The sequence below is a fragment of the Rousettus aegyptiacus genome, unplaced genomic scaffold (assembly GCF_014176215.1).
Source record: "Rousettus aegyptiacus isolate mRouAeg1 unplaced genomic scaffold, mRouAeg1.p scaffold_m13_p_6, whole genome shotgun sequence".
NCBI classification, from domain to species: Eukaryota; Metazoa; Chordata; class Mammalia; order Chiroptera; family Pteropodidae; genus Rousettus; species Rousettus aegyptiacus.
In genome coordinates, this window is record NW_023416309.1 from 99,215,982 (window position 1) to 99,321,141 (window position 105,160).

At 49.1% G+C, this 105,160-nt stretch overlaps 6 protein-coding genes and 2 pseudogenes across 16 annotated transcripts; 5 read left to right on the forward strand and 3 right to left on the reverse strand.

The window, feature by feature from the left end:
• Positions 1 to 3,264: 3,264 nt before the first annotated feature.
• Positions 3,265 to 24,832, forward strand: ODAD4 (outer dynein arm docking complex subunit 4). Of its 2 annotated transcripts, XM_016150841.2 has the most exons (12): positions 3,266 to 3,929; positions 5,644 to 5,775; positions 6,022 to 6,172; positions 6,841 to 6,902; positions 7,212 to 7,377; positions 8,983 to 9,207; positions 9,379 to 9,586; positions 14,036 to 14,122; positions 15,304 to 15,500; positions 18,987 to 19,087; positions 21,571 to 21,655; positions 23,971 to 24,830. In XM_016150841.2, exons 1-12 carry the CDS (start codon positions 3,816 to 3,818, stop codon positions 24,537 to 24,539), a joined length of 2,097 nt encoding a protein of 698 aa, XP_016006327.2. In that variant the 5' UTR covers positions 3,266 to 3,815; the 3' UTR covers positions 24,540 to 24,830. The 2 variants fall into 2 exon arrangements, with proteins under 2 accessions (XP_036079610.1, XP_016006327.2); XM_036223717.1 differs by lacking the exons at positions 6,841 to 6,902; positions 7,212 to 7,377 and having other exon boundaries at positions 3,265 to 3,929; positions 23,971 to 24,832.
• A 1,236-nt stretch (positions 24,833 to 26,068) lies between these two features.
• LOC107513810 (2',3'-cyclic nucleotide 3' phosphodiesterase) lies at positions 26,069 to 33,014 on the forward strand. Of its 2 annotated transcripts, none has more exons than XM_016150846.2 (4): positions 26,069 to 26,227; positions 27,093 to 28,033; positions 29,937 to 30,076; positions 31,490 to 33,014. In XM_016150846.2, the coding sequence occupies exons 2-4, from the start codon at positions 27,424 to 27,426 to the stop codon at positions 31,937 to 31,939; spliced, it is 1,200 nt and encodes a 399-aa protein (XP_016006332.1). In that variant the 5' UTR covers positions 26,069 to 26,227; positions 27,093 to 27,423; the 3' UTR covers positions 31,940 to 33,014. The 2 variants fall into 2 exon arrangements, with proteins under 2 accessions (XP_016006332.1, XP_016006331.1); XM_016150845.2 differs by having other exon boundaries at positions 27,367 to 28,033.
• A 1,008-nt stretch (positions 33,015 to 34,022) lies between these two features.
• DNAJC7 (DnaJ heat shock protein family (Hsp40) member C7) lies at positions 34,023 to 59,800 on the reverse strand. Of its 4 annotated transcripts, XM_036223718.1 has the most exons (15): positions 59,168 to 59,800; positions 51,570 to 51,608; positions 48,363 to 48,451; positions 47,498 to 47,622; positions 46,983 to 47,096; positions 46,260 to 46,334; positions 42,096 to 42,214; positions 41,262 to 41,415; positions 40,590 to 40,754; positions 39,654 to 39,745; positions 37,744 to 37,817; positions 37,198 to 37,344; positions 36,785 to 36,937; positions 34,793 to 34,855; positions 34,023 to 34,352 (listed from the first exon to the last, which is right to left on the reverse strand). In XM_036223718.1, exons 1-15 carry the CDS (start codon positions 59,242 to 59,244, stop codon positions 34,315 to 34,317), a joined length of 1,524 nt encoding a protein of 507 aa, XP_036079611.1. In that variant the 5' UTR covers positions 59,245 to 59,800; the 3' UTR covers positions 34,023 to 34,314. The 4 variants fall into 4 exon arrangements, with proteins under 4 accessions (XP_036079611.1, XP_016006328.1, XP_016006329.1 ...); XM_016150842.2 differs by lacking the exon at positions 51,570 to 51,608 and having other exon boundaries at positions 59,168 to 59,796; XM_016150843.2 differs by lacking the exons at positions 51,570 to 51,608; positions 59,168 to 59,800 and adding an exon at positions 58,881 to 59,052.
• On the forward strand, positions 42,263 to 43,941 carry LOC107513750 (annotated as a pseudogene).
• Positions 59,801 to 61,628: 1,828 nt separating the features above from the next.
• On the forward strand, positions 61,629 to 65,694 carry NKIRAS2 (NFKB inhibitor interacting Ras like 2). Of its 4 annotated transcripts, none has more exons than XM_016150850.2 (4): positions 61,629 to 61,729; positions 62,918 to 63,025; positions 63,436 to 63,677; positions 64,286 to 65,694. In XM_016150850.2, the coding sequence occupies exons 2-4, from the start codon at positions 62,932 to 62,934 to the stop codon at positions 64,523 to 64,525; spliced, it is 576 nt and encodes a 191-aa protein (XP_016006336.1). In that variant the 5' UTR covers positions 61,629 to 61,729; positions 62,918 to 62,931; the 3' UTR covers positions 64,526 to 65,694. The 4 variants fall into 4 exon arrangements, with proteins under 4 accessions (XP_016006336.1, XP_036079105.1, XP_016006337.1 ...); XM_036223212.1 differs by having other exon boundaries at positions 61,638 to 61,726; positions 62,916 to 63,025; XM_016150851.2 differs by having other exon boundaries at positions 61,693 to 61,764.
• A 328-nt stretch (positions 65,695 to 66,022) lies between these two features.
• Positions 66,023 to 102,478, reverse strand: ZNF385C (zinc finger protein 385C). 2 transcript variants are annotated; one of them, XM_036223210.1, is made up of 10 exons: positions 102,319 to 102,478; positions 90,485 to 90,736; positions 74,069 to 74,217; positions 72,135 to 72,245; positions 70,545 to 70,710; positions 69,420 to 69,458; positions 68,953 to 69,258; positions 68,225 to 68,421; positions 67,780 to 67,890; positions 66,023 to 67,292 (listed from the first exon to the last, which is right to left on the reverse strand). In XM_036223210.1, the coding sequence occupies exons 1-10, from the start codon at positions 102,350 to 102,352 to the stop codon at positions 67,056 to 67,058; spliced, it is 1,602 nt and encodes a 533-aa protein (XP_036079103.1). In that variant the 5' UTR covers positions 102,353 to 102,478; the 3' UTR covers positions 66,023 to 67,055. The 2 variants fall into 2 exon arrangements, with proteins under 2 accessions (XP_036079103.1, XP_036079104.1); XM_036223211.1 differs by lacking the exon at positions 69,420 to 69,458.
• On the reverse strand, positions 74,460 to 80,602 carry CUNH17orf113 (chromosome unknown C17orf113 homolog). 2 transcript variants are annotated; one of them, XM_036223209.1, is made up of 3 exons: positions 80,576 to 80,602; positions 78,192 to 78,926; positions 74,460 to 77,108 (listed from the first exon to the last, which is right to left on the reverse strand). In XM_036223209.1, exons 2-3 carry the CDS (start codon positions 78,732 to 78,734, stop codon positions 75,618 to 75,620), a joined length of 2,034 nt encoding a protein of 677 aa, XP_036079102.1. In that variant the 5' UTR covers positions 78,735 to 78,926; positions 80,576 to 80,602; the 3' UTR covers positions 74,460 to 75,617. The 2 variants fall into 2 exon arrangements, with proteins under 2 accessions (XP_036079102.1, XP_036079101.1); XM_036223208.1 differs by lacking the exon at positions 80,576 to 80,602 and having other exon boundaries at positions 78,192 to 79,307.
• On the forward strand, positions 79,290 to 79,409 carry LOC118604609 (annotated as a pseudogene).
• Positions 102,479 to 105,160: the final 2,682 nt, after the last annotated feature.

A 105,160-nucleotide genomic window follows, 5' to 3' on the forward strand; every position in this document is an offset into this window, starting at 1 on the left:
GGTGTTGTGGCGGGGTGTTGGCCGAACAGGCCGTAGTACAGCTTTGGGAACCTAGAGTCTCCTTCCTGTCTCCCCATGGAAAAAACGTCCACATCCCGGCTGCCTGAAATCACTCAGACTGAACCCAGTTGCTTAGTCCCACTTTTCAAGCGGCCATGGCAGAGTGCTTTCCCATATGCACGTGGACCCTCTCGGCTGAGCCCCACGGCTGAGCCGGTGGGGCGAGGCTACGAGCTGAAGCTAACAAATCAAACCTCCCAGTGTGGCACAGGTTGGGGGAGAGGGTAAGCAAGTGGGGCTAGGAGAGTGCCAGTCACACTTCCTTGCGTCCCACTCACCCGCTCACCTCTGTGCGGATTCACAGGAGAGTCTAGCGCAGGGCTGGAGCCATCTCTGCCACTCTCCTGCTCCTACCCCCCCACCCAACCTCATGCATAGACACTGGAATGAATGAACTGCTACCTCCCTCTTCTCCGTTACCTGAGACAGATTACATTTTCTGAATCAAAAACTGGTACATCGGGTGTGACAGGCGCTGGTGAACTTCTGGAGCAGACTACATAAAATATTCAGGACTATATCTACTCCTTTGGCATTCTGGAGCTCTGCTACCTCTACCCCAGTACTGTTAAGTCTCTGGAGCTGCTCCCTGCCCCTAATAGCTGTCTAGTTCCAGGGTGGAGATCATGCGTTGAGCAGCTCAGTTTAAGGAGTCAGCCCAGTATGCAGAGTCAGCATGCCTGTGCCCCTGCCAAGCACCTGAGTCACACTGATGCTGTAACAATATTGTGACATTCTTGTGGACAAAAACTTCTCCAAGTCCTCCTCCCCCAAATCCAGTTGTAGCCAGCTAAACTTGCTGTCATGCCTAAACCAAGTGATCTCTGATGACATCACTTTACAGTCCCTTCCTTCACAGGCATCATTTTCAAATAGCAGCTCCTCACTTCTCCTCCCTCTTGGTCGTAGAGAGTCTCCCACCCCTATCAAGAATCTCCCCAAACAAATAAATATTGGAGAAGGATAACCTCTCTGTAAATAATGAAAACATCTATGAAGGTATTTTATTTCTGGCCTTGGGGAACAGCAACTCAAGGTCTTTGTGGGCTAGCAGGAAGATTGCAGTCAGGAGGGATCACCTGTGCAGCAGTTTTTCCCGCTAGTTAGACAGACTCATCCAGAAACAGGCATCCAGGTGGAACATAAACTAATAAATTCTTTATGTATTCTAGAATTTTATATAAATGAAATAATAGTCTTTTTTTAGTCTGAATTCTTTCACTTGGTATAATTATTTTGAGATGTATCCATATTATGCATGTATCAATACTCCTTTCCTGTTTATTCCTAAGTAGTATTCCATGACATGGGGGAGAGGTTAAGCAAGTGGGGTTAGGAGAGTGTCAGTCACACTTCCTTGTGCCAACAATTTATTCATCCATTCACCTGTCAATGGATATGTTTCCAGTTAAGGGCTATGACAAATAAAGCTGCTATAAGTGTTCGTATACAGCTTTAATTTCTCTTGGATAAATTCCTAGAAGTAAAACACCTGGGACATATGGTAAGGGCATGTTTAACTTTTTAAAAAGCTGCCAAACTGTTTCCCAAGTGGTTATACTCACCCTCTCCAGGACATCATTTTTATTTTAACCATTCTAGTGGGTGTGTCTCACTGTGGTTTTTAATTTGTGTTTCTGTACTGACTAATGATGTTGAACATCTTTTCATGTGCTAATTGGCCATCTATATGTCCTCTTTAATGAAGTAACTTCAAATCATTTGGTCATTTTTTTTTAATCAGTCTCATTGTAAGATTTTTTATGTATTGTAAATATAAGTTCTTTGTCAGATATACGTTTTACAAACATTTTACCCCAGTCTGTGGCTTGCCTTTTAATTTTAACTCTCTTTTTTTACCAGTGTCTTTTGAAGAGTTCAATTTTGATAATGTCAAGCTTATTTTTATTTGTCATGATTTTTGCGCCCTATTATTTTCACCTATTTTCTTATAGTTTTATAATTTTACCCCTTACATTTAAATCTTTCAAGTTAACTTTTGTATATGGTGTGGGGTAAGGGTCAGGTTTTTTGTTTGTTTGTTTGTTATTTTGGCATATGGCTTTCCAACTGTTCCAGCACCATTTGTTGAAGAGATTGAATTTCTCCATTGAATTTCCTTGGCAATTTTGTTGAACATTAACTGATCATATACATGTGAATCTATTCTGTTCCACTGATCTATATATTGATCTTTATGCTAATACCATTACTATAGCTTTAAAATAAGTCTTGAAAGGAGAGAGTATAAGTTCTCTTTGTCCTTTTTCAAAATTGTTTTGGCTATTCTAGGTCCTTTGCATTTCTCCATAAGCTTTAGAAGCAGCTTGTCAATTGCTAAAAAAAAAAAATGTCTGCTGAAATTTTGATTGGGGTTGCATTTAATCTACAAATTTCCTCTTTGCAGGAGTTTTTTTCCAATTAACTGCTGGTCACTTCAGCAGTGTGTTCAACTCACCTATGTGCACTATGCTGAAAAACTTCAGTACAACAACACAACCAAAAATTGCCACTGACCCAATCCACTGATCTTATTTAGATTTCCCAAATTTTTCATTTACTCATTGTGTGTGTATTTAGGATACCTTTTTACTATTCAAACCAATGATTTATTTAGCTCCTACTATGTGCCAGACAGTTGAATTCTGGAAATAGGTTAATACAAGTTCTTCTAGGCACTGGAGTCTGAGGGCCTGAGTTATTAAGACTCGTTCCTCTGCCACTTGCTAGTTCAGTGATCCTGGGCCTGTTATTCAACCTCTTTATTTATCAGTAAAGATTTTCCTTATCTGTAAAATCTAAGGGTACCTCGCCCATAGGCTTGTATTGTACTTAGTGGTATGCCTGGTATACTAAAATTACGTATAATAATGTTAGTTATTTACTGACCACCTTCCATGAGCAACTGTGTGCCCAACTTCACTTCTGCAAGCAGCTTTAGTATATAGGTCACAATCTCATTCGTATTGGGAGTTCACCTTTTAAAAATAATGTAGCAATAAATAAATAAATAAAATAAAAATAATGTAGCAAAGACAGGGTATTTGTTAGAACCTAGAAGAATCTAGTCCACCTTTTATTTTGGGGGGTGAGGAGGGAAGAATAGGGAAGAATGTCAGGAACGGTGTTGATCCAGCCCTGCCACTAGCAGGAGCTCAATAAATATGTTAAATTAATGGTTGAATTCAACTTTATTTTGCACGCTGTCTCATGCAAACCCTCACATCCATAATGTTTTATTATCTGCACGTTCCCTTGGCAAACGGAAAATTAAAGGCTCAGAGCCCTATGTACCAGCCGCCGGGTCACGCAATTAGAGACTGCCAGATTACTATTCCCACTCCTAACCCAGTGCTTTCTCCCCTAGAAGGCGGTACACGCGGTGCACATATCCTTGCCACGTGTGCCTTATCCCTATTTGGAATTTTGCCTCGAATCCTCTTCTTATTTTCCTGGCTGTAAATTCTGGGCACGATTCAACTACACAGAAAACCGATGGAACATGCAATAGCGAACACTGTGGAGCGAGGGCGTCTTACACTCACCGGACACGCGCTTATCACTCCTCCTTCCGGTCTGCGCACGCCGGCAGCACTTGTCTCCGCGACTTAGGCCCAGCAAGAGCGAGGGGCGGGACCGGAAGTAGCGCACGTCTCCCGGTTGCTAAGAGACGGGGCTTCCACAAACCAGACAGGGAGTTTCTGGCTTCTTTTCCTCCCTTGGTCCGCTTTGGCATCTGCGAATTCCCTCTCATCATGTCGGACCCAGAGACTGAGGGCTTACGAAGCACCTTTTCCTCTTACATGGCGGAGGGCGAGCGGCTCTATCTCTGCGGGGAGTTCGCCAAAGCCGCCCATAGCTTCAGCAACGTGAGTCGCGCTCTGAACCTATCAATCACCGATCACCGCTTTGGATTACTGATAACGCCAAGGTCCTGATGATGCCTAGAGGACCCTATTTCTGTTATTCATTCGTTCCTGATTGATGCTCCACCGTGACAGATAAGCCCCTGCTGAGCTATTTTCTGCCAATTCCCCTTGCGTTCCGCCTGATTCTTAATAATCATTCTATGCGTTAACAGTGACCTCTTCTACTTTTTTACTCAAATGTTTCGTGATTGACTGGCCTCCTTCTACAGAGCAGTCTCAATTTGCCACCATTGGCCAGGAGATTGGCTGGGAGACTTCTTGCAGCAGTCAAGTCTCTGGCACACAGTTGCTCATAGAAGGTGGTCAGCAAATAACTAATATTATTACACGTAATATTACTATAAGTTGCTCCACCCCATCCTAAAGGGATTGAGTGCTGTTTTAGGATACCAGGCATACTGCTAAATACAGTACAAGCCTATGGGGAGGTACTATTGTTACTCCATTTTACAGATAAGGGAACTGATAAAGAAGTTGAGTGACATGTCCAAGATCATTGAACTAGCAAGTGGCAGAGGAAGGATTCGACCTCAGGCACTCAGATTCCAGTGCTGAGTTGCTAACCACCAGAGGATGCTACCTCATAAGTTAACTATTAGACGTTCTTATGTCAATTTATTTTACAACAAATAGCCTACTTCTTATTTCAAATGGAGTGGCAGAATAGCCCTCTAACCAGTCTCAAGACTATCCCTGAAATCACGCTTCTCAACTGCTACCCAAAATCTCTTATCCCTTTGATCGCCAACTAAACCCTAAAACCAGAAATAATTGACCAAATGGCCAACAACTCAGTTCAGGAGCCCTGCTCCCACCATCCTCCTCTTTCAGGATCATGTTCCATCCTGGAGAAGCTCAGGCAGAGAGCTTCTGCCTTGGAGGAAAGATAGCTTTGGGTGAGAAGTGGCCTTTTTCCACGAAAGAAGTAGCTACTTCCTCTTCCTAGAAAAGAAGGAAGGTCTTATCAAGGGGCGGATACAGTCCTCAGGAAGATCAGTACTCCACAGACTATGGTAATGATCTCAAACAGAAAAAGAGAGGACGTGGAGAGTAAAGGAAGTATTGTGCTCCCACTTTAGGGCCGAAATCACAGTTTCAGTTTTGCTGGCATTTTCATCTTAATCCCCTGAAACAATGATTCATTCTTAATAAGCTATATAAAAACAGGGCTAGTAGAATGGATAACTCAAGTTGCAGATTGTCTTAAAATCCATTTTTTTAGCCTTCAGAATATATTTTGAGGGTACTGTGCAGCCATTTCAGATTTGTGGATGAATTGGGTATGCACCAAACATCCTAAGATTCTATTGTCTGAGTGGACTGGAGGAATCCCAGATACTGGGGCAGGGAGTGGGTGGGGGTGTGGGGGGGTGCGGATTCAGTATAACTACAGAGTAGTATATTCTCACATCTCAACTAGTGGCTTCCACAATAGCTCGTGATAGGACCTTGTTCAAGAAGAGCCACTTGCAGATAAGTTGACTAAGCAAAGATTGATATTGTGCTGCTTTCGGTCTGATAAGATCCAAAGACCTGTTTGCTGCCCTGAGGAGTCCTCTTGAAACTCTGGCAGTGGGGTTCGGGCTGCTATTTCCAATTCAGTTTCTACCTTGCCCTGCCTGGTACCTGTCAACCTGAGTGGTTCCTTTCTCAGGCTCTTCACCTTCAGAATGGAGATAAGAACTGCCTGGTTGCCCGCTCCAAATGCTTCCTGAAGATGGGAGAGTTGGAGAAATCCCTGAAAGATGCTGAGGATTCACTCCAAGGCGACCCAACTTTCTGCAAGGTATACGTGTAGGACTCAATCTCACTTTCACCACTACCATTGTCTACAGCAGCCTCTGGTAGGAAGTGGCAGAAGAACCAGCCAGACTACCTAGAGTTTGATGCCATTTTTTCTTCATAGGTCATTTGCCTAGCTCCCTACCCTGTATCCCAACCTTGACCCTCAACCCAGGACCCTCTGTCCCACCACACCTGAGTCCTATAAGGCCTTGCTTATCCACCTCAGTTTGACTTCCTCTCATTTCAGGGTATTTTACAAAAGGCCGAGACCCTGTACACCATGGGAGACTTTGAGTTTGCCTTGGTGTTCTATCATCGAGGCTATAAGCTGCGGCCTGATCGGGAATTCAAAGTTGGAATTCAGAAAGCCCAGGAAGCTATCAACAACTCAGTGGGAAGTGAGTGACCACGGGGTCTATGCCCTTATTCAGCAAGCTCTTGGAATCCTTAGGTTTGGAGGAAGGCCTGAGGTACCTTGGGTGAGCAACCACCAGGAGGCCTGCAGGGCATCTCGTGCTTAGATTTGGCTGCTGCTAATTTCATTGAGGATTAGGAACTGTTCACTGGAAGGATGAGTCCCCAATCCACTGCACTGCAGTGTCTTGTTCTCCTAGAGCTGGATGAGAAGGACTGTTTCACTCACCCCAAGCCAGATGAAGAAGCCTATTTTGGGCCTGGTGTCATAGGGTAGAATGGAGCCTTGAGCCTAGTCTTCTCTCGTCTCTGGCTTCCTCCCTTACCACCTGTGCACCAAGGGCTGGCCTTACCCATCAGCTCAGTGGCTGGAGGAGGAGGAAGGAGAGCAAGAGCTTACCAGTGTGAGCAGCAGAGTGTGGAAACAGCATGAAATGGAGAGTTCCCCTTATTTGGAAATCTGGCTGCCTTCAACAAGTGGGAACTGCCTTGCTCCTACAAAAGAATTACAATAAACACCTTGTATCATTTGCCCACCAGCCTGGCTCAGAGCCAGCTTTGCAACCCCCATCATCCTTCTGTCATTTCCACATAAAAATATGCGATAAGTCATACCAGGGGCCTGGCCGACCTGAATCCAAGTTTCTTGCAGGTCCTTCTTCGATTAAGCTGGAGAACAAAGGGGACCTCTCCTTCTTAAGCAAGCAGGCTGAGGTAAGGGTCCTGGTTCTGATGCCACCCCTCTAAGATAAGAGGCCACATGTGCATGAGGTGTACAGGTCTTAGTGGCTCTCTTGCCAGGGAGCGACTAGCTCCTGCCCATCACAGGCAGCCATGAGATTCTGCTCCAGCTTTAGAGAGGCCTTGGAAGTCTAGCTATTCCTGGATCAGACACACTCCTTGGGTCTCGGCCCACAGGGAGGCCTGGAGGAGGAGGAGTCTGGCATCCTAGACCCTGGGCCCCCAGCTGGGTTCTCTGTCCTCCCTGCTGAAGCTCTGTCAGGTGTTGCTCTATCTTCCCAGAACATGAAAGCTCTGCAGAAGCTTCATCCTGTGAGACAGCTCTTACACCGCCCCAAGAGAGAGTCCAAGCGGAAGGGCTCGTTCAAGAGTGAAAGGACTGTCCGCCAACTCCTGGGCGAGCTCTATGTGGACAAGGAGTATCTGGAGAAGCTCCTATTGGACGAAGGTTTCAGACACTTTGTTTGCAACAGGGAACGGAGCAAGAGGAATCTTGGGTGGATGCTCAATGCACAAGGCAGAGACAGAGCCTGTCATATAATATTAGCCGACATGTTCCTATGGATGGGTTTTACTAGCATTCTCATTTTACAGATAAGGAAACTCAGGTGCAGAAAGGTTAAGTAGTCTATGGCCATGCCACCCCAAACAACCCCGATCCCATCTGATCTCAAAAGCTAAGCAGGGTTGGGTCTGGATAGGAGACCACCTAGGAAGACCAGGTGCTGTAGGCGTAAAAAATAAAAAATAAAAAATAAGAGATTGTCAGCTGACAAGGTCCTTGCAATCTGTGAGGTCAACCAAGGGTTGCCTCGCCACCGCCAGGACTCCCCCCTCCCCGCCCCCAAAAAAAAAGAAAGAAAAAGAAAGGTTAAGTGATTCACCTAAGGTCATGTATAGGGAAGCAGTGACACAACTTTCAGGTTTGAATTCAGCAAGTTCAATTTCAGCATCAGTGCTCTTAAGCACATGGTACCTCGGGAGGGAACACCAGAGATTTGGGTTCCTCTACCATCACAGTCCCTGAAGGGGCATCCCCTGAGCCATCAATCTGTACAAAGGACAGAAAAATTCAGCTGGGAGGCACTACAAGGAGAATCCTAGGATGCTAGTACTAGGATGTCCTGAACCTCGTCTGGTCTATCCCCTTCTTTTATAGATAAGGAAAGAGACCCTGAATGGGGAATAACTTGTCCAAGGTTACAAGCAAGTTAAGGGTGGAGTTGACACCAGATCCCAGGCCTCCTAATCTCTCTGGTCCAACATTCTTTCCACCACACTGTGCTGGCAGTGACAGGAAATAGGATGGAGCCTTGAAATGAATGCCTCACATAAGCATGAGGGTTGGGAGTATTGCCATTAGCTGATAAAGCTGAGGAGGAGTCAAATGTTTTCCTTGAATCAAATGTTTTTTCTCTATAACTGACTTCTAAAGTCATCTGCAGGATTCCCTGCAGGTCTGTGTCACACACAGGCAGCTTCACTGCTGGCACATCTCTGAAACAGGCCTGGATGCTTTTCTCCCCCCAAAGGAGCTTCTGTGGAGGGAAGGAGTGGCCTGACCATTGCCCCAGGTGGCCTTGCAGGTTTGCTATCAGCTCTAATCTCTGTTCAGGCAGAGGGCAGCACTTGGACACACCCCCTCCAGCTCCCAGCTTGCAAGGACCCTGAGGAATCACATGACACTGACAGCCTGGGCCATGTGATGCATTTAGACTTTGTCTTCTCTGAAGACACGGCTTGAAATGGGGGAGCTCTGAAGGCTGGGAGCTATTCACCAGCTGCCTCTTCTGTTAGCTCCTCATATTTTGCCATAAGGGATCTATGAACTAAGCTCTGTATCATGGGAGTGCCTGAAATCACGGGGTTCTGGCCTCATCTGAGCCCAGACAGACCACTCTGTCACCCATATGCTCTTGCTTTCCTCACTGTTTCCACAACTCGAGGCAGAATGCCCCAGAAGGGTACCCCACAGCAGGGACTCCAAGCCAAGAGGAGGCAGCTCCCTTCTACATCTATCCTATTTGGTTCCTCCTCTCGTTCTTCTCCACAGACCTGATTAAAGGCACCATCAAGTATGGCCTGACTGTGGAGGACCTCATCATGGCGGGCATCAACTACCTGGATACCCGTAGTAACTTCTGGAGGCAGCAGAAGCCCATCTATGCCAGGGAGCGTGACCGGAAGCTAATGCAAGAGAAATGGCTGCGGGACCGCAAACGCCGTCCCTCGCAGACAGCCCATTACATCCTCAAGAGCCTGGAGGACATTGACATGTGTGGGTGGTGTTCTCAGAGGGGTGGGAACTTTTCCAGGTGGGGATGGAGCAACAGAGAAGCCTGAGCCCTTGGCTTCCCTGGACTGTGGATGGATATATGGGGGAGGGAGGTTCTCCCATCAGCCATGAGGAAGCTGCTTCCACCTCCACGTCCCCTCTTTTCCTTCCCAGTGCTGACCAGTGGCAGTGCTGAAGGGAGTCTTCAAAAAGCTGAGAAAGTGCTGAAGAAGGTGCTGGAATGGAACAAAGGCGAGGTGCCCAACAAGGACGAACTGGTTGGAAACCTGTACAGCTGCATCGGGAACGCCCAGATTGAGCTGGGGCAGATGGTAGCAGCCCTGCAGAGCCACAGAAAGGACCTCGAGATTGCCAAGGAATAGTGAGTGCCTAGGGAGGACGAGCAGCCAAGGCCCAGCGGCCTACAGAGGAGTGGGTCGGGGGCTAAATCTCAGCCTTTTGCCAGGGCTGCTGGTGGCTGAGCTCTCATTTTCTGCCTTGCATGCCTAGGGTAGATCCCACAGAGGGAGGAGTCCCCTGCCCAAGACTGAGGGTAAGCGGCAGAACAAGACTGTCAGCTCTTTTTTGCCACAAAGAGGAGGGCAGCTCCAGACTCTAGACAGCTCCCAGTAATCTGGCTCTTAGGGAAATTTTTATTCTTACACCATCTTGATAAGCACTCCTCAAACCCAGATGTGCTAGATGCTGCTAGCATTAGAAACACAACAGTGACCAGACACAAAGGTCATTCCCCTGCAGGTGTCCAGGAAAAAGTGACATAGCTAGTCAATTGCCACTGTGATAAGTGTCATTAAGGAAAAGTACAGGACCCAGGACTATGGGAAGTATATCCCAGGAGGACGTGGCTGGGCATTGGCAAACACGCTTGGCCTGTGGGAAGGCCCTGAGATAGATGGGAGGAAACCCTGGAGAGCACAGAGTATTGCCAAAGGAAGAGTGGCCAAGAAGAGGCTGGACCAAGTGGGCAGGGCTTAGATCCAGCAGGGCCTTGAAAACCATGTGTTTATCAATTGCCTCAGCTCTAGAGTCCAGGCCGACTGGGCTTCAGAATTGTACTTCTCAGCCATGGGACCTCAGGCAAGGCATTTGTTCTTTCTCGGCTTCAATGTCTCTTCTGTCAGGTGGACATAATAACAGCTCTACCTGATAGGGTGGGAGGGAGGATGGCATGCAGAGTGCACATAAGGACCTCAGGACATTGCTGGGTATCCATAATAACAGTAATATCAGTTCTCTCAGGAACCGGCTCGTTCCAAACTTAATGGCACACTCTCAGAGGTGCCATGGCTTTCTGGGCATCTGGTTTGAACCTTTGGAGTCATTTGTGACTTTCTCCTGCCCAGTTCCTACTTGTCCGCGGTTCTGAGCCTCTTTCAGTCTCCCATCCTCCCGTTTCCACTCACGGGTAGGCCCTTGGCTCTCTCTGCCTTCAGCTACTCCCACACATCACCCCCATGATGCACTGCTTTTTATCTATCAACCCTCCTTCCCCTGCTGACAAACAGGCCTTGGCCCCACGTTGCCTGCAGGTTGAAACCAATTGCCTTTGCTTGACACTCAAGGCCCTTTCTGAACCTCGTTCTGCACAGCCCTCTGATGTCAGTCCTCCGTTCAGGTCAAACTGGATTTCCTGAACACTCCTGCCTCATGCCCTCTCCTTCTCATTCATCCGAGCTCTGCATGTTGTTTATTTCCAATTCATTTCCCATCTGCCTTTACCATGCTGAGCCAGAGTATTACTCATTGGCTATTCTGGAAGTAGAAAACAAGCAAACAAACAACCGGCTGTGGAGACACCTGACTTTGACTTCTGGCTCTGGCACTCAGAGGCTGTGTGGATTTGACTAAGTTGCTTACCTTCTCAGTTTCCTCATGTCTAGTGATGGCATCATAGTACCAACTCACAGGTTTTATGAGGATCAAATCCTATATATATGCGCAGTACTTTGGATCCAATTATAGCACATGTCCTAAAGGCATGTACATCTTTACTTCTGGCCAGACTCCAGACTTCCGAGCCCCAGACCTGCATATCCAACTAATTCCAAGGCATTTCCACTTGGATGTTTCACCAGAACCCCAAATTTAACATGTCCAAAGTGGAATCCTTTATCTTCATCCCATACCTCTTACTCCAGGATTCCCTATCCTTGGGGATGGCATTGTTGGCCACTCAGTCCCCAAGGAGCTGAGGTGGCCTCCCAGATGCCTCTCTCCCCTCACTGCTCACGCCCAGCCCACCTATGTCCTGTCCATGACTCCTCCTGCCCATCTCCTATTACGCCTTCCCCTCTGCTTCCCTCCCGTGGCCCATAGACATCTGTGCCCCAGCCGAAACCTTGTGGTTCTGCTCCTGCTAGTCCCTAAACGGGACTACCTCCTCTTTCCTCAGCCCTTTCTTCATCAACTCCATCTTACCCATCAAAAATTTAAATAAGTAAAGACTTTCATGCTCCTAAGCAGTGATAGAAATCCCTCCTCTGTGTTCCCTCTCCATACTCCATGTGTATCCTATTTGCCCTATTAGACTCTGGACTCTGGACAGAACTTTTTATATTCCCATTCTCCCAGCCCCTGCCACAAGTGAACATGTAAAAATGTATGCTAAGTGGCTAAATAAACAAAGGCGTTCCTTAAACAAAGTTAGTTCCTTTTTAACAACCACAAACAGGCCTCCCGTCTTACTTGCGAGTTGGTCACTCTTATTAGCCATGAGCCTTCCTCTCTGCCCCCCTACAAAAAAGCCTATCATCCTTAGAGGCGCAGCTCAAATCCCAACTTGTCTAAGTAGCTTCTTGAATGATCCCAGCCCTCATTTCTTTCTCTAAATACTCTATAGATGATTTGATTGCATACTTTTTCATTGCTATTATTATCTCGTTACATGTTCTTATGAATAACATTATAATTTTTCATGCTTTCATTCATTGCACCATAGCAGAGAACCCACTTTAAGGGGAAGCTGACATCAGAGGTGCAGGTGCGTGGAGCAGGAGGTGCGAAGTATGGCCTAGGGGCCTAAGGTGAAAGGCAGGCGGGAGGGAGCACTTCTGGGAGCTGAGGAGCGTTTGGAGAGGACAGAAGAGTCAGCAAGGGGGATGAGGGAGAGGGAGAAGGACACCCTAGGCAGAGGGACATGGCAGAGTTGGAGGATTTGGAGAACTGCAGGTAGTGTAGCAGGGCTGGGCGTCAGGACCTGTGGGGAGCACTCTGAGGAGAAAGGACATTAGCCTGAAGGTACAAAGGGCCAGTGAGTTTGATTTTAGGCAAGTACCACAGTGTTGTACTTGATTCACAATCCCGTGGTGCCGAGCACAGAATTTAAAAGTCACTCCCTTCACTCCCCTGGGACTGCGCTGAGATGTGTGTCCTTCTGGTCCCTTTTCAGTGTATTTACCTACATATTTATATACGTCTGTAGATAGGGTTTTAAAAATGAAAGCAACTCATTTCTTTGTTTTGTTCTTTGAAGAATGTGTCTTGGGAAGGGTCTCACACTTTGGCTGCATAGGAAGGTATTTCAGCTCACACAGGAATCTGCGTCGGTACATCTTTGTGGGCGCTTAGGCTGCCCCACTTCTGCTGTACAAATAGTGCTGCAGTGGGACTCCACATGCGTGTGTGAGTAGCTCTGTGGGTAGAGGACCGCCTTCATCAGATTTGCATTTTAGGAAGACAGGCTGGCCACGTGGGGAGGCTGGATTAGAGGAGAGTATCATGGGAGACATGGAAGCCTCTGGGTTGCAGGGTCTTGAGAGGTGCAAAGGAAATGGGAAGGGAGAGAATGAGAGAGGTTTTCGTCGAGGGGTCTGGCATTGGGGAAGGTTTTCTTGTTTTATTTGTTCGGAAGGAGGTAATTTTTAAGAGATAAGATTGTTCATATGGCAATGGTAAATTATTAATGTAGGGAGTGCGATTGTCTTTTTCTATATGGAAATCTCTCACTCTTTCCCAGAGACACATGAACACTGTACAAAATTTAAATTATGTGGATAAATTAAAAGTTTCCCTCATACTCTCATTTCCCTTGGGTAATCACCGTTAATAGTTAGACTTACCTTCTCTCTACTGCTTTAAAAAAGGCACACTTTTTACTTATTTATTTATTATTATTATTTTTTGGTGATTTAAAACAAACACGCTTTCACTTTCTTACAGTTAGAAAAGTCTGGCGGTTAGAAGTCTGATGGCAGTTTCACTGGGTGAAAATCGAGGTGTTGGCAGGGCTGTAGTCCCTCCAGAGGTGCAAAGGCAGAATCTGTTTCCTCGCCTTTTCCAGCTTCTTGAACTGTATTCATGGCCATCCTTGGCTCCTGGCCTCTTCCTCCATTTTCAAAGCCGGGAGCACAACTTGATGCTTCGGGCCCACATATTTAATTCTGGAGCGATACACATAGTATACACGCCTATCATCCGACTTTTTAGCTTAATATATCAGGGATGGTTTTTTTTTTTTCATACACAAAAATTGCCAGTGTTAAAGCACTGATAATTTTTAGATTGCTTGAAAGTATATTCCTGTCACATTATCTTCTGGGGGGAAATTTCTAAAAGGGAAATTACTAAATCAAAGGAACAAATTTGCAAGCTGTTGACTAAGCGTCCTCCAGAAATGTCCCAATAATGTTCACCCCAGTTCACGAGCATGCGAGGGCCTGTGTGTGTCAGCCTTGTCAACGTGGGTGTATCCCTTGAACTAGACCCTGAGTCTCCAAGGCCAGGGCCCCTGTCTTTGACATTTTTTCTGTTTTTCACTGTGCCTAGAATGGTGGATTTCTAGTGAAAAAATTGTCATGATTATTCCCCACAGTGACCTTCCCGATGCCAAGTCGAGAGCCCTTGACAACATTGGCAGGGTTTTTGCTAGAGTTGGGAAATTCCAGCAAGCCATTGACACGTGAGTGACTAAGCACTGCCCCTTCACCTTGGGGCCAAGACTTCTCACTTTTATACCTGACTCCCAGCCTGGGGCAAGGATGCCAGGCAAAGAGGCATCAGAATACAGAGTTTGGTTCCTGACTCTGCTTAACCTTGGGCAAGCCACTCTGTAAACTCTGCTGTTTATTGGCTGAATTACTTAATTCACCAGGATCAGCATGGGTGTAAAATGTCCCAGTGATAAGAATCACCTGCAGCATTTGTTAGGCATGTGAATTACTGGGCCTCTTCTCTGGAAATTTTGATTCTACAGTTCAGGTTGGAGTTCAGGGAACTGTTTTCAACAACTGCTCCAGGTGATCCTTATCCTGGGCCAGTTCGGGAACTGTTAGACCAGTTGAGTCTGGGATCTCTTATGACACTACTCTGTGACTCTGCTGGTCAAGTGGGATCAATGGAGCCTGAACTCCCCAGGTGGCCCAACAGCTGGGGCTAGTGACCTACTCCTACTATACAAGGGTTGATTCAGCCCCAGGGAGACTTGGGGGAGGGCCTAGACTGGAAGAGCCAGTTCCTTGGGCTACTTAGTACAGAGGTAAATTGGCCTTCCAGCCCTCATCTCTTGATTGAAATAGACTTGTTCACCTCTGCTTGGCTCACTTCATTTGGTTTTCTGAATCATCCCTGGTGTCCAAGTGCCAAAAGACAGAGGAATATGAGAGTTTGCCTGCCCATTAGTAACTTTTTATAATAAAAAGGTTTATAGTGAATGTGTGCTTATTATTAAAAAAATTAATTTGGAAAATACAGAAAAGTAGAAGAAAAATTATTCAGTCCCACCACCAAAAGACAAGTACTAATTCTAATCCTACTCTTACTTTTATTGATATTTTGGTTTTTTTCATTCCGGTCATTTTACTGTGTTGGTTTTCTCTTATAATATTTCTTCGTAATATTCTTAAATATTATTTATATGTCATTCAAATGCTATTTCATAAACCTTATTTTCAATTGTATCAAATTTGATCCCATAGATGTTCCAAAATAGCTTTGGTAGTTTTCAAAAATGTTAACGCTGTATCTAAAAGATCTAAAAGAACTGGGTTAGAGAACAGTTTTTATTCTGTCACCCAGTAATGGGCCTCAATCTCCTGTGGCTAAGTGTGGGGTTGAAGTTCACCTGGTTTTTCATGTCCCCAGGTGGGAAGAGAAGATCCCTCTGGCAAAAACCACCTTGGAGAAGACCTGGCTGTTCCATGAGATCGGTCGCTGCTACTTGGAGCTGGACCAGGCCTGGCAGGCTCAAAATTACGGAGAGAAGTCCCAGCAGTGCGCAGAAGAAGAAGGGGACATTGAGTGGCAGCTGAATGCCAGTGTTCTGGTGGCACAGGCACAAGGTATGGGGTCAGAGAAGACGCCTGGGCCATGCCCAGGCTGGGAGTCCTGAGGGCTGAGCTTACCATCCCAGTGTGGTGCTGCCCAGATTCATTCTCATTCTGAGTGGGGATCAACCCCCATTCTGACCAGCACATGGTAGGTGCCTACTTTGGGCTAAGCTCAGTCAGGGCTTGGGGAGCCCTGAGAGCGGCCCCTGCCCGTGGGGAACTCAGCTGCAGACCAGCACAGCACCATGTCGTTGTCAAAACAATGCCACTTCTTCTTGCCTTGGGACTCTTTACCCCAGCATTCTTGCATTTAATTACTCTGCAAGCCAATGATGTAGGCATTCTTGTTCTCATTTCATAGATGGGGAAACTGAAGCACTGAATGTTTCAGCAGATTGTCCCAGGTCACACAAGAGAACTTTCCGGAGTGATTGACGTGTTCTTAAGCTGGGTCATGGTGATCACTGCACAACTCTATACATAAAAATCATTGAACTATATACTTAGAAATGGGTACATTTGATAATATGTGAATTACATCTCGATCAAGTCGTTTGAAAAAAGAGCAAGGAATGAGGAGAAATAGATAAAACAAGACTGGCAATATTTTGACAATTTTTTAAGCTGGCTGATGAGTCATGAGGGTTCATTATAGTATTCCTTCTTCTTTTGTATATTTTTGGAATATTTCATAAAATACAGCGTTAAAAAGGAAATGGCTTCAGGTCATAGGCTGATAAGTGAGGGAGCCGGGACTAGATCCCAGTTCTGTCTGACTCCAGACCTCAGGCTCTTTATTTATTATTATTATTAATGCCTATAGCACCTGATCTGCCTAGGTGGTCTCCCCATCCAAATACTAATCAGGCCCAACCCTACTTAGCTTCCGAGATCAAACATCAGGCTTGTTCAGGGTGGCATGGCCGTAGACCATGGACTGTGGCTCCACTGGGGCACGAACCCAGAACCTTCTGCGTGTAAAGCAGACGTGCTAACCGCTACACTATGGAACTACGTCCCAGAACCCATGCTCTTGATCACTGTGCCAAGCCGCCGCTGTCCAGGCAGGGTACACAGATGACTCCCAGTGAAGGAGGAAATGTGCCTGGGTATAATGATCAGGGGCATAATCATTCATTCATTTACTCATACCACAAATACTCACTTGGTGCCTTCTGGGCACCAAGTTGGGCATATAGTAGGGGGCAAAACTGTTAACAATTTCCTGCTCTCTTGTCTGAGGAAGTCACTTTTAAACAGAAACTTTAAAGATGAGAAGGCACCAGCTCTTTTAAGAGCTGAAAACAGAGCTTTCCAGAAAAAGGAACAGCATTTAGGAAGGTGGGCCTGAGTTGAGCTGATTTTCAAAGCTGAAGGAGACCCGTGTCACCTGGAATACCTGGAGATCAGGGCAGTCTGGAGGGAGGAGGTTGGTGAGGGACCAGATCTCCAGGCCTCATGGGTTCCTGAAAGCATAGAGAAAACCACTGAAAGCTTTAAACCTAAATCACAGACAAGATCACTGTGCCTTTTCCTAGAAGTCTTTCCTGTCCCTAGGATGGCATTGTATAAGCCAAAGGGGAGATGAGATGAACCCCTCAGGGTCAACGTTATCCCGAGTCTACCTGAAGAATTATTACACCCTGAGGACCTCAGGAAAACCAGGCTACTCACTGCCAGTCTTGGTGTCCCTGCTGTGGGTTTAAAAAAAAAAAAAAATCAAATGCGGTAGCCTAGGAGCCACTGGGTTCTAGAGGAAGCACAGCCTAGCTCACAAAACTTGGGCTCTAGGTCCTCCTGGCTCAGGTATCTTGGACAAGTGCCACTCTGTGCCTCAGTTTCATCTTCTGTAAATAGGCATGATTATGGTATCTACCCATAGGTTTGTGTGAAGATAAAAGGTAATGCTTAAGCATGTAAGCACTGAGATCAGGACTCAGTAATACTCATCTCTCCCTTTCTAGCCTCTCGTCAGCTTCCTATAAGTGTCTCTAACAGTGACGAGAAACAGTAACGGGCCTTGGAAAAGCCTATTAAGCTCAACAAAAATGTAGGTGTAAATGTGTGGATTTGTGCACATCCAGCAAGTGATAAATCCTGCCACGTCCAGCACTGCTCTGGAAAATATACCTGAGTGGGAACAGTGTGAGATGAACAAAAGAAAGGAGACAGAAAGCTGGGATCAGGAGGTCCACTGTCCACTGATGGTGGAGCAGTGGCACGGTTTTATTTTTGCAAGCTGCTTTTATACCAGAACATACAAATAGTTGGCATAAGTAGTTTCCCTTAGGCATAACAACATATCTTCACATGACCGTCAGCTTATTTGTCTGCCTGCAGCTACATTTGTACCATCTTGTTCTTAGAAGTTTGCAGAGGTGAGGAAACCCTTGGTTGTCCTCTCAGACTACAAGGACCTTCTCAGCTTACCATCTGCTCTCCACAGATTTGCGCAGAGTTAAGAAAGAAAACAGTTCCCAGAATCAAGATAACTTTGGGTTATCTTAAAAGGTTCATTAAAATGAAAAGAAGAGTCTTTAATGTTTTACTCTCTTGAATAAGCATTATGACTCCTCTACATACCTGCAGTGTCAGAATGACACGGATGTGCAATCAGAGTGGTCTTTCTTTTTAAATGTGTTTGAAAAAAAAAATGAATACGCCTACTTTCAGAATTACATTCGAATCACTGTTCCAATGGAGTAGGCTTTGGCAGTTTAACTTGTGGGCACAAGGCCCTCCTTTCCCCATGGATCCCCACGCAGTTTTGGGGAGGCAGGTGGATCTTGGGTGTATTCAATTATAAGAGAAAGCAGTGGTGTGCGAAGAAGCTGAAATGTAGGGTTCCCAGCCCCTGACCGATGAGTACTTTTCTCCTTCCTTCCTGAAATTAAGCTCTTTTCAAGGACGGTCGATCATTGCAGTGCTGGCTCCAGCGCTAATCGGTGGCATGGGTGAAGCTTGGAAGAGCCGCCTCATGTCTCGGGTCAGATTGCTCCGGGAGCTGGGCTCAAGAGAGCTGAGGTTCCGGCCCCTGCACCATCCAGCCCTTCCATATTTTGTTTGGTCTTACCAGCATTCTTAAAACATTTTAGCAAACATTTTTAAAATATGGATTTCCTCTCCTGGAACAACCTAAAGATGAGGAAAGATGGAGTTGTCCCCCCCCCCCCCACCTCCCCGTCTTGGAGACACGTGTGTGCAGTCTCCCTTCCCTCGTCGACCCCTTTGAACAGCCTAAGATCCAAGGCTCAGGTTCCCAGGTTCTGTCCTTAGTGGGGAGACAGCCCAAGACTGTGATGAAAAGGGTGGCGCTGGGCAGCTCCACGATGCTGCCTGAGGTCTGGGGCTGACTCCAGCTCACACAAGCTTCTAATTGACCCTGGGAGGGGCCGGGCTGGTTGGGGCTCCTGAGGGAGTGTGGCTTCTTTAGGGCAGCCTAATCGTGCAATGTACAATGTCACCTCTACTTGTGCTGTGTCTTCTCTTGCTCTCCAGTGAAGCTGAGAGACTTCGAGTCGGCTGTGAACAACTTTGAGAAGGCCCTGGAGAGGGCGAAGCTTGTCCACAACAATGAGGCACAGCAGGCCATCATTAGTGTGAGCCTTTGTCCCAAGCTGGGCCCTGGCTGTGGGGAGTGGGGTGGGCGGCACCTCGGGCCCTTAGCCTTTCCAGTTGGCCATTCTGCAGACATGATCACCCACCACCTGCAGGGCACAGTCTAGGTAGGGCAGTGGCTTTCAAATGTTGACCGCTGCCATCAGTTTATATAGCAACCCAATACACATATTTTTATTTGAAATAAAAACTAGAAATGAAAGTTTTAGAAAACATACTTACCTTTACTATGTATGCTGATATTTCCTATTCTATTTTAGTTTTTTAAATTTTATTTAATGCTAGTTGAGACCTAAATTGATTTTAGGATTTGCAGCTTGAAAAATGCTGCCTCCTTCAGGAGACATCAAGAAATACAGTATGATTGCCTCACTCACCGGCACTGCTCAATAAATAGCCGCTGGCCCTGTGCAGCCATTTAGATTTCAATGAATGGAAAGTAAATACAGTTTAAAATTCTGTTTCTGTTTCAGTCACACTAGCCACACTTTTAGTGCTCCCTAGCTGCCTGCGGCTTGTGGGTACCGTGTAGTGCAGATCTCGAGTATCCCCACTGTCGCAGAAGTTTCTGTTGGACGGTGCTGGCCTAGACTATAAGCTTCAGAAGGCAGAGAACAGAGGTGAAGCCACTGCTTCCAGAGCCACTCCAGGCAGATGCTCGGCAGGGTCAGCACACTGACCTCACGGATATACAGGCAGCTAAGCATGAGTCACCTCAACTCCTGCTGCCAACTGGACTGCTGTTCCTCAAGCTGTTCCATGTCTAAATCCCAGAGCCACCCCCAGCACGTGGCTAGGCCCCACTAAGCATCTGCTGGAGTGAATCAAACAGGGCCCTCATCCTCAGGAGCTCGCCCTGTGCTCGAGAGGGGCCAGACTGCATAACTTGGGGGTAGCATGAGAGGCGTGGCCTCAGGAACCACACTAGAGGTGCAGTAGACATTCAGAAAAGGGAGCAGGAACCCTGAGAAGTGATGACACCCCAAGGATGCTCCAGTGGGAGGGGGGCCTCATGCTGCCTTTGAAGGACAAGGACGGCAGGGTCTTACAGGCTGAGAGGATCTAGGGGAGACAGAAAAGAGATCCTGGCCTGGACCCAAGGGCTGGGTCACGATGACACTGGGGGTAAGGGCAAAGAACCCCAGACAGTCGATAGACCAGCTTGGATTTAAAGGGCTAGGATAGCAGAGAAGCCACCCGACCCACTTGGATTTTTAGGGGGTGATCTCGTGGTTTGTGGGGACCATAGTGAGGCTATTCCTTCCCTGTCTTGGTGGAGAAATCACTCCCAAGAGACCCCACCATGTGGCAGTCCATGCCCTGTTTTCACCCAGCTCAGGGCAGCTGAGGCCTGGCACATTGCTGTCTTCCTTCTCTGCCGAGGGAGTCAGCCTTCCAAATGTGCACCTCGCCTTTATATCTGGCCTCCAGAGGCAAAGCCCCTTCTTTGGCTCACACTTGCAGGCTCTCCTATTTAATCCTCTTCCACATGGTCACCGTACAAATATTTGGAGATATAGCATAGCAATTAAATTCAGTGAATATTTGCTGACCGCAAGTCAGCCTGGGCTGTCTAGCTGAAAGGTGACAACTGTGATCCTGGCCCTCAGGAACTTTGGTGTCAGCAGGAAGATTAAAACAAAAACCATTTGTTCACAACCAGTGCAGTAGGAGCCAGAGGATTCAGAGTGAGAGCAGCCCAGTGGGAGGCAGGGCCGGGCTTTCCCATTAAGGAGGGTTTGAGGTCGCTTGAAGGCTGGGCAGGATCTTGAAAGGTTAATAGGTAGAGAGAAGTGCCTGTCAAGCCAAATTGTCCCAGGGCCCTAAGTAACTCCTCATGGGACCAGGTCCCTGACCTTTCACCTTCCTGGATTGGCATCTCCAGGCAGGAAAGTATACAGAGATGCAGGCCTGGTGGTCGTTCAGTAGAGTGCCTACTGGTGCTTCACCCCATGCAAGTCACAAGAAGAAGACAGGGACCGCCCTCCAGATATGCACAGGATGAGACCCCCGGGGAAGCTGCAGGCTCCCTGGAAGCCCCTCTGAAGGCAGGCCAGCCCCCAGCTCCCCAAACCTAGGTGTGTGTCTCAGTTCCCTTTGTGGCCTGCTGCCTTGCTGCGTACTTAGGGCCTTACTGTCTTTGCATTGGCTAAAGCCAAAGGCAGCTTTAGATGAAAAAGGTAGAATTTAGTAGACAGGCACACCTCCTAAATACATGCTAAGCCCAAGGGAAAGGCAGTTTGAGTTCCCTGCAGTCATGTATTTATATCGCTTAGCCTGGGTAATTCTGGGTCCCTAGAATATCAACTAACCTCCAGGAAGAAGCCCTCAGAGGAGCCTGGAGCAAAGGAAAGGGCAGGGTTAGTGCAGATCCCTGTCTGCTGGGACAGGGACTTGGATGAAATGGAAGGTTAGGTGCCCAAAGAGGGATGTGGAGAGTTTACTGGCTCCTCTACCACCACAGGCTTTGGACGACGCCAACAAGGGCATCATTGGTGAGCTGAAGAAAACGAACTACAGGGACTTGATCAAAGTAAAGAAAGAAAAAGGTAGGTTCCTAGAGCCCTTGAGAGGGCAGCTTTACAATTCTCCCTGTGCATGCTCTTCTGTCAGTCCCAGCTGCATTTTCCCCTTGCTTCTCCAGGCCCAGGGCTTAGCGTTGTCTACCACACATTCTGCTTTTAGTGCCACCAGCAGCAGGAGAGGGAGGGGATCCAGCCCACCTCAGGCTGAGGTCTGAGCCCAGGCTGTCTGCCCTGGGAGCGCACTCCTGCATTTCTTCAATTAATTCATCAAATATTTGATGAACACTTGTCATGCACCAGAAAGGTATATGATCTGGGGGAGACAAAGGCACACGGTCCCTGCCCTGGAGGAGCCCATGGCCCAGTGGGAAAGCCAGACTGTTGTCTGCGGGGTGGGCTCCTGCAGGCGAGCACTAAACCAGAGAACTGCTCTGCTGTGAGCACGAGCGAAGGCCTCTGCTTCAGGCTCCAAGAGGTGCCCAAGGTTTTTCCAAGTCTGAGGTGAAAGAGGGAGAGCATTTCTGGCAGGAAATAGCAGGAGGAAAGACAGAGGTAGAATGACAGTAACTTATACTTTTGAGGCTCTTCGTACGTGCCAGGCACTGGGTGAAGCATCAGACAGGATGATCTCATTCAGTCCTCCCCACTCTAGGAGGTAGGTGCTGTTTGGGGGGCAACGGAGGCTGGGTGAGGTTGAATGATCTGCCTGGCCCACACAGCAGTCTGACTCGGAGCCAGATCCCACATCGTCTCCTGCGGCAGAGGCCCTGTTCTTTGGAGCCAGCATGGATAGGACAGGGGTGGGGCCGGAGACAGATATACCATATTAGACTCTCCCAAGGCCTCAGGGAGTAAGAGGACTTTGACGCCCCCCTTCCCCACTCCAGGTTCTCTGAAGGAAATGAGGGGAGAGGAGGAAGCTCTAGCTGGGTCCCTAACCCTCACCGAGTCAGCAGGGATGGCCCCAGAGGGAATGGGTGGTAAGAGAAGCTGATCTTCCTATGAGCCAAGCTCTCTTCTCAGGACTTTATACGTACTGACTTATCGGATCCCTCAAAAGCAAAGTATCATTATTCGCTTGATTTTATGGATAACACAGAAGCAGAGGGATTAAAGTCCCACAGTGGTTTTCTGTCTTGAGCAGCCTGGCTCAAGAACCCAAGCTTTTCCCACAGTTCTATGCTGTTCCTGGTGACAAGACAGCCTCTGTCTGCCCTTCTGTGGTGCCCTCCCCCAGCTGTACCGCAATGAAAGGGAGCCAGAGCTGGGACTCCGTGCACCCCAAAGGACATACCCTCCCCAGGCACCAAGGCCAAAGCCTTCTCAGATCCAGGCACAGTAGCAGGAACTGAGTGTGTGGTTTATGGGCACCTGAGCAGCTCCTTATTATCCTGCACCTAGCACATGGTGGACAGATACCCTCAGAGAGAGGCTCTGCCTTTGTCTCACATGACCATGCAGCTGCTTTCAGAAGCCACAGGAGCAATAGATGTTAAGGGACACAGCTGGGAAACAGCAGATGCTCCAAGCAGCCTTCCTCGTACCACCCTCCCCACCCTTGGCAAGCCAAGTGCGGGGAGGGTGTTCTCCGAAAAACTAATTGGGAAGGCCTTGTGGCCAGGCACTTCCCTTCCATAACAGTAGGCGGCAGCATTGCATACGTCTTCACGGCCAAATGGCGGTCTCTTCCCAGCTGTGAACCAAGAGCCCCTGTAAGCGCCTTAGAGATCAGGGGCTTCCAGGAAGAGAACATAGGGGCGACTCAGGAGGGGATTGGTGACTTTTCTCTGTAGCTGGTAAAAACAGGGAGCCAGGGTCCCTCCGGCTGTAAAATAGCTCTCCAGCTGAACTTACTGCTGGCAGTCTGCTCATATTTTTACAGGGAACCTCCCAACAAATGATGAATGTGCTTCCCAGGGACAAACAGAAATGCAGAATGAGGCTGCTGGAGAAAAGACCCCTTCTATCATTTACCAGCACCTATGCTATTTCTTGTAGAGAAAGAGAATGTGCTCTGGGGGCAGATTGTCCTGGGTTCAAATTCTGGCTCTGCATTTATTTATTTGCAGTGTGGCCATGGGGTATGATTTCTCTTTATCGATCTCAGGTTCCTTGACTGCAAACACTATGTACTTCTCAAGACAACTGAATGGTATAATCTGTGCAGCTCACACAATGCCTGGAACAGGGCTGGCGCTCAGTAATGGGTGATTCCCTTTTCTCCTTTTGGAAAGAGGTGCTTCTCTCTTAGAAGCACAGGCCCCCACAGGCTGGGGTTCACCCCGGCCCAGAGCTGGACAAACTTTTACCTTTCTTCACTCCTTTCTCTTGTTTTTCAGAACAGGCTGCTGACTTGGAGAATACAGCTGTGATGGCAAGGGAGAAGGAAACAATGAGAAGAGGGAGAGACGGACTTGAGAAGGTGATGAAGCATTGGGAAAGAAGGCAAACTGAGAGTGAGAAAGATACAGAAGACGAGTTGTCTTACGAAGCTCTGACTATCACAGAGAGTGGACAAGAAGAAGAGAGGCAGAGAGAATTCGTAGAAAAAGTCAGCTCCTTAAGGAAAAGAGAACTGGGAGCCATGGGAAAAGATTCAGGAGATGTTCACAAGAAACTGTCTGGAGAATTAGGCATAAGATCGGGAGAAGCAGGAAGGAAACTACCAGAAGTGAGAAGAAGGGAATCAAGAGAAATTTACAGGAGGCCTTCAGATCTGGACCAAAAATTCTTAGAAGATTTAGATGGAAGAGAATCGGGAGGAGTAAAGGAGAGACTTACAGAAGCCGGCAGAAGAGAGTTGGAAGAACTGGGGAAAGTAGAATTGGGAGAAATAGGAGAAATGAAAAAAAATGCTGAAAAAATTGAAAAAGGTGAAAAGGAAGATGAACGAAGCCATCGTCAGTAGCTATTAGCATCAGGAGGCTGGTGTTCACAGGGACCCTGGGGATTTTGGTAAACTAGACTTTCAAGTTGAGATTTTTTAATAGGAAACAATGTGGCCTGGGCTCTGCAGGTCATCTCTGCCTCTTTCTGTTACTGTTCTCCCTTTAAATATATGTATCTTTCACTCCTATAAACACTGAGTCTGTCATTTTGTCCTCGTCTCAAAAGACCCTTAGGGAATGAATGACTTGGCACAGGGTACCAGTTCCCAAGTACAAGGAATTCTAACCTTACCCTGACTGGGTGAGAAACACAGAGACCCTCAAGCAAGGCCTGACCCAGAGTGTGATCAAGGTTATGAAGCATGGTACTTTTCCTCAGGCCCAGTCCAAGGACCTCAAGGAAGAATGAGAAAGGTGATAAGAAGAAACAGGTGAGCTCCAAGGAACCGGGACAACTTAAAGGGGGAAGAAAGAGAAAGGCCTGGGAATCGAGGTATGTCTGCCTAACGGCTGGTCATTGGTTCATCTTGCTGAATACCTACTGTGTACAGGGTACTGTGGGAGGCTCTATGGAAACAATAATAATGGGGCAGGCTCAGCCATCACTCAGTGAGGGAGACCTACCTATAAACCCGTAAGCCCTGAAAGCAGAATGAAGTGAATGCTGGCACTGATAGGGGCACTGTACTCTAGGAGCCCAGAAGAAGAAAGACGTTTCCTGCCCAAGAATCAGGAGTAGCCTAGGTTTAGGAGCTGTGGCTCATCTGCTGTGCCACCTCTGCCAGTACAGTTAAGTAAATTAAGGCTCCCAAGCTTGTTTCTTCCTTTTTAGAATGGTTATCTGCATCAGGGGTTGCTGTATTACATGAGTGCTTAACACAGCACTTGGTACACAGGAAGCTCTCTAAAATCTACTGGAGCTTTCAGTGGCTTCACAGAGGAAGTGGTGGGCTGAGCAGCTGCCTCAGGGGATGAGTTAGGAATTTCACCGTGGTATTCGTCTGTTCCTCTGGCCTTTGGTTCCATCCCACAATTTTCCGCAGGGTTGGGCAGAGGCTGAATTCAGGCTGGGGCAGGGCCTGGACTAGGGCGAGGGAAGTGAGACATTTCAGCTGCAACTTCTCGCGATGCGGCAAAAAACTAGGTGAGCAAGATAAACAGTATTTTATCTTGTAACAAAAATTTAATGCAAAAACCCACGATGAATAAAATATCCGTATTTTAAATAAACACAGGATCCGACCATGCACTTGCACGGCCCTGCCTCCTTCGCTAATCCTAATCCAGGCGGGGGACCCACAGGGGTAAGGGTGATGCTTTCCTCCTTAAAGAGTTCATCACCGACACCTACAAGAAAAAAAGGCCAGAAAAGCTCCTCCTTTGTACCCCCAACCGTTACCCAAACAGGTGCACCGCAGGTGCGCACTCTGGCAGGATGCCGAATACACGTCATCCTGTTCCCAGCGCCGGGTCAGTTTCTAGTTTCGATTCGCCGCGCCTGCGCAGAGAGGGCGCGCCGCGGCCCGCCTCGGCCCGCCCAGTCCCGCTCGCGCCTGTACGCGCTCCACCCCCGGTGAGGGGTCGGGCTATGTAAGGGGGCCCGGGGAGGGGTCGCGTCTTCGCTAGGCTCCGTGTCCCTCCGCGCAGGCGGGCGGCCTCGGAGAGCTAGTGCCGACGAAGGCGACCGCGGCGCCCTTTCCCCATCATGGTGAGCAGGCGCGGGAAGGCCGGGAGGCTAGGGAGCGGGCGGGCATGGGGAAAAGGGAGCATTGGGGGATTTTCGGAGGAAGTGGTATGCAAAGGAGGCCCTGAGGTTCCGGAGTTGAGTTGAGGCTTTTTTGGCAGTCGGGTGCAGCCCTGAGGTAGGGGGGACGCCGGGAGTGTGGGGGAGGGGACGGCCGCTGGATGAGGAAGGGACTCTGGAGCTGCAGACCAGATTACGGGTGGGTCCCGGGCTGGTGCCCGCGCCGATGAGGCCCGCGCTGAACGGGCATTCCTCGCCTTCCCCTGCCCTAAGGCCTTACTTGAGCACAAACACAGCTTTGTGCTGACGGGAGGTTGGAGCCAGTGTAAAAGGTTTACATTAAAAACGTGTGGCTTTTAGCAGGCAGGAAAACCAGTGGCTCAGAGAGGTGCTGCTGACACACAGCAAAGTGGTAGGCAGAGCTAGCTGGACCCTGAACGCAGGTGTTCGGTACCGCCCAGTCCCGGAGCAGGCACAAAGCCAAGACTTTGTGGGGGGCCAGTGGCAGAGGAGGTGGCATGTGTGGTGAATGAGGCTCTTTGTCTTGCGCTCTCCTACCCCGCCCCCCACCAGCCCTTCTGTGGGACCATTGTCCCCCCTATCCCGGACAAGAGAGTATTATCTGTTCCTGTCATTGTTGGGGGAAGGGAGGAAGTCTTTGGATAACCCTTCTCCACTCCCACCCTCTTCTGCACACTCAGAGCCAGGGCAGCTGTGGCTTTGCCCAGACCTAAGACTCCTACCTCCAGAGAAGTCATCCTGACTTAACAGGTGCTGAGGGTATAAGTTAGTCCTCTCTGCACGCACTTCCAGCATATTTCTTTTAAAGGTGGTGGCAGTGGGTGATCCTGGGTGCTACACCTCTAACTAGAGGGGAAGCTCAGAGAAGTCTGCTCTCCATCCTCCACAACCAGAAGCAGTTGGTACCGAAGGACTGAGAAGGAAAGTCCACAGCTTGGAAGACACTCACAACTCCCAGGGTGCCTGTAAATCAGGGCTGGAGAGCTCCAGGCAGGGGTTGCCAGTTAGAAAGAGGCCAGAGACAAGGCAGCAAGGTGGCTACAAGTGGCCTGGCTGACATCTGCTCTTCCCCTCCTCCACAGAATAGAGGCTTCTCTCGAAAGAGCCACACATTCCTGCCCAAGATTTTCTTCCGCAAGATGTCATCCTCAGGGGCCAAGGACAAGCCTGAGCTGCAGTTTCCCTTCCTGCAGGATGAGGAGACGGTGGGCACACTACAAGAATGCAAGACGCTCTTCATTTTGCGTGGCCTGCCAGGGAGCGGCAAGTCCACTCTGGCACGGGTCATCACAGACAGGTACCGTGACAGCACCAAGATGGTGTCTGCCGATGCTTACAAGATTATCCCTGCTCGAGGAGGCTTCCTCGAGGAGTACAAGCGGCTGGACAAGGAACTGGCTGACTGCTGCCGCCGGGACATCCGAGTCCTTGTGCTGGATGACACCAACCATGAGCGGGAGCGGCTGGAGCAGCTCTTTGAAATGGCTGACCAGTACCAGTACCAGGTGGTGCTGGTGGAGCCCAAGACAGCATGGCGGCTGGACTGTGCCCAGCTCAAGGAGAAGAGCCAGTGGCAGCTGTCGGTCGATGAGCTAAAGAAGCTGAAGCCTGGGCTGGAGAAGGACTTCCTGCCACTCTACTTTGGCTGGTTCCTGACTAAGAAGAGTTCTGAGAGCCTCCGCAAAGCTGGCCAGACCTTCCTGGATGAGCTGGGGAACCACAAGGCCTTTAAGAAGGAGCTGCGACACTGTAGGTGGTGGGGCAGGTCAGGGGCAGTTAGCCCTTGTGGGGTACAAGGTGCTGCATGAGCAGGACCATGGTGTCCTCAAAGCACTGGGAGCAAAGTGAGCAAACAGGTGGAAGCTCACCTGGTACAAGGCTGAGGTAGCCTTGGGTAGTGAGAGCATAGTGGGATATGGAGAGAGGTGCTTCCAGAGCACTTTGCCTCCCTCTGCATCCTTCCTTCCTGTCCTCTTCTTCCCAATTCCCCTTTCCCAGCCTGAACCTAGACCACTGACCCGTCTTAGAAAAGGGAATAACAAATTATTGTCATAACAGACAATATGTCAGCATTTCTTATAGCCTTGGAGAATCTGGTTCAGTGTTTTCAAAAGACTTTTAGCAGCAGCAGAACCGTTTTCTAACGTACTCGACAGAATCCCAAGCTGCAAAAACATTATAACTAGGACTGTTGTGACTTCACTGGGGGTGGTGCCTAGGCCTTGGGCTACCCATTGCACGTCCTGTGGCATCCCACGGCTCAGAGAAAAATTCCTTCATTTTGCAGATGGGAAAACAGGCCAAGAAGGGATGTGAGGTTTGCCCAAAGCCATAGTGAGAGCCTGAACTCTTGTCAACTCCAGCAGGGTCTCCCCAGGGTTCTCTCCTGGCAAGGGCTGTTTGCTTCAATGATGGGGTAGGTTTGGTTAAGGAAAGGTCCTGGTGGCCCTTATTCTCCTGGAGTGGCCTATTGGGGATAGGACACCTACTAATCCACCTGTTCTTTTAACTCATTTCTAGTTTCCTTACATTTTAGGTTATCTTCATATTTGATAACCAACCCCTACCATGTTTCTTTGTGATGCTCAGAGGCAGATTTATGCCTGTATATGTTCTCACAGAATTCTTTGCTTGACTTCTAAAGCTTGAACACTGGGAAACCAGGGCACAGTGGAGCCTGCAGTGACACTGGCCAGGTGTGAGCCCTGTAGCTGAATAACTTGAGAGGAAAGCACACTAGAGGTGGGGCTCCCGGTTAGAGCTGGTGGCTCTGCCCTGGAGAGTGACTGCCTCTTGAAAGTTGCTTTTACCATTCAAAACTGAAACCCTTTACTGCCTGAGATACAGCCGGAGAAATGTACTGGGCCAAGAATAAGGCCAGCTCTCAGAGTAGCAGCCTCCCTCCTCCTGGAGACGAGTGACATCCTCACAGGGACTTGACTCTGGGAATAAACAGGGAAAACGCGGTACCTCCAAAACTAGCCATAACCTTAGAGTCTGGAAATTGAAATTACAGATACGCCACACTTTGTGGTGTCTCCCAGCCACATACCATCCTGTTATATCCCAAGACCTGTTACAGCCCAGGCTTTATATAGGCTTTCATCCACCAAACAAGCCTGCAAGGTACATAGTATGGTGACTAAGTAACTTCTCATCCAAGTGGGCCCGAATGAAATGGGGTGCTGAACTATAGTTAATAGTTACCCGGGTGGTGGTGGGAGAACAGCTGGTTACCCTAATTGTTGTATTTGACTGACAGGTAAGGGTCAATCACTTGCCCCAGGACAAACGGCTTATAAGAGGGCTGTGATGTTAATTATGCTTTTTCCGGCTCCTTCCATTGTACCACATAGGCCCCAACCATCTTTTTCTTTCTTACCCAACTTTTTCATGACTTGTATTGCCTACTCATGGGTTGCAAATGCCTTAGATTTCAACTTGGGAAGAGATGTAAAAATCTATGTAATTTAAGACAGAATTTAAGCACCTTTTTATAGCTCTGAAGTTGCTATTAGTTTGGCCAACTAATGAGTAAATGAGTTAGCTTAACATCCCAATTTTTTCCCTCTGGGCCTTTTGGTGATAAGATGTTGGGATGCCCATGCTCTGCTCTCCTGCTCTGACCACCCCGCTCTCTTTCCCCCCGCAGTTATCTCTGGGGATGAGCCCAGGGAGAAGATTGACCTTGTCGCCTACTTCGGGAAGAGACCCCCGGGCGTGCTGCACTGCACAACCAAGTTCTGTGACTACGGGAAGGCCACCGGGGCAGATGAGTACGCCCAGCAGGATGTGAGTGCTCCCCAAGGACACCAGCTGAGGTGGGGAGGGGACGAGATTCGGGGGATAGGTACTAGCCTAAGGCAGAGACCAGAAAGCAGCTCAAGAATGACATCCGCTCCAGCTCGCCCCTCTGGATGGCTTAGTTGCATAGACCTTAGGCACTCTTTCTGGGGAGCCTGCCCTGTGATGCCACCAGCCTGCACATTTGTCCCCAGGCCTGCCCACCAGTGCTGTTTCTTCCTTAAGGTTCATAGAGAATGCTTGTTGGCAACAGGCTCCTGCTCTTGCCTCTCTAAGCCTGCATTCAGTCTCAAAGGCTAGGAGTCCCTTGTCCTCAAGGAACCTGGTGGCACTCTGAGGTTCTGTCCCCAGATTTGAGGCCTGGCCTTGCCCCTGAATAGAGAATGTCCAGGGATAGTAAGGCTTATTGGCTTAGGGGTACCAGACCCTTCCTCACCTCACAGTTGGTGTCCTTGCCCACAGCCTCTGACATGATGATCTGTTGCCTGGGTGCACATGGCTATCTCTAGCCTCCTTCAGGTCACCTCAGCAAGGCCATTCCTGACTCTCCACCCATTTCCTCCCACTTCGCTGTCTAGGCTAATGCAACCGGTTTACTTGTGGTCATCGGTCTCCCACTTGAATGGAAGCTCCCTGAGGGCGCACATTTATTTTGGTTAACCTTGTGTTCCTAGCACCTAGCACAGCTGCATGAATGAATGTGTAACACTTTCCACTACCAAATCTAACCGTTCATTCATTTAGCAGTATGTGTCAGGTGCCATTTATATGCTAGACACCACTGGGACAAATGATTATGGGTGAAAATAGAGAAGTTTCTACAGGTGGATGAGGGAGATGGCATTTCTCAAAGAATCAGATATAACCAGATGGACATGTGCAATCAGATGTAAACCAGGGTGTCCAGAAATTTTGTTCAAAGGCATTTATTTCTCACCTTGCCCTGCATTCCAGGTTATGGCCTGGCTACCAGAGTGGCTATTACCAAGGGAAGCCAGGTAGTAGTGACAGTAGCACCTGTTATGTTCGCAACACTGTTCCAAGCTCTTCACCCAGTCACTCCCTTAACTCTCACGTGGATGGTGTCTAGTGTCACCCACATCGTACAGGTGAATAACGTGGAGAGGTTCAACAGCCCCGCAGCTAGGTGGTTGGGAAGGGGGGTTCTGAACTCAGGAAGTCTGGCTTTTACCCCCTGCCTCTCTGGCACCTTCCTGTTTTTTCACATCAGTGGAGACACCCCCAGCAGCATACAAGCTGCATGATGTGGATGTTTGCAGGTGACGTGCCTGTACCAAAGGGCTCTGCTCCGCTGTGCTTACCTGTTGGACGCACCCTTGGCAGCTGTCCTCTCTGGAGGCTACAGCATCTCATTGGTCCTCTCATACTCTCTCTTCATAGGCGGTAAAGAAGTCTTACTGCAAGGCCTTCACGCTGACCATTTCTGCCCTCTTTGTGACGCCCAAAACAACAGGAGCCCAGGTGGAGCTGAGTGAGCAGGAGCTGCTGCTGTGGCCAAATGACGTGGATAAGCTGTCTCTCTCTGACAGCCTGCCCCGGGGGAGTCGCGCTCACATCACCCTAGGCTGTGCAGGTGACGTGGAGGCCGTGCAGACAGGCATTGACCTCCTAGAGATTGTGCGGCAGGAGAAGGGGGGCAGCAAAGGTGAGGAGGTGGGTGAGCTAAGCCGAGGCAAGCTCTTCTCTATGGGCAATGGGCGCTGGATGCTGAACCTGGCCAAGAAGCTGAAGGTCAGGGCCATCTTCACGGGCTACTACGGGAAGGGCATACCTGTGCCCACGCACGGCAGCCGCAAGGGGGGTGTCTTTCAGTCCTGCAGCATCAACTGAGTGTTCTCGCCACCCCGTGCCCCTCGCTCTTTAGAAGGGATGAGGGGAGGAGGAAACACGTCCTCTGCTTGATCTTTGTTTTAAGATTCTTTTTTTTTACTCAAAATTAACTTTCTTATAACTTTTTAAAAACTTGTAAAATAACTGCCTCTCTTTTCCTGCCAGACCCCTTTCCCTCTAACACTCAAGTTTTCAACAAGGTGGGTAGGCAGGTACCATTCAGGAACCCGGACCAAAGCTGATGAGGCTGGGTGAGCTGGGCCTGGAGCTGCAGCCACAACCCCAAGCCCTACTTTCAGTTACTGGTGCCCCCAGCGCAAGTCCAAGTCCACTGCCCTGCCCAGAGCTGGCCGTTGGGAGAGACATCTCAGAGCTACATATTGCCCATGGGGTGGTCACCATGGCTATGAGACACTGGTGGTAGATGTGAGGAGGGTCCCTGGGCTTTGATCCTTTTTCTTAATCAGTGTAGCCCCAGAAAAGCTGGGGCTGTTTACCAGGGTAGAACAAGATGTCTCCTACTTTGGGTCCTAAGTACCTGTCCTCTTCTTCACACTGTAACTAGGTAACAGTTTGATAACTTGGGAAGAAAACAGAACAATAAGCGGCAGCCACATCCCAGGCTGGCTGCCGGCCTCACCCCAGGAAGGAAATGGGGTGGCCATCCTTTTTAGCGGTGTGACTCTGCCATGTGGATGGGAGACTGAGGCCAGAGACAGTGCCTCAGTGGGGAAGCTCCAGTCTTGCAGTCTGCCCAGCCCATCCTGCCTCCTTGGTGCCTCTGGAGGCCTGTGTGCTTCTAAAGGGGGCCGGTGGGTACTAAGAGCCAATAGAGTAGACTCCTGGCTATTAAGGGCTAAGCCCCACTTGGTACCTCTGGGAAGGGGTTTTTAATACGGCCAATTGGGTTGTGGTTCCTGAGGTATGGTTCCCTCCACTGTCCTCTGCTCAGTAATAGGGCCTCGCTAATTAGGTTGTCACTCAACAAAAGTGCTTGGGATTTGAGTTACTATCCTGCCTTTGCCCAACCTCAGAAACTTGTAAGACTGATAATGAAATAAATCATGTTAACCTAGCTGTGCAGTCTTTCTCACCCTTCTGTGCCCAGCTCATCTTCCCTGGGGCAGTGGCTGGGTGTGTTAGGACTGGCTTTGTCCCACAGCTTGGGGCCATCGGTCCTGTCTCCCCGCTGCTGGCTGGGCGCAGCTGCGGCGAGTTTGGGCAGCTGAACAGTGTTGGCTTTCATAAGAAGGCAGAAAGGAGAGAGGCTGGTCTTAGATGCACACAGAAAGTGGGAGTTGGCTGGGTATGAGGAACACGGAGCACAGAGCTTCTCGTCCCCCATTAATTCCTGAAACAGCCCCACAGGTGTGCCCAGCCAGTCCAATCAGATTTCTCAGAGAAGCAAGACTCCTAACTCCTAGGATAGGTTGCCTCAGTTGTCTAGGGAAGGCCACCCTTGGGTCAGTGCTGCTTCAAACACAAGGGAAGACCTGACATTCAGAGTCTCTTCCAGCCAACAAGGGCCTGGACGGCTACACAGAGAACTAACTTCCCAGGCCTAACTCAGTCATCACTTTACCATGGCCTTGGCACCAAAGGGGGAACACTGGAAAGAAAACAGCAGGGGCTCTGAAGGAAAAAAAAGCATAAGATCTACTTGGTTCAAGGTCTTTCCCTACCATTTCTACCATCAACCACCAAAAACTTAAGTTTCAGCCAAAGCCTCTAGTGTCTGCCTGGAATCCCAGATTCCTCACCGTGAGTACTAAGCTTGACCTGAACACCATGCTGTACGCCACTGCTTCCTTCCCAGCTGGCCTCCCAGGCAGAAAAGGACACCAGTGGAGAAGCAAGGGCATTTGCAAAGAATGGTGTTTTCAAGTGTGAGCTGATGTCAGGGTGGGCCAAGGGCCTACTCAGCACTCACATGCTAAAAATAGGTTTGGGAGAGGCAGCCAGCACCCACATGCCACCAGGCTGGGGGTGCCCACACCCCTGTGGGGCACCACACTGAGCCTAAAGTGAGCTCTGGCCCACTGACTCTGGAGTGACAAAGTAGCTGCCAGAGCAAAGTGCCAGAAAGGGTCAAAACATTTTATTCTCTTAATTTTTTCTTTTTTAATAAAGTTAAACAGTAAAACAAAAATTCACAAGCTGCCTCCCTGTCCACCCCCCGCCTCCCTCCCCTACCCGCAGTCTTCGGTGTTGGCTCCCTTTCCTTCACCCACTCACAGATACAGGGCATCCAACTGAGAAAACGAAACTGCTCTAAGTACATGGAGACATGATGAAGGGAGGAGGTGAATTGTGTCCACATTCAAGGTTAAACTGAGCAAGTCTGCATTTTCTGGGTTCTGGATGGTTTCCTTTCATTAGCCAAATTGAAAAAAGAAATTCCCTGGACCAGATGCTGTAAAGGAAAGATGGGCTTGTTAGTTGATTCTAGGTTTTCTAGGGAAGGTCACTTTGCTCTCTGATAATGGAAAAGTCTCCAAGGGCTGGTTCAAACTTGGAGAAAAACCTCTACGAGTATCAAACAGCCTGAGCCTGGGGTGTAAGCAGCATGTGAGCATGTGTGTGTAGCTTCTAACACCTCTCACGCAGAGAAGCCTGGGTACTAGGCAGCTTAATAATGCCTTCCTGACCCTGTGGAGGTATGGCACTAATGGTCCCAAGGCAAGATGTGCCCGGGACACTCCCCCCATCCTCACTCAGCAATACCTGAGTGGACAGAGGGGCCCTGCTAGATGAGAATTCAGCTGCCTCCACTCATGAAACCCCCTGCCTAACTGGCGAGTCACTGTGTCAGCTTGTAACTTGGGGACTTCAAAGAACAGCAGACATACCCACCTTCAAAGCTGAAGCCCCCAGGACCACCGAAGAAGGCCTTGAAGATATTGTTTGCATCAAAATCTGTGGAGCGAGGCGAGAAATAGGAAAGGAACAAGGTGAAAAAACTGTATGAAGGGGAACTTATGACACTGAGATTAGGTCTCCAAAGCGTTCTTTCCCAGACAGTATTACTTTCCTCCTTTCCCCAAACTTTAGAGGTGACCAAATATGCCTTGCCCCATGCAAACCGTCCCACTTGATCCTCCTCCTAGGATATGTTCCCTTCTCTTTCTAAGTGCAGTCCCAAAGGGAAGCATTCTTTGCCTCAACTTACTTTGCTGGCCCTCTCCTCCACAACCGGGAGTGCCAACTGCATCACAGACACAAACTTTCCCTACATGCCCCATACCGCTGCGGCTCCTACTGAAAAGGCTGAAATTTATCACATTACCAAGAATAAATATAACACCTCTGATTTATTGTATCTGATTCTATGCTCTGTATAGACTGTAAGCCAGAAAAAAAGCTGTGGTTTATTAAAGCACTATGTGCCAATTATGGCACTGGGTATTTACATTTTATCATTTAATCCTAATAATAGAGCATTCTCAATTTATACTCAACAGGACATAAGTAGGGAGTTCAAGTAACTTGCCTATAGTGTGTGGCCAGTAAAAGCAACAAGTGAAAAGTCCATCTCCTGTCTGACTCTAACATTGTACCCTTGTCACCAGGCCACAGTAGGTCTGAAGTCCCTACCTGGCATAACCACCTAAGCTATCCAGAAAGATTTATTTCCACCAGCTGATCTATGCCCCAGAGTGAATTCTTTGCTAGCATATCTGTTCATCTTCCTGGGTCCTCTCACTCAGTGAAGGGCCCCATGGAGTTAGCTATGCCAAAGCCACTCTCAACTCAGTGATTGCTCTCTCCCAACACATTCAGTAACAAACTCCTGCTGAGTCCACTACTATTTCCCAGTTGTGCCTTCCAGTCCTTTCCTATCTACTGCATCTTCCCTCCACCGCTATATTCTTCTCCTTCCAAACCATTTCTGACTGCCGTCACAAATGTATTTCTGGAGCCTAAATCTGGTCCATAGCTCTCCTACTGAAAACCCCTAAAGAGCTTTTGATTGCTTATAGCTCTTCTCAACTGCTGAGTAGACCACTGTTTCTTATTTGTAAACCTAGGTTTTTAAAATACCCCATCTGGAATGGAGAGATCAGGATTACCTATATATCAATCTTATTTTAAATTCCAACATTTAAACATTTTCTTAGTGGAGGAGAAAGGGTTGGCATGAGAGCTAAGCATGGTTCAGGGCCTCTTTTATCTCTGAGCAAGCTCACAGTGAGCAGTGATGCTGACGGCTGTGCTTTATGTCATTCTAAGTCTTTGGGGAAATTAAAATCTCTGAGGACTTACAGGAATGTGTGATGTACATAAATGCCAGCATACATTTTCCAGTGGGGGACAAAAGATCTTCCAGCCAACAGGAAAATCCCATATTCCTTACTTTAGCCCCTAAGGCCTTCTGAGGTCTATTCCAGCTCTTTATGACCTCATCTCTCCCCACTGCCTGCCTTGAGCACCCTCTGTCCTAGACTGAGCTCCTTACAGCTCCCAAGGGTGCTATTCTTTTCTGTACTTCCATGCTAGTGCTTACTCCTTGGGGCCTATTTTGCATCCTGGGTACCTTGCTACACCTGACTGTACTCACTGGATTCCATGTCTATTAGATCAGGGGTCAGATTTGGTCCGTGGGCTAGAGCCTGCAAATCCCTAGACTGGGTTCTTGGAGGTCAGGGAGCCTATTGGATTCATCTTTGTTATTCCCAGCACCCAACACAGTGCCTCATGCATCACAGATCTTCATCAAGGGTGCACTTTATGAGTCACTGTGTGTCACTGGGTGATTACACAGACTCTCCCTCTGGGATGTCTTTAGAAATAATTCTAATATTCCACAGTTGTCAGATTCATCCCAGGCTGCAGCAACCAACTCACCACCCATGTTCATGCCCTCCTCATCTAGGTCCTGTCCACTGTCATAGCGAGTCTTTTTCTTGGGATCAGAGAGGATGGTAAAAGCTTCCCCGACTTCCTTGAACTTTTTCTCCTCTTCCTTCTGAACTTCAGCACTGGCTCCACTGTGCCGATCTAAATGGGAGGGGTACAGGAAGAAACTGTTTCAGAGTCTCAAAAAAACAAAGTTGAAGCAAAAAACCATATTATGTCTGACTTTAGAATTCAGTACTTCCCAAGGTCAGGGTGGGGGGTGTGTGTGTATGTGTACTGAACTTGGCAAGACCTTCTTCCTAGCTGAAGAGCCTCTCTGAAGCTTTCATTCTGGATTGAGTCTGGCAGTGGGCTGGCCTGGCTTGCTGTTCCCACAGGGCCCCCGCCCCCTACCGCTCTACCTGGATGGTGCATCAAGGCCCGTTTCCGATACGCTTTCTTGATCTCATCCTCAGAGGCATTCTTGTCCACTCCCAGAATCTTATAGTAATCTTTTCTCTTACTCTTCTTCAGTTCCAGCTGTGCATTTTTCAGGAGCTGTTTGTGTTCTAGAGGGAGACATCTAGCATCAAGGACAACTCTGATTCTCGCTTCCCTTACCAGGTCCCAGCCCAGATGGCCTTGGCGTCGGAAGCCTTGTTAACCACACCAGGGGCTTTTATGGCGGTATTTTTCCTGGAGATTAAAAAAATCTACTCATACTTAGGTTCTTCACATCAGCCTCATTACACAGAAAAGGAAGTGAAAGTGACAGGGAGAATTTGGGACCAGAAAATAGGTGCCTCGTCCCGCACTCAGGCTCTCTGTTCACCTCTTCCTGGTTGTTAATCAAATCAGCTCCACCTACAACCCTGACCCCCAAAACAAACTTTGCCAGTGTCCAATTTTAGGGCCTACAAGTAAGACCACACAGTTTCCTGAGAAAACATGCCCCCAAACACCTTTACCTTTTGTTTTCTCTGTCTGATAAACTTTTTCGTAGTCCCGCACAGCTTCTTCATACTGTTCTGTGTCCATGTAACTGAGAAGAAAGTACAAAATGGTAGAGTGACATGAATAGCAATAGCCTTCAGTATAACTCTAGGGGAAGCGGTATGACTCAAGCGAGATACACAGACTTTTGGTTGAGGTGCTTCATGAAACAGGAGTCCTTAAGCTAGCTGTGAGAAAAATTAACTACCAGTTGCTCAAGAGAAAAAGAGACAGGTCTCATGCCATTTGCACACAACCAGCAAAGTGATATTCTGCTCTGAGCAGAAAGCAACCAAGAGGAGAAAGTTCCTTCTGATTTCACAAATAGCCACCAAGAGACATCTGGCCTGCCTTAGGAAAGACAACGTGAAGACACCTACTTGATTACTTGGGACTGAAACACACAAGAGAAATTATCAAGTGAGATAAATAGATATGGAAGAGCTTCGGAACCTATAGTGCCATTAACATGCAGGGCCAGCTCCAATCCAGAGCAGAAGTGGGATTAGTGAGCCACTAGAAGGATTAGCATCAAGGTGGTGGCTGCTGGCAAATGCTTCTTCCATTAAGACTGATCTGAGAGATGTAGGTGAGACAGAAAGGGTTACTCTAAACTTAAAAGGCTTGCTTCCATTTTGATTGCGCAGATGAAAGGAGGGGCCCTGGCCCAAGATGGGAGGAATCTAGCTTGATAGGCCAATTACCAGACCTTTTAAGTCTCTTCCACAGAAGCAAAGTGGCATCTTCCATGTGCTGATAAGGTCAATGGCACCAAGACTGGCCTACTAATTAAACAGACTGTGGTAGGAGTTCCAGAGACAGACACCATCAGCTGGGGAGTAGGAAGTGACCATTTAGTGCAGCCAGCTGCTGCTACACAAGAGAGATTCACTTTACTCCACTGCTCCCACACAGGCCCATCTTTGCAAACACCAGAGCCCCACCACGCTCAGAGGCAAGCAAGGGGAGTGCTGCTGATGTGGCTGGCCAAAGGGAAGCCCAACGTCTGTGGCATTTTTGATTTCCTGGCAATGTCTTGATTCACACAACTTTTAAAAAATAATAAAACCATGCTCTAAGACACAGGGCACAAATGCTACTAACTCGGAAAACCCATTTACACAATGAAGTATAATATAAACTGAAGTAAAACAAAATTGGTAACTGAAAGCCCTGGGTGTAGAATGATCTGACAAGCAAGCAACCTTGATGAACTTTCCAGGCCCATATATAATGTTTGTCAAACTTACAGTGGTTTGCATTTTTATTTCATACTTAAACATATTTACATTAAAAATTTTTTTCTAAACTCGAAGTAAAAGTAGAAAACTAAGAACTTTAGGGAAAATGTAAAACTCCAGCCTATGATGAGAGATCTAGCAAAGATCTGACATCTCCCCCACTTTAAGGGTAAGTTGAGGCAGACTGGGGTAGCAGTCAGGCCTCTGGTAAGGATCTGGTGTGAGATACTTCATTTTTAATTTTTCCAAGCACCATACATTCATTCAACAAACATTTATTGAGTGAGCACCTACTATGTGCCAAGCACTGTGCCAAGTTAGAGCAAAAGTGTACAACATAAAACAAAATCTCCAAAGGAAATGGATTTAAACTTTAACAAAAGTAATTTGGGTCAGGCATCAGAAGAAACTTACTGACCGTGAGGGGCGTAAGACACAGGCATGGGAGACTGAGGGAGCTTGTGCAATCTCCTCCGCTGGAGGTCTATAAAGATAGTCTAGGGCTGGAACAATCCCACCTAGAGGCAGGGGGAAGGACCAAATGACCTCACAATATCCCCGAGTCTGCTTCATCATCCGTAATGCAACTCCCTTGGCAGACCAGCAGCAACTCCCTCTTCCCCCCACCCTCCAGAGGCACTCACCACTGAGCTCTTCTCAAGTAGGCTTTTATATAAGTGTCATCGAGCTTCACTGCATTTGTGCAGTCTTCTATTGCATCGTTTAGTTTCCTAAGCTTCAGGAGAGAGAGAGCAGTCATACTTCACATCATGGTGATTGAAGGAGCCCAGAAGCTGTGAGCATGGCTTCAAAATTCTAAGATCAGTCTTGCTGGCTCCCCAACTGTCACACTTGTTCTTGGTCACCAGGAAAGCCAGTATTCTCAGAGGGCTAAGGACACCAAATTCAAAACTGGTTTCTTTTCTAAGTAATGGAAGCCAGGCACACTTATCTGCAAGGACAAAAGCACTTCTACCATTCCAAGTTAGTGTCCACCAAGATGTGTAAATAGTTAAGGGTGGTTCCTGCTCTCCATTCTTCCAGAGGTCAACTAAAGGAATCAGGATTACTGGAATTTTTAACTACTGGAACTCTGCAAGGGCAAGGAGCCTACTCTGCTTTCTTATAGTGTAGGACCACAGGGGCACTCAGGCTATTTTCAAATGAGCATAGTGACCATCAGTTATGCTTAAGAAAAAAACACGCCTGTCTCATACTCTCAATTCTTCTAAATTACTCTTAAAAAAAAAAAAAAAGAAATAATCACTTGCTTAGGCAAAAAGCAGCAACAACAGTTGCTGAAAGAAATTATCCCGAAGTCTCTGGCCATTCTCTTACTGGAGGAAAGTGATCTTAAGAACAGGTGGGAATATCCTTTCAAATTGTCCCTCAAGTGCCCCTAAATTTCACAGAAAATATAAAGCTTGCTTTACAAGAGGAAGTTCCTAACAAGCTGAGATACCAACCAAAACAACTTTCTCTCCCATCATCTGGTTTACCCTCATTCTGATTTCCCAAGACCACTTCCACGTCCCTTAAAGATATCTCCATAGGCCCCAAGACCCAGACCAAGTGCTTACCTTGGAATTAACTGTACCCCTATTACAGAAGAGTTTAGCATTTGTTTTTATATTGTTGGGGTCTATCCCCAGGGCTTCTGTGTACAGTTCATATGCTAGCTTGTAATTTCCTTCTTTAAAGGCTTTATTCCCGTCTTCTTTCTTTGCTTTAAGCGCTTTAGCATTCTACAGAGAAAAGCAAGGGGAGGTCAGTTCATATCCAGAAAGCCTCAGACTACTGCACAGAGAGGCCAGAGTCTATTTTCAACTTCTTAGATTCCAGTGGTTTAGCATCACACAGCGGCCCCAATCCTCTGGGCTATTTGTTCCTCACTGTGCTTCCTATAGAATGAATGGGGAAAATCAAGGTTCACAAAGTACCAAGGAGGCCTGTGCTTTCCAGGGTTTACCTCTACTCCCCAGGACAATCATTACTACCTTTTCTCCACTGAAGGAAAAACGAAAGAAAAAAAACACTTAGGACATTAAAAGGATCTGACCATATCTGATCACGTTCACCTTTCGGAAATTAAAAGTAGTCCTGAAATCATTTCTAATGAAAGGACCAAGCACCTTGGGCCAGGAAGAAGAGCTACCATATTCCTCGTGATTTTAAAACCTTCCACTTCAACTGTCTTAAAGGCTCAAACAGGAAGCTTTCTTTCCCACCCAGATCTGGTACCTAGAACTTACTCTGCAAGCAACACAGGCCTTCTCGTGGTCGGGTGCCATCCTGAGAGCCTGTACAAAAAACTGAACCGCCTTCTCAATACAATCTTCATAATAAAGGCAAAGACCTCGTACATACAGAGCATCCGCATTAGTGGAATCCATTCGTAAAATGTCACTGCAATAGTCAGAAAAGGGGCACATTCAGCTGTGGTTTGCATCTCCCCACCTTTACTAAAACTTGTGGCCAAGTTTTTTCTTGACTATGTGTCTAGTATGGAAAGTATCTAAATGTAGACAGATTACCAAGAACTCTTCCCAAACTTTCCTCAAATAAACCACCTATATTTATCTTTAATATACTTCTTGTGTCTCACAATCATTATTAGAATAGGAATTTGCAAACTATAGCCCACAGAGCCAAATCCTGCCTGCCACCAGTTTCGTACATACAATCTGACTAACAGCCACATCATTTGTCTATTATCTATGGATGCTTTTGCACTATAATGGGAGACTTGAATAGTTGCAATGGAGATCAAATGCCCTGGAAAACCTAAAATATTTACTATCTAGCCCTTTACAATTTGCAAACCTGTGGAATAGACAAAAAAAGGACATTTAAAAAATAAAAACAAATTTACACATCTGTTCTTTCACATACAGCTCAAGTACCTACTATACTCCTATATTCCCTATGGGTTTTCAAATCCAGTCTCATCTTTGGCCTTAGGTCCCAGGAAGGTCTGACCAGCCCTACCTACAGGACATACAGCAGCTCCTGTAGTAAAGAGCTACCAGATAGCACCTGTCCAGTGGAATCCAGCATTTCACTGCAGAACTGGCCCGACTTTATACCTGGCCACAGATTGTGCTTCTGGATAACGACCCAGCATTGCTAAACATTCTGCTTTGAGGATTTTGAAGCGATGGCAGGCAGGGGCAAATTCTAGGGCACGGTCCATGCAGAAAACCACCTAGAGGGAGGAAAAAGCAAATAAGGCTCTTCGTCCTGGACTCCAGTAATGTCTTCATGTAAGTCTGGTCACAGGCAAAAGACTGATTCAAAGGAGAGTAATATCAGAGTTTAAGAACATATTTAACTCATCTGATTAAACCATTGAAATTAGGACAGCAGTTGATCCAGATAATGATGACAGCAAACATTTACTGAGTATTTTATATACTAACCCATTTGATGCTCACACAGTTTTATAATAGGTAATATTACCTTTATTTTACTGATGAGAAAACTAAGGCACAGAGATCAAGTAACTTGTTCAAGGTCATCAAAGCTAGTAAGTGATAGAAACAGGATTTGAACTTAGACGTGAAGACTCCAAAGCCTATAACCTTAATCGCCATGCTAAGCTGCCTCCATGTTGTATCATATCCACAAAAACTGTGATCGAAACTCACATTCTTCTACTGTGGAAACTGTTATTTGCCACTTTGCATAATTCATCACACTTAGCCTAGTAAGAAAAGGAGCACCAAAAATAATTTGGTATGGAATCATTGCTCCCTATGTTACTGAAACTGCTCACACTCCTCACCTTCCTGTGCCATGAGCCTCACATCTCAGAGTATCCTGCTGCCTACTCTTCCACTTTTGTATTAGTACAGAAATATACCAATAAAACAATTCTTTTAAATAGTCCTAAATAGACTATATGAGGTTACCATACTATACCCAACATGGTGCTATACAAACCAAAAGCCACGTCTGTCTGTCTGTCTCTGCCTCTCTCCCTCACACATACACACGGAGCTTGGATTAGTTCACTCTTTCAGCTTCATAAAGGCTCTGCATATATTTCCATTTTCTCTTTTCAGAAGTTTGTTCTTTGAGCTTTCATCTTTGGTTTAGTTACTATTCCTGGGAGGTGCTTGCTGAATCATATTCTCCTCCAAGAATAACTGACCCAAAAGGAAAAATCTGGAGCTAGGGACACACCCATTCCCTCTAAGAATTTGGCCATGGGGATCAGGAAAAGATGAAACCTGAAATCAGTGAAGCAGAAATAACAAATTCCATCAACGGGACACCAGTTAGATAACGTAGGTCTTCTTCATACAATGGAATACGATGTCTTTAAAATAGGACAAAGAAGCTCTCCATGTACTAATATGGAAAGACTTCCAAGGTTTATGAAATGGAAAAAAGCAAGATACAGGACTATGTAAAGCATATTACCTTTCAGGAAATATAAATAAATAAATAAAGTTAAGAATCTATATTTGTAGCTCTTTGAGCAAGATGCTGATGCAGCTGCAGCAAAGTTTCTTCCGCCCGCTTCTATTCCCGCCTCACTGCTGCTCGTTCTCACCGAGGAACCAGTTAGTCAGGAAGCCACACCACAGCCATGGCTTTTAAGATACTGGAGAGACACCCATGGAACCAGAGGTGGCAATTTACTGAATCAGAATTACTCTGACCAGCCACACGTAAAATCTTTGGGGAAGGTGTGTACTGACTTGATCACAGGTCCAAGGAAAATATCAAAGTGAAAAGACCAGTTCGGATGCCTACCAAGACTTTGAGAATCACTACAAGAAAAACTCTCTGTGGAGAAGATTCTAAGACTTGGAATCATTTTCACATGAAGATCCATAACCGATTCATTCTGAGATTGTTTAGCAGATTACTTCCATCGGTACTGAGTCAGGAGTCGAGGGTGAAGTCACCACTGCAAATGCTTAAATCAACCTTTTTTAATAAATCGACTATCAATTGTTAAAAAAAAAATCTATTTGTGTATTTGCTTATATATGTAGAAAATTATGGAAGGAAATAGAAGAAACAAGAACAGTGGTTGCCTTAGGGTGAGAACTAGGTGAAGGACAAGTTTGGGGCAACACTGATCACTGAACATTTGTTTATACTTGCTAACTTTTGAACCACAAAAAGCACCTATTTGAAAATTAAATTTAGAAGTCTGGGGAAGGAGGTAAACACCATGAGCTGTTCCACTGGGAAGACCTGCAGTATCAACAGAGCAGTGGTATGGATGCTGCTCCTTCCGTGGCACAGGTTACTGTCCTGAAAGTACTAAGGACTATATGAAAATTCAGGGGACAGAATCATGGTGTTAATTTTCTCCCCTTAAATGTAAAAATAATGGAGGCAGGGAGGGAGCAGTCAAAACTTGAGCAGCCACACCTTGCTGCCTTCACAATGTTCTAAACAGGGATGGTTCTGTCATCATGGAGAGTGTCAGTTGGAGGCTCAGTGCTTCGCTAGGCACCCCCACCTCCCTATGCCTAGGGACAGCTGCAGGCAAAGGAGATCTTTGTTTCTTCTAACTTCATTTGTTTCTCCTGCCAGGATCATAATTCTTCATTTGTGACATCACCATAAGCTATGGGGCAGGGAGGGGGGGAAGGGACTGGGATGTCACAAACAGAGGATTCTGTCACAAACTGGAGATCCTGGTTCCAGAGTGGCAAGAGAGAAAAGAAACTTAAAGACTGCCTTTCAAGACAAAGCTTTTGCCTAGGTATATCTCAGAAACGACAGAAGGCAGAATTGCTTTCCAAACACATACATACAAAAACAAAACTTACAAATCACATCACAAAGACACCATGGTTATTAAAACCAATGGACAGAAGAGGGATGCTAATAAGTTAATGGTGAGACTCTGCATAAGCTAATCATATACATATTTATTACCAAATAAAAGACCTTAACAGTGTGTAAATTAATATTCCTAACTGTACCCTTTGATCAAACATTTATTGAATATCTGCTGAAAGCAGAAAGCACATAGCAAACTCCCATAAATGATATGGTAACATTCCTTGGATGGCATTTCGAGTGATCCTGAAAATCCATCCTGATCAGTGGTTTTTAACTTGTTGGGGGCCATTCATCTTCCCTTTTGAAACTCTAGTAAAAGCTACTTCAAAGTACCATCTAAAGAAGGGATTTAGGAATTGAACAGATGAGGCATAACCACTACAAGACACAGAAAGATATCTGTAACTTTTATACTTTACACATGTTTCCGATTTGTCAACCCTTTGGATTTAAAGTTCCATGATCTATCACATAGCTCCATAAAGGACAGCAGTGTGCTTTCGTAGAAAAGCCTAATGTTAAAAAGGTAGTGACAACAGGATATGTACACTACTCAAAATGTAAAAGGGGTCTCTCTCTAGTTTTGATTTCTAGCTCTCTCCAGTTCCCATAAAGTATGTGTTAAAGCTAGCTCTCATTATTCAAATATAAGTGAATTATCCAAACTCAATATTTAATTCCAATTGGCTTTTTCCTTTTTTCCTAAAAGTACACTTTTAGGCCACTATCTTACATCAAAAAACAGGAACAAACTCAAGTAACAAAACTCATTTTGCTTTTTATCGTAAAGCTAAATATAATTAAAAAAGAAAGTATCTTAGTAAAGAATATTTTAACTGCTGGTGAGCATGTAGAACAATAGGAACTCTCAATCATTGCTGGTGGGAATGCAAAATGGTACAGCCACTTTGGAAGGCAGTTTGGCAATTTCTTTTAAAACTACATATACTCTTACCATATAATCCAGCAATCACACTTCTTGGTATTAACCCAAAGGAGTTGAAAATTTATGTTCACACAAAAATCTGCACACGGATGTTTAAAATAGCTTTATTCATAACTGCCAAAAACTCTGACTGTAATCACTGTACCTCTCTCTGGTGGGGGATACTGACAATGGGGGACGCCATGCTTGCGCAGAGCAGGGAGTATATGGGAAACCTCTGTACCTTCTTTTCAATTTGCTGTGAACTTAAAACTGTTCTAAAAAAATTATAAAGTCTTAAAAAAAGAAAATTAAAAAAAGTCAAAGTCAAATTAAAGCAATAATTTACTATTCTAGATCTTCTGTACCATAGTACCATACTACTCCTCTCCATATTCATATTCTCTCTCTCTCTCTCTCTCTCTCTCTCTCTCTCTCACACACACACACACACACACACACACAGAACTTTGTGAGAAAGGGAAGATGACATTTCCTCATAGTTGTACTTTACCTTCCGAAAATCCCGCTTCTCAAAATCCGTTTCTGCTATTTTCTCGTATTCTATGACTGCATTAGCATTCTTGAACTACACCAGAAAATCAGATAAGGGAAAATTTTAATGAAGTTGTAGATTCAACCACCACAAAAACCATAAAACCCTGATGAATTTGTTACTTTAAGGATTCAGAGCCACAGATTTTTCACAAATCAAGCTGGTGGCGATACAGCCAAGACTCCTTAAGAGAAAGGCTAAGGCCTAAATCTCACCTTCAGTTTGAACTTAAGGTCAGGAATCTGAGTCATGCTTTGATATGTAGAAAATAAAGGCAAGGTATTATCAGGGACTAAGCGGCAATTTGAAGATTCTCACTAAAATGCATCCAGGGGTAAAATGAACATATTTGGAGATGGAACTAAACATGTTTCAGCTGCTACCGATTTAACCAGGATTTCAATTTACTCGAATTCTTTAACTTCACTCAAATCAGTTCTTGATGCATCTGCCTAGTCCGCAGCTATTTCAGAAATCTCTAATTTTCACAGATTTCTAAAGCTGTAAATCATATTTTAAAACTGCATTGACAGGTACAGAGAGACTATGAGACTTGTCTACAGTCACCCAGGTGTGGCTGATGGCAGAAGTGAGACTAGATTTCAGTTCTGACTCTCGAGCCATTATTCTCCCCAAATATACCCACTGCCTCTGCTGACAAAGACACAACGAGACCCATACCTCCTGTTGTGCCTGAGCATTTTTGTGATCCAGTTCTAGAGCTCTCTGGAAACTGCGACATGCTGCCATGGCATTCCCCAAAGATAAGTGGCATTTGCCCTCTCGTAGATGTCCCTAGAAGAAACACAAAGAGAGGAGACAAGGAGCCTGAGTGGTCAAGCAGATAAATCAAAATCAGCAACAAAACACCCACACAAATCCAACATGAGATGAAAACGGCCAAGCAGCAGTTCTCAACCAGACTGATTCTGCCTTCCACAGGACACTGGCAATGTTAGAGACATTTCTGAGTGTTACAAATGGCGAGGGAGGGGATGCTACTGTTACTTAGTGGTTCAAGGCCAGGGATGCTGCTAAACACCTTACAATGTATAAGAGAGTCCCCCACCCCATCCCCTGTCCCAAACAAAGGATTATCTGGCCCAAAATGTCAACAGTGTTGAGACTGAGAAACCCTGGGCTACAGGAACTCAACTGAAGCAACTCAGTCCTCCCCAAAGAGCCCCATTACATACCCGGACAAAACTGTCATCCAACCTCACTGACTGCTGTGCATCTCCAAGAGCTTCCCGGAACCTTCCAAGCATCATCAAGGTGGCTGCTCGATTCCCATAGTAACTAGCATTTTTAGGACACATATCTATAGGAAAGCCAGAAGGATGTAAAACAAAGTTTAGCATGGGTCACTGCTTTAAAAACTCACAGGCCACCTCCCTGAGAACTATAGCGAGGAAATTAAACTATAATAGGAATAGTGACATACTCTCTTTAAAAGGCCATGGCCAAATTTTTGACCAACTATGCAAATGAATAGCAGCAACGATGCAATCAATTTAAAAAGAAAATAAGCTATTTAAAAATCATTTATACTTAGTTTTAAAGTACGCTGATTAAATTTTGAGGGGAGGGTCAACAGACTTATCTTTTTAATGAACTGTGTTTTATATAGTAAGAAATAAAAATGTATTTGCATTTGTTTAGCTGGGAGTAGGGAGCCCATAAAGCAAGTTGGGTGAGAAAAATGCCAACACGGGCATAAAATATGCTGGCAAAGTGAGCAGAGAGGTCACTAAGATCTGACAATATCTGTAAAGACTATTTTCTAAGATAGTAAGTAAATGAATTGGCAATGGCTGAAATGAATTTAGGTGGGCATCTTTGTGCCATAACGTCTGGAACTAAAGGAATTGCTTTTACTTTGCCAAAAGAACTACTCACTTAAGCTAGAAAAAAGTAATTCCTCTCATGAGCTCATTAAGCCTGAAGGTGTTTACACAGTAACAGGTACAACCCACTAGCAAAAGGCAACTTCTTAAAGAGGAACTACTTATACCAGTAACTGGCAAATTATGTTGAGCATAATCACTAGGTCCTTCTCACCTATGGCTTTTGTATAATAGTTATAAGCTTCATTGTAATCTTTCTTGGCATAGTATGCATTTCCTTGTTCCTTGAAAGACTCTGCTTCCCTGAAAAGGAAAGAGAAAGAGAATCATGTTATTATTTATGGAAGCAGAAAGCTCTGTAGCCTCAGGGAAGCAACCTTTGGTCTACAGTCCCTGGCACATTGAGCTGCAAGTGTGATAATACTTGATGGAATTTATAGATTCCTTCGATTGGCTGATGGACCAAAAGGAGGTGCTAATGGAAGAATTCAGGTTTTTCAGATGCTATTTTCTGTTACTTAGATACAGTCAAAATAAATCAAGAAAACCTCTCACATGTCGCCTGCCTTACCTCGTTATGCCCATCTATAGTCGGTCATTTTCCTATGACAGGCAAATTTAGACATTCTCTCAGAGAGACTGAATCTTTATATTTATTTCCTTTCCACTGTGTCACAACTGCTATAATTTTGGCAAACTTACAAAAAATGAGCTAAGGTGATTTATTCAGGGGCAACTGATTTCTCAATGTGAGTCATAGCCTTAGAATTTTAATGATTTATTCTCTTGAAAAAATGGCTCATGCATTTGTCACTGGAAGGACAAGCAGAGCAAAAGCATATGGCAAAGGAGTTAAAGGCATAGCATAATGGTTTTTAAGATGGAGGACAGAGTTGAGTGACAGCAGAGACCAAGAACTTGGATGACAGGGACATAAGAGATGCAGGCTGCCAGTGCCATGCTCTAAGAAGTACCCATCTACTGGTCTTTCCTCTGCCCGTCACATCTATCTGGGTACTTAAGTGCCTCCTCTACCATCTCTGTAGTACTTTGCACAACCACTAAGTGGGCAGTATCATAGTTTTTGCCTTAACCCAAGATCCGTTTTTTGAAGCTGTGCCATTAGACAAATTGTACTTTCCAAAAGGGGTAATGTTCTATTATTGTGAATTATATTCCTGACCAAGGAACTAGAATCAAATAAGACGGGACCAACAATGTTTTAAAAGAACAACAAACTAGTAACCTCTATCAAAGATACCCAAAATCATTCTAATGACCAACTTGAGTGACAAATATAATTCTTTGTCAAAATTACTGCAACAGAACTAAATATATGAGCATTTTTGTTATATAAGAAATAATCTTTCTTTTCCTGTCCTCCACACATGCAAAAGAGAACCAAGTTCAAGGGCTGTCTGAAGTGGGGACAAAAGTACACAATTCTTAACACTGGTGATGGTGTAGAAGTTTATAGTTTGAGTCTATGGACACTGGCTTTGGGGAGTTTGTAATTTATTTATGTATATATTTTACTACAGACTGGTAAAGCCACCCTCCTTTCACTGAGACAATCTCTCTTTCCATTTTTCTCCATCACTGTCCTGACAAGCCCTACTAACATGAAAAGGCTGCTGTAAGAAAGGAGAAGGAAAATGAAAATGACCTATAAATACTGACAGATTTGAACTGTGATGGACATAAATCTGAGTATACCTATACCAACTGTCACAATGCTATAAAGTAGCCGTCTGCTATTAAAGTCAAAAGGGATCCCCCAACTGCAATCTTTCTGCATGGTGTACACCAGCAGTCCCCAATCTTTGCGGCACCAGACACTAGCGCTCCTATGAGAATCTAATGCTTGATATTCTGACGTGGAGCTGAGGCGGTGATGCCAGAGCTGGGGAGCAGCTGCAAATGCAGATGAAGCTTTGCTCACTTATCCGCTGCTCATCTCCTACTGTGCAGCCCGGTTCCTAAAAGGCCACAAACTGGTACTGGTCCACGGCCTAAGGGTTGGAGATCCCTGGTGTACACCATCCTGTAACTTGAAATGAAGCAAGGTATTATTAATACCATGAGGAGCCTATCCTTTCAGAGCAGACATGCCAAGAGAGATGAACAAAGGGCTTCCTCAATACTGGATTTCAGAAGTTGAGTCAAATTCCTGTGAAGAAATGGAGCAATAAATTGCAAGGAAACATTAGGCCCAATAGGCACCTAAGAAGATCTAGCCTTCTTTCTTCAGTTGGCCAAGAATATACAAGTCCTGAAGGAAAACCAAAGGCATCTAAGCACTTGGATAGACATGTCCCCAGTATAAAGCTTATTAGTCAGAGGTGAAACAATCTGTAGAGCTACTGAAAGATGCCCTTTCTTTTGTAGAATAGTAATCCTATGGAGGTAACGAGTTCAGCACTGGCTTCCAGTAAAAATACAAAGGATGATTTCTGTGTAAGATTAGTAATAATCATTGAGGCCAGACACTATCCATACATTATCTTTTCACGGGAGTTTCACTATTCCCTTTTTTTCAAAGGAGGAAATTAAGGCTAGAGGTTAAACACTGGCACAAGGTCAGGATGTCAACACACACCTGTCAGACTCCAAAGCTTGAGCACTTTTTACCCCGCTATGCTTTCTCTTTAATACTCACCTCTACCTACTGCCTAAGACTAAAAATTAATCTGTATCGCCAAGAACAAGACATGGGCAATGAATGTGATTTGCTTTAAAATAAGACAGAAAATAGCCCAGCATTAAAATTCAACTCCAGAACTGTAATCTGGATTTAAACAAGTGAAATGACATTCCCAACAATAAGTCACAGAGAGAGCAGGGCTCCTTTCTCTTTATGATGCAAGACCTAGTGAACTGGACTTTGCCTCCCCCAAGAAATGCATTTCATTTTAGTAAATGGTGAGTAGATTCCATTCTAGAGCAAACAAAGCGAGTAATGTAGAGTCAGCCCACAGCAGAAAGAACAAGAAGAATTGTGTTGTGACAAGTTACCATGTTTTTAACCTCACACTGCACAGCATCAGGCCAGAATTAGCTATTCCCACACAATTGCCTCATGAAAAGGACTTATTTTCATAGAAACATGGTTGATTACCAGCTGCCTAAACAATGGGCACTTGGTGCTTTTAGACTGAATGCTTATTTTCTACCTCCAGGTCCCATGCCCAAAGTAGAGACCCTCCTTCATTGTGAACCTCCCCACCAAATACATGACAAGCTTTAACCAATGGGCCTGACCCTGCGAGACCAGCCGAGGAAAAAGTGGATCTTTGGAATCCAGCATGGCAGCAGCAAGAACTGAACAAGGCTGCATCAGGAACAATTCCAGGGTCAAATCCATTCAAGTCCTGCCCTGGGAGTCTGAGAAAGGGCTGAAGCTTGTTCAAGTTGCCCTTACAGCAAAGGGACTGAAGGATGAGATGTCAAAGGCGTGGGACTGGAAAAGAAGGAGAAGAGCTGGTTAACACTGGAATTGAGGGCAATCTGGCAGAGGCATCTGTCACTCCAATCACTGCCGATGTCAATTCATTTGATAACCAAGTGAGGTTACAACACATACCTACTAAAATTCATCAGTACTGAGAAAGGAAGAATTAGGATTAACTGCATTCACCAGGACTATCCTTTTTAAAAAAAAGGATTCCAAAAGGGACTAAATTAAACCAGAAATTATCTTCTACAGCCACAAAATAAAATTCAGACTAAACCTTGAAATATAATACCACAGCAAAATATAAACTTGGCCTTAACTGACCGGATAGCACTATTAACAGCTATACTATATCTCTAGTGCTTTTTCAGATTTTTAAAGCATTTCCAATGAAGATCTTCGAAACGGTCTTCTGAAGTGGTTATGGTGATAATATCACGTCTTCCAACAGAGGAAAAGATACCGAGGCACCTGAGGTGGCTGCACAGGTTTCCCAACTCCTCGAGTCCTACGTTTTTCCTTCCAGCTACTGTCAAGGTTTTTAGATTAAAAATAATATCCAGTTCTCCACTCAATCCTTGGGTCAACTCTAAGCAGAATTAAGCTTATCTCTGATTTACTAAGAGATGCTAGAAATGTCTTTACCTCCACCAAACCAATCCTTTCACTTTAATAGCCAACAAAAATTTTTATGAGAACAGCTACTGAAAGGTTTTCAAAAATTGTCCTTTGGAATGTGCTATAGGAAGGTCTCCTACAATAGGATCAGTGCTGGAGGGCTGGGGCCAGATATAGATAAGGAGAATACATTCCACTCTTGGTCTACTTTGCTATTTTTAAAATGTATTTCTTTATTTTTCAGAAATAATCTCATCAGAAAACTGCAGCTCTGAAAACCTGCTCTTGTACACTATATCTGTATTAAAAATCTGTATATCCTGTGATCATGCAGTTTATATTCTTTCTCAATTTAGCACTCATTCATCACAGATGCTAATCACCCCAACAAACATTGCCAAAGGAATCATTTGGTATCACAAAGGTCTTAGCAGGGTTCAGCATCATGTGATCAAACAGATAACTTGGGCTTATGATTACCGGCCAATTTTGCACATTTACAGCTCAGCTAAATTAAAAACACATTAAAACACCATAGCTGACATTGCCATGTGCCCCAAATTAGATGCCCTATAAAAATTTCCATTTTTCTCTCTCAATAGTTCCAAGTTTACACTCAAGCGAGATCTTTGCCTTAGGCCAACTAGTCTATCTTTCAGCAATTAAAGAGGTATTCAGGAATTTTAATAACCTTTCACTAATGGAGGATTCACTCACTGGGTGGTAATTTTTAAAACATCCTCAACATGGCAGGGTTTGCTCTCGAATAACTTCCCATATCATGCATTTCTAGATTACTAAAATAGGGATGGGATGCTTCATCATTTGTACAGAATCATTTTAAGATGTATTCTACCTCCGTGTATAAAAAATAAAGACCAGCATGGTTTCACTTTTCTGCAACATTCTTAACCTAAGAAATGCTGATTAGATTTCTGTATGACAAAAAAAAAAAAAAACAAACCCAAAACATACTGCTTTTTTATTTCAAATATCTGGCTAGAATAATATATTTTTAATGAAGTTCAGTTGTTCCTGCAGTATTAGTAACAGTTTAAATCAAAAAGATACAGCAGCTTGAATAAGGTTTCTTTTCTTTCTTTCTTTTTTTTTTTTTTTGCATTTTCTTGGAAGAAAAATCTAGCCTTGTTAAAAATTACAACTCAGGACAAAGTGATTTCTTTTGTTAGCAAAGAGTGTTAAGAGGCCTTTGATTTTGGAAACTATTTTATTGGCAGGAAGAATCTTAGAAAATAATATCTTTCCTTTTCTTACCCCCAGGCTATTAACAATAGGAATTTATACTGACAGTGAATATAAATATCCAAATATCCTTTACACATTCCTACTATTATTTACTACTTCTAAAATGTCACCCTTACTCTATGATTGTTGCACCCATTTCTTTTATTCCATTTAATTTACAAGTTGCCCACTGATCTTGAAATGTCCTCCATCCTTCAGAATTCATGAGATCTTGGCCAGTGTCAGAGTAGAAATTCTTTCTTCCTTCCCACAGCCTGAGACCTCTTGTCCCCAAAAGCATGTCACAGAGCCTGTTTCATGTTGTACTCTCTCTGACCTTCATGAGGGAATAAAGTAAAAGGAGCCCAGGAGACTAATTTTTATTGTCTTACCAAATATGTATATTCTCTCTTATCGTCTAACTAGTCTAGGGGTGAAATTTGACAATTTGCATTTTATATAGATAGGTAGAAGCCACATAGAACTTAGTATATTCCACAGATTGAGTACTTGCAATATACAAGGTGCTGCATACTGAGTGCAAATAAAAGCTTCATAATGGTCCAAAGAAAAGAGAGGGTGGGCTCTATCTAACTGCTACCTGTTACTAGGTAGGCTGCCCAGTTTCCTTTACCTGACTTCCTGTAGAATAGAAAGCTTCTACTTTCGCTTTAAAACACCTGCCTTCCCTTGCAAAAAGAAGGAAGATGATGAAGATGAACAAAACGTACAAACATAACAGTTCAAACGATTCTCTGTCTGGATATTCAGGGGGAAGCCTCAACAGAGGCAGGGCCAGAGGGACCAGGAAGCACAGAGTGGCGTCACATATAGCTCTATACAAGGCAGCAGCACTCTCTACTGCTCAAGTAAGGAAAGACAATAGGCAACATGCTGGAGTCCACTCTGTCTCATTCAATTGCAGTGTGGGTGGGAGACGGGGTGGGGGGTGGGGGACAGGGAGAGGTGTCTGGCCCAATCAATCAACCTAGAAGGAAAGCCCATCAGTGCAGACAGAGGAATATTCATACAGAATAGATGCTTCAACTGTGAGTTATAAACTTATAATAGTTCCTTAAGTGGGATGTGTCACAATCTGTGGCATCCACCTAACCTTCAATTATCCCTGGGGAAAAGATACTCAACCACAAAGCTGCTTCTGAGAAATAAGCTTTCCTGAAGCCACTCTGAGGACACAAGTACTGGCTTTTCAGAATTAGCCAGAGGCTTCTTTTCATAACATATCCCCAAACCCACCATTTTCTATTCCTTGGTCCCCCATTCTGTGACATCTCCCGCCCTCATGGAGATACTGGCACCCATCAAAAATCTAGAACAGACGAACTTTCTGAGGGAAGTGGGGCGGGAACCAGAATGGAGAATATGATTTGTCAACTTATATTTTGCCTCCAAAGTTCTCTAGGTTCCTTAGTTAACAGGTGGTTGGTTGGCTGACTGTGTCAGAGCAAACTGCCTGAGAAAGAACTCTCAGGACTGAAACTCCAAGAATGAGACAGGGTCCTGCTTGCTTCACCGCCCTGGTCCTGCCCAAAGTTGAATATCAGAATCAGAAGAGATGCTTAACACTTTGCTTATCCAGCAGTCTGGCCTCCCCACACAAACAGTAAATTATATAATAAAAAAAAAATTAGGTCTCAGAATCAGACTTTGAAAGTCAAATATTCTTCTTCATACCACCATTCTCAAAGGCCTCTACCATTCAAAATGAATATACTACTGGGATAATGTGCACTCTGAATCCTGCTCTTACTGCTGAAATTCAGACAGTTTAAAAGAATACCTGGAACGACCTCTAAGTAACTTCCACATCACTCAGCACTGGAGAAAGGGGACCAAACATTAGTGGATAAGGGAGAAATGGGCTCTCAGAGGGACTTTGCATCAGACCACAAGGCACCTAGGCAGCCGCTGACCATTGTTCTCCAATCTTCTAAAGTCCTAGAGGAAGAAAGCAAAGGCAAGTGCCCAGTATTCAGCTTTTTAAAACTTTTAAAATACTAGCTTCAATGACCAAACTAATCCCTGATTGGCTAGAATGTACAACATGGCCGGGCTTTAAGCCAATCAGAGTTCTGGTCGTTGGGAATGAACTAAACATTAGAGCAACTGCCACTCACTTGGTCCAACATTTTATTAAAATCACTCAATTTTCTTGGCTCTGGTTAATATGTAGATATGAATTAGGGTAGCAAAGAACAGAGAGAGCCTTCCTCTGTATTTTACCTTTGCTCTAGTTATGATTATTTAACAATGTCACAACTTGTTAATATCAGGGTTCAATTAATTTGCTGGTATTCAGGATTCTGTACTCCTAGGTTTATCCCTTCCTTAACCATGACTGATTTGTCCCACCTCCTATTTCTCCATCTCTGACCCCAAAATTAAAATGAAAGCTGAGAGTAGTGTTTCTCACTGATTTGGGTTCAAGGTCAAAGATAAATCCCCATTCAACTTGCAGGCTTACTGAAATGTCTAGTTGCCTGTCCTGGAACTTCAAGAGAAAGTTTAGGGGGATAAATGCCCTCAGAATTTAAACAGCATGAGGAAGAAGAGGAGGAGAAGTCTCTTCAGTGAAGGCTATGAACTCCAAAACATCCCAAGAAGCCATAGTAAACAGACAGCAATTACAGTAGACCCTGGGAAATGAATTCAGGGTTCAGTGCTTCCCACCAAAAACATGGACAAATAAAAGGAAAATTAACAAGAGTTAAGATACACGAAAAATGTAAACGACCTTCCTCCAAACTTCTAAATTTCCACTTCGTTTTTAGCACTGGATCTAGGTACTAAGAAAGGGCCTGAAAAGAATTGTTCTGGCTTGTGTCCATCAGGAAAACAGAAATAGAGGAGTTAAGATTATCAGCTCAAGTAATCAGGTGAGGATGTCCTGGGTCCTCAGTCTATGACTCCCATTGGTTAGTGTAGGCCTCATTATCCAGTCATGCCAGGTTCATGCTGAGAAACAGCAGTGCTTCCTCTATTAATGAACAACTTGAAATCCTTCAATTTTACTATAACAAAGACCTTTAGATACTAAGCTGTTCCCCAGCCCAGGAATGTGACCAAAGCTTTCACTCAAGACAGGAATTTATCTACTAGGTAAAGCAATTAGCAACTTCCCAGGGAAATGCTTTAAATTAGCTGAAATGTAAAACCTCTGAAATTTAGCCTTAAGGTTCCCAAGTCACTTTTATCTCTTCTGGTGGGCAAAGGGAAATAAATCATCTGCATGTACAGAACACTGATCTATTTTGGAGTGCTACCTAATACATCTTTTATTTTAGCCTCCTGGCTGCTATGAGGGGAAAAGAACTTTGTCAAGAGTGACAGACAAAAAAAAAAAGTCGGATTCTTTTCTCTCTAGAGATAGTTACACTAAATAAAATATGTAGCCATTTAAAAGACTGTAACCATAAGGTCCAGTGTTTGAAAGCTCCCCTCATGTTGCCCCTTGAGACTGTAACAATTTAGCAGCAGCAGCAGCAGCAGACCGCCCCTGAGCCAAGATGTAAGGAAGGGCGGCTCCTTGCTGGACTTCACAAAAACAAGTGAAGAGGCCCATCAAATCTTGTGTCCCCAAGTAAGACTGTAACGAGAAATGTGAAACTGGGCCAAATGACAAATCAAGTCAGATAGTAAAGGGTACTTGTAAGGGACTATCCCTGCCCTCTGCCATGGCTAAATAGGAGGATTCCAAGATACCTGAAAAATGTAAACAACCTTCCTCCAAATGTTTAAATTCCCACTCCATTTTTGGCACTGGAAAAACATACATAAACAAGGCTTTACGTTTACCCTCATATGGATGATGGAAAGTCACAGTGATTTTTTTTTATTTCACTATATTTTCCTTTTAATATGTTCATCTAGTATATAATAAACATGTTTTAATATGTCTAAAAGATCTATATAAAAATGCATAACCTACAAGTCTATTTGTAAGAATACATTTTTCATAAATTTTCTTCTTAGTGGTAGATAAAATAATTGTGCATTTTACAATCAATGACATCTTAAATTTCACGAAATAAGTCAACACCCTCTCTTATTTTGTTGTACTGCTACCAAATACCATATGTTTTTGTGTAATGTATTCACATTACAGTATCACCAGTTTTATGTTTCTTACCATAACTTCAGGTTCATTTATTGTAATTTATAATAAAATATTTTCTAAAGCTGTATTTTTTTTTTTTTTTTTTTTAAGGAAAAGGATTTACTTTCGATAGGGGTCTTTGAAGTGGAATGCAAATTAGGGATAGTCCCTACATCAGATATTTACACTGAGTAGAATTGAGGTTTTTAAACTACATATAACCCAAGACCCTATTTATAGCACAAAGAACCACCAAACTCTTTCCAAAGGAAGTTAAATTCTCACAATTAATTTAAACTGTGTTGGGGGTAGTTTTATTTACCATTTTGCAGTTCCTTAATGATGCTGATGATGCCTAAGTCAAAATACCTGGAAAACAGGATTGATGTGAAACTCAAAACTACGGAAAGAGAGAGATTAGACTCTGGTATCCTGACTTCTCTGATATCCCAGGGACCTACTATATTTGTCAAGCCTCTCAGGTCCCAACACTTCAGGAACTTGGAACACTGGATGCAGTAACTATCCTTAAGCTTGTTAACTATTCATTCTGTCTCACTGAATATCTCTTATATTTTTAAACTTAGATAGCAAAATATCTCAGAATCCTGATTTCAGATTTCATGAAATAGGTGGGAAGGAGACTGAGGGGGCTGTAGTCAATTAATCTGCACCTAATAAGAAAAGGTCTCCAAACTTCCAGAACCTTTTTGTTAATTTCGCTTCAAAATTAGGACAAGTATGACTATCGACAACTATGTTCCAACCTCACTTTCAACAACGTGCCTTAGCTGTAGCCAGAATCCAGAGTGTTCTCGAAAATCACGCACTCAGCAGCTCCCTTGACTAGTTCGGACTGGCAATCTCGAGCCAATGCGCCTGCCCAGTGCTGCCAATCGCGCTCAGGCAGCTGCCCCCTCCTCCTCACTGCTTAAGAAAGAACAGCCCTGGGAAGAATAAGGATCTTACTCAGCAGGATGGAAAGATAGAAGGAAAGGAGTTTGACATGTAGAACATAAAACAAGCCCCTTACTCTTCTTTCTCCATCACCTTCGACTTCTAGGGTAACCGGAGCGGGGGGCGACCAGGTCAATCAATAAATGGACACACAATCACCTCAGACCCAGACTAGTGCTCGCTAGGGTATAATTAGAGAGGAAAAGAGGTGGAGAGCACGGGCTTTAGAGATGCAAAGTGCTGATAGACAACAATGCACAGAATAAGAGAAGACGGGGGTCGGGAGCGATTTAAGGAAGTTGTCACTGCCGCCGCGCCGCCTCCCCCACCCCATGACAGACCTTAGCGACCCTCAAGGAACAGGTTTCCACCGTACGGACGATCTTTCTCTGCGCTGGAGAACAAGGCCGAGCCTCGGCTCCCCAGCCAGGCGGAAGCGGGAGGGGAGGACCGACCTCCGAGAGCGCCCCCTCAGGGGGTCCATCCGGACTGGACTTCAGATGGGGGGGGGGGTCTACGGAGGGCGGGGCATCGCCTCGAAAGCTAGGAGCTGCGTCCTGGCAGGGACCAGTTACCCAGAGCCACGGAACTGAAGCTCGCCCCTTCCACTACCCTGCTACTCGGTTACCTCTTCGCTTCTTCGTTGTCCGGCAGCTCCGGCTCGGTCGCCGCCATTAACACATCGCACTCCGCGGCAGCCGCCATCTTACCGCCGGGACCAGAGAGCCGGGTGGGAGGCCGGCGAAGAGCACTTCCGGTTGGAGCATCGAGCAGCTCAGCGGTGCTGCGCCCAGAGGGGCTCCCTCGGGCCCGTCTACCAGCGAGAGGCTCCGCTTGGGGCCAGAGCGGCCTCCCGCCCGCGGAGGTCCACGGTGGTCTCCGCGTTGGGGCGGGGGCCCAGGGACGGTTCCTGTGCGTCGGCGGCGCCACTTTACCCGTGGGTCGAAAGGGGTTACAGGAGGGTATAGCCTCTCTAGGCCTTGGTTTTCCTCAGTAGTTCGAGAGCCTCGTTGCCATAGCAACTTCCAATCCTAGAGAGTCTCCTGTACGTCTCAAAGGCGTCCGGTGACCCAGGACTCTAGCGGAAAGAGCCTTCCTCACTACTACCTTCCCGATCTTGAAATATGTCCACAGCTTCCTCCCGGAAAAGGCAAGAAGAGACACTGTGAGCTCGGTTCCCTCAGCTTTCATCGGCCCTTGGAAGCCCTGCCCAACCAAGCCAGGGGAACGCAGGGCGTCTTCGCCTCGCGCCTTTCATCCCCTCTGGATCTCCAAGCACCAACTGGTTCATCACCCTAATGACGCCGACCCTTTTATGAGGCTGCTTTCATGTCAACCGCTTGGGAGTGCTATCTCAGCATTAAGCCTAGGAAGAGTGGCACAGCGTCCGAGACCCTGCCCTGGAGTTTATAAGGCAGCTCACGGGATGAGGTCCCTCCCTGCCCACGTCCCCGGTGCTTCCCCCCGCCCCCCATCCCACATAAACTCCCTGTTCAGCATGCTTGTCTTGCCAAATGCAGTCTGGCCTGGGAACTCACGGACACAGGGACACAGCCTAAGACTTAACGTCACCCAAACTAATAATACTTGTGGAGTTGCATTAAATTGGGGTTTTCTGAGGTTAAATTGAGAGAGTTTGAGTTTAAAATGTTAAAGCCATGGGGAACTAAAAAGGCAAGGAAATTTAAAAAGGAACTACCCTCTTCCTCCAGAAAAACGGTATGTGCCATTGTTCCTAGGCTGCTTGCATGGTCCCTGCCTATCAGAATGTCAAGGAAGTTGAAACCACGCCCTCCATTGGGTAAGGGAGAATGGGAGAGGCTCAGTTGGCTGAAAGAGAAAGGTCATTTATCCAGCCCTCTCCAAAGTGCTTATTCGCTCTACTCTAGGTTGGGAGTGTACAGACTGAGAGACCGCCTGCCCTTCCTGCCAGTGGCTTACAGTCTATGGTCTAATGCAGGAGGCAGTCTTTCACAATCTTCACTTCGTGTTCTCTGCATCTATGCCAATTAATCTACTCCCACAGCTTTGGCATTCTTCACAAATCTCCAAGGCTTAACATATTTAAATTGAACTGTCATTTCCTACCCACCCCTTAACGACAGAAAAAACAAATGCTGCACTTGATTCTCATTTCCTGAATTTCTTATCTTGTTGAATGGATTCACCATTCAGCTGGTCATCAAATGAGAAAGATTGGAGACATCATGAATTCCTCTCTCTTTCTCACTCCTGACTCCCAATTTATTGCCAAGTCTTGTTGATTCTCCTACCCAAAGTCTCCTAAATCTATCTACCACCTTTCATCCCAACTCGGGCTTTCATTATTTTTTTAAAAACTTGGAATACTACCAAAGTCTCCTAATTGGTTTGTTCTCCAGTCTCGTCTTTCTCCAATCTTCATCCTTCTGCCAGAGTGACCTTAAAAACAAAGATCGATCATGTCTTCTCACTAAAATCTTCAGCTTTCCATTGCCGTTAAGGATACAGTTTGAACTCTTTGGCCTAACTCCTTTCTGCCCTCAGTATTGAGCTCAAGTACTTGTAGTTCCAGCAAGTGCTATGATTCTTGCTATGCTTTCTCCACATCTTCCTCCCAAGCCTTTCAAAACTCAACGCAGATGTGACCTCCAGGAAGCTCTCTGTGATGCCCACAGCCCCCAAGTTAAATGCCCCTCTGCTGTGCTCCTGTAGCATCTCTGTAATAGTTCTTATCATGTTGTACTGTAATTGTTGGTTTAGATGTCTAGCTTCTCTAGACAATGATATTCTAATGGCAGCTACCATGTCTAAGTAGCCCACTTTTCTAGGTATGTAACTAGAACAGAGCAGGTGCTCAAAAGACACTTAATGAACAAACGCTTGAATAAATGAAGTGTTACTGTTCTATAGTAACCTTTAGGGAAAGAATATTTGGGTATCCTGTAAACCAGAATGGCACCCCCCTACAGGGAGCCTAGAACTGTGTCATCCTGCGTACCAGCAGCCCCTTCCCAGCCGTCATTTGCCCCGCCGGTCTCTGGGGGCGCTGTGCGGGCGGAATCCTCTCTACATCTCCGGAATTCGTCTTGCGGGACGGAAGCTGGGGGGCGCGTCCAGACCTAGCACGGATTGACCCGGAAGAAAAGCCGTGCTGCTTCCCTTCCCTTGTCCCGGGGACCTGGCCGGGGTTCTGCGAGGACCCCGGGAGGTACGGAGCTGGGACTCGTGTCAGAGCTGCGTTAGGTGGCAGATCTTTACTGCTTTTGATTCCCTCTGGGGATCCCCTCTGGAAATCTATGGCGGAGGCACTGCCGGGTGTTTTCTTGGGATATAGGTTAATTGCGGGGCTCACTATAAGGGGCCCTTCTGGTAAGGGGAGGTGGATCTGTATTAGGAGTTCACTCCGGAGAGGTTTTTGTTTGGGACCCCTTTTGGAAGTGACCTCAATATCTCTGCTCACTGGGAGAATCTGGAGCTTCTTACGGGAAACTTGCGTTGGGATACCTTGGAGGAAATCTCTGGGACCTCTTTGGAGCAGGGGTTTCTGTGTCTGAGCTTTCTCATCTGGGTCTGTCAGTTCAAGGGCAGCAAAAATTGTCTCCTTTCTGGAGCCTTTTTTCTCTTAGGTTCCTTCCTCTTTGCTCACCTGATGATCTGTATTTTAACCATGGACTTGACTAGAAACTAGAGGAAATTAATTGTTGTTTTGATAAGTCATACAGGAAAGCTAAACATTCTCCTTATTTGTTCACTCCCCCCCAGGAAAAGTAGCTTAAGACAGAGCCATACAAAATAATATTACTGCTTATTTCTCCATGGGGTCATGGTTAAAAGGAGGAAGCTGAGCCTGAGCCTCCTTCAGCAATTGGTCCTACGTGAACTGTGTCAGTTCACTTTACTTCTCTAGACCACGGACCTCTTCTGTAAAACGAGTGTATTCATTTCCTATTCTCTTTGTATCAGTCGGTGTTCTCTAGAGAAACAACTAATAAAGGTTGTGTGTGTGCGCGCGTGTATGTGCATAATTACATCTTTGTTTGTCTGTCTATCCATCTATATCTGTGTCATCTATCTAATCTATCTCTGTGTCCTGTCTACATAGAGGAACCTGGCCAATGGTTCATTTAAATTAGCAACTATCTTCCCTCTATGTGGAAAAATTTACTGAGCATCTGCTTTGTGCCAGTTACTGGCTAGGTGCTGGGAATAACAAAGATGAATAAGAAACAGCCCGCTGTCCAGTGATTCATATAATTCTGACATACACCCTGATTAGAGCAGGGGCAGTGGTGAATTCCAGAGGCAATGTGTGCAGTTCAGAACTTCGGCTCTCAGTTATGGGAGCTCTGACCTCTGTTTTGATCCCACCTCACCCAGTGCACTTCTGTTCTTCAAGGTTGAAGGCTAAGCATGGGGAAGAGCTGCAAGGTGGTCGTGTGTGGCCAGGCATCTGTGGGCAAAACGTCAATCCTGGAGCAGCTCCTGTATGGGAACCATGTAGTAGGTGAGTGTTGTTGGGAGTTGGGGAATGATGGAAGAAGTTGAAGAATAAGAAGTAGTATCTGATAACATCACATGGAGGCTGAAAGCTGCTCCTAGTGGTTATTGCACCCCAAAGATAAAATCTGCATCAGGCCCCCAAGCCCTGCAACACTGAGATCTGGAGGAAGGAAGCCTAATATCTGAGACAAGGAGGAAAAGCTCCTAGGTCATGCTTGCTTTAAATGGTGTGAACATGAGATTAATGTCTGTTCCCCAAACCCTTCCAGTCCTGCTGGACTGTCTCGCCCTCTCTCTTCAGTCGCCACATTCCTTTCTCCCCCCGTTTGGTCAGCCTGTCAGAATATGCTCAATCACTCACATGTCCCATCTCCCTCTTCCCGACAAACAAGTTTTCTCCTGATTTTATCTCAGGTTCTGAGATGATTGAGACGCAGGAGGACATCTACGTGGGCTCCATTGAGACCGACCGGGGGGTGCGGGAGCAGGTGCGTTTCTATGACACCCGGGGCCTCCGAGATGGGGCCGAGCTGCCCCGGCACTGCTTCTCCTGCACTGACGGCTACGTCCTGGTCTACAGCACAGACAGCCGAGAGTCCTTTCAGCGTGTGGAGCTGCTCAAGAAGGAAATTGACAAATCCAAGGACAAGAAGGAGGTGTGTGTGGGACCCCGGTGGTGAGAGAGAGTAGGCCCTGGGCTGGCTTTGGGATGCTTAGCATGGCTCTGTTTTTCATTCGTCAGGAGGTGGGTTAAGAGCTAGAGGGGGAGCAGAGGCCACTGGAGGGTGCTTCATGTTGAGGCAGCTCAACTGAAAAGGCTTCTTTTCAGTTTAAGAGATCCCTGACCTAACACATGAAACACTCACTAGTCTTCTTATAATGGTTTTGTGCTATGAGCCGTGAAGGCCCTTCTGCTCTCAGATGCCCCCTTAAGCTGCAGGTATTCTGGGAGTGCTTCCTCACCAGTTGGTTAGCCAGAAACTGACTGCCTGCTAGTCATGAGCAGTCATGGGTGATACAGGGCTTGTAATGGAACTCCTGGAGGCAGAGCCAGAGGGAGGCCAGGATTTGAAAAGAGGAAGGAGAGGAAAAAGCAACCATTTTCCCTCTCCTCAGTTTGTGGTTTCTAATACAGAAAGAGATGAGACATCAGCCATTGAGACTTTCCTTTTCCTAGGACTCCTGTGTGTGGTCACCAGCCCTCACCCTCATTCCTGAGGTCCATGGTACATCCACAGACCTCTACTCTGTCCCTCTTCCATAGGTCACTATCGTAGTCCTTGGTAACAAGTGTGATCTGCAAGAGCAGCGGCGTGTGGACCCAGATGTGGCTCAGCATTGGGCCAAGTCAGAGAAGGTGAAGCTGTGGGAGGTGTCGGTGGCTGACCGCCGCTCCCTCCTGGAGCCCTTCGTCTACCTGGCCAGCAAGATGACCCAGCCCCAAAGCAAGTCTGCCTTCCCCCTCAGCCGCAAGAACAAGGGCAGTGGCTCCTTGGATGGCTGAAGAGCTGTCATCTCTTCTTCACCTTCCCAGCCTCAGTCCAGCTTCTGCGGCTTTGGAAGAGGAGTTGAGGGGAAGGGGGACCCCCCGCTAGGCCCGACAGCTGGGCTGTCCCAGGCTTGGGACACTTTTGTTCCCTCCCAATTCTGGGAAGTGCAAGTAATCTAGGTTAGCGCCCCCAACCTCTTTCTTCACCCCCACTTTCATCATATCTGCCCCGCTATGACCAGGGGCAGTTGTGAGTCAGTGTCCTTTCCACCCGTCCTGGATGGGAAGCATAGTTACCATGCAGAAGTGCCCAGTCTAGGGTCTGGTCTCAGTCACAGGGGTCCCATGCCTCTGAGTCTCTGTCAATGACATACACACGTGCGTATGGCAACCGCCTGGACTCTACGGAAAGGGTGTCCAGGTATCATGTATGCGTGTGCATGCTGGTGTTAGGGGTGCCTCCTCATCCAGCACCCTGACCTTTCTCCTGTCTCTACCTTGGCTGGAAGAAGCCAGCCTCCTGGGAAGTGTGATTTTCTATTTGACCTCTTCACCCAATTGTTTCACTTCCTATTCCTGCTCAGGGAGCAGATGGGCCTTATTAATTGAGGTGGAATGGAACGATGACAGGGCTGTTGCCAACAGGCTTTGTGACCCAGCAAGCCTTTTCCCTCTCTGGGCTTCAGTTTTCTTATCTGTAAAGTGACAGGAGTTGCTTAGATGACCTTCCAGATCCTCTCTAGCTCTGTGATTTCATAATGCCCATGGCTTTGGGCCGGTTATGACTACCGTTTGCTTCTCCCTCTTCCAAGGTGCTACGCCCACCAGCCCTAGAGGCTGAAACACTGCTCTCCACCAACCACCAGGGGGCAGGAGTGCACTATTTGCTGTAGTTGACAGACTGCTCAGTGCCCAATGGGGGAACCTCACCCATGCGGGCTGGTCTTCACCCCTTCCTGTGGTTGTTTCCAGCTTATAGCTGGACTTTATTTATAAATTATCTGTTATAAATTAGTATGCTGCCATGGTTAAGGCTGGACAAGGTGCTCCTCTAGCCCTTCTTACCTCAGATGCCTGAACAGAACAAGGCAAACAAATAGCTTCTTGAAAGCTGATAGATCTGTTGGGGCTCAGAAGGGTGGTTACACTCTCAATATGCTATAAAGTGAGCTTATGACCCACAACTTTCTGTGTCCTCTTTGTCCTGCTTCTAATGGAGACAGCTACCATTGGTGAGCACTTATAGCCAGGCGACCTCCAATACATGCCTCTTCTCCCCAAAACAGGAGAGGTGAACAGGGGAAGGTGCCACAGGATGGAGTGAGTCAAGTTAGGGCATATACAGGCTTGGGCTTAAAGTTCATTTATTGATGCATTGGACACAATAAAACCAACAACTGTTATCAAAAAGTTTCCCTCTCCTCCCCCTCCCCCCTTTTCCTTGTTCTCCCATTGGAAATATCTTAAAAAATAGATATAGGTGGATACTGGCAAAGTCCCATATTGTGGGGCGAGGGGGCCAGTTCTGGGGTGCGTGGAGGTTGTGACATTAACCTTGGCAGCGTGAACATGTCTCTTTTAGAGTTATCAGACTGGATCCCAACACTCAGCTTCACAGTGAGGGGGGCTTGGGGTGCTGGTTGGGAGGAAGAAAAGCTGAATTTAGTTCTAGGGATCAGTTTGGGGTAAAGAATTAGAGGAGAAAACTCTTCATTTGGGAGCCCCGGGGGGATTCAATTTAGCTGGGTCCATAGTCTGAGGGAGACCCAGTACCCCTACCCCAGAGCTGGGATTGAGAAGGAATCAAAAGGCTAAGAGAGAACTGTTCACTTCCTCTATTAAGACTGGGTCCAGCCAGAACATCACCACCACCCTTGTCCTAGCCCAATTCCATTGGAGCAGATGAAGACCCCCCCTAAAGCTTTCAGCACCGGCCCCCACCACAGCTTTGCTTCACCTTGGCACTGCTTCCTTTCTCTTCCAGTCCTCTACCACACCCTCATGGTCTCTTTCCAGATAGCCTTGAACCCACTCCAGCCTGAGAGCCCATCTCTCATCTCCAATCACTTTCCACAGAATTCAGTGAGGCAGGGAGGGCCTCCCCAGGGCATGGAAGTAGAGGTCACAGACGTCTTCAGGGTAGAAGTTAAGATTCTAGGGCCCCTGGCCATGCGGGTATGGGTCTTGAGTGGGGAAAATGAGAGCACCGTGGGGCTGGGCTAGGATTTTGCATAGATCTTTGGGATTTCTATTTGCTCCCCATAAATCAGGTTAGGAAATGCAGGGGAGCCCAGAACTAGCCCCAGAAGACCTGGGAAATGAGAGTGGGCGTGGCCCATGGGCTAGGGGGATATTAGTTGATCCCCAGTCCAGATGGAGTAAAGGGCAGCGGCCCTTAAAGCTAGCCCAGCTCTTCCTAGATTGTTCAGGAACTCCTAGGCTGTAAAAGGCAGTCCCCTGTAGGATGTAAGAACCGAGGCATCTCAGGGAGAGGAGAGTGGGGAGAGTGACTGCTAGGAAGTCATCCCTGGCCTCCCCAGGAGGGCTAATAGGGGGCAAAGAGGATGGGTCCTGTGGCAGGGCGGACAGCTCCTGCTGGGGTGCGAAACAGAGCTGGGCCCAGGATAGGAGCAGGGAAGAGGGTGGTGGCTGCTGTGGGGGCAGGCCTGAGGGCGAGGGGCCCTGGCAGGGCGCAGATGGCAGCAGCCGCGGTGGGGATTGGGCTGGGCAGGAAGCGGGCTGCCAGCGTCTTGGTGAGTTGCTTCTGCAAGGCCAGTTTAGACTGCAAAGAAGAGAGAGAGGACTGGACACGGTGCTCTAACCCCAGAAAATCCTCCCTCCCTGGGCTCTATCCTTGGGCTTTTTGATGCAGGAAAAACGTGCCTTTTAGGGTTCCAAACCTAAATCCTCTTCCCCACCCCAACATTCATTCCAGAGGGCTTTCTCCACCACCTGTCTTCCTGCCCAGAGGGAGGAGAATCAGGATGGGCCAAGGGAGGAGGCTTTTCCGGGGGGGGGGGTAGAGATGGTTTCTAGGAGATGCACACCCACCCCTTGCTCTTGCCCCTGAGATTCCTACCCAGGCCCACCTCCCTGGAAATTCCTCTGGGCAGATCCCAAGACAGCCCAAAACACAACCCCAGCTCTTTATCTGCCCAGGCAGCCTGGGAGAGGGGTGGCTTTATTCCTGCCCCGATCCCAGCTAGCTCCTGCTCCCCCCACCCCCCATCTTGACCAGGGGCCCAGCCCTGTTGCCTGGAGACAGATACCTTGAGGATACTCACAGCCAGCGCTGCGTGCTTCTGCAGCTTGCTGTGCTGGCTGGAGGGCTTGGGGGGTTTCCCGGCCAGGCGGTCTTTGTGTCTCCTGCTGCTCAGGTGCTAATGGACAGACAGACAGACTGGGAACAAGATGAGGAAGCCCAAGGACCCCCAACTACCTCATCACCCTCGACTAGCTCACCCTTTCTACCCACAGTTCACACACTGAACTTATATTTACTGGGTATCACCTGGAGTGGCCCTGGGAAGGGGAGGTAAGAATTGGCCTTTGACTTCCAGGAGCCCAGGGTCCCACTAGCCTCATTCCTCTTCCTCATCTGTTCCCTCTGTCTCTGTTCTACCTACCTTCTCTCCTCAAGCTGTCTCCTCCCCTGGCACTGGCCCTACCCTCTCACCCCTGCTTCAACCCCAATCCCAGCCTCCCTTCTCCCACCTGCTTGAGTTGGGTCTCTGAATTGACCTGGAGCTGACAAATGGCACAGTGAAAAGGGGGACTGGGCCCCTGCCGGGTCCCCCGGCCCCCAGTCACTCTCTTGGCCTTGTGTCCAGCTCCTCCCCTGGGCACTGGGCGACCTCGGCCCCTGCGGGGAGCCCCTTGCTGACCTTCCACCATCCACCGGTGCTTGGCTCCTGGAGGGAGGAAAGAAGACAGCCAGTCAGCACCAAAGAGAGGCTGCAAGGGCCATGGAGACCCCTCTAAACTAGGTCAGTTTGGTTGTCCCTTTAGCCTCAAGGCCGCTCAGCACATACACTCCCCGCCAGCCACATGAGATTTTCCCATGCCCGCAAGGTCCTCCCATCCCCGCAAGGTCCCTCTCATTTCAAGCCAACCTCCCCCGAGGAAGGCCTTCTTGCAGTGTAACTGGTCAGCTTCCCTTCCCTTATCTCAATCCGTTCCTCTGGGTCTGACCTAAGGAGAGATGGAGAATGTGTCCCGCCCCCCGTCTTCTCTGGAGTGATCCTTCAGTTCTTGCTTCTCTTCCCTCCTCAAGCATTAGTGGGAGGACCTGAAGTGCCCACCCAATAACAGCTGAGCACAACACCTTTGTCACCAAGCCCTTGAGCAAAGTGCCCAGAACCTCTAGCCTGCCCCCATCTGGTGAGGGGCAGCCTCCCTGTCTCTCTCCTTTCCCCAAACTTCAGCTGGTGGGGCCCACTGACCTGTATTGTGAGCCTGAAGCTGGGAGGCAGAGTTCACTGTCACCTTACACGTGGGGCAGTAGAGGCGCCCCTTCTCACTCCTGCGTTCTCCACTCACACCACTTCCCACAGCAGCCGCTGCCGGCTCAGGCCCTGGTGCTTCTCTCCCAGGCTCTGGGGAGCAAGGTGGGCAGGAGGAGGAGGAAGAAGAAGAAGAAGAAGAAGAGCCAGCATCCAAGAGGTCTGAGTGGGCTGGCTCCCTGGGCGTTGGATTGAGAGTCAGTGGTGGTTGGAGTGGGTGGCCAGGAGGAGGGGCTACAGGAACTGCTGGGGAGATGGAAGGCATCGGGTGAGTGAGGCCTGAGACGTTTCTGGAGACCAAGATTTTAAGTGCTGATATATTGGGGGTGGCATGGTAGAGTGGAAGAGTCACTAGTGCAGGGATGACCACCACTGAATTCCAGACCCCACTCTCCCAACCAACTCACTGGGCAGACTTGGGCCTCTTTGGTCCTCAGTTTCCCCATCTGAAATTATAAAGTTGGACAGAGTGATCTCAGCAAGCCCTCGCAGCCCTGATATTCTAGTTATTAGCTAACTGTTAAATAAGCGGAAATCACCAAAAAGTACTAAAATTTTTATAGAGCCCTATGCATAATACCATAAAACTGGAAACTTTAAATGTCTATCGAGAGGAGACTAGAGTTTTAAAATATAATCATGTAGTCATGCGACAGAATACTACACAGCAATGGAAAGGGATAAACTATAGCTACGTGTAACAACATGGAAGAATCTTATGATATTGATGAATGTTCATGAAAGATGAATAAAAGTCACACAAAAGCCTACATACTATATGATTTACCAAAACCAAGTGAAACTGATCTATGCTGAGAAAAATCAAGATCGTCGGTACCCTAGGGAGAGGGGTGTAGGTGGTTGAATGGTATCGCCCCAAAATTCATGCCCATTGGCAACTTCAGAATGTGACCTTATTTTGGAAATAAGGTCTTCGCAGATGTAATTAGCTAAGATGATGTCATAGTGGATTAGGGTGGGCCCTATCCACTGACGGGGGTCCTTATAAGAAGACCATGTGAAGACACAGAGACACACACGGGAGAATGACATATGAAGATGGAGGCAGAGATGGGAACGAGGCATCCACAAGGTAAGGAACGCCACGGGTTCCCGGCAACCACCAGAAGCTAGAAGAGAGGCACGGGACAGATTGTCCCTCTGAGTCCCCATGAAAGAACCAATCCTGTCGACACCCTGATTTCAAACTTCTGACCTCCAGAAATATGAGAAAATAAGCTTGTGTTGTTTCCAGCCACCCAATTTGTGGTTACTCATTACAGCAGCCTTAGGAAGCTAATACAACAAGGCAGTACTGGAAGGGGCCAGAAGTGGGCTTCTGAGTGCTCACGAGATGTTTCTTGATCTTAGTATATTCAGACGAGAAAATTCACTGGGCTCTCCTCTTGTGTGTCCTTTTTCTCTGTGTAGGAATACTCCAACACAAGCAAAAATAATAAACGGAAATTTCTCAGTCCCTTGTCAGAAACCAGATTTGGAGTGGGGAGCTGAGAAAAGAGTTCAAGACTGACCTTTGCTCTGAATTTCTCCAGGGGCTCCACTGGCCACAGCTGGGGTTGGGGACACCGGCGTCCCATCCTGGGCCAGGGTTTGGGGCCTCTGCTTGCTCTTGGCGGCTTCAACAGCCTTGAGTTTTCTGGCATGTTTGTGGCCTTTATAATGGGCTTCGGCCTGGTTCTGGGAGGGGAGGGCATGGGGTCACCATTCATTCTCTGTGTTCACATGCTCCTTTGATGAGTTGGTGCTGGGCAGGGGGCAGGTGAGAGGGAGTCAGGGCTCGGGCCACATGAGAGACGAATCCTTGTCATTGCCATCATTATTACAGTGTGTATGTGGCCCCGAGGTTTACAGAACATATTCTGATACAAGAGCTCCTGGGCAGGCAGCCTGTGGTGTCGAATCCTGAATCTACCACTTGGTAGCAGTGCATCTTTGGGCACCTCACCTCGCCTCTCTGAGCCTCAGTTTCCTCATCTATAAACTTTCTAATGATCTCACAGGATTGTGAGAATTAAATGAGAACCTGAATGATAAGGGCCTAGTACATACAATGGTGCTTAATGAATGTTAGACCAAGCTTATAAATGCACAAATGGAGGACACAAAGCAGTCCTCGCCCTTTGGGGTATGTGCACCCTAGAGCATTCATCCCTGTGTTCCTTTTTGCAACAAAGAGTTATTGAGTGTTAGCTATTCTCCAAGCACTGGGCCAGGGGCCCAGCATGAAGAAGACACGATCTTTCCCTCAGAGTGAAGTCTCTCTGTCCAGCTTGTGCGTAACTCATGTACCCTGAAAGCACGGAGGTGACCCCTAAATCTGGTCTGGAAGTGTCCTCCCTCCTTCAAACACAGGTTTCTGCTTGTTGTTCCCAAACACAGGAAAGACAGCCCCACGGCCACTCCCTGGATGCTTTCGTCAGAGCAGGTCTGCTGAGAGCATCTCCCCAAACCCCTGAGTTGCCCAGACAGAGGTAAATCTTCCCTGGGAGGCCAGAATGAAGCTCCTCCACTATCTAGGGGCAGATGGTAGAAAGTATGTGGGCCTTGGGGTCAGCTCGGTCTGGGTTCAAATCCTAGCTCTGCTGCTTACCAGCTGTGTGGCCTCAGGCAGGTCACGTAACCTCTCTGAGGCTCAGTTTCCTCATCTGAAAAGTGGGGATGATAACGGTGCCTCTATCCATCTCACAGATGTATCATGAGAACTAATTAAGATGATGGGCATGATCATATTCTGTAAGCTCTCAGGTGCTTTAAGAACTCAGCTCCAAACCAGGAGCTGATGGGGTGGCCCCTGGGATCCAGGGTGGGAAAGGAAGGGCAGTCTTCTCTCTTGCATCTTGGAAGGATCCAGAACACAAGACAGAGACATAGGGGAGGGAAATAGAGTCCCAGAGGGGCTAGAGAGGGAAGGGGCAAAGGACTGAAGAGAGGAGAGGATGGATGTATAAAGGACCAGGTGTGCTTCTTCTGCAACCAGGGATGAAAAATAAGACCACAATCCTTGGCCACCCCTATTCCTCCAGGAAAGACCCCAAAACCATGTCTACAGCCCTCTCCACTCCCAGCCCCCTCCCCAGCTTGTTTCCACTACTTCCTCTCACCGCTGAGTTGAACCTCAGGTGACAGATGTTACAGGAAATGAAGAGCTTCTTCTTCAGAGGGGAGGGGACCCCAAATGTGTGGCTGATGACAGCTTTCTGGACAGGGTCCATCTGTGAAGGGGGTGGGAGGGCACAATAACTCTGGGGTTGAATCGTAAAGGGTGGGGGCAGCACAAAATTCCAAAAACTGAAGATTATTGAGGAGGGCGGTGGTCAGCCACTAGGAAGAACTTTCCCATCCTTGCAATGTTAGACACAGAAAAAGAAACAACCATTTCCCTAGCAGACTTTATCTGTTAGCCTGGGCTTCTGCGTGGAGGCAGGAGGTTGCCAGGGTGACCTCCATGATCTTGAGAGATAGAAGAACCATGTCCTGGTGATCACCTGGGCATTTCTTGCCATCCCTGTGGTCTGTTTTTTTTTTTCTTATTCACAAGAATCCCAATTATTGGGACAGAAATTTGGGGGCAGGGAGAGGCAGAGAAGGAACCAAGAGTCTCTCTGTTGGAATTTCCTCTCCCATAACCCAGCCTTACACTGTGGGCTGGGGAAGGCCAGCCTTATCTCATGAGCTGAGATACTGTCACAGGGCCTGAGAGGGAGAGTGAGGGTCATGGCCAGGGAGAGGTGGGGGGCCAAGAGGGGGCAGGCAGCAGCAAGTGGAAGATAGAGGGTTCTCTGAGTAGTAGGATCATTTCTCGGGAGTATTAATTTGTGTCTTTTTCTTTTCCTTATTTTAAATATTTTTCTTTATCGAACCAAGCCTTTATGCTCCCTTTTCTCAAGGGCCTGGATTGTTGGGCCAAAAAGCATAAACTGTCTGGGCTTGCTTGTTAAGAGGAACTTTCCAAGCCTTCCTGAGAAGAAAACAGAGGCTTTGAGAGAAAAGCATGGTTCCAGAACCTCCCCTGAGAACAGAAAGAGGTTCTAACCCTCTTAGAGCCTGGGGCAGGGGTAGGAGGGGACAGAACCTGAGAGAAAGGCCTGCAGAGACCCCAGCGATGAGGCCAACGGTGGTTTCACCTGCTCTTGAGGGACCATGCACTTGAACAGTAAGCATGTCAGTAAGTGACAGCAGAAACCAAAGACCAGAGGACCCTCCCCAAATGTCTCAGGCTCCTGAGGACCTCTGAGGACATGGAGAGTGGGAAGGAAAGGATTCCTCAGGGTGACTGAGACTGAATTTCCCAACATCTTGTAAAGGTGGGATAGGGCTTGTCACTGATTACATTTGATTTTTCAAAATTAAACAAAGGGGGGCTCCTTATAGCTCATGCGGTAAAATCAAACTCATGCTCACTACACCTGCACACATGGAAATACGTAGACTAGAATACAGACAGACAGCACATAAGCTTACAGGCAATTACAGAGACATGCAGAAAGATACACACTCACACGTGGACAAATGGCGCAACCACAGACAAATGCACACTCACACAAAACTTCACTCAGAGATCAGACATACACCAAACATATACGTAGTTGACATAAAGACACAAAACACCTCTCAGATACACAGGCACACATGTTACTTACAAACCCAGGCACAAAGAGTTGTTTACAAACACACACACACTGGACACCAACAAAGACCTATAGAGACACAAACTAAAACAGGAAGACACACCTGATTGCACACAGGCATACATAAATCATTGATAGAAGTCTTTGCACCAAAACTCAAGTGAAACCTATAGTGAAGACCCTATAGGCCCAGCAGTTGTTAATGGGGTTGGGGGGAAACCATCCTCCCTCCCTAGCCCAGGTAGCTGGGCCCAGCAGTCTCTATTTGGGGAGTGCCTAGTCATTTGGGAATGTTGGAGGACAATGAGCTCCCAGCTAAGCCAGCTTCAGAGAGCTGGCCCTCTGAGCCCACCCTCCCTGCCCACCCTTAGCTCGGCTGCATGCCCCACCCGTCAGCCCAGCCCTACCGTGCTGAAGTTGGGGAAGAGACTGAGCGGGGCAGCGCCATTGAAGTGGAAGGTGAGCAAGTGCTTGAAGTCCAGCGAGGGCTGCAGAGGCCTGGCAGGCAGGGGCAGGGAGGCCAGCAGGGGGCTGGGGGCACTGGAAGCTGGGCCTGCTGCAGGAGGAAGAAGGGCAGGGTCTGACACGGGGAGCCACAGGGCCCTCAACTACCTCCACAGCTAGAACGAGAGGCTGATGGGCTTCTTGGGTGTGGAGCCAGGGTGGAAGCTCCTGTCTCCCTTTTTGCAAAGGAGCTCTAACCACACCTGGGCAGTCACAGCCCACCTCTGAGCCTCTCCTCTCTTCTGGGCAAGCAAAAGCAGGGAACCCACAGCGCAAAGCTCCCAGACCCGAAGAGTGACCCATCCGCCCCTACAGAGGCCCAAATGAACCCCTGAGGGCCATCAGGCCAAAGGAGGGGACAGAGGCGTCAGGGCAAGCTCCTGACACACACATACCACCATGGAGACTGCATAATGTGCTGGGTTTCCACTTTATTGCAAATTAGATCCAAACCTAATGGGGAAGCCAGTCCCTCCATCCCTTCTTACTCACTCTCCCTCTCCATATCCAGATCCACATCATTCAGAGCAAGGGCTGATAGAAGGGATGGAGAAACCCATGGAATCTGAAGGGATGTGTGCCCCAGCTTTGGTGAGGTCCCAACTGCTTCCCCTGGGAGGCAAAAGCCCTCTAACATCCCTGGGCCAGGCCTGCAGTGGGAGCACAGCACTGGTTTTACAGTCTTTGGTCTTAAAGGTCTGAGGCAGAGAGAGAGGAGGGCTATGAACCTGGAGGAACATCCAGACTTACAGAGAAAAAAAATTAGAAATAAAGCCAGTTGATTTGGGGCTTCTTTGGATTCTGTCATTCCAAAACCAAAAGAACTTTTAGATTTATGTGTTACCACTGTGAAAGATAGGTTTATTTCACATTTATAGACTTATATGTCTAGGTACACGGTCACATAGAGAACAGCCTCAGGCAGCCTATTGGTGGGTAGGGGAGGAAGGGCATTACTACCTCCCTCTAGCCGCTAGCTGTGCACAGAGAGGGTGTCAAAAATAAAAACAGTGATCTGATCTCCGGTCGTATCTGAAGAGAAGAGATGCTACCAGGAGTGGGGCTAAGAAACAGTCAAGGACCCATTCTCCCTTCACTCAGACCTCCTCCCTCCAACCAAGACCCACCCTCCAGCTGTTCTAGGGCCAAAACTTGGGCTGAATACAGAAAGAAAAGGGACGGCTACTCCTCACCAAACTCTGGAATGGTCAGGAGCAAGATGGAGTGCGCCTCAGACCCTGGCATCTCTGCCCACAGGCCCAGGCCCGCCCTGACCCGGGCCCTCCTCCACAGCCCACAGGGCTGCGTTGGCACTCGGCGTGGAGCAGAGGAAGCACAGGAAGGTGGGTGGAAGGCCACGGTTAGTAGGTCAGCTTGGGTACAGCACCGTCAAGTCCAGTTTGGCACTTAGAGTGCCCAGGACCCCAGGCTGGCTGAGTAGAGGGAAGGAGGTTACCTTCGCAGGAGCTGCGAGCTCAGCAGCCCCGTCCCCCACCCGCTCTCTAAGAACTCCACGGCCAGTGCAAAGTCAAACTCGTGCAGCGGGGGCCCATCCACAGCGATTTTGACTGCGGGGTCGTAGCGGCCTTCCCCGGCCCCGCCCTGGCCCCACCACCGCAGTTCTCGGCTGCGGCCGACCTTGTCCAACAGGCTGGCGCCAGCGGGCAACGCCAAGGCCAGGGCGGCTAGGGCGGCGAAGTCGGGGAAAAGCTCGTGGAGCTCGGAGTGCGCGCACGCCAGCTTGGCGCACACAGCCCGAGGGCCCAGCCGCCCCAGGCTGCAGACCACGCGCTTGAAGAGTGCAAAGTCGCCCAGCGCACGCTGGCGCACCACGGCCGGGGCGAAGGCGCGCAGCAGGACCCTCAGCGCCCCCTCGCCGTGCGCGCCCAGCTCCTCAGGCGCCTGCGGATAGCGGCGGGGGTCGAAGATCGTGGCGAAGGCGGCCACGGCATCCAGAGAGGGCCCGGGGTAGGAGTCCCGCAGCCCCATCTGCATGGAGTCCAAGAAGGCCCCCCTCAGTTGCTCTAAGCCCCGGACTGCAGCCTCGGAATAGCCGACTAGCTCCACGCCGCGGTAGGTGCAGCGCGCACCAACCAAGTCGGGGCCGGAGGATGCCAGTTCTTGCAGGAAACCCTGGAGGTGTGCGCCGCCGGAGGTGCCCTGCGTTTGGAGGGAGGCTGCAGCTGCCATCACCAGGGTCTGCAGCAAGGCCAAGTCCGGCTCTTCTGGCTGAAGGACAAGGGCGAGCTTCTGCACGGAGGGCAGCGTGTCCAGCAGCAGGTGGGTGAAGGCCACGAAAGTGAACTGGCGAAGGGCAAGGGCCAGTGCCCTAGCTGTCGGTGAGGCTGGGGCTGAGGCCTCTAGTGTGGGCACCAGGCAAGGCCAAGCCTCAGCCACTGCTTCCACGATAGGCAGCAGGGAGGCCCAGGGCACTGGCCGTGGTCCTGCCAGGTCAATAGCTGCAAGGTCCAGTGCTGCTCGGAGCTCAGGGACCATGTGGGGACTGGGAGCACCATGGAGGCGGAATAGGGCGTCCAGCACGCTTTCATATTCACTTAGGTAGGCAGGGGGCTGAGGATCTGGCCGGCCAGGGAGGCAGTGTAGCTCGGTGAGCAGTGGGCAGGTGGCCTGGAGTTGCCGGCCCACACTCCCCAGGCGGTCACTGGGGAGGCTTGAGCTGAGCCAGGCCAGCTTGGGTGCAGACACGCCGAAGGCCTGCAAGATGTCCAGGAGTTGGCCAGCAGTGGCCTTATCCTCCTGTAGTTCCACACTGCCCAGGAAGGTGGTGGCAGGCTGGCCATCGCAGGGGGACACTGAAGTGGCAAACAAGGCCAGACTGTGGGACTCAGGCCAGTCCTTGGTCTCGTCCAACACCAGCCCCACATATGGGGATGCCTTCAGGCGCTGGCAAGCCTCTATGTGCAAGACACTGGCAATAGCCACCTGGGACAGCCAGAGAGAGAAAGGGAGGGAGGACAGAGTTAGGCTTGTCCTGAGAAGGAGAGGCAGGCAGAACAGGGTGAGAGAATGAGCACAGACTTTGGGGTCAGACAGACTTAGGGACTAATCCTAGCTTTGCCACTTAATGGCTGTGTGACCTTGGGCAAGTCATTTCACCTCTCTGAGCCTCAGTTTTCTCAGCTCTAAAATTGGGCTAATATGTGCCCTTAATCTCCTCAAAAGTTTGTTGTGAATATACAGGAAACTTTTTGTTGTTATGCTTATAAATGTAAAATGCGCTCTGAACCATAAAGGTTCTACAGCACTTGGTATATGTTTCTATAGTATCACCCAGTCTGCCTTATTCCTGGGGGGCCTCCCTCCACTCTGCTGCTCAGGGATTAACCAATAGAAATGTTTACCCCCAACTCCCAGTGACACAGGGCCCCAGCTGTGTGCTCTATTTGTCTGTTATCTCTCCATAAAATGAGATCAACTCCCCGACACCCACATCAGGCCCTAGGACTCACACAGCTACTACCTAGGACAGAGCTGCAACTTGCATGACCCCACTGGCCACGTGGGTAATACTGACCTTGAAGTGGGCCAGAGATAAAGAAAGCAAAGGGAGTGGGGAAGCCCATGCCTGCTCCCCAACTTCATCACTTCATGCCATGAGAGCACGGGGGCCTAGCTTTGCAGTGGAAGTCACGAAACCAGACTTTTATATGTAATCTCTCATTTCGTTAAACTTGGGAGCTAACTTAAGTTTTTCAAAAACACCGTGAAAACCAACAAAACACATCTGTGGGCCGATGAAACCTCTGGGCCACCAGTTTGCAATCTGGCCTAGGTAGTGAGGGGAGTACCGAGGACAGGGCCTGGTCTGGCTGCTTCACTGTTGTGTCCCCAGTAGCTGGCCCAGGGCCTGGCACACAGTATGCCCTCACTGAAGGTTCTGACGGGTGAAGGTATGAATGAAGTTCTCTGGCTGCTGTCCAAGGGCCTGGCATGCTGGCGCTGTGCCCAGATGGCTTGATGTCCTCCCTCCCCAAACCCTCCTCCATACCTCTGGCTGCCACCCACCTGCATGTCCCTCACCCTCCTGGGGCTGTAGTAATCGCCATGCTCCGTGCCCAGCAGCGCCTGGCACAGGTTGAACCTCTGTAGCTCGAGCAAGGCAGAGCAGCGGTCATCGGGCACATCCTCCTTGGCCATGCAGTACACTGTGGTTAGCACAGCTGCTTTGGCCGGGTCCACCTCTACCTTGACGCCCCTGGAGGTGGGGGTGTTGACCAGGCCTGAGTAGGCCTTTCCTCCCTCAGCCTGGCCTTCAAAAGTGGGCTGGCCCCGGTTGACAGCCAGAGCCTGGCGGTGAGCCCCCGAGGTCACATGGCGCAGCAGAGCATGGCGCTGGAAGTTGTCAGTGCCCACCGTGAAGGCGTTCTCAGCTTTGCCGTGTTTATTCCGTACCAGGGCCTGGCGGCACTCAAGGCAAAACATCAGCTTTCGCTCGTAGTCAAAGTCCAGCCAGGTGAACTCCTCTTTCCAGTGCTCATTGAAGTAACGCTTGCACTTCTTGTTGGAGTTGGAGGCCTCTCCAGCTGGTTTCTTCCCCGGGGGCACCATTCCTGCTCAAGGGGCAGGGCACCCCCAACCCCTACCCAAATGCTCCTGCCCCCAGCTTCCTCCTCACACAGAGGCACTTCCCTTGACAAAGGGAGTTGGTGGGGAAGCAGGAGAGGGGCAGCCCGCCAGGCTAATGTGGACCATCCATCTAACTTAGCTGGGAAAGTTTATTCCTGCTCCACCGGTGGGAGACTGGAGATGAAAGAGACAAGGGAGGGGTGTTAGGGAGTCCACCATGGGGTCACACTGCCCACAGAGCATTCCCCAACTGAGGGGCAGACCAGACCCAGTGGGAAAGGGCTAATGGGAATGGGCAGGGTCATGCAAAGGGCCATAGATTCTTATTCAAAGTGGGAGGTATGTGAGCCTCAGCATCTCTCCCCAGGGTCTCCCTCCATCCAGAACAAGGTATTGATTAGAGGTGACTGATGGAAAGACTGGCGCTGTCTATACAACCATATTTTATAGGTGGAAGAATTGAGTCTCAGAGACAGAATGGTTCTTAGGACTCATGAATAATGTGTGGCTGAGCCAGAACAAAAACTCAGACCTCCTGTCTATAGCAATGCCACCCTGAACAAGCCTGATCCTGTCTGATCTCAGAAGTTAAGCAGGGTCGGGCCTGCTTAGTACTTGGATGGGAGACCTTCCTAGGAACACCAGGTGCTATAGGTGTAAAAACAAAACAAATAAAACCACGGACCGCCTGACTCCTCACCCAGAAGATGACTGGTCCCTCCAATCCACAGTCATTTATTTCATCAGATGGAAGTCAGCACAAAGCTGAACTTTCAGAGCCACAGACCGAGAAATAGGATTTGTTTTCTCTGGAACTCCCTTTCCTAAATGCACACATGGGTGTGCATGCACGCAGACACATGCACACAAACACAAACACACATGTAGTGTGGTTCTGGGAAGGACAGCCCAGAAGTTGAGGCTAGGCCCCAGACTGGAGGCACAAAGCCAAGGTGATACCTTTCTGGAAGTTTGTCAGATCTTTTTCACATACCTAGAAGCTGGTTCTCCTGCCTCATTCTGCAGAGGATAAAATGACTACTAGACCTAGGACATTTTTAAATAAAGAGCAAAAGAGTAGATAGGAAGGATGCATGGGAAGATGGAGATTCTGAAGTTGCACTGTCTGATATGGTAGCCACTAGCCAAATGTGACTCTTTAAAATTAATCAGAACTAAAATTCAGTTCCTGAGTCATACTACCCCCAAAAGCCATTGACTTCCCCCATCTCGACCTGAGGGAACTAGGCTGGGTGCGGTGGGGTGTAAGGACAACGTGACTCTATGACCAAGGCTGATGCATATGGCAGACCCAGGTCCCTCACACTTCTCTGCACCCTGGCCGGCTGGATGGAAGCCAGCGCAACTTGAGGCCGCTGGGGCAATGGAGCGTTGGTTTGCCGCCCCACTCTGCCGGGGCGCATAAGCCGCAAACAGGGTTTATTTGACCTCAGGGTGACGGTTCCTAGCCTCCTCCCCAGGCTCTTTTGGGCTCCCCCCTTTGGGGACCCCACTAAAGAAGAGTCTACTCTCCGGGCAGAGGAGGAGCGGACACCCACGCCCCTGGCAGCCGGGGTGAAGCCGGCGCTCCCTGCACGCCTGGCCTGTCCTCCCGGGGTCTGCACGCGTAGGGCTGGGGAACTTCCTCTGGGGGGCGCGTAGGGAAGGAGCCCTCGGATGGGTCCCTTGGAAGCACCGGTCCCCTGTCCACGGGTACCGCCCGCCCGCAGGGACCCCAGCCCCTGTCGCCCGCCCCCTGCCGGGCAGCTCCAGAAGGGGGCGCCCCTCCCGGCCCGGCCCCAGCCCCGCCCGCACACACTCACAGAGACACAGGAGCCACCATCTTGCACGGTGGACGCTCTGGCCGCGGTCTCCTTGGGCTCCACCGAGCGACAGCAGCCACTAGCGGTAACCGCGGTGAAGAGGCGCCAGCAGCCAGCACGGGCCGGGGGCTCGGGCCAGGCGGCGCCGACCCCCACCCTGGGGCTCACCGGGCCGCGCCCACCTACCCGCCTGCTGCCCCAGCTGTGTGCGCGTACCCAGGCGTCACCCTCAGCCCTCCCCGGCCAAGTGCGCTGCTGCCCGAGCGACTGAAGTTAGAGGAAGGATGTTCCCCGGGGCGAGAGGGACAAAAGTCATTCACTCCTCACAGGTACGCGTCGATGCCTAGAGGAGCTCACAGGTGGAGCGCTATAGATGGCGGCTACAGAGTTATTATGAACGAAGTGCTTTGGGATCACAGGAGCAGGCGGAAAGCAAGCGGAAGGTTTGAGGGGAGAGTCAATCAGGTTTCACAGCAGGGTCAGTGAAATTTTATCAGGGGAAGGGCATTCCAGGTAGTGGGACTGGCAGAGCATGGGGAAGTTAAAAGTACAGTGCAGGTTCACAAAGGTCAAGGTAGAGTGAAGGTATTGGGGCTTGAGGGGGCGGGGGTGGGGGGGTGGGGGGGTGGGAAGCAGTGACTGCTGCTGGAAGGCTCTGCAGTGACTCCTGAGCATTAGACCTTTGGACCAGGTGGGGAACCTCAGGAGGTATCTGGGCTGGGGGCTCAGTGTTCCAATGAGTTATTTGTAATGGGGATGACCGAAGTGAGGTGTGGGGGAGAGGGAGGAGTGACCACTTCCTGGAACTCTCAGATGCACAAGAAACCCTTGCCCCTCTGGGAGATCCCCAAAGCGAGGAAGAGAGGGTCTTGGGTAGTGCTCAATTCCTCAGTACATGTACCAAAATTGGAGAGGGTGTGGATTTCCTGCAGGAGGGATGTGGGGTTGTGACACCCCAACCCTCCCAGACCTGGAGTTCAGAGGCCTGCAGTAGAGCTCCAGTGACACTGAACTCTTAGGCCTTTGGGCTGCACACAGCTGTGAGCCTCAGTTTTCTCATCTGTGAAGTGGGAACTGCATCCGGATGAGGAGGAAAGGGTGGGACAGGAATGGGTCTGAGGACCAAATGAGTTGCTGAGTGTGGAGGTTATTTGAAGAGGGGATGCTGGGGCCATTTGATGACCTAGTCTCCTATCCATTCAGCAGCACAAAGTCACTCAGAAACGCCTTCCAGCCCTCTCACAATTAGGTCTACTTCTCTCCCACACGAGGCCTAGGGCACACGTTGATTGAGGTTGGGGCCTCTTTGGGGGCTTCTGGGAACTCCCCCCAGCACCCTTCACCCAGTGCTGCTCTGTGCCACCCACTGTCTGTCTCTGATATTCACCATGAACCCTGGCCCCCAGGGCTGCTGGGATGACGCATGAATCATGGCACATGCACGCACACGTGTGACTGCCTGACTTGTGGGTACACTCAAAGGGAAGTCCTGCAGCCCCCACGCCTGCCCCAGGATGGCACCACAGAGCCTGACAGGTCTAATAAGAATTCTGTAGCCACAAAAGGGTCAGGTGTGTGTGTGTGGGGGGGGTCTTCTCTGATGGCATATTGCAGCAGAACAGCCACCCCGGCTATGTGTCTCAGAGTGGTCCCTCCCCATCCCTAGCCAGTGGTCACAGCTGGAAAGCTTCCTCCAGAGGGTGGTGGGTTGTTGTTTGGTCAAACATGAACGAATCAGACTCTGTGGCAGAGACGAGGCCACTCCCAAGGGTCCAAATGAGGCTGGAGCAGCAGAGCAGAGCTGGGGTCTCATGAAATAATATCGCCCTGGCTGCCACCCAAGGGAGAGGCTCTGGGGAAACCACATCCTACTGTTTGCCATCACTGGGAAAGACACACGGAAGAGCACAGGAACACACACTGGGAGGTCCACAGGCCCCACGCAGATGGCGACAGGCACAGACGCCAAAGGCACACACTCAGACACCTCTCCTCGTGACGAAACTGGCTACTCACAGTGGCGTGAGCACATATGGAGCTGGCACCCACACAGAGACAGATACCCCCGCTGGCCGGGACGCAAAGTCAGGCACAGAGGCCAGGCACGAGCATGCACGTACACACAGGCACGATGAACAAAGATGTACTCAGAGGGACAGACGCACGAGGACACGCAGATTCCTACAGAGGCGCGGACAGACAATACAAAACCAGAAGCATGCAGCAGCACATATATACACAGACACATTTACCCAGAGATAGGTGCGTGCGCACACCCCACTTACAAAACTAAATGCATGTGACGTACACACAAGCTCACACGGCCAAACTCAGACTCTCTCTCTCCCCACCACGAGTCATAGGGGCAGATGATGGGGTCCTCCCAAGGCATATACACACACACATCTCAAATAGCAAAGTTACCGTTTCTATCACAGATAAAACCAAAACTGCACAGGAAATGGGAGTCCAGGAGGGAGAGAGAGCCAAAGGCAGGGAATGGGAGGTTGAACACAGACCCTCTGCTTGCCCACTCCCGCCATGGCCAGCGGGGTCCTCCCCACATTCTCCAGAGCCCCCAGTCCACTTTTGGGTTGGCCAGCACTCAGGAGGCATTGCTATTCCAGAAACCCTCCTCCCCATGCTAGAGGAAGATCCCCAAGCCCTGTCACAAGATGGACTCTGCCCCCCGGCCCACAGTCTCCAACTCTTGCCCCTATGGAAAGGGCTCCCAAAAGTACCCCTTGAAGGGTAATAACTGTGTCCCCCAAAGAAGGCCAGGCAACACCAGGTTGGAGAGCTGAGCCAGGAGACCAGGGATGAAGGGGGGTGCTATCGGCATTGACTCCAGCACAATGGCTGGACCTCAAGTAGGAGGCCCCCAGATTTCTGCCTGTCTCCCTCTGTCTGCTTTTCTCTCTTTCTCTGCCAGGTAGCAAATCCCTTTCAGCCCTCTCCCCTAACGCTCCTTGGAGGCTCCTGGCAGCCCCTTAGAGGCAGTTAAAGTGATACAAGGAACCTTTGTCACAGCGCAGTCTTCTGAGACCCTGGACAGTCTTCTGCCCCAAAGTGCAGCACACCTCACTCCTGAAGGTAGACCTGCAGCTCCCCAACTGTTCCTGCCACCCACCTTTGAATATACCTACAGAGGTATATTCAGATCCCAGTCAGAGTAGGTGCTCCCCTGCTCAGCCCAGGACCTGAGACAAGGTACAAAGAGTCAATTGGCTAAGGGAGTCTCTTAAAAGGCAACTTTGGGGGCCAACAATAGCAGGAAAAGGATAGGGCTGGGAGGCGGGAAAGGCCCACCCTTGTCTCCAAGCCCCCTCCCCAACCCGGCTCTGGTGTCCTCAGTACTCACCCAAGAGCATTCTCTGCTTAGGAGGCACCGGAGGCACCAGGCACTGCTGAGCTGAGTGAGGAGCAAATGAAACCCAGCCGGAGAGTGACAGAGGGAAGGGGTGGGGGATGTGAGGGACAGGAGGGAAGTGCACGAGGGAGGGACTCCTGCTCCTGCCTGGAAGGCAGCGGTCACCAGGCCCTGGCTCCCCTTGCACGGGGCTTGGTTTCCTCCATCCCAACCAGGGGTGGGAAGAACGGGGCACTTCTTTCTCCAAGAGTAGGAAGGGGGGGCAAATAAGAGACTCGGGGTGGCGGGGCGTCCACTCCCGGAGAGCCCCTGTCTAGTGACTCTTACACTGAAGCGAAGAGTTGACCCTGCCCACAGAGACCTCCAGGAAAGGAGGTGTTGCCAGCCCCTTCTCTGCCTGCCAGAAAGTTCTTGCTGCCCAACTTTGAAGCCCTTACTCAGGGCTTGCTGCTGCAGAAGCCCCCTTCTCTTGTCAGCCTGACTCATCCTCTGCCGCCATTCCCTTAGATTTACCTCTTTCTGCTGAAACTGAGGCTCAGAGAGGTGTTACCACTTTGTTCCAGAGGGCTGGCCATGGAGCGGGGAGAAGGGAGCCCAGGTGGCTTGCCCCTCTTAGTCTAGTACCTGGACTGTCAGACCTGCGACCTGGGAAATGCCAGGAAGGGGTGGTGGTCGGCATCTGATCAGCTAGGACTTCTGACACCTCTCCCTTGCCCCTCACCCTTGCCTCTCCTCCATTTGCCCCTTTCCTCCCTCCTCTTCCTGAAAACGGGCTATTTACCTGAGCACCTGGTGTCTGGGAGGGGGGCGGACGGGGTGTGAGGGGGAAAAGAGAGCCAGCTCACAGCTGGATCCAGTCTGACATTCCAAGCCTGGGTCCCAGCGTTTGCCCCCAACCCCCTCAGCATCCTGTCTCCACCAGACAATAACTTGTAATCTCTGGAGCAGCCAGTACCTGAGCCGCAAAGAAGGTCTGGGGAGGGGTTGGCAGCAGCGGCTCCTGAAAACAGGTTTGTTAGGAAGAGGCTTTGGGGGAAGGACTTGCTGCTGGTGTGGGGAGAAAAAGGAAACTCAAGCCCAGAGCTAATTAACCCACCCAGAGACACAGACGAACGCTTTGTCTTCAGCTGGGGCAGGGATCTGAGCTAAGCCCCTTAATTCTCCACCCAGATGGCCTTGCCTTTCCTGGTGGTCCCTGGGGGAGGTGCTGATGGTCAGGTTCACACCTGGCGGAGGGGGATGCGTGGTTGTCCGTGGCTGTCCGTGGCTGTCCGGGGAGAGCAAGGGACACTTCTATCACCTGCCACTTAAGCATAGCAGCAGGAGGCACTGGTTAGATTGCAAGAACTTCTCAGTGGCCTTGAGAGAACACAGTTTCTCTGAAACATGTACTCAAACACCTCAGGATGGGTTGGGGGTGGATTGAGAAGGAACCAGCAACCCAGGAACATACTGAAGATATGAGGGGACAGGCTGGAGGGCTTCCGGGACCTCCTGATGAGACTGAAATTAATCCATCTGCGGGGAGTAGGGGGTGAGGAGCTCATCAAGCCAGTGACTCAGGCGTGACCCAGCTCAAGGTCTTTGATCTCTGGGGCTCAGAATGCAGCCAGAGGCCTCTGCAGTCCAAGACTTGTAGAGATGGAGGGACTGATTAGAATAGGAGCTAAGGGAGGCCTGAGCGTGCAGGGCAGGGGACAGTCTCCGCCTGCCACTCTGATCCCTTCCTGCCCCCAAAGGCACAGGGAAGTCTGGTGCAGCCCTCTTTGCCCTGAAATCCACTATAGTCTGACTCCATTTCTGCTTTCCTGTCCCCATAAGTGTCTACCCTGTACTCCCACCCAAGGCCCGTCTGGCTATTTCAGTAAATCAGAGCTTAAATCATTTCCAAAATTTCCTTCTCTCCCCTCTCGTGTCATGTTGCAATGGATGATGGAGGAAGGGTTGGTCCCTGAATTGGATGGCTGGATCAGTCCTGCCTAGAGATAAGGGAGGGACCCATTTGCTTTGGGAGAGTCCCCTCTTGTTCCCTAGCTATCCCAGGCAGAGTGGGAGACGGCTGGCATCTCCCCATTTTTCAGGTGAGGGCACGAAGGTATGTGGCAGAGGAGAGGCCATGGGGCCTGAGGACTTGAGGAGTCATCTGTCCTAGGAGCCGGTCTGCCTTCTCTGGGCCATCCCCCCCCTCGCCTCCGCCCCCGCCCCGCCCCCCGCAGGGGCCACCTCTTCTCCCCATCCCTAAAACAAGAAGGCTTTCTGCCGTGCAAGCGGGGAGGGCATGTGAGACTGGACTTAGGGTCAGAAACAATAGGATCTGAACCAAGCTGTGTGGCCCTGGGTAAGTTGTCGAAACTCTCTAAGCTCCAGGATCCGAGTTTCTGACATGAGGACTGAATGCCATCGTCTACACCTGGGATGGCTGGGTGGGGAGGGCACGCCATGCTGCGCGTGGACATGCTTTGTAAACAGCTCAGCTCTAAAGCAGATGCTCAACTTGGTGCTAGTGATAGGTCACAGCTGCTTGCCCAGGTGTCTCCCATGCCCTGTGCTGGCCCAACATCTGCACTAGAGATTAGAGCTAGGGGAGTTGAATAAGCAAGCTTTTTCCCTACAGATGTTCAAGAACCACCTAAAATTGTTTAGGGGTGTGTGCGTGTGTGTATGTGAGAGAGAGAAACAGACAGACAGACAGACACAGATGGTCAATAGGGTCATTGAGTTTGGCCTTATTGGGGCAGGTGTTTCTGGTGCCCACACCTGTTGTGGTGAAAGATGGCTTAAGATGCATTCCTGAGGAATGAAAGGGCCTGCTGTGTTGGAGAAAGGTGGGGTGGAGGGTGGGCTGGGAAAGTTGGGGAAATACCTGGAGGAGGGAAATTGGGAAGTGTGGGTACCTACTGTTTCCCCATCCTGTGCCCCCTCCCAGGTGTTTCAGGCTCACTCTGAGCTGGGAGCTGGGGTGGCTGAGGGAGGAGGCCTCTGACCCAGGCATTCGCCAGGAAGCTCAGAGAGGGAAGAGCTATATCTCCCCCCAATATCTCCCTCTCATGGACGGCCTCAGGGGCAGGAGCCAGGGAGAGGGACCCCGCCTCACTGCCTGAGACAGCCTGTCACTATGCAAGCTGCCAGCCCTGCAGACCCCTAATCAAAGTGACAGCTCCTGGAGGCCTCCCAGGGAGGGAGCGCCTAGGGGGCGTGGCTAGGACATCCCGCCCGACACCTAAATTGCCTCTTGTGGAACAAGGGCTGAGACCCCAGTGTCTAGGAACAAAGCAGTGTGTTAAGAGCCCCTGAGCCTCCGAGAAGAGAAGGTAGGTATGGCTCTCTCCATTTCTGAAGCTGCCCAAGTTGGCCACACCCTAAGGATTCTCTCCTCTGGCCCAGTACCGATGTCCTGATGTACTTCCCCTCACCCGGCACCTCACCTCAGGGCAGTTGCTAGCATCCTCTTTCTGGGGGCAGCCTCCTCCACTCCCAGCTCTCAGAGAGTCAAGGAGACAGGAGAAATCGTGGGAGGGGAGTGGTGTTGGAGGCCTCATGGCCTGGAGTAGGCTTAGAGATAACCAGGGCTGAAGCTCCATCATTCCAGGGTTTCCAGGAATCTGAGGACCCTTCACCCTTGCCCTACATCCAACCATCACTCACTCTCCCATGCTTTCTGTTCACTCCTCTTAGCCTGGAGGTTGTAAAGATCTGGCCTCCAAGGCTGACACTTCTCTAGATTGCGAGTGCCCAGAGGGCAGGCGCAAGCACTCCCCACAGTGGAATCCTACATCCTGCAGGGGCCAGCCTGGGGCCAGCACAAGGCCGGAGGGCTAAGTGATGGACTGACGATGACCGGAAGGACCATGCCTTCCTAAGTTCCATGTAACAATCTGGAGAGGAGGACCAGGCATCACGTCTCCTGGTGCCTCTCCACACACCTACCCATTACGTGGGGGATGGAGACTGTGGGAAGAGGGAAGCCGACTCTGGCCACAGGTGTCCGGCACTGTGGTCTTTTCTCCTCATACCCCACCCGCTCTCTCCACATTGGTATGGTGGGCGGGAAAGGGAAGAGGGAGGGTTTGTACCGCAGGGACCACACTACCCGGAAGCAGGGCCTGAAAAGGGGCTGTGTTAGAGGACAGCAGGGGTGGGACAGTGTTCTCAGGGCACAGAACTGGCCTTCCCCATCCAACACTGCCCTCCAGGCCTGCTTCCCTCTCGCGGCCCCCTTTCTGACAACGGAACCGCCCATCACAACATCACCTCAGCTAGAGTCATCCTCAGCACCTCCCTCCCTCGTGGCCCCCACATCCCATCAGTCACCAGGTCCTAATGGTTCTGCTACAGAAGGCCCCAGAATCTATTTCCTCCATCCCATCCTCTTTCTTCTCATGTACCCCCAAGTCCTACCCTTCTCCCTCACCAGCCTCTACAAACACTAACTACTCCTGCTCAAAACCCTTCGATGATGCCTGTCATCTTCAGATCAAAGGCCAAACACTTAGCCTGCCTTTGGGGCCCTCACAGGTGGCTCCTGCTCACCTCCTACCATACTTGCCATGTGCCCGGCACTGCCCACTGCTCCTGGGAAGCCAAGGACCTTAGGTGCATTTGCTCCAGCTGTCTCCCTGCCTGGGATTCCCTTTCTGTCTCCAAGATCCAACTTCAATGTCACTTCTCTGAAGCTTTTCCTAACTCCTGTCAATTCTCTGCTCCCTCCGCTGACTTCTCAAAGCCCCCCATACCCACCCCTGTGAAGCCTGTTGTTGTCTTAGCCAAACTCATCTGTACGGATAGTTATTTAGACAGCACTGTCCTAACAGGTGGGTGTGTCGCCTTTTAAAAATATGGACCCTCAGGCAAATACTGTATCTTCTCACTTACATACAGAATCTAAAAAAGCTGAACTCATAGAAGTAGAGTAGAATGGTGGTTGCCAGGGGCTAGGGAGTGGGGGACATAGGGAGATGTTGGTCAGAGGGTACAAACTTCCAGCTATAAGATAAGCAAGATCTGTGGATCTAATGCCCAGCACAGTGACCATCTTAACAAGACCACATTATATACTTGAAAGTAGGTAAGAGTAGATCTTAACTGTTATCACCACACACACGCAAGTATAATTATATGAGGCGTTGGAGGTGTTAACTAACCTTATTGCGGAAATCATTTTGCAATATATACATATGTGCATCTAATCATGACATTATACATCTCACACACGTTATTTGTTGATAATGCCTCAATAAAGCTGGGAGAAAAAAAAAATACGACTCCCTAAAACGGAAGCTTGCGCGGAGCAGGATGTCTATGAGTATTTGATGAATTAATGAGTGACTTCGAACTCCAGAAACATCCATACAGTCAGATACACTCTTACTCAGAGTCACACCCTCGGTGCCCAGCCAGCCTTACTCGAGAGCTCAGCGGAAAAGCTGGTACACCAGCCATCGGAGCGTTCCCTGCCCTGCTTCTGCGGTGACCTCTGTTTGCAATGTCCCTTCTCCCCTTCCCCCTGTGCCAAGCTCAGCATACACCCCTTCCTTCAGGAAGCCTTTCCTGGCGCCCTCAGGTTTATTCGCCACCCCTGGGGATACGTCCCACGAAGCACAACACTCATCTGCACTCGTCTGCTCTTTTCGTGTCTGTCTCAGTCCCAAAGACTGACTCAGTCTTGGTGGTGGCGGTACAGGGGTGGGGTAGGGGTTGAGGAGGGGAGACTGGAACTTATTTGTCTCCAGGCTCCAGGCGGTACAGGAAACACTGGGTGCCCCAAATATTTACCAAAAGAATAGGCAGCCCTGTTCAGAGCTCAGAGTATAGCCCTCTGGCAAAGCTACCAACCTGGGCTGCAAGGTGGGTTTCCAGTGGATGCCCCCAAGATCCAGGCAGAAGTTTAGGCCTTTCCTGCCTCCCCACGCTGGACCTTGTTCTGAACCTGTTTCCACTGCCAGCCAGCAGCCCGCCTCTCCTTATTTTCCCCATGGCCCCTATGTGCCTGTCAGCTGGAATCACCCTCACGAATGCATTCACCCATTTCCCCCAGAAATCTGCTTTGCAAGCAGCTGCCCCTTTAGTGCTTGAAGCCAAAACTCTGCAACGTCACCCCAGACAAGGAGAGGAGGAAATCCTGGCCAGGAGTCCAGTGGCCAGAGGAAGAGGGGCTTCTCTGGGCCATCCCTCAGCCAGAGTGTCATGTGCCTTGCTGACCCTGGTGTCCAGGGACCAGAGCAGGAGCCTGGGATACCCTGAAGCTGAGGCCCTTGCCTACCTCCACCAGGAGGGCTCCAGACTGAGGTCTTGGTTCCAAAAGACCCCACAGGGAGACCCCCAGACCCAGAAGGACCTCAAGAGGAGGCCTCGGACCTAAAGACCCTCAGATCTTGAGAGACCCCAAGAGGGTTGTCCAGATGTGAAACAAAACTCTATGGCATCTGGGGGACTTCAGACCCTAAGATCCATTGAGGGCATCCCAGACCCAAAGACCCCACAAAGACCCTTCAGAGGGGTCCAGAGCCAAGTTTGTGGGCACAGTGCCCCTCCACACTTACCTGACCCCACGGGGGCCTTTCCCAGGCTGAGCTGCCGCAGCCGCCTCTGGTGGGCCCGTCCCTCACAGTGCACCTGCGCCTGGGCCGCGGAGTTCAGCTGGATGTTGCAAACGTCACAGAGTGTGTACGATGGCCGTTTCCTCTCCCGCTTGGGCTTAGGTGGTTCTGGGGCCCGAGGTGGGCACTCAGCAGCTCCAGATATAGGAGGTTCCTTCTCAATGGAGGGAGATGGGCTCAGTGGCCGCTTCATACCTAAGCAGATAGAGAGGGAGACAAATAAATAAAAGCTGAGTGTTGCGAACACATAGAAGGAGCACGTCAAGTTCAAGACCCAGAGATGCCCAGGCCCTTCATGCCAGCTGAAACTCCCCAGCTATTGGAAACCTCCAACCCAAGGATGGCAAAAGGGAGCATAGTAAGGTCTATTTCAAACAAAGCGGCATTCATTAAAAGGCAGAAATATCTGGAAGAGAGCCAGAAATGTCTACATGCTGGGTGGCCAACACCTAGGGTCACGACCACAGAGCGAAGGGAGGCTTGGGTCTTGGAGAACAGGTGGGCACCGAGGGACAGGCAGCAGCGAGGTTGGTGGAGTCACATTTTGGGAAGCCAATGCCCTGTTCTCAGCCCTGCGGCAGGAGCTGACAATCCTGTGACAAGCAGGCATGTGGCGCTTGCTGGAGATGCAGCAGCCGCTGGCCAGGGTAGTGATTGCAGAAACCCAACCTCCCTGTGTCCAAGGACTGGCTGGGTGACATTTACAAACGGTGACAGTGTGTGAAGCCATCCCCACCCTGTCCCATGTGGGTCCAGATGCTCCCTGCTGTCTTGGCCACCCAACCTGTGGCAACAGTTGGTATTTTTAGTAGAGACCTGGGCCCTACAGACACACACACACACACACACACACACACACACACACACACACATTCTGGGCCCTGCAGAGCTCGCATATCACCCCTCCAGGCCCTCTATCTCCCACAGACTGTCTTTCCTTTCCAACTCATTTCTCTGAAACTTTCCCTTCTGACTCCTCTGACTCTAACTGGCTGTATTCCAGTGCTGCTCAGTGACCTTTCTCAGACTGAAATGCGTCCATTTTTCTTTCCACTTCCTTTCTGAATCTGTGTGCATGTTTTTTGCCTCTGCTTCAGACTGGGGACTTCCTGAGGGCAGGGCCTGTGTCTCCCTCACCAGGACAGAATTCCTGAGTTCAGGGACTACGTCTCTCTCTCAGACTGGGGGAGCCCCAAGGCTAGGGCCTGAATGAGGCATGACTGAGCCCATCTTTCTTGTTATGGACTGAATTGTGTCCATCAAAAATTCATATGTCCAAGTTCTAACTTCTGGTACCTCAGAATGTGATTGTATTTGGAGAGAGGGTCTTTAGAGAAGTAATTAAATTAAGATGAGGTCATTTGGGTAGTCCCTAATCCAATATGACTGGTATCCTTATAAGAGGAGGAAATTTGGACACAGAGAGTTACAGAGAGAAGACCATGTGAAGACACAGGGAGAAGGCAGCCATCTGCAAGGCAAGGAAAGAGGCCTCAGAAGAAACTAACCCTGCTGACACCTTGACATCAGATTTCTAGCCTCCAGAATTGTGATAAAATAAATTTCTGGTGTCGAAGCCACCGAGCCAGTGGTACTTTGTTCTGGCAGCCCAAGCAAACTAATACATCCCCCTAAAAGGCATTTCCTGTGTCCTTAGACTCATGCTCATTTTGCAAATTAGACTAAGTGAAGTCAAGTGATGCCCCAATAGTCTCATAAGGCCACACATCCAGTGGTGGAGCCAGTGTATGAACAAAGAAAATGAATTTCTCAAGTCCACAGCCAAGAACCTTCCTGCAGTCCCTGGGCCCAGCCCCCACTCTCGGTAAGCTGCTCGTCACTTTTGTGGGCAGTCATCCCACACAGCAGGTCTGTCATTACATGTGCGGGGACTATGTGTGAATAGAACAGAGGGAAACAGCAGTTAAGAGCATGAGCTCGCTGCTGACTCACACCTGTTTGAATCTCAACTCTGCCCCTTACTGGCTGTGTGATCTGAGCCTCAGTCCTCTCATCTGTGCCTCTGTGAAATGGGGGTGATACATACATAACAGTTCCTAAGTCATAAGCAGAATGGGAGGATTAGAGGAGCTGACCTATATAAACGTTTCTCAGTGTCCTATAAAAGTCAGCTGTTATCAATCGGAGGTGTATCTGTTTTGCAGCGTGTGAGTGGAGTCACCTGGTCTGTCACTCTGCATGTCTGTCAAGGTATACCCAGGTCACTGCGAATGCTTCTCTTACTTACCCCATCGTTTGCTGAGGCGAATCTGTGACACTCACTGTGTGCATGTCACAGGGTAGCTGTACAACGATGCGGTCTCTTTATGCCCATATCATGGAATGAGACTGTCACTGAATGTCTGAGACTCGCCACGTGTTATGGGTTGAATTGTGTCCCCCCACAAATTTATATCTTGAAACTCCCGACACTTCAGAATATTAGATATGACCTTGTTTGGAAATAGTGACATTGCAGATGTTATTTGTTAAGTTAAGATGAGGCCATTCTGGAGTAGGGTGGCCCCCCCAATCCAACATGACTGGTGTCTTCTTATAAAAGAGGGAAATTTGGACACGTAATGCACATAATGAGAACGCCATGTAAAGATGAAGGCAGAGATTGGGGCGAAGCTTCTATAGACCAAGGAACACCAAAGATTGCCACAAACCCCCAGAAGCTAGGGGAGAGGCAGGGAACAGATGTCCTCATGGCCCTCAGAAGCAACCAACCCTGGTGATACTTATCTTGGACCTTTCGCCTCCAGAACTAGGAGACAATATATGTCTGTTGTTTAGACTACCTGGTTTGTAGTACTTTGTTACGGCATCCTAACTAACACACCATGGGTCTGACCCTGATTTGAGGAGCCTACACTCTGTAGGGTGGTGTGGCTGGTCTGCAGTACCAGAGATAGCCTCCAGGTGGCGCAGCGAGCATCTAGCAGGAAGCTAAGAGGTGGAACTCAGGACCCCTCCTTGCAGGGTGGACTTGACTCCGCTGCACTCCTGGGACCACTAGGCTGCCCCTCCAAGTCATACCAAGCTCCCGGGCACCATATCTGGAGTCCAGGGTACATCTCTACCCACGGAGGGCACACTGGAAGGTCACTCCCATCACCTCCTGAGAAGCAGCCTCCTTGAAGCTGCACTGAGACCCCACCAACATTGTGCACCCTCTCGCCTATAGATGGAGGTCATCATAGCTATTCTCCTGCCTTTACAAGTCTTCTCCCACCCTTCAAGCAGAAAGAAGGGGCAGAAAAAGTACCAGGTGCGAGGTTCGAAGGGGGCCCAACTGGCCAGGGAGAAGAGGTATCAGGGGAATGAGATTTTTCTGGCCATGCCAAGGGAGCTAGCTGCCTGCCTGGCCAGCAAGGGGATGAAGCGGGGGTGGAGGGGGGGGGTGAAATTTCCATGCAATTTATGACAGGCAGGCCAAGGACATGGCCCAAGAGAGCAGACAAATATCTGCCATGAGGCTGATTAAACCTCAGTGATATACAGCCTCTGGGCTCACAGGGCCCTCCCGGATTCTCGGGCTAATTGTGTGCCCTCAGCCAGGCTACTGGGCTTGCCACAGCCTGTCCTGCCTGACCCAGCCTTCCCAGCTGTCCCCTCAGGAGACCACTCCAGCTAAGCTAGGGCTCCCGCTCAAAAAATTTGTAGGGGTAGGCAATTTTTAGGGCACACAAACACCTATCTAACCCCTGCGGCGAGCACCAGCCAGACAGCAAACCCTGCGCCGGCCCCTATTCAGAACCAGCATGACTCACCCTAGCTAGACCTACACTTGGACAGGATCTGGTTCACATGCTCTCTTTAACAGAAGAAGAGGAAATTAAATCCCAGAGCAGGGGAGTGGACGTTCTTCAAAATACACGGAAAGAGTGCAAAACCTGCTTCTAGAAGCTTCCCTACCTCCCTCTCTACCACCCAGCTGCCCAGGCCACTTCTCTATAATGACGACTACTTTATTGAGGGCTTACTGTGTGCCAGGTGCTTTATACACAGGATCTCTCTTAAACTTCACAGGGAACCCATGAGGTGGGCACTATTATTAACCTATTACCCCACATCATAGATTAGAGAACGAGCTCAGAGAGGTTTCATCAGACCTGAACCTACGTTTGTCTGACTCCGGAGCCCACATCCTTAACTACTTACTTCCCGATCCTACTTCTCCTTAAAGCCTGCCAAACCCTGATTCGAACTGCGGAGTGGAGAGGCGGGTTAGAGATTCGGAGATGGGCTTCTGGGGAGGCTCGGGGCCGCCCAGCCTCTATCAGGCTGGGGTGCCAGGCAGGGAGGTGCCACACCCTGGTCAGGAAGGGTCAGAGCCCAAGCCAGAGAGGCTGGGAGGGAGGGGTGTGAAGAAATGGGGAGAACTGAACTGAACTGAACTGAACTGGAGAAAAGACCAGATGAAAGCAGAGCGAAAGAGCATGCATGTGTCCGGCTGTCAGTCTGTGTGTGATTTACACAGCAGCAGAGGGTAAATCTCTCTCTATTCTCACTTTCCCTGAGAGATGGGCTGAGGCTGCCATGGGGAGGGTGGGTGTTGGACCACTGGAGGGAGCCACCAGCTTGAAGGCAGGCTCACATCAGAGCGGGACAGCTTATGGAGGCTAGGGCTGCTGCTTGCCTGTCTGTCTGTATGTCCTCCATATGGAGCTGGAGGGGCTGGGGGTGGAGAGAGCACTCAGGCAGGGTCCCAGGGCCTCAGCTCCTCCACTTCTTGCTGAGTGACAATGAACTTCAGGGCCCAGTTTCACCAGGACCTTCCGGCATTGGAATTCTCTGCCTGCCTATCCAAAGAGGGTTGTATAGAAAGAAGTTTGGAAGCTATAAAATACAGAGCCAGAGTTGTTTCAGCTGCAGCCTGGGGAAGGGGGCCCTCAGGAAAGAGTTGCTTTTGCCAAAGGGTTAACGGGAGAGGAAGGTTGTCAGCCTGTCCCAAGGTTTTGGTCAGGCATGAAGGGCTCCCTCACCAAACCTTTAATGAGCCCAATTACACTCTGGTATTTTCCCCCACATCTGCCAACATTTACCCTCCTGCTTCCCCATGCCAGGTCCCAGGTCCTGCCTCTGAGGAGGGAGCCTGGCTGGCTGGCCAACCTTGGGGCAGTCCCTGCTCCTCTGGGCTTTGGTTTCCGTCTTTAAAGAGAGGGGGTTGGGCTGAGATAATCTCTTAGGTCCCTTGCAGGCAGTGTGGCAGTGGCCACACAGAGCAGCTGCCTCTAAGGTGGGGGTTGGGGGAGGCCGGTGGGGTGGGTATAGAGAAAGAACCGCCATGTGGCTAGTGCCCGTTGACTTCTGGGCACTGTAGAAACATTGCCTCCATCAAACCTCATTACAACCCTGTGAGGCTTTACAATTGAGAAAACTGAGGCTCAGAGTCAAAAAGAGAGGCAGGTGAGTAGAGTCAGTTCTCTCTTACCCTATGATTCAGGGGCAAGAGGTGCAAGACACTAGAGGCCCCCAGCTCAGCCACTTACGGGATCAGGAGTGTGGGATCTCCCCTCCCCACTGACTCAGCTTCAGAAAAAAGTGCCTGGAAGAAGAGAGGCCTATCTGTTGCTGTCCTAGTAAAGTGTGAGCCCTCCCGGGTCTGGCTGCTCCCTTAATGCCCACAAGAGCCACAGCCGAGCATCTTGTTCCCTTTTCCCTGCCACCTTGCTTCTCCCAAGGCTGACAGCTTCCTAGCATGGGGGAGGGGGACCAACCCACTTCAATGTGTGGCCACCACAGAGCACACCGCAAGGTGCCCAGAGTCACCCCCAAAACTCCCCAGAAGAGCCAGAGACCCCCGCCTAGAGGGTAGGAGGACCTCAGTGAGGCCAGTAGTGCCAAGCCCCAGCCCACGCATTCCTGCCTTGGGGGCTGGGCAACAGCTGGTCCAGGTGTCAGGGGCCAGGTAGGGGTTGCACTGGGCAAACCCAGGCTGCCATATGTCTTCCCATCCAGAGTGGTGACAAAGGAAGCCTGTCGCCTCTCCCTGGGGACCGCTGGGTGCTGGGGATTTCAGGAGTGAGCTAAGAGGTGCTGAAAAGTCAACACTCCAGCTCCAAGGAAAGGAGAGAGAGGGCACACGAGGTGAGGGAGAGTGGACTGTCCCCTACCACTTTCTCTTCCCCCAGTCTGCTCTGTCCTCACCCCTTATCGAATGCGTATCCCAGAAGCCCTCCTGACACGCCTCTCCTGCACAGTGAGACTCCCCTAAAAAACCCTCATGCCGCCGCCACTACGTAAGTCCTTCTTGCTATCTAACCTGCATCTCTCCCTGCAGGGTCCACAGTGGCAACACAGCAACTGACTCTGAGGTGGTGGTGGGGTGACGAGGAAGAGACTCTGCCTCAGGACCCCTCTTCTAGCCTAGGCTGCCACGCAAGACCTAGGAAACCTGACTCGTTGTATAAGAGATGCCTCGTACCCCACACCCCACTCTTAGGCACACTGGGGCCCAGGATCCTGGCACAGCTCAGCCTCCCCCGCAGCCGGCTCTCCCAGCCCAAATCCCCTAGTTCTGAGCAGTAGCTCTCCCAAACCTCACTCCTTCCCCCCATGGCCCCACCATCAGGACCGCCAAGTTGGGACTGAGGAATGAGTACTGGGAGCCAAAGGGAGAAAGGTTGGAGGTTCCAGGACTGTCTGAGAGTTGTGGGTAGGAGGCAGGCTAGGAGGGCCCACTGCTGACGAGGAGAGGAGAAGGTCGGCCTGAAGGGGGAGGGGCGGGACAGGAAGGCCTCCAATGACTGTGAATGACTCAGGTGGTGGAGTGGCAAGAGTGCTCTTTGCACCCCTAAAAAAGACAATAGGCGATCTCCCCTTCCCCACCCTTTCTGTTCTATCCCAGGCTGCTAAGGGTGGATTAATTTGGGGGTTCTCTAAACTCCTTAGGAAAAGAAGGTGAGTTATTAGGTTGAGCCCCATCTCTAGGGAATGGTTCCCTTTTTAGGGTGCAGGTCTCATCCCCTCTGCCCTGTGGTCCCCAGCCTACCTTCCCCTACCAGGAGCTGGAAGTCCTTGCCATCACCCTTGTTGTCCTGGCTCCTAATCTTGCTTTAATTGTGGCTCTTGTCCCCCCACCTTCCCCACACACAAGGTGGGGCAGGGTCCTCGCTTCCGCCCGCAGCCCTACAGGGTGACCTACTCTCCACCCCTCACGTGGCCCCCTCGGGCGCTCAGTCCCAGTGGCGCGTGGGTCAGGGATGGGGAGCACTAACGCCTACCTGAAGGGCACTCCCGACCTGAGCGTGGCCGCATCCAGCCGCCCACGGCCACCCGGGGAGATCCGGACTCACGGCTCCCGGCTCCCGGAGGTGCGCGGCGGGTGAGTCCCGGGCCCGCGCGTCCCGGGACGCGGCTGCCGCGTCTCCGGAGCCCGCCCCTCGGCGGCTCGCGTGCAGCAGGTGCCAGGAGCCGCGCCGCCCCGAGCGGAGCACAGGCGAGCGGGCCGGCGGAGGGGCTGCCCGGCGGAGGGGCTGCCCGGCGGAGTTCGCTGGAGAGAAAGGCGCGGGCACACCCAGGGCCTCTCCCCACAGAAGGGCTGGGCGGATTGGGGAGTCTCCTCTCTACCCCTGGCCCGCCAGGCCTGAATGTCCTTCAGCTTCCAAGGGGTCCCAGAGCTTAGGGAAGGGGACCCCAAAGTGGTCACCTCTCACCGGCCTGCTGTGACCTCCCTCCCCCAACCCCCGCAAATTACCTCTTTTTTGGGAGGAAGCTCAGAGAGCAAGAGGAAGTTAACATTCATGGAGCACCTACTGGGTGCCAGGAGGGATCACATTCAATCCCCATAACCACTCTGCCCGGACTGGTTTGATCCCCATTTTACAGACCAGGAAACGAAAGATTGAGGACATTAAGTAACTGATCCAAGTCACACAGAAAGCGAGCACCAAGTGGAAAAGTCCAGACTGCCCCTAGGAACAATATTCGGCGGTCAGGGGAGAGAGCCAGCCACCGGCTTGCTGGGGAAAGTTCACCCATGTGTGTGGCTGGTGTCATCTGGTGCTTGGGAGACAGGCCATAGTGGGGGCACGATATAGGAGCAGGAAGCCAAGCAGGGGAGGGCAGGAGACAGGGATTGGTGGCCTGACCTCCTAAGGGTGCTCTGCCATCTTTTCATTATTGGGGAGGCAGTAACAGTAAGAAAGTGAGTCCCAAAGAAAGAGGACAGATACGACTCATATCCACAGAAGAGGTATCAGTGCTGCTCATACACCTCATGCTCCTGGCTGGCCTCATGTGCACCAGGCCCCCTGAGAGAGGAGGCCCCACGGTGGGGAGCCCTGGCAATGCCTCACCCCTGTGACCCAGCCTCCTAGCCCTTCTGGTCCTCACACCCGCCGACTCACTCCTGTCTTGAGGCCTCTGCCCTTGCTGTTCCCTAAGCCTGGAATGCTCCTTGACCTTCACAGGGCTGTTTCCTTGTCGCTCAGGCCTCCGCTCCAAAATCAGCCTTCCCAGGCCCCATATCCTCAGCCCCATTATTCTTTGTCCCAGCCCCTGGTTAATTTCCCTCATAGTGCATCTGCCAAGATGAAATTCTTTTGCCTGGATACTTACCTGTCTTCCTCCTGAGGCCAGGGCCTTTATCTCTCAGGTATCCAAAGCACTAGCATAAAGCTTGATGCATACTAACAGATGCTTGATAAAAGGTTGTTGAATGAATGCACGAATTTGTTTCCACATTAAACTGTACACTATAAGTAGGTAAATTGTATGATATGTGACTTATATCTCAATAAAGCAGTTACATAAATAGATAGATAGATAGATCGATCGATCGATCGATCCAGGGTGCGGATGACAGTTATGGTACACTGTGTGTAACTCGCCATCCTGCAGCACGCCCACCCTTTAACTTAATCCAGTCACGCATTTCTCCCTCATAGTCCGCATCCTGTGTCTGTCCATGGAGAACTGCAGTTGCTCAGACTTGGAAAGGATCTTAGAGGTCATCCTGGCCTTTTTGTAACTTGTCCCTGACTTTACCTTCTGGCCTCTGCTTGAACATGCCGATGATAAGGAGCTCACTGCCTCAATGATAGAAATCTCCTCACTACGGGGAACTGAAAGCTGCTTTCCTACAACGCCATGTACTGGCTCTAGATCTGCTCATCAGTCATTTGGAAAAAGTACACTCTACCTTCTGCAGCCAGCTAACATGACCGACACCTTCTTCCTAAGGGGTCTCTTCTCCCAGTCAAAGAGACCCATTTCCCTCAACTATTCTCCCCTTTCCCCAAGGCCACCTCCTCCAGGAAGCCCATCCGATGTGCTCCCAGGGCATCTTGTGTGGGTCATTAACACTATTAATCACACTGTTTTGAACTGTCTCTCTTAAGCCCTTTCCTGGGTACCTCACTTCAGTGAGTGGGTTAATTCTGCCCAGTACCTTGAATGGTGACCAGCTAACCTGAACTCTTGAATCAGCTTTCTACAGAGCTGGGGGGTCCACGAAACGCCCAGCTCTATTTTCACACGATACACTGTCGAGTTCAGCCTCCCCATATAGTTTAGAGAGTGATTTCTTGAACTGTGAGCTCCAGACCTTATGTTTAGGCTTGCTGGCTCTCGCATTCTGCTCGGCCTGTTGAAATCATTCAGCAAGACCACAGGTGCCAGCTCAGTGTGACCACAAAGACGTGGCTTCACCTAGATACCTAGAAAAAACACACTCCTACACTCTAACACAGACAAAACACTGCCGTTTGTGGTGGGCTGCCTGGATTCCAGGCCCTTTCCACATTCTCATCGATTCGTCTTCTCTTCCCAATAGCCCTGAAAGGTGGTATTCCTCTCCTCACTTTTGAAGATCAAAAAAGGGAGGCTCTGAGAGGTTAGTTTACTTATTGAAGTTCACACAGCTAGAAAGGGATGGCGCCGAACCTCACTGGGTTGACTCTACACTCTAGGTTTTCTTTCCCCTGTGTCGTGGTGCCTCTAAATGCCTTATCCCAGCATGCCCTGCGTGTTTCTCCCTGTAAAGGTGGGCCGAGGAGGAAGAAAACAGAGCAGCACTTCCTGGTAACAAGAGCTGAAGGGGCCACATGGTGCTAGTGCACCTCGCCCACCTACCACTCCTCCAAGGAGAGATTCAGGCCCCTGGTCATTGTCTCCCTTGGCCAGAAAATGACCATTAGTTTAAATAAAGCCACTGAGTCTCTAGTTGGGCCACTCGGTTCTCACTGCTGCCCAGTCTCATCCTCTTATCGCCTCTTCCTTTGTGTCCTCTGTGATGAATTCTCAGCCTGGCACACAGAGGACAACCAATATGTACTGCTGGGTTTGAAGTATGAACCAGCTCTCACTGTAGGTGTGAGAAATGGAGCGGGCTGTGTGGGCTTCAGCAAGTTACTTTCCCTCTCTGAGCTTGTTTTCTTATCTGTAAAATGAGGCAATTAATGCATAACAACATTGCTGAGGGTGAGGCGAGACCATCACTGACAATAATATGTGCCTAATTAATGATACAGGCATCGTTAATGAGGTGTTATGGTCTCCACTTTAGAAACAGGGATGCTGGGGCTCAGAGAGGTGAAGGGACTTTGCAGCCCACATTACCAGCTTGGAAGTGGCTCAGATAGAACAGGAGCCCAAGTGAGCCAGGCCTTAAGGCTGTGCCCTTTTCCCTATCCCGGGGCACCTTCCCTGATTACTCAATAAATATAATTTCTAGTATGAAAATATGAGACAGTTCTACTAGTCACTCATACTAATAACATCAAGGGCCCAGCTGAGGCAAAGCCTGTAGCAAAAGGGCTCAGGCAAAGAGCCACAGACTTCTGACCAGCCAGCAGATTCTGTTCTCCTCATAGCCTGGGCTGGGGTCGGGTGGCAATGTAATTCTGGGTCCCTGGGTTCTGAGTAGGTGTGAGAAGCCCCATTCTTGAGTTGGCCTGCCCTTTCCATCATGGGTCCTTTCCCTCCTCACTGAAAGGGCAGAATCACTAATGGCTTGAACAAGTCCACTGTACTCCCTCCCCCCTCGGGCCAGCCTTTTGCCTCCTAAAATAGCCCAGAGCCACTATGTGCCCAGGGCAGCTCCCCACCCATTGCAAATCCCCCTGAAATTAAATCCCCATCCTGCCCCAAGCAGGACGGCACCACCTCCTGCCACCATTGGGCTCCAGGGCTGGCCAGGCTCCCCCCAATGGTAACAGGGACAGTTGTCCTTCACAGTGACCGAGACATAAATCCCCAAATAATGAGACAGGCGCTCGGAACACAGAACCAGACACGGTGCTAATTGGTTTACTCTGGGTAGGAATGATGTGGAGACAACAGCAACGGGCCTCAGTTTCCTAGCCAGGAAAATGGGGTGGGGGCATGCCATTACTTCCTGTGTCCTGGCCTGGGCTGATTTTCTGTGCCCTCTGACTGGCCTTACACTCTGACTCCCCATCTGAGAACGACAACTTCTCTGACGTAAAAGGAAAGATTGGGGCCCTCTGATCCAAGTCTTAAAGTAGGGAGGCCCAGATCATCCCTACCATGGTCTAGAAACACCTTCTTTCCATTAAACAACAACAATAACAAACAACAACAACCAAACAACCAAACTAAGGCTCAGTCCTTCCCAGCAGGCACAAGGATGGGGGCGGGGAGGCCAGGAATGCCCTCGCCATCTCCCGTCCTCATGGGAGGCTAGTAATGGACTCTTGGATGAGCCAGAGGTCCTCACTTTGCTGTAATCAGAATGAGATTATCACATTAAACTTTAAAAGTCTTTGCTCAAAAAGAAGCAGCAGCAGCTGACACCCTTGACTCACCCGACTTTGCCACTGTCACCCTCTCCTGGACCATGGCCAGACGAGCTCCAGATACCGGCCACAAGGAGGCTCCACTGCAACAGGCCAGAGGCAGGGGGATGGACTGGAAGACCTCTCCAGGCACCGGCTGCTTCTGAGTTGTGGTTAAGATGGGAGGGGGAGCGCCAGGGAGAGGGCGAGCACGTGTCTGTGGGAGGAAGTTGGAGGGCCTCATGAGAACAGGAATAACGTGGAACAGAAAAATATGCACTTACAGTACAACTCTGCCACTTACTAACCTATGACTGGGGACGGACCCCTTTTCTCCACACCTCAGTTTCCTTATCTGAGAAATGGGGGTAATGATAACCATAACTAGTAATGAGTCCCCTGATGCCACGCTGACATCTGAGAGGATTAAGTAAGATGACACATAGAGAAAACCCTGCAACCTGTAAAGAGCCACTGTGATGTGAGGGATGACATTGTTAGTTACAGCAGGAAGGGCAGAAAGAACTTTCTTTCAGCTGCTTATTGGAAACTAATGGGGGCAAAAAGAAAAGGAAGACAAATGGACCTGGGTAGGACCCTAAAAATCTCACCAACAATCCCTTCTGTGTCCATCCCTTGTCCAGACTAAACCCCTCCCTGTGCCCATCACCTTGCCTCCAACGCTGCCAGCCTGTCCCGTCTTTCTCAGTTCAGAGCTGTATCCAACTTGTGTTTGTTGCCAGTGCAACGGAAGTTATTTCGACCTCCTCACCCGGTTTGGCAGAGCTGCCAGGGTTGTGTAGGAGAGGCCGGAGCTAGAGTACAGGAGGCTGGGAACCAGGGTGCCCACAGCGGAGGTGGCCCTCTCTCCAGATATATTAGCTGTAATAGCAGCAGTCTACGAGGCAGTCAGCTTACTGGCGGGACTGCCCCACGGAAGGGACAAGAAAAATTGAGGGCCCAGGGGTCCTCACTGGGACCTTGGCTACCTTCCCTCTTACTTAAAGAGCTGCATTCAGAAGAGGTTGGGAGAGGCCCTGACCACCAGCCAGGATCAACCCTGTGGAAATTAAGATCTTTGAATCTCCCTGACCCACCCTTCATTTCCTGATGCTTTAATTTAGTTTATCCAGCAGAATCCTCTCACCCTTGCCCATCCCACCGGACCTTGGGGGCCTTTCCTTTTCCTCAGTATGAGAAACTGAACCCAACCCATCCTAATCTTAGAAGGATGGAGGCAGGGGGAGACTGAGGATGACCCTGAGAATCCAGGGTCACCTGGGGCAGGAAGGAGGGGTGAGCCTTTAAGCCCACTGGCTGAGGGAGACAGTGGGGTGGCCACAGTCCTCCTAGCTGGCCTGGGAACAGCTGGTGACCACATCAAGGAGTTCGCTCAAATCGGTCCAGCGGGTGGAAGCACACACTGTTGCAGGCCATGAAGGAGGCCTTTCAAAACTAACTGAGAGGTTCCAAGAAATGCCCAAAGATGGGCTGTTTCAATGTGGCCCACGCCCCCAGGCCCTCTGTCCAGCCTCCAGGCTGCGGGACTGCTTCCCATAGCAGAGCTGCTCCAAGGCCTTGGCTGGGAGGCAGCTCGGGGCCCAGGACAGAGCCTGGGCTCTGCAGCCATCAGACTTTGGGCCAGTTGCTTCGCCTCTGATCTGTAAAACGGGCCCAATAGTATCTACCTTATAGGGTTGTTAGGAGGTCAGTAACTTAAGAGATGATCTAGGAAGAGTGTCTCTCTTTGTGGTTGGCACAGAGTAGGAGGTCAGTAAAATCACTGAATAAACATTTGCTGAACACTTAACATGCCAGAACACCTCTATTCTATGCCCTGGGACCCAGCAGTCAACAAATGTCCTGAGAGGACCTCATGGAGCCTGCGATGGGCAATAGGCACACTAATAAGCAGATAAACGCACAAGGTCAGAGAGGACGAGTGGCCAGGAAAGGCCTCTCTGAGGCGGCACAGTTCAGCCCAGACCTGCCTGAGATGAAGGTCCGGCTTACCTGAGGGTCCTCAACTGCAGCTGCTCACCAGAATCATCTGGGCAACTTGGAACACATCTGATGCCTGGGCCCCTCCCCAGGAAAGCTGCCAGGCTCAGTCTGGGGTGCGGCCTGGGCACTGGAGCTTTTAAATTCTACCTAGGCAATTCTGATGTGCAACCAATGGTGAGAACCCCATGTCTTGCAGGACTCCCAAGTGCTGGCCGCATGAGCATCACCTGGGGAGCTTGTCAAGCATCCCAGGCTGGGCCCCTACCCCAGGGGTTCAGATTCAGGGGTGGGTTGTGGCCCAGAGCCTGCCTTTTCAACAAGCACCCAGGTGAATCTGAAGAGTGCACAGGTGCAGAGCCGTGTATAGGACAGCTCTCCCTGTGCTGATCCCAGCCATGCTGACGGGGGCACCTGCCGCCTTAACAAACAATAGTGATTACCTTGTACAGCCCCTCACCCTCAGCCTGGGAGGCCCCGCTCCTTTCTCAGCCAGTCGAGTCCTGCACATGCAACCTAGGCTTGTCATGAAGACTGAAGGTCCCCACTGCTGTGGGCTTGGACTGTTTCCCCACCGCCCTCAGTCCATTGGCTGAGTGCCCCCTGCCATTCTGCTCCAGTCCATGTGTGGTGTCTGATGGGACCCTGAGCTCCCAGGAGTCGAGCTGCCTCCTCCAAGTATGCGGGACCAGGCCTGGCACCCCACAGGGCGTGACTTGTCCTTGCTGAAGGAACCCCAAATCTGCCCAGCCTTCACTGGGCACAGCTGCTCCCACACCTGGGCCCACGATGCCAGCCAGGGTTGTGACCTGCTCCTCGAGATCCCTGCTCTATCCCCTTCTCCTGCCCTGGGTCTCTGGTCCTCTGGTGG

Excerpts from the sequence above, each read along its gene's own strand:
- DNAJC7 (XM_036223718.1), bottom strand. The coding sequence starts at position 59,244 with ATGGCGGCTGCCGCGGAGTGCGATGTGTTAATGGCGGCGACCGAGCCG. Across the intron at positions 47,623-48,362 it reads CTATTATACAAAAGCCATAG|ATATGTGTCCTAAAAATGCT; the intron begins GTGAGAAGGACC and ends GCTTTCCTATAG. Across the intron at positions 34,353-34,792 it reads TGGGGGCTTCAGCTTTGAAG|CATCTGGTCCAGGGAATTTC; the intron begins GTGGGTATGTCT and ends TTTCCTTTACAG.
- ZNF385C (XM_036223210.1), bottom strand. The coding sequence starts at position 102,352 with ATGGTCCAGGAGAGGGTGACAGTGGCAAAGTCGG. Across the intron at positions 74,218-90,484 it reads AAAGGCCCCCGTGGGGTCAG|CAGGCCCAGCTTCCAGTGCC; the intron begins GTAAGTGTGGAG and ends TTCCTCCTGCAG. Across the intron at positions 70,711-72,134 it reads ACCTGAGGTTCAACTCAGCG|AACCAGGCCGAAGCCCATTA; the intron begins GTGAGAGGAAGT and ends CTCCCCTCCCAG.
- LOC107513810 (XM_016150845.2), top strand. Across the intron at positions 28,034-29,936 it reads TAAGAAGGAGCTGCGACACT|TTATCTCTGGGGATGAGCCC; the intron begins GTAGGTGGTGGG and ends TTCCCCCCGCAG. Across the intron at positions 30,077-31,489 it reads ATGAGTACGCCCAGCAGGAT|GCGGTAAAGAAGTCTTACTG; the intron begins GTGAGTGCTCCC and ends CTCTCTTCATAG.
- NKIRAS2 (XM_016150850.2), top strand. The coding sequence starts at position 62,932 with ATGGGGAAGAGCTGCAAGGTGGTCGTGTGTGGCCAGGCATCTGTGGGC. Across the intron at positions 63,026-63,435 it reads GTATGGGAACCATGTAGTAG|GTTCTGAGATGATTGAGACG; the intron begins GTGAGTGTTGTT and ends ATTTTATCTCAG. Across the intron at positions 63,678-64,285 it reads AATCCAAGGACAAGAAGGAG|GTCACTATCGTAGTCCTTGG; the intron begins GTGTGTGTGGGA and ends CCTCTTCCATAG.
- ODAD4 (XM_016150841.2), top strand. The coding sequence starts at position 3,816 with ATGTCGGACCCAGAGACTGAGGGCTTACGAAGCACCTTTTCCTCTTAC. Across the intron at positions 6,173-6,840 it reads TATCAACAACTCAGTGGGAA|GTCCTTCTTCGATTAAGCTG; the intron begins GTGAGTGACCAC and ends AGTTTCTTGCAG. Across the intron at positions 15,501-18,986 it reads TCTGGTGGCACAGGCACAAG|TGAAGCTGAGAGACTTCGAG; the intron begins GTATGGGGTCAG and ends CTTGCTCTCCAG.
- CUNH17orf113 (XM_036223209.1), bottom strand. The coding sequence starts at position 78,734 with ATGGTGCCCCCGGGGAAGAAACCAGCTGGAGAGGCCTCCAACTCCAAC. Across the intron at positions 77,109-78,191 it reads GGAGGGTGAGGGACATGCAG|GTGGCTATTGCCAGTGTCTT; the intron begins GTGGGTGGCAGC and ends TGGCTGTCCCAG.